This window comes from Mercenaria mercenaria, chromosome 2, assembly GCF_021730395.1.
Source record: "Mercenaria mercenaria strain notata chromosome 2, MADL_Memer_1, whole genome shotgun sequence".
In the NCBI taxonomy this organism is placed as follows: domain Eukaryota; kingdom Metazoa; phylum Mollusca; class Bivalvia; order Venerida; family Veneridae; genus Mercenaria; species Mercenaria mercenaria.
Genome location: NC_069362.1, coordinates 10,424,152 through 10,568,330, shown reverse-complemented (window position 1 = coordinate 10,568,330; position 144,179 = coordinate 10,424,152).

Below are 144,179 nucleotides of genomic sequence, written 5' to 3'. Positions count from 1 at the left end.
AGTAAAAACAAGTCTTGTGACATATGAATTGATTTTCAGACATTTGTCTTTACTGAATTGAATAAAAGACACCGATACGTTCTTATCTGCGACAGTTCCTGTCAGGCTTTACTTGAATCCTATTTCCGAAGCTTAGTTGTGCATAATTTTTACTTAATTGCTAGTATAGAACTGTGTTTGAAATGAACTAAAATTCTTGTTGTTTTTTTTAAATGTGACATCACCATTTATAAATTGCAGAACACACAATAAATCTGAAAACACACACACACGGCTTTACCGTAAAATCTAACATATTATATATATTTACATGCAGGAAACTCAAGATAATATGTTTTGATATCTGAAGGTACTTTATCAGGTGTAAGGTTACAAATAAACTATGGAAAGAGAAAAAGGTTTATTTATTTATTAATGTTTCATTGCCGTTTGGTTGCAATAGCCTGTTTATATCAGTGTTCGAAAGAATTAAATGAATTATGTAAGAGGAAATTTTCCAAGCAGGCTTTAATATTAATCTGTCTAGAAAAGCTATTAGAAGAACATAATCATACACGTAAAACATCTCGAAGCGCAAAACTTGAACTTGAAATTGTTTAAAATTCTGAGTGCGTTTAGGACAACATATAATAAATGTATTAATGAATTTCACCGCAGTCATTTGAATTTATTCGTTATCTGTTTTAACTTCATATAAAGAATATTGAAATATTCAAAAAGAATAAGCATGTTGTCCTGCAAAACTCTAAGAAAGAAATCAATAAGTTGTTGAATATCTTTAAATATATCTATGCAAAAATAAAATGTACATTTTACTTTCCTTATAATGCAAATTGCTCAGAGAACCATTGCAATAAATTTGTTTGCCTAGAAGATATTGTATACAATCATGATCGGGACACAGTCTAACATTTCAATCAAAGTATTGGACTTTTCATTTGAATCAATTCTCAAAAAACAAAGAAAAATACCAAACAGGGAGTGCAACGCACCAAAAGCGCAGCCTCCTCAAAACGAACCACCCAGCACGCAAACGCGTGCACCACACACACACTCAAAGCTTACACATCAGGAAAAAACGAACAACACACACACACACACACACACACACCCAAAGCCAACACATAAGGACAAGACGAACAATAAGCATACACACACGCGCGCACACAAAGTCAACACACAAGGACAAAACGAACAAACAAAGGAACACGGTGGCGCACCGCCTTGGAACGGTCAGTGGCAAAAACACCACTTGGGAGCTTAAACCGGTTTATGGTGCGCACCCAACCTCACTCTTACCCCCACCATGTTCCAAAGACATGGGACAGTGTAAATAAAAGTAATCCCCTCCAGGTGAATCTCTAACACACGTAATGGAAACAAAAAGGCATGGCATGTAAAACACAAAAATGCTCGTGTATAGATATATAAAAAGCAAACCTTAAGAACCAAAAACGTATGTACTCAATGCCTTTTCAGAAGACAGAGCAACAAGAGAAACACCCTTAAGGGCCCGACGAAACAGGCCAGAAGACAAATATCAAAACAGTTCAGTCCTGGTAGGATTTAAAAACTGCTCATCATAGAGTCCTCCCCCTCTTCCGTCAGACGCAATCAAAGAGGGAAGCGTAGTGTCCAACTGTAAACGGGTTGAACACTAAACATGCGGTATGTCTCAAAACAGTTGGGTCGTAACCTCTTTTAATAAAACGTTTGATAATCTTTTCAAATACATTTTGAAAATTACCATGACCCAAGATCTTACGAAGTTTGCAAATCAAATCATTTTCGGTTATTATTTCAATAATGACCGACCCTTATTTTGTGAAAGGTTCTAAGTATATACACTAAGCGTGTTTTACATATTGAACGTATCACTGTAGCAATATAATAATGCATAAATCGTACAATATATTTTTTCCAAAATACTGTGCAGTGTAAGACAGCATGATAAGTAAATCGAAAGCAGAAAGTAAATCTTACACTCCGTGAAAGTTAATCAACATCGAATATTAGACATAAAAATCAAAATCAAAAGCCCCAAAGAGAAAGGAATGAAACCTGATTATGTGCTATCAGTGAGACCAGATAGGACCAGCATGTTATACCGATGAAATGAAAGAAAATGAACAGCGTAATAACATATAGAGTACATGATACATTACGTCATACTATCATGTATTTTTATCAACCAGGTAAAATATGCACTGGATACCTGCTAAATAGAAGTAGACGATCAGCACAGACTAGCAGGCAAAACAACTTTAGCCTTTTTAACCTGTTAAAACTAAAAAGGAGAAATTACAATACTAACATTAAGGTGTACATAAGTGCGTTGAAACAACAAAGATATGTCGATAATGCAGTTACATTTGGAAATAGATGTGCAAAAACGTAGACTTAGTACATCACAAAATGAAATGTTGTAATTCCCCAAAGGAATCAAGGAAAAAAGCATATTAATCTGTTGTTTGTACTTCTATAGTCCCTTTCAATACCATACAGACTGCAACAGCAACCAATTAATACGCAGAAATGGCAAGGAATTGTTGAGTTATTGTTATGTTGTAAAGGATAATATCAAGAGATTGTAGTTGTAGCAATAAACTCACTAAACACTTTGACTTTTTGCATTCAGGAAATTCAGTAGGATCTGAAATGTTTTTGCTATTGGATTAAACCAGATGAAAACGATGTCAGACAGTTTGTATTTGTATATAAACTATAAAAGATATTCTCTCATTAATGTTTGCTTCAGCTGTTGGTAAATATGTCTAATAGAATGCCAACCCGAGAAAATGGAAAATGAAAGAAACTTAATAGCATATCATATACATTTCCACATTGTCAAGTCTCGTTTATTAGAAGAGAAAAGAACTGCTTATTTGAATACCTGATGAAAGTAACCACTTTGGCAAAAGCAATGTCCTTATGCATGAGCATTCTTTCAGTAACAAAACTGTTTGAAAGTTGTTGAATTATCTATATTGCTCAGCTTTGTCCCAAAATAAAATGATGGATGGATAGAAACGTGTTGTTCCTTTTCTTCTAGTGGTTTATGTACTATAATTGCATCTAGTGATTAGTAAATATTTAAATTAAAGTGTGACCAGTGTAAAATCTTGTGATACTTTAAGCCCATTTTTTACATTTCAAAACGATTAAATTATCAGACGATGTAGATACAATACTAGAACAGAGGAAAGAGAATTATCATTCGTTCTGAAATACATTAAATATTTCTAAATGTAAATCGTAAGTACATATGCTTAGTAATAATATTATATGCATATGTCTTGTTGATAAAAAAATGAAATGATTATTTATGTAAGAAAACGAAACCTGTAAAAAATCTTGATTATTACAAACATTGATACACATTGTAATGACCGAATACTAGTTAAGACAGCAAAATAACCATTAAACGTAATTAACATGTTTATTCAATTTCTCTAGGATATCACCAAAATCGTACTAAAACCATAGTTAGAAAATTTCTTTCAATCTTACTTTAGGTTCTTTCTGATGAAAATGGACAGACCTACTCCAAGGAAAACGTTATATCACGCACATATTTGATCAGGACAATAAGAAGGTATCTTAGGGAATGAATTGTATTCTATCTTGTGTTGGCATTCGTGGCAGAAACAATTATAGTTAAACATCCATTAGGCCTCACGAGAAATATTGTGTAGGAGATAAACTTAACTTGTTCCCAGTGGCGTATTTTGTCTATTTGCTTTCATTACAGACAGAATATTGCAATTATTGGTGTAGGTTTTATAAATGAACTATTAGGAAAAATGGTTTGTTTTATTGCCAGACAACCGATTATTTAGACAAGAAATTAATGTTTATGAAAAATTGTTACCTATTTGGCTCAGTCAACGGTCTATTTCTTTATCTTTTAATTACACACTGAGTAAATATTTGCCACCGCTTCTACCGTTGAAGGGACGAACTGCATAAAGGCAATTGTCTTACCATAACAACATGCTCGTTTTATATAAATATTTTATGTCCCGAGACGGTTATTGTGTCGGAGGAAACAACATCGATCTTGCTATAAGAGGAAGAATAATCTGCATTTAAGGCTATTGTGCAAATTGCAAATTAACTTTGGGATTTTTAGACTCATAAAATGGTGGAAAAGCTTTTGTATAAATTACAGTTTTGAGACACAGAATAATATGTTTCGTTCTCATAAAATGAATTACTGACATATAATGTATTATCAATCAATTTTGAGGGCAAGAAATTTCGTGTTTTCACCAATACGACCATTTCTTAGCGACATGTAATCGTGGATTTTAAAATTCGAAGATACAGTGAATTGAATTGTTTTCGTTGGATTTAAATTCGTTGACAGGCGCAACCATGAAATCCATGAAAAAAGTTCCTCGCGAAAATTAATGAATTTACAGTATATAGAAATTGCAATTTCTAACATCTCTCCATATATTGGCATTAATTTTAAATGAAAACTAGCATATATCTGAAATTGATTTTTTGTTAATAACATAAGGATAATCAAGAGTCGCAACAAAATTTCATTATATAGCGAAATGAGGATGAAAATAATCAACTAAAAAAATTAACATTTGAATATAATAATAAATTATTTGATATTTTACAATGTACCAGAGGAAATTCAACATCAACACCTGTACATTTTCATAAATGATACTCGCTGTTTAAATAAAATCAAACGTTCATCTGTGTCTTTGCAACATTTTGTCTATATCGTTAAATTTCTGATTCTGGTAATTTACAAAGTGCGCGTTTGATTGGAAAGAATATATTAGAAAGCCAGAAAAAACCTGTAATTGATTGAGCGATAAGAGGGCTCATTGAGTAGGGGTTAATGCTATTTACACTTGAAATTGAAAATAAAAGTGTTTATCCTAACACTAATTTAAAATTTTATTTTATGAGGGCAAAGATATATGTGAAAGTTAAGTCTGAATCTACATCAGTATTATCTGTTTTCCATAAGTAACTGAAATATCCGTATAATAGTAAGCGGAAGTGGATGTATGACTTCATAGTCAAATTGTCAATGAATGCATTAGACTGGAGAAGCAGAATTTCGCCTATTAATGAAAAAAGGTACCATAACCTTCTTTAACCTTATGTATTATTATGATTTATTTAATTATCATCACTTAGTATATTTTAACATCTATAGGGGGAGCATTTTGTTCAATGAATTTACATGGTGAAAAGAGCTTGCGTCAGATATGAAAACAAAATTACATCAGTTTCAACATTTAATTTCTTAAGTACAATACCACTGAATCAAGTATATGAGTAAGACAAGAATGTTTCTGAACACCAAATTAAGGATTATTATTCTATGTCTATTTTATCTACCCAATCGTGAACGTTCATTTGCAACACGTGACCATACACTATATTACCTTATTGGACGCACGTTCGTACAAAATCCCCTATTTTTTCCGTATTTGGACGGTTCAAAAAGTTCCATGTTAAACATACGATAAAACCAGAAACGCGTGAAAATGTTCCGAATGTAAATCGGGTGAAGTAGGCGCTCTATGTACAGAGTTAGATTATGCGTCTTGAAATGAGGAAGGAAGAAATACAATATTCAGTGAAACATTTTTAATTTAAACTAAAATAAAATAGATATAGAATAAAAAGTATATTTAACATTGAATTATACAATACGAGATATATTTGGACTCGTACCTAGCGGCTCGTCCAATATGGTTTTCTCAGAAGGGTACTCGTCCAAATATATCTCAGTATTATACAGAACAATGTTAAATAACCTAATATTATTGAATTCTATACGAAAAAAACATGGGAGTCTAAGGAAATCTGTTTCTTACTTTATGCAATGCACTTAAAATGACAATTAAAACCAAACACGCCTTTAGATTAAAATGATCAATGCGTCCAGAAATATTGCTCATTTGAAAATAAAAAAATCATTAATAAGACATTACAGAAACATCTATCAGAGTTTTTCTATGAGGTAACATTAACTTTCTAAAAGCAAAAGTATCTATTTTGAGCCAAATATTTTGGTTCTATATAATGTAGCACAATGCATGACATTTGCGAATATAGGGGATAATCTATTCTTTGTTCTGTTGTGGTGCTACCGATTGCGAATGCTATTTTGGTAGAGCTATGACGTCAAACGTACTTAAGTTTAAAAATAACTGTGCTCTTTAGGTCTTTTAAAAAGGAAATTTTGCACTTTTTGAATTGAATTTAGTGTAATAAGGTATTGCAAAATTGTAAACAATGAAATTATATACTGAAAACCCTCAACGATTTGTGTGCAAATTTAAGTGTTCGAGCCTCGTGTTGACATTATAATCACTAACAGATAGCGCCAATCGAGCTTTTATAGAAAACATATTTTAAGATAATACGTTTGATTGTAAATTATGTCTCACTAAGTAGTTTCTTCGTTTGCATGCGAGCGATTTCCCATAATTCTCTATATTTGAGTCTCAGAAGTTAAATTAGTTAATTTCCTTTAAAAGAGCATTGAAAGATTGTTGTTTTTATTATCCATTTACATGTTTAACGTTTATAGTTCCAAAATAAATACTTAAACGCTGTTTTATTATAAAAATTTCAGCGACAAAACAGTGCACATCCTTCTTTATTACAATAAGGTTCTTTTCAATAACTTTAGAATATATACTTTTTGGCTATAACGTTGAGAGAATTCCTATGTTATAGACATATGTCAAGTTATTATACCTCTCTTTTGTCTACAATGATAAAATCCCATTACCAGAGAAAGACTATCAAAAACATTTTCAGCCTTTCTGACAAGTGACCAAGCGGAAGTTACTGTCAGGTCATGAGAATGCGCTGATATTTTGAATGTCATATAAGGGCAATTAACTGCATCAATTTTAGCCAAATTATTGCCTCCCTTGTAAACATATAGTAATGACGTTATTATTCAATGTATACACAGGCGATTACCACTGTAGATGAAACTGTTAAATTAAGTGGATTAAAACTTTTGTTCGGTATAATAAAATAAATATCATATGGCAGCGTGTGTGACATTGATATTGTTAACCCTCGAAACAGAATGTCACCACTCGCCTCGGGTGACATTCTGCCCTCGGGTTGACAATATCAATGTCACAAACGCTGCCATATGTTATTTATATTAACATTTTTTCTTAATATAAACATATTAATTAATTTTTAGACATTTTTATTTACTGAATTGAAACAATATACGCCGATACGCTCTTATCTACGGCAGTTTCTGTCCAGCTTTACTTGAATCTTATTTCCAAAGCTTACCGGAACATGATTTTTACTTAATTGCTAGAACAGCACAGCGTTTGAAATAAATTAAAACTTATTTTAAATGTTGCTAAGATTTTCCAAATCACCATTTATAAATTGTACAATATACAATCAATCTGAAAAAAAAAATAAAAACATACAGCTTTACCGTAAAACCTAACCGTTGATGAAACTCAAGATAACATGTTTAGATATCTAAGGGCACTATATCAGGTGTAAGGTTACAAAGAACTATGGAAAGAGATAACAAAGGGTTTTTAAGGGGAAATAGGACAGTTGCTTATATGTATATAGGCAAAAATTTTCCTGCGGGCAGAATTTCTTTAAACTTTGTGTACAGACTGAGAATCAAGTTTAAAACGGAAATATGTCTTAAAAATTATAGGTACCTAGACTTGATCTTGAGTTATCTGCCCTTGAAAATCAGAAAATACTAAAATAATCCAATTTTCAATGGCAGATACTTCAAGGTCATAGCAAGAGAACTGTGTATTTTAAATTTTATACATGTATCTGTTTCAGACTTTATTTGCAGTCAGTATACAAAGTTTAAAGAAATTCGGTCCTTGAAAGTCGAAAAATACTCAAAAAATCTACTTTCAAGGGCAGATAATTCAAGATCAAGCCTGAGTACCTATGATTTTGATACATATATCTGTTAAAACTAAGACTTGTTTCCCAGCCAGTACACAAAGTTTAAAGAAATTCTGCCCGTAGGAAAGTTTTTTCCCTACAACTAGACAACTGGCATTTCCCCTTAAATTTATTTATTCGTTAATGTTTCATTGCCATTTCGTTGACATAACCTGTTTATATCAGTGATCGAAAGAATTATATAACTGATGTGAAACTTATTCTTTAGAGAAGGAATTTTCTAAGCAGTCTCTAATATTAATATGTCTAGTTAAGCCATTGTAGGAACATAATCATACACGTAAAACATCTCGAAGCGCAAAACTTGAAATTCCACCTCAATCCTTGAAAATGTTAATAGTATATTTTCAAAATTCGGAGTGCGTTTAGACAATATATAATAAACATCAAGTTGAGTTTTACTGCAGTCATTTGAATTTATTCATCGTCTGTTTAAACTTCATATAAAGTATATTAAAATATTAAAGAAAAATATATATTTATATTAAAAAAGTATTAAAAAGCCTGTTGTCCTGCAAGAATCTAAGAATAAAATCCATATTTTGTTTAATATCTTGAAACATATTCATGCAAAAATATACATTTTAGTTTTCTAATAATGCAAATCGCTGAGTGATTCATTGCAATAAATTTGTTTGCCTGAAGATATTGTATAACATCATCATAAAAACACAGATCAACATTCAAAGTATTCGACCTTTCAGTTGAATCAGTTTTAAAGTCATTTTTGGTTATTATCACAACTTTGACCGGCCAGTCCTTTGAGTTCTTACTTTGGAAAAGGGTCAACATAAATACACGCTAAGTGTCTACATATACTAAGCGTGTTTTACATGTTGAACATGTCACTCGAGCCATACCTAAATGTTATATTTTTTTCTAAAATATTATGCAAGGTAAGACAACATCATAACTAAATCGAAAGCAGAAAGTATATCATACAATCCTTGAAAGTTAACCAACATCGAATTTTAGACATCAAAATTAAAAATGAAAGGCAACAAAGAGAATTGAATGAAATCCGAGTTTGTGCTTTCAGTGAGATCAACATGTAATATTCATGAAATTGAAAAGGCTTTTCAGAATGATACATTACGTCATACATGTAGTTTCATTACCCAGTTAAAAATATACATTGGATACCTGCTATTGAAATAATATGAAAATAGAAGTATAATATCCGCACAGACCAGTATACAAAAAAAATGGCATTTTTAACCTGTTAAAACTGAAATGTACAATACAAATAAAATAAGATGTACATAAATGCGTTGAAAAAAACAACAAAAAATGCATTAGAAATAGATGTGCAAAAAACGTAGCCTTTTACATCACAAAATGAAACAGTCTTTGATCTGATGTTGTCATTTTCCACTTTGTACTTCGAGAGTCCCTTTCAATACCACACAGACTGCAACAGCAACACTGGGACATACAACCAAATAATACACATGCTGTCAAGGAGAATATCAAGAGACTGAAGTTGTAGCAATAGTCAGACAGTTTGTATTTGTACATAAATTATAGACTTTATTCTCCAGTATTCTCTACTTAATTTTGGTTTTAGCTGTTGGTAAATATGCCTAACAGAATGCCAACCCGAGAAAATGGAAAATGAAAGAAACTTAATAGCATATCATATACATTTCCACATTGTCAAGTCTCTTTTATCAGATGAGTAAAGAACTTCTTACGTTTATATCTTAAGATAGAACCTTGTCATTATACACATGAGCATTCTTTCAGTATCAAAACTGTTTGAACGTTCTATCAGGTTACGGAAACAGATTGCTCGGCTTTGTCCCTGAATACAATAACGGGTGACTACATCGCAGAGTATAATAAGGATATAAACTTGTTGTTCCTTTTCTTCAAGTGGTTTATCTACTATAATATTGCATCTAGTGTTTAGTATTCGACTAAATATTTATAATTAACTAAGTATGTGACCAGTGTAAACTCTGGTAGTACTTGTAGGTCATCCTTTACATTTCAAAAATATTCAATTATCAGACAATGTATATAAAATACATAGAACAGAGGAAAGAGAAATAGCATTCGTCCGTAATTACATTAAGTATGTTAAATGCAAATCATTAGTACATATATGCATATGTCTTTTTGATCAAAACTAAAAATTAGAAAGGATTATTGATGTAAGGAAAAGAAACATGCAGAACAAAGATATTGGCTATGACAAAAATTGTTTTACCTTTTAATGACCAAGTACTAGTGAAGACAGCGAAATAACCATTAAACGTAATGAACATGTTTATTCAACTTCTCTAGGATATCACCATAAACGTACAAAAACCATAATTAGAAAGTTTCTTTCAATCGTATCATAGATTATTTCTGATGAAAATGAACAGACCTACTTCAAAGCCAACATTTTGTTACGCACATTTGGATTAAGATAATAAGGGAATGAATTGTATTCTATCCAGTGTTGGCATTCGTGACAGAAGCAATTATAATTAAAAATCCATTAGGCATCACGAGAAACGTTGTGTAGGAGATAAACTTAACTTGTTCCCAGTGGCGTATTTTGTCTATTTGTTTTCGTTACAGACAGAATATAAAATTAACTATTAGGATTTTTTTTTGTTTTATTGCCAGGTAATTGATTATTTATACAGGGAATTAATGTTTTTGAAAAAGTGTTTCCTATTTAGCTGAGTCGCCTATTTATTTATCTTATAATTACACACTGGGTATATTTATGCCACCGTTTCACCGTTGAAGAGACGAAATGTACGAAGGGCAAATTTCACAAGCAGTTTTTTTTTTAAAATACCTCTTGCGAAAATTTATGCTAGGTCAAACAGATTTCCTGCAACTGTTTCCTTTAGAAATGAAGTTTTTATTTCTTCTCCGAAATTTTTACCTAAATTCAAATTGCTAATTAACCTGAAACCACACTGCAGAAGACAAATAGTGTCATATATAAAAAGATTTCGGTTTTAACATCAGATCTGCATATTTGCAAGATACGTACGATTGCATCAATTTCAAGTGCCTTGTCACACCCTATTTGGCTCCCTTCGGATATAGCTCCTCTGGGAGCTGTATACGGAGCACGTGCTCGTTTTGGCTCAAGTGGAGCTATATTCTCCGTATATAGCTCCCTGGCTAAAATTAAAGCTATACACGGAACACCAGTAGCTCTGTTTTGCATATAGCTCCTCGATCTCTTTATACGAAATAGATCACATAGTGTTGCTAATTCATTTAAGTTATTGAAAGCAACGTGAAATACAGAATAGCCGGAATCCGCACACTACTTTCAGTGATGTGTGTGGAGTTTGCTCTGAGATTGGCTATCGGTATTCATGTTTATGTAGTAACAGAATGCCGAGATGCAATGCCAAACTCGGCCATCGGTATCCAATTTTATGTAGCTGAACAAAAGGAATACAGAGCTGGAATGCAGAGCACGTCAATCGAAATTTAATCTTTCATAGTGATAAATGAATGTCGAGCTAGAATGCAGAGCTCGGGTACCGGTATTAATTTGTCTAAACCTTGAGATCATGCTCCATGTGCCATAATAAAACATATAAAAAACTAGGACTATGCCGATAGGAAACGGAAGTCCCAACTTTGATGCATTTTACTAAAGCATTGATGTTTATTCTTTTTTAAAACTACAGAAGATTTGTGTTAAACCAAGAGACCAGTTTGTATCACAATATTTCACATATGATGTCTTAAATCTAATGTAAAGACTGTAACTTAAACACTATTGCCAATCAGTACAACTGTACAGTTTTTGGACTTTGGGGTAATTACTTTATTTCACCATGGGCTGTATTCTGAAGATACTGGTCAGGTATAAAAAAATGAATTCGTCCCTTACGCCTATTCTACATTTGTTTCAAATTTGGTGACTCTTTCACATAGTTCAGAAGATGAATGCCTGCCATAGTATGATCAAGTAATGTATTTGGACTAAATTCAGGGCAACAACTGCCGGACCAGACAAAAAAATTAAATCCAAGTTGCCTATTTCACTTGACTGTTATCATTTTTGCAAAGTCTGGTGGCTGTCCATCAAATGCTACCCATTTTCGGGACGTGCGTACCTATGAAAACTCACTCTATTACTCATTCATATGCACGGACGGGACGGAAAAGAGCAAATCAGTATGCATACCTCGCTTCTCCATTGTCAAAAATAACACGTCCACATACTCGTGTAGTACTCTTACATCACTGTTATAGCATTGTAAGTCATTTTCGGATATCCACATGCTTGCGTTCGTATAAAGCTCCTATTTAGTAAGGAGCTGAATACGGAAACGTGCTCCGAATATAGCACCCCGGGGAGCTTTATCCGTAGGGAACCATATAGGGTGTAAAAGTACTTGCCTGAGCAATGTGTAGAACTAAGATTTTCGGCTTATGTTCAAGTTTCAATAACTGATGAATACAGTTGGACACAGGATTCCAGATCATGCCTCTCCTTCCACCTGTGTTATACTTGCGAGCGTGACAAGCGACCAATGATAGATAGTACATGCTTCTACTATCCACACACACATAATGATATCATAACTGGGTTCGTGTTAAGTGACCCCACCCCCCGCCCCCTCCCCCCTACACACGCATTGAGACCACCGGCCATAAAAGCGTTCATTTTTATTATTCACTAAGGGCAGTCTTTAGGGTTTGACTGCATAAGTAGCATGAAACGTGTGGTTATCCTAAATCATAAAAAAATATGTGACGTGTCAACTCTGGGACAAGACAATTGTAAAATCGTCAACTTATTTCTGAAAACGCAAGAAAACAAACTAAGAATAATGGTTGTTGCAAAAACGTGTGTGTGTGTGTATTTACTCTTTGTTTAAACGGGAAGAAAAATGGTGGCCTTTAATTGTAGCGACAATTTGTTGGCGACCTTTTGCGTGGGTTAACTATGTATTTTTCATTGATTACTTAGAGATTAGTAAAGCCTTTTAGTAAAGGGAATTATGACTTCGGTATGGTTTATGAATTTTTCTAACAGCTTCTTACAGTCTAATCACTAACATTTTATATGTTTCACGACTGACTTCTAATAGTATATACACTATGTTACAGGTAAAATGCTAACATTATAAATGATTGAACATTTGACTGACAATTTTCGAAAATTGAAAGAATGAATTTTTCTCTGGTTGTTGCTACACTCAGTTGAATATTTTGAAAATGATGATGATACGTCATGCTGTCCATTATGGTCTTGTTGGTGTCGTTCCTGATAGAGATAATATCAAATATAATGAACTGAATTTGGTAGCTCTATGTACATAAAAGGCCGATGTTGAAGAAAGGCAACTGGTGGTCAACAGGATTATGGTGATGTTGGAGGGGACGATTTTGATGATGATCACGATAATTATCGTTTTCATAAGTGCAGATTTTACGCACAAAAAAAGGAATTATAGTTGTTATTTGCTAATGGTTCTCTTTTATCATCATGACGTTATCTCGATGACGACGACGACTATGATGATGATGAAGATGAAGATGATGATGGTGATGATTATTATGATGAGAACGACCATAATTTGTTCCTATGATGACGATAAGAATTTGCATTATAGTATACATTTGATGATATTTACAGCAATAACTATGTTAACATTCCAAAACGGACAATTATTTAAATTAATGCATTAAATATATAAGTTTAGAATGCAGCGGTACAATCTTTTGTTTTGGTTTATATTTTAGCAAAATTTCTTTTGAGCCATGGGTAAAGAAAACATACATGTTTATAACAGATATTTGTGCTGGTATTGAGTAAAATTGTCAGAATAAATTATTTGGTAGCAATACCTGAAAGTATATAAGCCGGTGGAAGCTCAATGTTATCAAACCGTTGTCTTTGGTCCGTTAAAAGCGTTCTGTGTTGTTTTACCGTATACAATACAGACTATACATTGGTTTATGACCAAAACTTTATATTAAACTGTATTGCTGTGGTTGTTGTAAAAGGTGGTTTCTAAAGAAGTGAGACTGGTTGAATCAAATTGAAAGGCATATGTCCTATTATTTATGGTTTCGCACTCTGACTCTGCCTTTGTTTGCTGTGCTAAATGCTTTCAGCTATTCGTGCATGTAGTAACAATTTCATACGAAAGCAACTCCGTAAAATAGTAGTGCGGATATTGCAGTGACATTGAGTATTCTTGAGTATTGTATCAACAAACTTGTCTTCATACCGCCATCAAGTTAATCATTTTCGTCCACGATGCCAAACCAAAACCCAGGGCTATAATTTTATTTTAAGAACGAAGTATTAAATCAATAACTGAATAATTGTTTAGAATTTCTGCTCTTTAATATTAAATTTTCTTTTAGTTTAGAGCCTCTACATTCTCTTGTCATAAACGTTGCGCTGTGATGTATGATATGATACTGATGCTAAGGGAAAAGCACTGTCGGATCAAACAGTACACTAGGAGTGATGGAGCGGCATGAAACAGATAATATTACAAGCTAATAGCGATGTGTTCTTTTCAAAGGGTTTTAAGGCCATTGAAATGTTCATGTTCACGGGAAGTGTAAACATTTTCCACATCTGGAAACACTTTAATAGTGCAGTTCATAACATCTGTATTACCAGTACATATATAGGAAAAAAAAGAATATGTCTCAATTTTGGCTTTATTCGATATGTGTGATGAAATACTTTAAAGAAGCACTTTTATCAGCATATTCTGCAAAAAGAATTGGCTTGCAGTAAAGCAGCAGTAAGACCATTCTAGGGTGTCTGTTCAAACATTAAGATACATTTTGTAAAGGTACATTTTCCCTGAAACATGTAACTGCTTTTGAATCAGAGAGAGCATTAGAAACAATATCATAGCTTGGATTATAAGGTCAAAGTGCCAATTAAAACTGTTAAAATGTTTATGTTTGTGTTCTGACGTTACTCATATCATTTTCAACTGATTACATATAAATATATAGCATTTGAAAAAAAGCAGAAAAAATGAAGTGAAATTGTTGCTAACAATATGATGATTTAATGGTAGAATTATTACATTGTGTGTTTATAAATATAAAGTGATTTATTGTAAAAACATGACATAGTTTGGACCAGCTGGTTGTCTTATAATATGGACATGTTGAACTGCACTGTAGAAAGTCTTGTTTCTGCTTGAGTGACATAAGCGACCTGAATAACACAAGTGTAAGATGACATAGGAAAATGGCCACCAGGTACTAGGCCACACACATGCTGAAACATCTTAAAATTTAACAATGACTGATTAGGATATCCAAACAAGAGATTTCGCATAATAAAGATAAAAGACCTATCTTATATTAGTATTATATATAGTTTTGAATGTAGTTTGCATCATTTTGAAATTTAAACAGGGGCATTCGATAAGTAGGAGGCACAAAGACATAAGAAAATATATATGTCCAAATCAATATCTAGGACATGAAACTATAAAACGTTATCAGTGGTATTTATGTTAAACAATAATTTGTATCAAAAAACATATTTTCAATCTTGTAATCAAAAAGAACAAACAGCGGTTGTTGTTGCTACTATGAAGTTAAAAGAGGGGATCTGGGCTGGCAGCTTCATTAACTTTAATCTACTCCTTAAATCTGCAAGAGATATGAACACGGACAGCTCCGGGAGGGGCAAATGGTCTTAAAGGATGGTACATTAATCATTTCCAACCGTCCAGCCACCTGTAAAATAGAAAAAGTGGAAACTCCACAGGTCGCTCAACACAACAAAAACGAAAATGTTGCAGGCTCGGTTTGATTGAGCCTGTTCATGGACGGTAGTGGAATGTAAGTTCGATCCCCTGGCGGAGCGTATGTTCTTCGTGACGATTTGATAAAAGACATTGTGTCTGAAATCATTCGTCCTCCATCCCTGATAATTCATGTGGGGAAGTTGGCAGTTACTTGCGGAGAACAGGTTTGTACTGGTACAGAATCCAGGAACACTGGTTAGGTTAACTGCCCGCCGTTACATGACTGAAATACTGTTGAAAAACGGCGTTAAACCCAAAACAAACAAAACCTGTAAGTTACTAACACAAAGCTCTCGATAGAGCAATTGTTATCTGCTTACATAATTTTCATGAGCGTCATGCTAGAAATATTTTCGTGACATGCGACTGGTAGCCCTAAGGTCACTAAATTGGTGTGCTATGAAGAATGTTCAGACGGAACAGAATAGCCAATTTATCATTCATGACTCTGTTATAAGGCCAGTGACTGGTAATGACATAACCCTTAACCACTTGCAGTTTGCTTTTAAAGTTCATTTTTCCGTGATAGGGTGCTATTCGCAGCCCCGTAAATTGTTCAGTGGAATGTGACAGAACTTAATGATAATCAATTGTGTCACTACTTGTGTTTGCTAGGTAAGCAAAGCGGTACTTGTGAACAATGTTACTATCTTAAGAATATCGTTTATTACTGTATTATTTGATGTATGGTTATGTACGCTTTCAAGCAGTATCTTAATTGCAGTATTACTAATGTTTTAGCTATATAGATGTTAGGTTACATCCTGCTAGTTAAGCAGTTATTATGATTTCAGTTTGGTCTTTCAATTTATCTCATTGTTGCTTTGTTACATGTTAAAAGTTTTTGTGGATAAAAAAATCCTAAAGGATATTTACTGGCAGCCTGGGGAGATAAAACCGTGGGTTGGAGTGCCTCAATCTGGCCATTCCAGTGCACTGACAGCTTTTCAAGCTGCAGTCATTATTGGTTCGTCATGTTTTTGGTTTGCTATGTTATACTTATTGCGAAACGCCGGTACCTCCTATTCTTCTATATATAGTCGGGAAGCCTATAACGTGAGTGATTGCTTAGGTAGCTTGCTTGCATGGGATTGGTAAGCCAGATTGGCTCAATTCACTGTCTACAGCTGTTGGGTTTTCAGTCCTGTCTTTTTTATCTGATTGTTGCTTTGTTAAGTATTTTTTTTTTTGTGGATGAAAAAAATCTAAAGGATGTTTCCTGTGGTAACCTGGGGAGATAAAATCGTGGGTTGAGTTGTCTCAATATGTCCTTTCCCGTGCCCTGACAACTTTTCAAGCTGCAGAGTTTCACTTTTGGTTCGTCATGTTTTTGGTTTGCTACGGTATACATCGTGAGTAACGTCGGTACCTCCTTCTCTACATATAGTTGGGAAGCCTATAGCGTGAGTGATCGCTTAGGCAGTTTGCTTGCTTGGGATTGGTAAGACAGATTGGTTCAATCCACTGTCTACAGCTGTTGGTTTTCGCCATGTTCTGGTACTACGTTTACGTAGACCGCTGACGCGCCAGGTGTTCCAATATGGCGGCGGCCAGTTTATTTATCTCCCCATGGTAAACAAAGAAAAATGGGTTTGTCTCTGCTGCCAGTTCTTTATGCCATATTTGTAAAAGTTGTGTTTGTTAAAATGAAAATTGTAATAGAATCTGTCAACAAAGTACTTTCTTGTTGCTGTTTGAAGTAATTCAAGATATGAAATAAGCCAGATTAACTAGATGTTCATAGTTCGTGCGAGTTCAGTCAGACAGTTCTTAGGATAACTCCCTGCAACATTTAGTAGTCAGAAAGGTAAATGTTCTTAGTCCATTGCTGGCTGGCAACGTATTCTGTTGAAAGTTGTTATTGGATCACATGATGTCTGTCAAAAATTTGGTTCGTTTGGGTCCCCTGTCTTAAGTAAGCGAACTATTGTATTTAATCAGCTTTTATTATTTCTTTCCAATTGTCAAAACGACAGGCTACTCTTACGGACATATGGTTTAAATCATTCTAAAATTTCTAATGTATGGAAAATAATTCCTCCCAGACAGACTAAAATGCGAAAAAGAACTGAAATAGATATAATTATTAGCTAATAATAATGTGTTTCTTTTAAAGGAGTTTAATGCCATTGAAATATAGAACAAAAATGGTCCTAAAAATGTACCGGCAGTCTCAATGCAGGGTTCTCCTTGAACGTGATATTGTATTAGAAATTTTGTCATCCTTGACAAGAATAATGCCAACTTTGAAACTGGTCTCATGAAGCACCCTGAAAAGGAAATAATTCATAAACTTGATATTGGTCTCACAAAAAGCTCCTAACAAAAATAACAAGAGGTATTTCAAAATAAAAGGTCCACGGGTTTAACGTATATATTTTGTAGTATACGAGTATTAACAGTACGAGAATTTCCTTTGATGAAATCAATACGTATGATGCAATTAATCCTGCAATATTGCAGTTGCAGTCTTATTATGTCATAAAACACCTGTGCCCTTTCACTGCCAATGCGGTAGGGGAACACTTTATTACAAAAACAAGTGTTTTTTTTTTCAGCACGTTTCGGATAATTTTTTCTACAATGTTGAATTTGATTAAACACGTATTAAAAAACAAAAATAACAAATCAACAGCAACCCTCTCCCCCCCCCCCCCCGCCTCCCTAAAAAACACCTCACATAGGTTTTCATAATAAAGGTGTATGGGAAAATCACAATTTTGATAATATTTTCGTAACAGATATTTTTACAATAAAGGTTTTAATGCGATCATCACAGTTGTAAATAAACGTATAGTCTATAATGTGGTGAAATAAAATGTATTGGTCTGTGCGCTTGTATTCGAAATATTTGCCTATCATCAAAGAGATCCGAACATTACACGCTGATTTTAAGACATTATTTAGAATTATTTAACTTGTCAAATGTTTTAAGTGTGTTAAGAAAGAAAAAAATGACCCACGGGTTGTCATTTATTCATAAAATGTTTTTCATTTCCGTACACCAAGCCCAGGCTTTATTCTACATTATCCGGAAAAATACGTTACGCCATCATTTCCTGTTCATCAAACGTGCATAACTAAATATTGTTTTTGTGATAAAAATAATAAAATTTGTACGGAGATCATTTGGAAGCATAGAATGGAACCAAACAAAAGGATAGCAGACTTTGAATGAGTATGATCATGAGATATAATGGGATTTAAGTGCAACACCTTTCATGCCCCCCCCCCCCCCCAACCCCCTCCCCCCTAATGCCGCCCTAAGCGTATTTCTGTTACATTTATATTGACTCTATGATACCAGTTTACCAGAAAACATTAAAAACACTAAATCAAAGTACGGGGAGACTTTTTCCGGCCACCACACGGCACTTAAAAATTGCTGTCGTGGTAGTTAATAAAATCTTCAAGAAGATTCTTTTGAAGCATACAATTTTAATGCGCAAGCAAAAATAATAGCAAACTCTTTAAATGCATGCAGTTTATCACTGGAAGTAGTCAAGCACACAGTTTAATGTGAATGCAACTGAAGATCAGATGGAAGCAATTTACAGGGCTTCTGACTGGTTGGAAACGTATAGAGAAGCCGAATATATATTCACGTGTTACAAACAATAAAACATTTCTATGACAAAAATCACTGTGGATAACAGTTTTCAAAGCGAATAAACTGCCCATGAGTGACGATCAACAGATATATATTTTTCGGCAGTTTTTTTTTAAAGATCATGGGTAGATCTTTCATCATGAATAGCTGGAACAAAAGGGTTAAATGTTTAGAAAAGCTTATAATCCAAAACATTACAATGCTGACCAGTTAGCTTAGTTTTCTTTGACATGCATATGCACACAGGAAATAAATAAATAAACGTCAACTGATAAAATAACCACAACTTGTTTGCATGTCTTTTGGCATTAAGAATAAAAAGACTTAATTATAGACTGGAATGAAAGATTTCAGCTATCCATTCCCATCAATAAATTTACGTTCTGGATTCAAACAATCTAATCAATTATGTGCTTCCTGATGAATGTTTCTTGCATAATTCAATCAATGTTAAGCTGTGACTATGAAAAGAATAATATGACGTCATTCCCATTTTTTTCTACTTTGAAATATATCAATTAGCACGCGACATAGTGATCTATGGCTAGTAACGTAATTAGCATTGTGTGATTTCTCTTAGATAATACTTTCAAGGATGTTCGTTCATTTACGTAATAGCATATCGTAAATTACCTCGTGTTTATTTCCAATACCACTGATATATCTACACTAGTCTAAATATAGCTATCAAACACCTAGATACTTCTAAAGAATATAAGAAAAATATCGGAGGAATATGATTTGAATAAGGGAATTCGAGTATTAACAACAAATTTCTTTGATCGAGCAAAACTGTGTGACGACATTCAACATCAAAATACAAATTAAGTAGATACTTAAAGGCAAGAAAAGCCTAACAATCAGTAAATTTTGTATTGAAGCCACCCTCAATCATTTTATAAAGCTGAAATAATTTTTAAAATAGGACCACTACTGAAAAAGATATGGCAGTTTGAAATTTAAAAAAATGCTGATCACGAAGGCAGCCATTTTGTGTGTTTATGATATCACTTACACACTGCCAAATTCTTTATTTAGCAAACAAAGCCTTTTATAGTTTAATTTTATATGTTTCTTGAGTGTAACATGTAAAACATGGTAATTTCTTTCATTACAGCTGGAAAAAAGAAGAAAATATTTTACAGAAATAAGAAAATACAGTTCAGATATGTCTAGAAATTGATTCAATCCGCCATTTGTTTTTTTTTTTTGTTGCTGTGGAAACAAAATGGCCGTCATTTTGATCAAATATTTAAATGCTCATAACTTTCTCACTTTAAGGTCAATTTTGAAAACTCTTTCACTTCTTTAAATTAAAGAAATCCTAGTAGATGGAATTAACATAAAAAAAAACATTGCCTTTCCCTTGAAAGATAAAAAAAATCGTTATTGATTCTAATGTTATAATTTGGAATTAACCTCACTTCTTTAATTTAAAGAAATCCTAGTAGGTGGAATTAACATAAAAAACATTGCTTTTCCTTTGAAAGGTAAAAAAAGTCGTTATTGATTCTAATGTTATAATTTGGAATTAACCTGTTTTGTTCCTTATTATTTGCTTGAAATATGATGAAAACTCTCCATGCAGGAGACTAAGTTATAAAATATAAATGCGATGATATGTAATAGATTTGCGTTTCCGTCAAACTTACGATTTGAGAACTTTTTGTATGTGTGAATGACAGATACGACAAACATGAAGACTGTCAAGGGATCATACTTGTGGAGCTTTCTCGTATATATCGTACGAAAAAGTATTTGATATAAATACACAACGCCTTGGGACATTCGTTAACAGAATCAGATCTTCATCAAGTTTTATTCCTATTACATTTTGTGAATTTCGGATGGCGGGAATCAGATCAAATTTCGTTTAAATTTAACCCATACCTCATAGGGATGCTACAATCAAGGTGGTTTTAATTCCATCAAAACGTTTGGAAGAAGAAGTAGACAACGTTCTTGTTCACAGCAGTGCTAGATTCTTCACTTACTGGATATTAGTGGAAAGTCATTAATATACAATATCAAGTTCCTTCTTTTCGAGAAGTCTTCCAGGCATTTCTGTTGCATTTCATTTGATTATTAATTCTGTTAAACAAGTGGAACCGACCGAGAGAAGCATTTCCACCGTTAATTTTATTCAAAACATGTTTTTCTTTTTAAAGAGAAAATTCATTCTTATCACCATCACATATTAGAAAAAATGGGTAACGAACACTGCAAAAAATCTATGAATAATTTACAAACGCATGCAATCGCTGCCACTTGGTTTAAAGGGGCTGTATTCCTAGAAAGTTCCTCTTGGATATTTATACATGCTTTTTACAGTCATTTCAGATGCAGTATAATTAACATGTTATTCATGTTTTTGATAAAAAAGAGGCAAACCTTTGCGATTTCTGTCAGATGCATGTTAAATCCATTGAACATCTTTTTTAGGTAATGTCCACATATACAAACATTTTGGAGAGATTTGAGAACATTTCTTCAACAAAACAACGTACAATTAGAACTCACATATGAGATAGTGGCGTTTTAATTACGGAACAAGTTCTACAAGGATAAGCTAAACATGGTATCATTTTAACAGCAAAACATTTTATTTACAAAAATAAAATAAGTAAAACTATCCCATATTTAGAACATTTCTTAAATTACTTGAAGATAAGATTGGAAATGAAAAAGTTAATAGCTTTACAACATGACAAATTAAATGAATATTACAGTAGTAATGTAAAATGATGGTGCGAAAACAGTATGACCTCGCCTGACCCCATATCCCTATTCTATAAGTGGACTTTAACCTTACTCTAAAATTAAAATACTAACTTGATGCCCTTGGTACCCTGAAAATCTTTTAAATCTTTAGTTAAACCGAATGAAAACCTCTGGTTTAACCAAAAAAAAAAACAACAAAAAAACATTCAGTCCCCGGTCCGAACCAACTAATGCCGGACAATTTAAAACCCACAGGTTTTAAACCCAGTAAAAAGTTTTAAATACATATGATATAGATGAGTTTACAGAATAGAATATATTGTTTGAAAGAAAGAAAATTTACTGATTATATAAATCCTCATTATGTTACAACAAAAAACGGGAGAAAAATGATAAGGGCTACTTGTTCATCTTGTGGAAAAATGAAATCAAAGTTTGTTAAAAGTACAGGGGGTAATTTAGATATTCACAAAGCAATGTTACCTTTATTACCTAAGAAAGGTTTAACACTCCCAGGATATAATTATTGTGGGCCAGGAAATCCCCTAGATAATGGACCCCCTGTCAATGAACTGGATGCAGTATGTATGGACCATGATTTTTGCTATGACAGTGGTGTATAAAAGGGTACATGTGATAAGCAAATGCTTTCCAATTTAAATAACACTAAATCAAAAACATTTGGAGAAACAATTGCAAAACATTTAGTTGTGAAACCTATAATTAAAACTAAATACAAACTTGGGCTGGGACAAAAGTCAAAAAACGGGAAAAGGGGGTAGAGTATACCCCCGGAATCACATGGAGCGATGAAATAGCAGAAGAATTACACAAACCAATTAAAAGAAAATTTAGGAAACGAAGAGTGATTGTTAATGATATTGATGATACTTGGTCAGCTGATTTAGTTGACATGCAAGCTTTTTCAAAATATAATAAAGGAGTAAAGTTCTTGTTAACCGTTATTGATATATTTAGTAAATATGCTTGGGTTATTCCATTAAAGAATAAAACTGGAGAATCTGTTACAGAAGCATTTGAAAAAATAATTTTAGAAGGACGATTACCAGTAAATTTATGGGTAGATGAAGGAAAAGAATTTTATAATAAAAAGTTTGAATAATTTTTAAATAAATATAAGATTAATATGTATCATACATTTAATGAAGGAAAGGTTGTAGTTATTGAAACATTTAATAGAAGTTTAAAAAGAATAATGTGGAAATATTTTACAGCAAATAATACTTATACTTATTTAGATAATTTGCAGGAAATGGTTGATAAATATAACAAAACAAAACACTCTAGTATAAAAATGACACCAACCGAAGCTAGTAAAAACTTAAATAAAGGTACTGTTTACTTTAATTTATATGGTGATTTAAAGATACCAAAGAGTAAAACAAAATTTAAAATTGGTGATCGAGTTCGCTTAAGCAAACTTAAAAGACATTTTGAAATATACACCAAACTGGACAGAGGAAATATTTATAATTTATAAAATTAATAATACAAATCCCAGAACATACACTATAAAAGATTTAAATGATGAAATAATTCAAGGTTCATTTTATGAACAAGAACTTTTACCTACTACACAAGAGGTTTTTAGAATAGAAAAAGTTATTAGACGAGACTATAAGAAAAAAACAAGCTTTAGTAAAATGGAAAGGTTACAATGAAAAATTCAATAGTTGGGTTCCGTTTAGTGAATTGGAAGAAATTTAATTTAAAAAATATATTATATAAATGAGTCATAAAAATCTAATTTCTAATTATGGAATAGAAACAATAGATCAATTAATTATTCACTTAACTAAACTAGCTGCTGCTTACAGAAAAAGTTATAAATTTTGTGGGAGAGTAAGTACCGGATTATATATTACAGCAGGTATCTTTGGTTGTTCAGCTGCATTAGCACTTGTTCCAGCTATTCCTATATTTGTAGCAGTTGCTGGCGCTGTTCCATCAGTAATTACCATATTTACTAACAGACTAAAACTTGACGACAAGAAATTTATTTTAAAAGCACATCATCACAAAATAAAACAACTAATAACAAAAGCACGGATTGGAAAAGTAAATAAAGAAGAAGAGAAACAAGTTATTCAGGATATTTTTACAATACTATTAGAAATGCAGGAAGAAAAAAAAATATTCAATGCCTTTTGAAACGTATATGAAGGAATTTAAACTTAACGGATATAAAAGTAAAAAAGAAGAAGAGCTGTATTAAATTTTACGTGCGTTTTTAGAGATTTTTTTCTATAAGTATATTATATATAGATGGTTAATAGAAAGGTAGATAGAATGATTATGCCAAAATTATCTAGTACTTTAGGAGAAATAATGAATCCAGACAAAAATTCATATAAGAAAGTTCTTCAAAGAAGAAATGTTATTAAATCAAAACTTGATCAAATAGTTAGCGATGAATATAAAAATCACGTTATTGATAAATTACAAAATGTCCTTAAAAATCCTTATCTTTTAAAAAATAATTTATTTGAATGGAACTGTGGTTGTCTATTAACTGAAGAAGAAAATGCTGAAAGATTATGTGATTGTCCCAGACCAAAAAATATTCGAAACAATCCTAAAAATGTTATTGCAACCAATTATGATACTAATGAAGAAAAAATATATAGAAGCACTTATGCAGCATCCAAAGACCTTGATATTAATTCAGGGTTAATAACAATGTGCTGCAAAGGAAAAAACCAAGTTAAAAGTGGAATATCAAAAACCAGCGGAAAAAGATATAAATTTAAATATTTTAGTTCTTCTTAAACTTTATTTATTTTATTATTTTTTAATTCTTTTTTCCTTAGTGATTTTTTTTTCTAAATATAATATATAGATGGAAATCGAGAGATCAAAAAATCAATATTATAAGAAATTTGAAATTAAAGTTGAATATAGACAAGATCCAAAGAATCAATTATATTTAACTATAAACGGTTCTTATGAAATACTTAAATCTGAACTTAAAACTTTAAAAGGTATAAAAATAAACGTTGTTTTAAAAATAACTTTTGCAAAAATGGATAAAACTGATACAATATATAAATCAGCTTATTTTCAATCAAAGGCTTTAGAAATTATTAACACAAACGAAATAAAAAAAACTTTACATCAAGCTTTTGATGAAATAATAAATAGAATTGGTAATTGGATTTCTGCAGGAAGCGGCTGGAGAATAGAGTCAGTTGATACCCATTATATAAATAGATATAAGTATAGTCCATTGGCTGCTTCAAGTTATTTAGAATTACCAAAACCATTACAAAATTCAATGAAAGGATTAATAAATATAAAGAATGATGATAACGAATGTTTTAGATGGTGTCATTTAGCTTACAAATTTCCTGTTAAAGAAAACCCTCATAGAGTTTCAAAATATAAAAAAACATATAAACGATCTTGATTATACTGGAATTAAATTTCCTGTTACATTAAATCAAATACCTAAAATAGAAGTTTTAAATAAAATATCATTTTATATTTTTGGTTATGAAGAAAATAGTATTTGTCCATTGTACATATCAAAATATCAATACGAAGAACACTGTGACATGTTGCTAATTACTAATGATAAAATAACTGATGATGACTGTAAGAGGGCTAAAGCCACTGTAGTCCAACATTATGTTTGGATAAAAGACTTTAATAGATTAATGTTTAACAAAACAAAACATGCAAATAAAAAACACTTCTGTAAAAGCTGTCTGCAACATTTTTCTCAAGAAAGAATATTAAATGAACACATACCAAATTGTTTAGCTATTAATGGTACCCAAGGCTTAAAAATGCCAAAAGAGGGAAGTAAAGTACAATTTAAAAATTATCATAAAGGTTTAGCAGTACCTTTTGTAATTTATGCTGATTTTGAATCAATAACTAAAAAAGTTTTAACTGCTTTACCATCAACTGAATCTTCATTTACTGAACCATATCAAAATCATAAAGATTGTGGTTACGGCTATAAAGTTGTTTGTTGTTATGAAGATAAATATACTAAACCAACCCAGATTTATAGAGGCCCTAATGCAGTTTATAAATTTATTGAAAAAATGCTTGAGGAAGAGGAATATTGTAAAGAAATATTTAAAGAGCACTTTAACAAAGAACTAAGAATGTCTAAAAAAGATGAAAGTGCATTTAAAAAACAAAAGTTTTGTCATATTTGTGAAAAAGAATATATAGAAGATTCAATCAAAGTAAGAGACCATTGTCATATAACAGGAAAATTTAGAGGAAGCGCTCACTCAGAATGTAATATTAATTTTAAACTAACACACAAAATTCCTGTTATTTTTCATAATTTAAGAGGTTATGACGGTCATTTTATTATGCAACAAATAGGAAAATTTAAAAAAGAAATTAATGTTATTCCTAACAATATGGAAAGATATATGGCATTTATGATTTCCGACTTGGTCTTTATTGATTCATTCCAATTTATGTCTCAATCATTGGATAACCTAGTAAAAAATATTCCAGAATTTAAATATTTATCTCAAGAATTTGATTACATTGCGAAGCTGGAACCTTCGGTTACACTAGAATTATTAAAAACAAAAGGTGTTTTTTCCATATGATTACATGGATTCATTAAAAAAAATCAAAGAAACAGAATTACCTCCTAAAGAAGAGTTTTATTCAATTTTAAATGAAACACACATATCTGACAACGAATATGAACATGCTTAAAATGTTTGGAATAAATTTAAAATTAAAACAATGGGAGAATATCATGATCTATATTTAAAAACTGACGTATTACTTTTAGCTGATGTATTTGAAAATTTTAGAAAACTATGTTTGGAGTACTACAAATTAGATCCTTGTCATTATTTTAGTAGCCCTGGTTTAACTTGGGATGCAATGTTAAAAATGACTGGAATTAAGTTAGATTTAATCACTGATATTGATATGTATCTTTTTATTGAAAAGGGACTGAGGGGAGGAATAAGTTATATTTCAAACAGATACAGTAAAGCAAACAATAAATATATGAAAGATTATGATCCTAAACTTGACAGCAAATACATTATGTACCTCCACGCCAATAATCTTTACGGTTGGGCCATGTGTCAACCTTTACACTCTGGAAACTTTAAATTTATGTCCGAAAAACAATTTAAGAAATTAATTGTAAAAGGTAAAACTAACTTTATAGTTGAATGTGATCTTGAATATCCAAAAGAATTACATAAAACCCACAACGATTATCCTTTAGCTCCTGAAAAAATTAGAATACCAGATCAATGGCTTTCTGATTATAGTAAAAATATTAAAACAGAATTTGAAATAGGAAAAAGTAAGGTAAAAAAATTAGTTCCAACTTTAATGAAAAAACACAATTATGTAGTTCATTTTAAAAATCTTGAACTATATACACAATTAGGGTTAAAAGTAACAAAAATAAACAAAATATTAACTTTTAATGAAAGTCCTTGGTTAAAAAAGTATATTGATTTTAATACTCAAAAAAGGTCTAAAGCAAAAAATTCATTTCAAAAGGACTTTTAAAGTTAATGAACAACTCTGTATTCGGTAAGACGATGGAGAATTTACGCAAGAGGGTTAATATTAAATTAACTCATGATGAAAATATTTTATTAAAATACATAGCCAAACCTTCATTTGTTAGTTCAACGATGTTTAACAAGAATTTATTTGGTATTCATAGAATAAAAGAAAGTTTGTTATTAAACAGACCTTGTTATGTTGGAATGTGCATTCTAGATTTATCAAAAAATTTAATGTATGATTTTCATTATAATTACATTAAGGAAAAGTACGAGGGTAATTGTAAATTACTATTCACTGACACTGATTCATTATGTTATGAAATAAAAACCAAAGATGTATATGAGGATTTTTATAAGGACAAAGATTTATTTGATAATAGTGATTACGATAACAACTCAAAATTTTATTTCGACAATAATAAAAAAGTAATTGGAAAATTTAAAGATGAAGCTGCCGGCATTCCCATTGTTGAATTTGTCGGATTAAGAAGTAAAATGTATTCATATTTATTAGAAAACGAAGTAAATGTTAAAAAATGTAAAGGAATTAAAAAACTTGTTGTTAAGAAAACAATAGTTCATAAAAATTACAAAGATACTTTGTTTAATTCAGCCCAAAGTAATCACACCTTTAAAGTTATTCGTTCTGATAAACACAATCTTTCCAGTTATGTTATAAATAAAACATCTTTATCATGTTATGACGATAAAAGATATATTCTTGATAATGGTATTGATACATTAGCTTATTCTTAAATTAATTCTTAAATTAACTCTTAAATTATAGAACCATAAATTGTTAACTGAATATTCATAACGTTTAAAGAATTAGTAGAAATAACATCATTTATTTTAAATTCATTAGCATAATTAATAGAAATAGATTCATTTTTTTCTATCATTTTTTACATTATAACTTTGAAGAATTACATTTTCTTTATTTTTTAGTTGTAATTTAGCTTCTCCTTTATCTAATTTAATTGCACCAACAAGAATAATTAAGATGCAACTTTGTTTAATTGTTACATTATTACCATTTTGAACTAAACCAGGACTAGCATTTACAGTTTTGCATTGAAATAATCCACTATCGGTATCTTGGGTATAACATGTTAAAAACAATGGAGGTTTTCTTATTAATTGTCTTTCTATTTTATTTACTTTTTCATTTATATTATTGGATATTCCCATTATATTAATTATTCCAGTTAAATAAAAACACAGTTTTAATAAGTTTTAATTAAAACAATAGTTTTAACCTTTTTTATTAAAATAATTTATAATAGTTTGTTCATTTTGTTTTACATTATTAATTTTTAGTATTTTATACAATAAATCATACAACGGTACTTTATCTTGTAACATTTTTATGAAAAATAAACAATAATATCCACAAAGTGTACTTGTTTTGTCTTGATATTGAACATTGTTGTATTTTACATTTGTTATATACTTAATTACTTCTTTCGGCGGAGAAAGTCCAAATGGATCGAAATACAAAGCATTTCTCAGAAAACCTCTGGTTTTATCAAAGTATAAAGTATTAAAGTAACAAACCCAATGTGTTCCAGGACCAACAGAGTCGTCCAAATTTATAATTCTACATTCAACCTTTTCTTTCGTTTTTGGTAAACCTGTGGACTCCGAGAGTTTCACTCTTGGTAAATTATTTCTACTAAATACACCCCTAAAGTTTTTAATATTTTATTGTTTTACCCATTGTTCAATTTCAAAGTTAGAAATTGGTTTGTTTATAAATTTTATTTTTTGTTTACTGTTTTTTTGTTTAGGAATTCGTCTGTAAGGTCTCCTCTGAGAATCAATCTGTATACCCTGACCGTGTCCCTTACCACTTAACAAAGATGTAATCAAAGGTATCCCTAAACTAGCAGCCAACATTCCTAAAAAGCCGCCATTTGGTTTCTGTTTTTGTGTAATTTAATCACTCCAGATCCTACTAGTTGCTTTCTTTGATTAGGTGTAAGATATGGTGATATCATATTTCTCTTATCATTAGCTACTGAAATCATACCATTTCCAAGTATTTTACTAACATCAGTACTGGCCAGCCAAGACAAAGCGCCATTGCCTAGAGGGGCTAATATTTTTGGAGCTATTTTTGCTGCCATTGGAATAATTGTTTTTCCTAACAAACCAGCCAAAGCTCCTAAAATCCACCATTTTGACCTTGACTGGACATTTGTTTTTTTGAAATTGTAATTTCTAATCCCTTGTTATTTCTAATAGACTTTTCAATTTGATTAATTTGTGTTTTTGTTAAAAGTAAAGGAAAGTTTCCATGTAATTGTTCATGTTTTAATCTAAAAGTATGTGGAATTCTATTATTATAAGCTTGTGCTAAATTTTTCTTTTGTCCATCTGTAAGGTTAACCTTATATTCAATATAATTTGATGACATTATATATTTAAAATTTATTTTATTTAAACAATTACAAGTTCATTTCCAATAGTATTTATTTCAACTGTTTCTTCATACAATACAATTGCGTAAGCACAATATCTTGCAGTGGGAAGTGTATTTAAACGAAAGTGTAATGTGAAAATTAAATCTATTTAAGAGACTTCCAGTTGTTTTGTTATTTTGTTTATAATAATAATTAATTACATCATCATATATTCTTGATATACTTGTGTATTCTATTTCTGGATAAAAAACGCCATTACCAACTTCAAGACGACAGGAGCTTAAAGTGCAATCACTATCTGCTGCATTAACTTTAAATGTATCTAATAAATGTGGGTTATGTTCCTGTGAATTACTTTTGTCAGGTCGTTGTAAATAAACAAATACATGTTGTGGTTTTGTTACACCAGCCGTTATTCTAAAAGTTGTATTAATTTGTTGTGTATCATTCGATTGTGTCACCATTTCCCGAAGGTATGACCATCTTGCTTTTGTAAATCTTTCAAAAATTAAATTAAGTCCAAATTCATTGAAAATTAAACGTGGAACCCATAGAATTAATTTTGTTACAATTACTCTACCAGCATCAGCAGCATTAGCTCTAAAAATTAATTCACCATCATTCGTTAGCTGTAGTGTTATTTGAGTTTGACTTGGAGGTATAATATTAGTTTCTAAACCCTGAAAAAATGAATAATTATTTAATGGAATTTTAGCATTTACCTCATTACCACCTTGGATTAATGCCTTTCTAAGACCAAAACCTTTATTATATTTATCTTGATCTTTTCTATTTTCAGCAACATTAGTTTCATCTAAATAAATAAATTCATTTGTTCCAGTTGATTCTGCATAATCTTCAGACAATTCAACCAGATTCTTTACATTTACTACCTTATATAAATTGTTACAATCATAAACAATTTTTCCATTTTGTTTAACCACTAACTGATCAATTAATGAAGCTGCATTATTAATTAGAGCAATTTGCTCTCCATCAGCATAATTATTACCATTAGCAAGCTTATTTACTTTAAAACTTACTTCAAAATAACCATTAAACCAATCAAAATATGAGCTTCTATCATTAATTGTAAAGTGATATCCGTTTTTTTGTTGCTTAACATTATTTCCCAAGTTAGATATTAAGGCTGTATCTAATTGAATAGGAGTTAATTCATATCTTTCACAATATTGTTTTGTTCTAAACATGTATATATTATATATTATTTTATTTTTTATAAATTAATCTGTTAATATGTCTACGCTGAGCTGAAGTCCCAGATCCTGACAATAATCTATTCAATCTTATATTGATATCCTCATCATTATCATTATTATTTTTATTGTTATTCTTTTCTTGTAATTCCTTAGCAATTAAATTACCAACTGCCGGAGCAAGGTATCTTTTTAAATTTTTCAACAATTTTATTAGCAGCTAAATTTCCAACTTCTGTTCCAACATTTTTTGTTCCACTTTCTAGTGCTGCTTTTCCTGCTGTTTCCAAAGCTTTTTTTCCAGCTGTGCTAATTGAAGATGTGGCTGAACTTGAAAGCAATTTCGTTAAAGTGTCAAAGATACCTGTTCCGTGTATGATTTCTTTTCCCGTTTGATTATCAACATAAATAAATATTCCTTTATTTTTGTCATAAACTTTTTTGTACATTATATAAAACTAAAATTTATAATTTCATATTTCTTTTAAAATTAGTGTAAAACTTGTTTCAACCCCATTAAAATTAATTATTCTACCAAATATATCTGTAATATATATTCTTATTGAATTTAAAATATATTTATTAATTTCAGAATATCCAACTCATTGTGGTTCTTTTGTAAATGGATAAGCTCTTGTTAAATCTGCAGTACTTAAAGCATAGATAATATCACTGAAATTACCATCAACAAGTGAATTATCAATAAGATCATAATGAATGTAAATTGTATCTACAGAGTTAGTTATATTTGGTGTTGTAATTCTCCATTCAGTTTTGTCTACAAATTTTTTCTCAAATCCAAGCAATGTATGAAAATTTGATTTTTTCAAATCCAACATAAAATTATCTGTAATTGAAATCAAAATCTTAAAACTACTTAAATCAAATTCCAAACTTATTGGAGCAATGTCTGATTTATCAAATTCATAATCACCATTACTTATTAATGTTTCCCTAATGTAATTATTAATATCTGTGTAACTGTAAGAACCATTTGTAAATATGATATCTTTCCAATCCTTACCATTATAATAACGAATTCTTTTATTGTCATATTCATCACTAATATTATGCCAAGAGTAGGTCATAGTGTTAATACTATCCAAACCATCAACATAAGTTTTATTTTTATCTAAAATTAAAGAACGACTAAATCTGATTGTAAAATCACTCGGAGTATTTTTGTTATCATTTTTAACTGTTTCAGAACTTAATACTATTTTTTGTTCCATTTATATATTCAAGAAAAATAATTTTTATATAACATTTCATGTTGTTTTGGTAACAATTTTTTCATTTTTAATAGTTCATCAATTATTCTAATACCTTCATTTTTTAGTTCTTCATTATTATTTCCAGCATCAATTGAACCACAAATTAACTCCAAGTCATTAACCAATTCTTTTGGATTACATGGACAAACGTCATAACCTTGTCCCCTAATTACTTTTTTAAATTTCATAGATCTTTTATTGATAGGTAATCCTGATTTTTCTGTTAATTCTTTGAATATTTTTCTTGAATGAATTGAATGCTTTTTATTATTGTTATATCATTTATTAATTAGATCAATTAAATCATCATCTACTTTAGTGTTAATGACTTCTTTTCCCGTTATTCTATCCTTAGCCATTAATTTGTTTTGACCATAAAGTTTATTTAAGTTAATAATTAAATTACCATATTGTCCATTTGGTGAAACATTATATGGGTTATCATATTTTATTCCTTGTCCATATGTAGAAGCCATACCAAGAATATGATTTAACCGGTCTTTGTACTTTATTAATTCGCCTTGGTTATGTTTTAATTCTTTTACTTCTTTTTGTTTATTTGAATCTTTTGATCTTGATTTGTTAGCTATTGAACCATTTAATTTTTAAATATTTTTAGTAACACCATCTATTGTAGCTTCAAGATCGTCTTTATCTATTTTATTAGGATCAATTACATTTGCAGTTAAAAAGTTAAACAATTCAGACGGTTTGTAATATCCATATTCATGTAAAACATCATTATCCAGAAAAACATCTAAATCTACTGTAGATATTTTCTTTTCTTTCGGTCTTGTCCCAACAATTTCAGGAAATTCTTCAGTTGTTTCAGTTATTCCCATCTTTTCTCTTCCATAATCTTCTAATTTCCGAAATTCATCTCCCCAATCTATTGATGTATAGGGAGCCGGTTTTGATGTTAATAATGGTTGCGGTTCTTGGAATAGCTGTGGTAAACCCTGGTATGTTTGTATGTCTTTCATTTCATCACCTAATAACGCTAATTGCTCCTTAATTCCAGGTAATGCTTTTAACTGACTTGATAATTGTTCTTTTTGACTTTCTATTCCTTCAGTAATTGGTTTATAAATTTCAGTGTACATATCCCGATTTGTAGCTTTCTTAATTTTTTCTCTCATTATTTCTTCTTTAAGAGCTCTTATCTTTTGCCCGACTAAGTTGTTTCTTATTCTTATTTCATTAAGTTTTGATTGCATTTATATAATAATGTAAGATAATGTAAAATAATGTAAAATAATGTAAGATAATGTATTATTATATATAAATGGTGATAAATCAAATAACTTTACACAACATTATCCTTTTATGCCAGATTCATGTTTTAGAATGTTAATATGTGGATCTTCTGGATCTGGAAAAACAAATACATTAATGCATATACTTCGAAAACCTCTTATATATTATGATAAATTATACTTGTATGCTAAAAACCTAGAACAATCTAAATATCAGGATTTAATTAACCACTTAAGTCAAATTGCAAAAAAATTTAAAGTAGATCCAAATGAAAAACCTGAATATTCAGCTGATCCCAACCAAATTGAACCTTGTGAGAATCTTGAATCAGAAAAACAAAAAGTAGTAATATTTGATGATTTTTGTATGTGAAGATAAAGAAGTTCAAAATGAAATAACAAAATACTTTATTCAAGGACGTCACAAAAACTGTTGTGTTATTTATTTAAGTCAGTCTTACAATAAAACACCAAAAGATATTCGAATTAACTGTACACATTATATTTTATTTGAAAGTCCAGGTAAACGAGAAAATGGTATGATTTGTAATGAACAAAATATTAACCCTAACTCTTTTGCTAATGCAACAAATAAAAAATATGATTTCCTATATATTGACAAACCAAGGAAGTTTTTTAGAAAAAACTTTACTGGTAATATATAATGGGAGTTTTTAATAATATAGAACAAATAAGTGAACCTGACAGTATAAGTAAAGTTAAATTTGATATTGATTTAAGTGATTATGCTACTAAAAAGCAATTCAAAAAGCTTAAAAAGGAAACGGAATCTTATCTTCACAGAAATAAGGAACTTGATAACACAATGAACAGAGCATTGGATATGGGAGGTAATGAAATAATCAACCTAGGAGATCCAGATAAACCCAACGATGCAGTTTCAAGACGGTTTGTGTTTAAAAAAGTTCAAAGTGTAATAGATAACTATAATCTTGAAGATGTTAAAAGTATAAAACAAACACTAGAAGCAGAAGTATATTGAAGAATTAACAAAAGATTTTAAAAAGAATTCATTATTTATAGTTGAATTACAAGATAAAATTGAAAAAGAAATGAAAGCTATGGTTGATTCTATTAAAGAACTTGAAGAGAAATCTGATTTGACAGATGAAAACATAAAAAAAGTATTTAGAACTAATTTTGAAAAGTTATACACTCAAGTTCAAGAATTATGAGATAGTATGATTAAACATGAAGAACTAAAAGACAAGACTATTGAAGCTGAAAAAAGTTACAAAATATGTATCAGTTAGAAATCAGAACAGAAATAAATAAACTAAATACTGAAACTGAAAATAAGCATAAAGATTTATTAGAATTAATTTCAAATAAACTTGCAGAATATAAATCTGAACTGGAAAAGGCAGCTTCACAAAGAGGTGATGATCATGACACAGCATTAGATAACCTTAAAGAAGAGCTTAATTCTAAAATAGATGACTTTAAAAACAAATTCGAATTTGGATTAGTACTGTTGATACACGTCACAATTTAAAGTATGCAGACTTAAGTAATATTACAAAAAAATTACAAGAAAATATTAATGAATTTACTGATAAAGTTGAAGAACATAAAAATGAACTGGACTTTGTAGTTGAAAAATCAGTTAAACAAGGAGAGTTAATTACTGCTAATACTGAAGCAATTAACATAATTAATAATCAGCTAGAACATTTGAAGAAACAACTTGTAGATATGATTAGTAATGTTGATGCACGTCACAATATAAAGTACGCAGACTTAAGTAAACTTACAGGTTTATTACAAAAAGATATTAATGAATTTAATGATCAAATTAAAAAAATAATAAATGATCTTAACTCTGCAGTTAAAATATCAACTAAACAAGGAGAATCAATTACTGCTAATACCCAAGTAATTACTGCTAATACTAAAGCAATAACCACTAATGTCGAAGAAATTACCACTAATGCTGAAGAAATTACAAAAGTAAAAAATGTTTTCTTAAAACAAGAAACACAATTAGCTAGAACAAAGAATACTGTTGACAATCTATCTGCTTCTGAAGTTGCTACAACAAAACGACTTGATGATTTAGCTGAAATAATTCTTAAACCTAAAAAGAAAGACAAAAAATAAAAGAAGAATTGGAAAAAGAAATAGAAAAATTAAGACAACGTGAAGTGTTTCTTTCTGAATATAACAGCGGTTATAATGAAGGAGACCTTGCAGCATATTCATACATAAAATTGAAAAAGTATTTTGATCGCCACGGTGTCTGGATATATTCATTATATGATAATATAATTAAAAAGAATACTACAGGCTATTTTGATGCATTTAATTTGGAATCTGGTAATGTCGTAGATTATAGAGATTTTATAAACACAAACCAAGAATATAAACTAGCTGTACCGGATGTACTATTAAAAAATGTTTTTTTAGCTAAAAAAGCCGGAACTTATATAATAGATATCAGGTTTTTTATAGTGGCGTCCCACCAGTCGGCAAAATGCAGAATATCACATTTTCTTTTTAGGTGGTGGCAAGAGGGTTTCCTGGTGGGAGTACATTTCCTGGTGGGAGTGTAAATATAACATCCAAGATCGATGATAGTGGGCCCGAAACGGGCAGTTTATGTATGTATCAGAAAAAAAAATTTTTTTTTATCTAAAACAAGGAACAATGTTTGACATTCATCCTTATGACGATTCATCATCTACAGAAATACCATTTGTTCTTATGTCGGATAGTTATGTCAAATTCTACATATTGGAGGAATATATAAACTATATAGAAAGCAAACTTAAGGAGGAATATATAAATTATAAAGAAAGCAAATTTTTGAATAACAACTTTAATTAAAACTTTATTTAATTACTGTGTTTTTATTTAACTGGAATAATTAATATAATGGGAATATTCAATCATGCATATGCCTATGGCATACTCAAACGGTTGAGTGATTTTCATAACATAAAAGTATTATGATATTCAATCATGCATATGCCTATGGCATACTCAAACGGTTGAGTGATTTCAGTTGTTTGTACTTAAATCTTGTAATACTTGTTTAATAGTTGTTAAAAAAAGTGCAAAAGCCGTGTTGCGTACACTTATTTTAACCCCGACGCCAGGTAGAATTTATTACGTGCACACCCGACGCCGGGGTAAACCATTAGTCTTTCCTAAGAGACCTCATCTGTAGGCTCACCATACAGCTGGTTTTTCCTAAATCATCAAACCTGCCCGGTTTTGCAGCCAGAATCACCTTCAACCCCATTGTTCGTTGCCTCCCGAAACCTTCGAAACAAGAGACAAGAACGAAGTAAGGCAATTCAGTGCTATCACGACATTGACAGAAGAATTCTTTATGTGCACAACCAGTCAATGTCATTACAGCAGGCTGTAACCGTTAACAGACAAGACGACCTAGTACACAAACCATACTGCAAGCTACCTTTAAACAGACAAGGAAACGTCAGATTTAACTTCTGGAACAAAGCGTAACACAACTCAACTCAATGATATAAAAGTTGAAACCGGTTTTATATAGTGTATATTCTTTATTATAATAATGTTATGGTTTTGAAATTATCATAATTTTATTTTTCATGTGTTATAATTTATTCAATTACTTTTTGTTTTTAAATAATAACAACTCCTAAAGTAATTTTATTCTTCCAATATTAATTAAAATAATTTGTATGAATTTCAGTTATCAAAGGGAGATATTACTTGTTTTTTTAATTTCAATTATTAAAGGGAGATAGATTTGTAAATAACCTGACCTTGTTATATTTAGCATTTGGTTTCCCGGTCTGTGTTATTTTTAGTTTGAAATTTTCTTGTTTCATGGATAATTATTAATATATTTATTGGTACTGTGTACATTTTGTATCATTTCTAATGTCTTTTACAGTTGTTTTATCTATGTAGAAGAATTACAAAACAAGGAAGTAAAAGAGTGATTTAAACAGAAAATAAATGTGGTCTAAATTCAACCACACTATATTTTACTTCCTGTATGTAATATTAGGCCAAACCTATTCTACATTTTATCTCTCGGTGTAGTGTTTAAAGTTTTTAAGTGGAAACTATTTTTAAATAAAGACATATGTTTTCTTCATTTGGTTAAATCATAGGTTTTCATTCGGTTTAACTAAAGATTTTCAGGGTACCAAGGGCATCAAGTTAGTATTTTAATTTTAGAGTAAGGTTAAAGTCCACTTATAGAATAGGGATATGGGGTCAGGCGAGGTCATACCGTTTTCGCACCATCATTTTACATTACTACTTATTACAATAAATGGAATGTATTCCCTCTACAAATAACTACGTAAGATAAAAACTCCCCCTGAAAATACTTGTAGATTAGAATATGGCAGTTGGATACAAATGTAGATATATAACACGATATCTGCTGATATCACATATGTATACATGGATATGTGTGAGTGTGTGTATGATTGCGTGGGAGGTTGTTTGTATGAGAATGTATATTTGAGAGGTGGGTGTGAGATTGATGTGAGACTTCAAAAGAAATTTCATGATGTACATTAAACAAATGATAGTATATGAGCATCATGTTATAAAAATGAAAAAAAAAAAAGAAATAAACACATATTTGATATATAAAACTAGCTGATAATATTGTATATGTATTATGTAAACGTAATCATTATTGTCTGTATGATGTACATAACGCGAAAACATAAATAATAAAAAAGAGCATTCATGTACCAGCTTTAGTTTAAAAATATCACTACCCAAACTACGGCATTTCAATGGTTTTTCCTTTAACGTAACATATATTTGTATTTGACCATAATTATTTTCTTGTTTTAAGCAAAGAATTTCGAAGTTCTTTGCAATGCTTTCGAGAGCTTGATACTTTAAAGCAAAACAAACTACACGGAAAATATGATTTGGTCTATTCGAATGTGTTTATTCGCCTGCATATATGAGTGAAACGATTTTGATTTGGACGAATCAAGTTAATACTCCTTTCTATAAATCACAAACATTGGATTTTCACGCATCCGTTGGCATAAATTGTCATTTGAGAAACTTTAGTTTCATTTTTATGTATTAAAGTATTCAGTAATTCCCATTTGCATCTGTCGCCTGTATATATATATATATATATATATATATATATATATATATATATATATATATATATATATATATATATATAAATAACAAGAGTTGTACAATATGAAACACTGTTGACGATATTTGCTGTTGGACAGAAATTGCTTAAAGATGTTTTTCACAATTATTTCTAGCGGACAGAATTTTTTGTAACTTTGCATATTTATAGATTGATGTATAACAAGTTAAAATAAAAATAAAAATAGTAGGTACCCGTGCTTCTTTTTTCAATATTCAAAGTTTATTAAGAACACCAAATCGGTATTTTTGTCTGAAGAAACAGTACATACATGTCATAATAAAACTACTGGAAACAATTATTTATTCGAAGTTTCACTCTAAGGTTACTGTTTATGCATCCGAATTTATAACACCACTATAACTATGCATAAAATATCAACATATAGACATATTAACTCAGAAAAATTACTCTTGACAGATGTTGAAAGTATCTGAAACTGAGAAAAACACGAAGTATTTCTTAATGATATGAAAAATCTAGCGGACAGAATTTTTCCATATTTTATATTATGTAAGCTAGAACTAAGACAAAAAAATCTAATTCAAAAAAATAATATCAACCCGTGCTTGTTTTCAAGAAAAATTAAAAAATAGTCACTCCACCCACAAAAGTATTTTTTCATTACCCCACCCACCTAAAAATTATGAACATTTTTTTTTCTTACAAAACAAATTGCACAATGTTATTATCAGTTCCATAACCAATATTCTTACTCACATGCAGAATAATGCTCCTTTAAGGTTGCATGCCTCTATGTCAAATACTTTTTGAGATACATGCTACACAAGCTTTCACATCCCATTTACGTATATATTTGACCACGTCAAGGGACATAAATCTGTTTTTATTGAGTGAAACCTCAAATAAAAGCACTGGTGCACAACTTCGCATGCTGAATTTAATTCTTGTGTGGTTTCATGACTCTTGGCGCATATAATTTTGAGGTACATGCGACACAAATGTTTAGACCCTTTATGTACAATTTGACTATCAAGGGCCATAACTCTGGTCTTACTAGGTGAAAGACGGGATGGGGCGAAAAAAAGTTTAACAACATTTTTAGGAAGTCACATTTAAACTTGAAGGAGATATATCTACGTTAAGATTTTCTGGAATTTTATTTGACTTGGAGTCGGCTGCATCATTACTGGACGAAATAGTTTACTTTCAAATTGGCTGTCCACAATGTATTCGATTCGAGCACTTCCTACAACTACTCCTCCAATAAAGCACCATCATTTTTAAAGGTAAAATATGGATGCACGACCTATATTGTCAGTACATACGATATATTTTGCGCGAGTGCGCTACATATCCGACAATTATGCACTTTCGGCGGCGAATTCTGAACTTTACAGTGGATATCGCTTGCTGCGCGATTGAGCTGCGCACAAAATATTGTGATGAACTCCTTTAAAACGTAGATAAACCATTGATTTCTATAATTGAGCCGTTCCACGAGAAAACCAACATAGTGGGTTTGCGACCAGCATGGATCCAGTCCAGACTGTGCGGATGGTCAGGATCCATGCTGTTCGCTTTTAAAGCCTATTTGAATTGAAGAAACTGTTAGCGAACAGCATGGATCCTGACCAGACTGCGCGGATGCGCAGGCTGGTCTGGATCCATGCTGGTCGCAAACCCACTATGTTGGTTTTCTCATGGCATGGCTCATATATAGTAAGATTCATAGAACACATTTAATTGAATTGTCTTTACAGAGTTTCGATGTCAGATGAGGAAAACTGCAGGAAAACATCATGATATTAATGATAAGGTATCTAGGTACGGTGATAACGAACGCTGTGCTACCATTTTTTCACTACCAGAATAGACGTTTGGAATTATAAAAAAAAAGTTGTGGTGTCTCGGGAAATCATTTTACTAGATTGGTTTTTCTTCTGGAAAGTGATTTTTTTGAAGCACAAGTTATTAAATGCTAAGATAATATCAGACGCTTTTAACGTGATGTTAACATAGCATCTATCTCTCAGATTTACTTTTAAAAGAGTTATTAACACATACATAAACATTTAAATTTAATCTTATTGCAAAGTTCATACCAAAATGTTTTTACAGATATCGCTTTCACATAGAAAGCCATTCATCAGACTTCGACATCAAATACAAGAACAAGTAATTGTTTGCAATGTTGGTGGTGACAAGTAATTCCAAAAAGCTCTAGACTTCAATACATGAGTTATAGGACGTGATCTAAGGTGCCGTTTATTCAAATATAGGAAAAGTTTGATTACTGATGTAAACTATCCATAATATACAGGTATAGCTGTATAACACAAATACTAGCCTTTAAAAATGATGATTTACTAGCACATAAAACATTTAGATTCTGGCAACAGTAACTTGCCACACTGTCATTGAATATTGTAATTCTTTCATATCTTTCCTTCCTTTGTCTTAAATCTTAATGGTACGCATCCTTTATATGTTATTTACATAGAACAATGAGTTGGTAAGGCGGCGAAAGCATTCCTTTCTCATAAATGTTTAATTGTTGTGACATTGATATATTCCGTGTCAGATCGATCTTATGAAGGTGTGTGAGACCGAAAATAGCTGTAAAAACATTTAAAAGTAAAAGATTCTTTGAACTCTTTTCTGCATATTTGACTACGGCTGTTGTTTTCCAAATTATCGGTAGTAAATTGGGAAATAAATAATTTACAGACTATGAATAGAGTAGTCACGATGACGCCAATCTATCTACAAAGAAAATGTCGTACATTCGTTTATTCATTTTTTCCTTTCATGTTTTGCTGACAAGAGAAGGTAAAGACCAGTAGACTAGAAGAGAAAGAATTGTACTGTCATTAAGCATGAACACGCACTGTGACATTTTGTCTGAAAGGTTCAACCACTTCGTTTTCTGAGTAATTATAATGTAATATAATGGAATCATACAACGTTACTAATGTAACTTATATTTATACTTGTTTGCCTGTTTGATTAATAAATAAAAACAAGATATTCTCAAAAGCATATTGTACTAATGTCATTAGAATTATGCAACAGTTCATTCAGTTTTAATTTACATGTGTGAGTGCAGATAGAAAAAGGGCTGCATTATAAATTCCCATAATTAAATGAACCAGATGATACCAAAATTATACCACAATACTGAAAAATATATAATGAAGCTGTTTTGAGACAATACGTAAACTAAAAATGAGTAATTCATAATTCTGGTCTTATGAATTTCTGATTGCAGTTTTTAATTTTGCAAAGTGGCATATAGTCCTGGCAATTATTCTAGGCATTCTGAGCTATATATGATTTATTTGCTTTGTCTTTTATGTTTTTCAGCTTATTTAAGATATCAAATGCATTGTATTGCAGCTAAATGTTACCAAAACAAAAAAGGTGAAATATTCGAAAAGCCTCCGAGCAGGGCGTTCGGTTGATCCGAGGTTCCGGGTTTTGAACAGCGATAATCGAGAAAAACTCGTATTTGACCCGCAAAGAAAATACCCCGGGCGTCGGCTTGACCCGCGGATAGTATAAGTTACATTTATATGTGAAATTACTTTAACCGAGATATAACCTTAATGCCTTTTAAAACGCAAGATTAAAGGGAAAACATTGTCCAGTGTAATGTATACCAAAACTGTTTTCCATATTTATGAACAAGTGTACGATTTCCTGCCAACGCGGTTGCAAGTAAAACGTATAGTGGTAACAATAAAAGGCGGGTATTTTTAAGTTGATACCAAAACGGTTTTGTATAGAATTACAAAATGGGTGAAGTAATTGTTGAAACAAAAAGCAATTGTACTTTCTGCTGTCGGTAACATTACCTATGCACAAAAAATGTTAAAGGTCCAATACTAAGGAAAGTGAACATCTTAATTTCTTTTAAAAAGCACAGAAACTATTTCATTTTATTGGAAAATGAAAGTTGGTATGTAGAAATTCGAAATAAATCACAGTATATGTACAATTATTTTTCTATGAAGTATGAAGAAAGTTAAAAAGACCTGGGGGGTCATTCTGTCGATTCATTGAAATTGCAACATAATACACATACATTTCTTTGAGTTCCAAAGACCTTCTGTAAATTTTGACCTGCCAATCTTCATTATTTAGTGTCTTGCAGAAGTCTATGCACTGGCTATGAAAAAAAATTGCCATCTCACTTTCCCTTAGTAATGGACCTTTAATAGACCGTCTCGGATTCAACGCAATTCTAGATTGTATATATTCCTAGTGGCATTATGTCAAGTAAGATTATCTAGTTAACAGGCTGGAAAAGGTCAGTACAGCTGACTTTTCTCAGCAGTTATTTATTTGTTCATCTTCGATTATAATCATTTAATCTTGTTTAAAAGATACATAGAAAGTAATTAGTCTCAAACTACAATCAATGTTATGCAGCCAGGACAGCTTTTGCTATCTATAGAATAGCATAATGTCATACCAATTTTGTCCTTCATTGAAATAGTCTAGTTTGTTGTTGGCATGCGATATGGCGATCGGTGACTAGTGCCTTAATTAACATTGTATGATTTCTCTCAGATAAAACTTTCGTTACAGTGATAAGGTTGTACATTAACATCTCATGAATGTACTCATATATAATTCCTGTACCGCTACCAATCAAAACATGTCTGCAAATGAATATCTAGTGCAACATGTTTTAACACAATTCAAACAATATCGCTGAAACGTGCTACCACTTTTTAAGGTCATAGCCACGCATCCTTAAACGGGGAGAACTAACCGTATAGCACCGCTATCAAAGGAGTATATCCTATATACCATAGAGATTTAAGTTATATATCATGCATATAATACAAGAATAATAGCACTGAATGCCTCTGTGCCTTTGTAAGTTTCATGTAGTGTTTTGCTTAAAGTTTTTGAAAGTAAACTATTGGAAACACAAACTGCGACCGAGCAAAAAAGCAGTAATGAAACCGTCAACACCCACCAGGTCCCCTAGAAAATGCAAGGAACATTTTATGACACTTAAGATATATAATTGATAAACGAGATTTTTAAGGACCTGTACATATATTTTTGATCGGCCCTCGTCTCATACATAATGTATTATGACTGTTTAGACCAAATATTTTTTAAATATAAGATATAACCGGATGTATCTTATTATCTACGTAATACATAAACAGAAAGATCGTCTGTCATCTTATCTGTCTGAGTTTAAACACTCAGAATTAATCAGATCAGTGATATAATGTACCGTGAAACATTAGGGTTTCGGATATCTTCTTGAAAAGAGATAGAAAAAATCATTTCTAACTGCTGGATTCCGGGGAATTTGATTTGACAGGCGCCCGGGCCCGTTATTTCAAACGACATAAACATATATTAGACCCCAACTGAATTGAGTGCACAGTAAAGAAAAGTCAAAATTATAACTGATCAACGGAACAAAAACAGAACGGCTGTATAGTTTAAAATATTTTTTCATACGTTCTCTACAGACAGATTTGAAAAATAGAGAATAAAATGATCGAGAATGTAATATTGATGTCAGAGCGGTTGATGTAATTTTGCAAATTTATATGAAATAAGGTAAAAAGTATGTGCAAAATAACTGCAATTTAAATACATCATGAAAAGAAATCCAGCTGTTTGGTGCACGTCAAATACATTGAGCAGTCTATTTCATCCAAGGTTTTCGTGAGAAAACTGAAAAAACCTGACGTTATCGGCATACCGGGTAGCTTTAGAAACATGTTTCATTTCAAATTTTAATCCTATATACTTATTACAGAAAGTCTTAAAAGCGGTCCGGGTGACTGTAGGATAACATCAATTCTGTTTAGTCTTACCATAACAACATGTTCGTTCTATATAAACATTTTGTTGTGTGCCGGAGGGAGGTAATGTCGATCTTGTTATAAAAGTCTTATAAGATCCTTATTATCTTCATATCATCGTTCCATGAAATTAAATGACAAAAGGATCACCTAAATTTTTCATTGTCAGACATAAAAACAATATCACAATATGAGTTTCAACATTTAATTTCTGCTACCAAAAACTGTTGAATTAAGTATTTTCTAAATTTATTTTGAAATACCAAATTAAGGATTATTATAGAATTCTACGCAAATAAATGAGAGCTTAACAAGATCGGCTTCTTTCACGAAAGTATTTTGGCTGTGTAATAAACTTAAAATGATAATTTACTTCTATAGATTAAAGTGATCAACGTCGAATAATATTGCTTATTTGAATATAACAAATACATCAATAAGACCTTACAGAAACATTTATCAGAGATATTTCTATAAGGTAACGTTAATTTGCTTATAACATTATTATCAATTATGGCTCTTTTTATAATGTTGAACAATGTATGACGCTTACGAATATAGGAGCTAATCTATTGCCTATATGATTGTGCTAGCCATTGCCATTGTTATTTTGGTAGTGTTATGACGTCAATAGGTTTTAAAGTATCGATATAACTTTGCTCTTTGGTCTTTAAGGAAGGAATCCATATTCTGGCACTTTGATTTTCGTAAATAAGGATATACATTTGTAACATATCTTTTTTCCAAAACAGGATGCAACGTAGGACAACGTCATTAATAAATGAAAAGCAGAAAGTATATCTGGCATTCCGTGAAAGTTAACACTCGTCGAATATTAGATATAAAAGTAAAAACTAAAGGAGCAAAACGAAAGGAATGAGATCTGATTATGTTCTTTCAGTGAAATCAGATAAGACAAACATGTAATACCTATTGATGAAGAAAATAAAAAGCATGTAATACCATATAGAATGATGCATTACCTTATGTAGTTTCATCAAACTGTTTGAAATATACATTGGAGACAAGCAATGCAAAAATATGAAAAAAGAAGTAGGAGTGCAACACAGAATAGCAAATAACTAAAACGAACAAATACCAATACATAAACTCGCTTGAAACAACAAAAAGTGACAACAATGCAGTTAAATGTGGATATGTATTTGCAAAAATATAGCCTTAGTTCATCACAAAATAAAATAGTCTTTGATCTGAGGTTGTCATTGCCCGCAGGAATCAAGGAAAACCATATTAATCTGTACTTTGCACTTCCAGTGTCTCTCTCAAATCTATATAGACTGCAGCAATAAAACTGAGAAAGACAACTAATCAATACACAAGAATGTCAAAGTAATTGTTTAATTAATGTTACGTTGTAAAGGAGGATTTCAAGAGATTGTAGTTGTAGAAATAAACACAATAAGTTTTTGTTTGTTTGTTTTGGGTTTAACGCCGTTTTTCAACAGTATTTCAGTCATGTAACGGCAGGCAGTTAACCTAACCAGTGTTCCTGGATTCTGTACCACTACAAACCTGTTCTCCGCAAGTAATTGCCAACTTCCCCACATGAACCAGAGGTGGAGGACTAATGATTTCAGACACAATGTCGTTTATCAAACAGTCACGGAGAACATACGCCCCGCCTGAGGATCGAACTCACTACCCCGCGATCCGTAGACCAACGCTCTTACCTACTGAGCTAAGCGGGCGGGCTACACAATAAGTTGCTTCAAGCAAACTTTGACATTTTGTATTCAAGAACCTCATAATTTGAAATCTTTTCGCTATCATAATTTGAAATCTAATGGACTTAATCTGACGAAAACAACGATATGTTATTAACGGTGTGTAATAATTTTATTTTCTATTTACTTTAAGTTTTTATTTATTATATTGTAGGCATGATTATTCGCAACATTTATTTTATATGATAGGGGTTATAGGCCTTTTATTCCAACAAAATGCCGGATACTAATTTTTAAAGTTAATTCATGCTAATTTCTAAACCTTTCTGATTGTGTTACTTTTGTTGGTACTGTATATAAATACGATTTGTACAATAAATTATTCTTATTATCATTCTGCGATAACATTTTGGTCCAGGGCTTTTATCAAGTCACATGCACATGTCTTAGATTACATATTTTGCAATTATTCTTACTAACAAATACATAAGATAAGTAACGTTATATGGAATCATGGAAGTGACGTTCCACAAGAAAATTAAAAAAAATAATAAATGGAGGTAATAAATCAATGATGTATATGAATCATTTATTTGAAAAACTATCTATTTAAGTAGGATTTGTATTTTCTTTAAATATAATTATCATAATATGAAAATGAAAATTTACAGGAAAAAAAAGATGAAGGAGACTTGTGTTTTTTGTACTGATACACCGGTATAAATCTAGCTCTACTACTCTGCCCGTACAACTGAAAGGTCGCAAGTTTTGTAGCTGAAATTGTTTAACATAAAAATTATTTTAAATAAAAAAAAATTAAAATTAAAAAAACATTAAAAAAATTATTTATATAAAATAAAATGATGCTTTTATATTACAGAAATGAATAATGTCATCAATATTTAACAACAACAGAAAGTTAGTACTGTGGGTTACCAAATAGAATATTTAACCTCTTAGTTAAAACTAACATCATCAGCATTTAATTACCACATTATATTAGCAAATACACATATTAACCGTACTGATATTATTTTGTTTAAACATACTACATTACTCTTTCGGTAATCAACACTAAACTTATTACACAGTACGTACGCCTGGAACACAAACATCCATAAACAGTGTCTTATATTTTAGTTTTATACTTTGACATTTTTTAGTTAAGTATTTATGTGTTTAATGTTTGATATGCATAATTATAGTCAAACCTTTTACAAATGTCACATATAACAGTAAGGCAAAAAACTGGCCTTTGAACCAAGGTGACTTGTATCTTAAAGTAGATATTTAGCAATATTAGAACAATGGTCCTTCTTGAGAGGTGGCTGATTGAACAAAATTGACCGTTTGTCCTTCCAAAATAACAGTTGTTCAGTATATGATTGTATAAAGTGGTAAAGGTGTTTATAGTAGTGAACTGTTTAGTCAATATTCATTGCTGCGTATTCAGAAGCTGTTCTCCTAAGGAGGAGGTGAAGAAAACAACAACAAAAACAACAATACCCAACATATTGCACTTGGGTTATTCGTTCACCTGAGCAATGCTCAGGTGAGTTTTTCTGATCACTATATGTCCGGCGTCCGTCGTCTGTCTGCCTGTCTGTCCGTCAACATTTAGCTTGTGTATGCGATAGAGGCTGTATTTTTCAACTGATCTTCATGAAATTTAGTCAGAATGATTAACTTGATAAAATCTAGGCCGAGTTCGAAAATGGGTCATCTGGGATCAAAACCTAGGTCACTAGATCAAATCAAATAAAAACCTTGTGTATGCGATAGAGGCTGTATTTTTCAATTAATCTTCATGATTATTGGTCAGAAAGATAATCTTGATGAGATCTAGGCCGAGTTTGAAAATGGGTCATCTGGGGTCAAAAACTAGGTCACTAGATCAAATCAAATAAAAACCTTGTGTATGCGATAGAGGCTGTATTTTTTAATTAATCTTCATGAATATTGGTCAGAATGATAATCTTGATAAAACCTAGGCCGACTTCGAAAATGGGTCACCTGGGATCAAAAACCAGGTCACTAGGTCAAATCAAAGAAAAACCTTGTGTATGCGATAGATGCTGTATTTTTCAATTAATCTTCATGACTTTTGGTCAGAATTCGAATATGGGTCATCTGGGGTCAAAAAGTAGGTCACTAGGTCAAATCAAAGGAAAACCTTGTGTATGCGATAGAGGCTATTTTTTTCAATTGATCTTCCTGAAAGTAAGTCAGAATGATTGCTTTGATGGAGTCTAGGTAGAATTTGAATATAGGTCATCTGTAGTCAAAAAGTAGGTCACTAGGTTACATCAAGGAAAAATTTCGTGTATGTGATAGAGGCTGTATTTTTCTACTGATCTTCATGAAATTTTATCAGAATAATAGCCTTGATCACATCTAGGTCAATTTGAATATGGGGCATCTGGGTTCAAAAACTAGGTCACTAGGTCAAATCAATGAAAAGCCTTGTGTATGCGATAGAGGCTGTATTTTTCAACTGATCTTCCTGAAAGTAAGTCAGAATGATTGCCTTGATGAAAAAAATTTCAACAGTATTTCAGTCATATAACGGCAGGCAGTTAACCTAACCAGTGTTCCTGGAGTATGTACCAGTACAAACCTGTTTTTCGCAAGTAACTACCAACTTCCCCACATGAATCAGAGGTGGAGGACTAATGATTTCAGACACAATGTCGTTTATCAAATAGTCACCGATCCGTAGACCAACGCTCTACCTACTGAGGTAAGCGGGCGGACTGCACTTGGGTTATAATTTTCTTGTTTCAGGCCACTAGGCGGGATAAAATGATTTATATATTTATTTTGTTGGGTTTAACATTGTACCGACACAATTATAGGTTATATGACGATATTCCAGCTTTGATGGTGGAGGAAGACCCCAGGTGCCCCTTCGTACATTATTTCATCACGAACGGGTACCTGGGTAGAACCACCGACCTTCCGTAAGCCAGCTGGATGGGTTAATCACATTAAGAATTCAACGTCTTGAGTGAAGCTCGAACCCACATCGATGAGGGGCAAGTGATTTGAAGTCAGCGACCTTAACCACTCGGCAACGGAGGTCCCTGGGATAAAATGATGTTTGTTGTGTTTCATTCATTGTACATCTCTGTCCTTCATCATCATTTAACTTGAAAGTATCATAATATACAGCCCACATTCTTGATTAGACATTTAGAACAATAATGGTCTTGATAACATCTGAGCTAAGTTTAAAACTCAGTCATTTCGGATGAACAGCTACGTAAGTCTAAATTTAAGCACAATTTTGTGTATACAATGAGTTTCATTCCATATACAAAATCTTGGAGGTCAATTTCGCATATGGATCATGATCAGTCAATAATTAGGTCACTAAATACAACAATAAAAATCCTGTTCACACTATAAAGACAATGATTTTTCCTCCAACATTTATGAAACCCCACCAAAATGTCTGTTTACCTATGGTCTACAACATAGACACAAGTATCGTTATATCATCTCCTGTTCTATCAGTACTACATACTACTACATACACTGCTTTGTTTGGCGCGGAATTTCCTTTTGCTGCATTTTGCAGCAACTTTTGTACTTGTTTCTGATGAAAATGGACAAACCTACTTCAAAGCAAACATTTTGTCACGCACATACTGATTACGATGATAAGAAGGTATCTAAGAGAATGAATTGTATTCTATCTTGCGATGGCATTCGTGACAGAAGCAATTGTAATTAAAAAAACCATTAGGCTGCACGAGAAATGTTTTATAGAAAATAAACTTAACTTGCTCCCAGTGGCGTATTTTGTCTATTTGTTTTGGTCACAGACAGAATTGCAATTATTACCCCGCCGCTCACGGTGTAGTTCTTATAAATTAGCTGTTAGGAAAAATGTCTTGTTTTTTGCCAGGCAGTTGATTACTTACACAGGAAATTAATTTTTATAAAACAGAAGCTTAACTATTTGGATGTGACAACAGTATATTTCTTTCTCTTACAATTACACACAGAGTAAATGTTTGTCACAGCTTCTGCCGGGGAAGGGAAAAACATGTGGGGAAACTTTCAGATGTAGTTTTCATAAAAATATCTCTTGTGAAAAATTGTGCAAGGTCAAGTAGTTTTCCTGCAACTGTTTACTTTAGAAATATTTTTTTCCTTCCCTGAAATCCTTACCTAAATTCAAATTACTCAATAATTAACTTAAACTACAAACGCATGGGTTAAGAAGCAAAAGATCCAACCTTTTGCTAAGATGCTTTCACTGGATTATGTACGTGATATCATAATTGTATAAATCAAGACGCTGATTTGAAGAAAAGTAGTGTCAGATATATAGCGATGCCGTTGCGGGGACGTAGTTTCGGTATTAAGAAGAGATCTCTAATTTGTTGGGGTTTTTTTCTGAAAAGATCTCATAAAATGATAACTTCAGTTCAAGAGTAAATATTGAGCTCAGGTCATGTAAATTGGTAAGAAGAATGGTAATATCAAACCGACAGTTGACAGATGAAAGTCGTTAACGAAAATTAATATAGCAATCAATTACATTTACATAGAATTGTATCATATAACAAGTACAAGTAACAAGTACAAAATTGAAAAAGCGAATAAGCTCAGAAATATGCATTCTAAAAGCACCAAGCAATACTGGAAAATCGGGCAGGGTTTAGGAGCGGATACTCCTGCTCTGATCATATATTTACTTTTCGTGCACTGATTGAAATTATTAAGAAAATAAAAGCAAAAAAACTTTTCTGTGCGTTTATAGATTTCTCACAATGCTTCGACAAGATCTGGCGGTTTGGTCTATGGCACCAACTACTGCAAACCTCTGTAAATGGGAAAATTTTCCAAATTCACTTTCAACTTGTATCAAAATATTAAGTCTTGCGTGGTGCACAATAACACATAGTCTCATTTTTTTTCTATCTGAAATCGGGGTTCGTCAGGGTGAAAACCTAAGCCCAATCCTATTTTCTCTTTATTGGAACGATTTGCGAAGTTATTAAGAAACACATAATGTCCAAGGCATAAGTCTTAATGACCCAATCAGTGGGGGAACCTGGCTTAAACTTTTACTTTTGCTTTATGCCGACGACACTGTAATATTATCTAATAACCAATATGACTTTCAAAATAGCTTAAATTTTTTTTATAAGTATTGTAACCGATGGAAATTGGAGGTAAACAAAAGAAAAACTAAGATAATTGTTTGTGGCTCTCGAAATAACTCTAACTTTAACTTTAAACTAGGGGACGAAGAAATTGATAACTGACAATTACCATTATCTAGCAGTAACCTTTTCCAGGAACGGATCTTTCCTAAGAGCCAGAAAACACGTAGCTCCACAAGCCAGCAAAGCCATGTATCTTTTATTTACAAAATCCCAAAATACTGACCTGCCAGTAGACTTAACCATCAAACTTTACCAACATACGGTTCTACCTATTCTTACCTACGGATCCGAAATTTAAGGCTTCGAAAATATTAATTTCCTAGAAAAAATAAATAATGATTTTCTTAGAAAAATATCGAATGCTAGAAAAAGTATTGCACTATACATGCTATATGGAGAAACTGGGACGTTCTCGGTATCAATATCTATAAAATCTAAGATGATATCCTTCTGGACAAGATTACTGCTAGGAAAAGAAAATAAGATTTCATTTTTGATGTATAAATATATGCTAAACCAAAACAGGCTCAATCAAACCGAGCCTGCAACATTTTCGTTTTTGTCGTGTTGAGCGACCTGTGAAGTTTTCCACTTTTCCCTATTTTAAATGGATCTCTAAAATCAAAGAAATTCTGGATTCGGTTGGAAGGTCAGACTTATGGCTTAACCAATATCTAGCACTAAAATAAAAGTACACCTAAAAGAATAAACCAAACTATTGTTGACCAGTTCAAACAACACTAGCATAGCCAAATGCAGCTTTCTACAAAAGGTCTTTTTTACAATAGCTTTAAACATTGCCATGAATATGAAAATTACTTCAATGTACTTTGCAGGAAAGATTATTCAACGCTTTTTAAATTTCGCACCAGCAACCACAGATTGCCAGTTGAAACAGGCCGTTATGTTGGAACCCCTTTTCTTTCAGGAACGTATATGTCGGCTGTGTAATAATAACTCCGTCGGAAATGAACGACATTATCTACTCAGTTGCGAATTCTTTAGGCAAGAAAGAAATAGATACCTGTGCGATTCGAATATTTAGGATAGCGATCATTTATTTTGACAAATTATACAGTCAACAGACGCAAATTCGTTAGTGCATCTCTACGAGTTATTATTTCTAAATTTTGACAATGCCTCCTATTTGCAGATACGCAAATAGCCTTCTTTTCTTTCAAGTTAACACTTAAGATAGTAAAAATAATTATATATGACCTACAAACCTCCTAGAGCTAATCCGAACACGTGTAACCTATCCATAATTCCATAATTCGCTGTTATTGATCCATATAAGCAAACACTTATTTTTGTCTAAATATAGAATGACAGGTCATTAAAACCTAGTTACGTACTCCCACGCTTTAATTTAAATCATTGCGACGTATTATGTAGTTCCTACTGAACTTATATTTTTCATAAACCCTTTGTGTGTGTATTACTATGTTTTTTGTCAATGAACTATACATCTTTTTTTCCATATTTGTTATCTAGCATTTGTTAATAATCGTGAGTTTATCATGTATTTGAGTTAAAGGAGTAAATGAGTTCCCCCTCAATACAAATATACATGTATTTGTTAACAAATGATTGTACTCTTTTTTGCAGGTTACTACCAGAACTAACTAGTTTTGGTTTTATTCAAATTTATTTGCATATCCTCATGTAGTGTTGTATAATACCTTGGATGATATAAAGTTATCTGTCTGTCTGTCTGTAAATACATGACCGTTGATTAATGCATCTTGTTTGTTGCGTTCTTATGTCCGCTGTCAGTTTACAAAATTACTGTCCAACAGCGAAAGAAAAACCACAGCAATAAGTATAGCATTGACACTTGTCTTCCATCAAACAGATCAGTTTATTTCAAGTGATACGAACTTTTCACTGCAGTGACTCACATTTTGTTTCTAAAGGAATGAAGGTTATCCCATTTGAATCTTGTCTAACTAATGTATCTGCCATCGGAATGCAACGTAAACATAATAATCTATATATTCTTTATCATTAGAGATATTGGATAGAATCAGAAGCAGAAAACGACAAAACTGACAATCATATTTCTGTTTTGTTCCGAATGACGAAGTTGGCCGGCCCATACGCATGGTATATCTTACAAAAACAATAACGGCTGAAAATGTGTTCAAGATAATGATACTGCAGAATTGAGAGTCTAACGAAGAAGGTATGAATAGGACTTCCATTTTCCTTTAATGGTCGTGGATTTGAGTCACAGTAAAACGTCTTTATTTCATCCATACTGTCCAACTTGCTTGTAGACCAAGGTGCTAATGTGAACGTGAAACGTTTTAACTTTGGCGCTCGTTTTGGTTAAAAGAACGTCGCTTCATATGTGGCGTCGGCGGCTCTGATCTTTCTTTGCGGCATCTTTTTAGTAGTTCAAACTTGACTTAGCTCAGCCAATGAAACACAGCATCAAAGCCGCCGGTGTATTTTCAAATGCGCCTTTTTTACACACCAGAAATTATTTTGGTGTTTACCGTTAAAATTGACCGTATACATGTATATGACTGGTCAAAATTTAACGACTGATCAGTTTTCAACGACATTTTGATAAAAATTTAATGTTGAAATGTTTGCGGGGTCAATTCTTAACGTTGAAAAAAGACCCATGGGGTCAATTTTCAGCGAGGTCAATATTTAATGTTACACCGGCAGACGAGATAGATTTGCCAGTTGTACCTACATGCAGAGAGGTATGACACCTCCTGTCACCAAAACGGAGCCACACGTTTGCCGTGGATGGCGTGCCATAAGCCGGAGAGGAGGGTCCCGATGTGGCGGTACATCATAGCTGCTTGGAAAGGTAATGCCTGTTTGTTTCTATGTGTGTATTCAATTTTGTTTTCAGTGTGTGAATGAAAATACATATCTTTGCTCTCTAATTTGCATTATACATGTCGAGAAAAACTTTTTATTGCAATATGGTTTGAGAGAAGCTTCAAACCATTCTAATTCTGCTAATGAATTAACTTTTCAACCCAAATACTTCCGATTCTTCTCAGAAAAAAATGTCAAAACTGTTTTGGTTGCATATTCAGTCTTCAACGAATAACACTGACTATTGCATTTTAATTAGAATTCAAATCTAGATACGTTACTATGGAGACTTACCTCCTCTACAGTTCTCTTTGATTAATGAAAAGTACGCATTAAAAGTCTGAAATGAATCCTGAAATATTTTAATCAAATTAAAATGAAATCAAATCGATTTACAGGGATTATTTCCCAATTTATACTCTTGATTGAAAGACGATTGAAAGAAGAATGTGCTGCCGTCTGTCACCAATTACGTCTGTCAAAAACACATCAGTATTTCCAGCCGAGAAAAAGCTGTCGACGTAATACGAAATGTTATATCAAAAGACAATGGACAAGTATATCATCTTTATTTTATGCTTATTGGTGAAATACTGGAAAATAGCAGTGAGATATAAATCGATATCACTCAATGTGCCGAACTTCTTTTTTTCCCTGAAAAATTATCACCCTTGAAATATATTCTTTAATTACCTCCCTTTGCTGCCTTTAATATTACTGGATTATACTAATACTCAAGTCATATATGAGTCATGAACTGCTAGACAATCCTATATAGAACAGGCTCGCTAGCCTATATAATTAAATTTGCAAAAGAAATAATGTTACCTTTGTCAGCTTGGTTGCTAGGCCTTTCCATTCATCTGCAGATATATGTGTGTTTCCTCTACTTTTTTTCCATTGGTTCACTATCGTGTAGTAGATTTTACTGACGACAGCACATTTAGTTGGTTGCTGTCTTAGTTAATTATCACAAGACATCAACTCAACCTTACGTAATATGCCAGCATTTTCGTCGAAGTACTTTCCCACTCCAACTCCAAGCCCAGCCAGTTGTGTTTCAACTTCCATCCATTTTGTTATGCTATGCAGCTCCTAGATCAATATTTCCTAGCTATTTCTATTGAATCCATTATGATATTTAATTCTGCAGCTTGATTTTCCAAGGACTTACGCATATTCCTCAGATGTTTAGATTTTTCGTGTTGTTTTTTAATCTGACCTTCAGCGTGTGTTTTGGTAAACAAAGCAAGCTTCCGGTTATTCAACGAACTGACGGATTGACCCGAAAAGTTTTAAATATGCTTCTACTTAACTACCGGCATTTGTCGATGTCTCTGTTAGCCGAGGACTGTGTATTTTTACACAAAATATTTAAATGCAGTTTTGTTTTTAAAAACAAAATGGCGCCGTGTTGATTTAATGAACCTAATCACCAATATTCGATATTAATGTGCCTAAGTGTCCATGGTAATTTAGCGGATGTATCACATGTAACACGGTAGCTTAAATAAATCCGAATTTCGTCATGAAATATTGGATTTATATGAACATTTATGCACGTAATAAACAGAAAATTCGTTGATCTTCACAAACTAGCATAAAATAAAAAGAAAATTTGTTTGTTTGCAGTGAGATATCGAAATATATCATCACCGATAAGGGAGACAATTCTGATATTTTCACTCAGGCTCCGCCTTCGTGAAAATATTCAATTGTCTCCCTTATCGGTGATGATATATTTCGATATCTCACTGCAAACAAACAAATATCCTCTATTTTCCGATTCACTGTCATTCTATTCAGACTTCATGCACTTTCTTTCAAAAAGTCTTTCATATTTTGTTGCGTTCCAAGTCATGCTGGTAGTAACGGAAACGAAGATGTTGATACTACCACAAGAATTCCCTTTCATTACAACAATCTACATGCAATTTGAAATTATCATATAAATGTAAGTACAAACGTTTTATCTAAATGGTAGTCGTTATAGAACAAAACTTCATCCAACACACTTCATAAAATGTCTACCTATAGGCGTGCACTACAATTCGGGGTGAAATTTTTTCCCAATGATAGAATTTCTTCTGACTTTTGATATCGAAATATATGACTTTACAAGTGCCGTTTTCAAGGGCAGATAACTCTTTTTCAATATCGGTGATTGCATATTTTTTGTTTCTTAGATGATCGTCATTCGATATCCAAAGTTTGAAGAAATTCTATTATTGGGAAAAGGTTTGCCCATCTCATATACAAGGAATTCTAGGGTACGCCTTTAAGTGAATAGCATCAAGGGAACAGATTTTTCTCGATGTCGAATACGTCATACCTTTTTGACTCGTTGTTATATTCTGAGAAAGGATCAAACTGAATGTGTACCATGTCAGGTGCCTCTTACTATAATAATTAAACATATGTAAATCGATTGTGTGGACTTCCCTTCTCAGTGCATTACTTATTTTGACGTTCAGTCTTTGAAATAGTTGTATGAAACAGTTTCTATTGACAAAATTACTAGTATATCATTTTGAAAACATGCAGGCATCTATCATAAAATCTGAATATTCACACTTATAACGATATCATTAACAACAAATATTTTAATACCATGTATATTTTTACATAAATGTTTTAAGAAATTGTTTTTCAATGTGCGTCTCAAATATAGCTTCTTCTCGGCGATGCTCGACCTTGTCGATTCGCCGTAAAATCAAACTCATTCAAACACACCCAAAGACTCGGTAACTATGTATTTGTTGCTGCTTATTTTTGACCTACTTTGGCTTTAGTTGACATGAAATCGGGTGTAAAATGACTTGCAGATTACTCGAATTGATTTCTCTTATTTTTTCAAAACACAATGCGTCCATTGAAAAACTCCTATGAATATTTCATGAGTATTTCCATTTCTGCGCATCCGTGTTTTGTGGTGCATGAATAAAATAAAATGGTTGCCCAATAGGACATAAACCTTGTCATTTTGCAGATAAACTACAGTACAGGTGCCTTATTAATAGGAGTAAAGCTGTGACATTGGTAGTTGATGTAAATTATTGATTTGGACTGAAAGATAATATTGATAAGTCTGCATTCGAAATTGTTTTTGAACACTTGGATTACATGTTACATATTGATTTAAGGATAATATTTTATGAAAGTCGAAATGTATTCCTTAGTTATTTTGGTATCTGCACTGAACTTTCTATTTGCGATGGCTTTGAAACAGTCGGCACTTATAAAACAAGTACAAGCTGTGCCGGGTGGCTCGTCGCCGGGGAAAAGTATTGAATGCGCTTTTAAATTAATGAAGGCGGGTCAAGTCGCAGCAAAGATTCTTGGAGGTACAGACAGCTGTGAACTACTTCATTTCTCCCAGTTAACAGGTTTTGAGTCAGGGAATGAGTACATCGAAAAGACTACAAAGTTTGACTACCACACGCCGCCGGTATTTTTTCTCTTTCTTTAAACACCTATTTAAAATTTAGTTTTACAAAGACAGACAATGCCTCACTGTCACATTATGTATTTCGTCATTGCCTTTACTCAAATTCTGAGGATGAAACTTTAAATGTTAGTTAAATTTATTTTCATTCCTACCTTATTTCCAAGGCCGAGTGGTAAAGGTCGCCAACTTTTAGCTACTCGCCCCTCACCGAAATGGCTGAAAACCCCGCTAGGGTTGTAGAATTCTTCATGTGAGGGAGTCATTCTGCTGGCTTTCGGAATATTGTCGGCTTTACCTAATTTCCCAGCCAAGCCTTAATCAATGCCCGTACTCTCGAGTCTTTCTCCACAAACAAAAGCAGGAAACCTACCAAATCCAGCCATACCTCGGTGAAATCTTTTTGACCCAAATAATAAATGTTTACATCACTGAACAAGCCCATGAAATATCAAGAGCCAAAATTGGTCATGGGTCGTTCTATTACACATATCCGATACATTTGGCTTGAAAATAGTTTTGAATAGACGGCATGGTTATTGAAATCAATGTGGAGAAATTTTAGTAAAGGACAAAAATCAAAATTTACGTAAACAGGCCTCTCTCCGGTTCGTAAAGTTTTACAAAATTTGCATGAAATGCTTTTTTGCTCAATCTATAATCCTGTGTATGTTATATTTTTTCCTAAACAAAAGGTCATAATTTAATGATCACTTTAATCATCGTCTCTGATGTTGTCTTAGATGTCTGCGAGTTATATGTTAAGAAGTACAGAAAAGTCTACCCTGTAATAGCCTTAATTAAAGCAGCATGCCTCCAGATCGTTCGACAACAACAAAAAAATTTATTTTTAAATATCTTGAAATAAATGCTATATTTCTTAAGAAGGCATTAAAACTTAATTACTGACAAACTTTCTGTTACGGAAACACTTGAGAATTTGCTGTTTTTACTACTTTTTATGATGAAAATTGAAAAGCGTTTGTCACGCTTTTACTCCAGGTAAACTGTCTCGATTATAAATATTTATATTTTGAAGTCATTTTTCACTACTTCAGCTATAGCGCTATTGGTTACGACTACGGAAAAATGTCTTTATTGCCGCGGCGGTCCGGTGTTCGATTCCCGACGCGGTCATCTTTTTTCTTGATTTGGAACTTTTAAAATATGTTAGAAACAAAAACTCATATTCTAATGTTCATAATATGATCAAACTTCAATTTGAAAGAAAGATTATTTTTTAGCCAAATCTGGAGGCATGCTGCTTTAAATGATGTCATTTAAATGCCTAAATAGTAATGTCCATGTATATTGCATATCATTTTTTTTTTTTGTAGATTTCATGCTTGAAACTAGTTTTTAGCATATAAATATCTAGAGCAAAATATATAGGTGTTACCATATGTTTGCTTTCTATATATTATTATACTAAATATGACATTTTAACATAACACATGTCAATTAATATATGGGACATTTAAGTTTAACGATTAGTATGTCTTGCACTTGGGATCATATATGCTTTTCGCAGATTTTCAGTATAAATATCTTTCCCTTCCCAAAAATGAAACTAGTATACATGCACAATAGAAACAAACTTGCCAATGTAATAGAATGTCAGTTTTATGCTAAAGTGAGATAAAAATGTAAACCAAATCAATGATATTGTATACTCTGAAATTTAAATGTCAAACCGAGAGCACAAGCTGAGAAATTTGCAACAACATTGACGGCAAGATAAATGAATTTGAATTGGGCAATTACATAAACACGCCTTCGTTTTAATGTTAAATGACAAAACCACTTAATATATATGTAATGTAAGTGATCGTAGAAATGGCCTACAGGTGTGTATTAATTATCTGACATGCTTAAGCAATGCGTACAGCAATTCTATGTGCACACCACCAAAGACAAATATTTACAGTCCATCCAGTTTTAAGTAATGAGATAATATAATGACTGAGTCTTTAAATCTTATCTAAAGGTGGTCAATCACATTTTAGTAACATTTTGTGACATTTTCAATGTTTTCAAAGTGGATTTCGGCTTGATACATATTTCTATTGTAAATATTCGATAAACTCTATTGGGGGGGGGGGGGGGGGGGGGGGGGGGCTGCGGGTACGTGAGAGGTGTAGAACATTTCATTACCTCTCATGAACAAACTCAATTAAACCAAGTCTGTTATTATTCTGCTTGGTTGCATTCTATGCTTCTAAATGACCTTTTTACATATTTTGAAAACACCTGCAGTGAAACATGAATGTAAGCAGTCATTGAACACAAATAAATGTAAATGATCATTTGTTAAACTTTGGACCAAATCCATCAGTGTTGTTATATTTTCTAGTCTTTTGGAATCATGTAGTCCATTGAATATATTTCATAGAATTCCGCTTAAGCTGGTGCTAGGGCAATCTGACTAAAGTGCTTGATCTTCTAAACGAAGATCTGAGAATGACCCATTCACATTCGTCGTCTGTATATTTTGGATTTCCAATATTGTTATTTTTATTTTCGCAAATCTATTTTTATTTGAACCAATCAGACGACTTGTACGAATGTCAAAGAGTAAGAAAAATGTGCAGTCAATCCAGAGCTCGAACCCGGGACCCCTCGCTTACACACGGTGGGGAAACCACGTGACTAAATCGGATAACGTGCACGCAAAAGTGCTAAAAATAGGCCCGCTTCAGGTATGTTTTTTCACTATAACTTTTTTGATCCGCAATTGTTTTAAACGAGATTACGTGCATAAAACCCGCAATAAAAAGCTCTTTCATCGGATATATGTAACTTGATGAAACTCCCTCCCGTTTTTACGTAATCCTTGCCCAACCGATTCGAAAGATGCAAAATATTTTGGTAACGAACACGTCTGTTCACAAGTTACGCACCTAGCACAGATTCTGCAGAGAATTTTCGCTGGAATGTAGGTTTAAAATAAATCTTGTCATTGTCCAAAGTCCTGTACCAAATATTTAACATGACTATTCAGGAATATTAAAGATATCGTAAGACAAAGGGTTTGGTAACGTACACGTTGCGGTTTTCAGGAGGTGACGTACACGTCATTTTTCCCCAGAGGGTGACGTACACGCCAAAAACTATTTATCATGCGTGTAGAACATCTTTGTTTTTAAATGACTGAACTGTAAACATTTTGATATTGTTAAAAAAAAAGATGCGGATGCTGGGAACAGGCTGTTTTTCTTTCGGTAGGTTAGTATATACAGAAATGCTACAGTGAAAATGAATAGCATTTGGAATTTTATGGTCTAATCGTGTATGTTATTTTGACAAGTAGACATTGTTAGCAGTTGCCATTTTAAATGTCAACTTTTTTTCTCCAACTATCAAAAGTTAATTAGGTTTCTGGGAATAAACCATGTCCGTCTGTCAGCAGGGTTTAATCAAATCCATATGTTCAAATCTTCTTGATGACCCGTTGAACTGTAAACATTTTTTATATTGCTAAAAAGATGCTGAAATTAGTATAAATTCTGAACGATAACTGGAACGATAGCATGCTTGATAACCATGAGTTTTCTTTATTAAAACGTTACAATACAGAAAATCTTTTTGTTTAATATGACAGCATGCACCTTATTTGAATCATTGACAAACTGTTTGAGTTCTATCATGCATGGGACCATAACAATCAGCCAATAATATAAACACGTTGTCGTTTACTAATAAACTTTGATAATGTGGCAGTTGACCTCAATACAATCGACACTGTTTATTTTCCAATACAGGTAAATCAAATTATTGCTTTCAGTAGATCTATGACGGATTATCTTTGAACACCCCTTGACTTATTGGACTCAACTGCCACATTATCAAAGTTTATTAGTAAATAATCGTGCGGGAGTAATGTTATTCTTTCTGTGGGTTAGTGACAATTTGTTGTTGGTCAGCTAGTTACTCATTTAGACCTCCTTACTGAAACAACATATCAGTATTGACCTAAATTTTGCATATCTAAGGACATAGTCATTCCATGGTTGATTAAATTATAAATGCTGACATATTCTGATAATATAGATCTATAAATACGTCAGTTACATCCAAAGCTTTAAAGTAACAGCCTCGGTTATGTTTAGGCTGTTCATTCACAAAATCAAATACCTTATATAAGCATTAACGAGATTACAACTAACTATTTTACTAAACTAAGCTATATTGGATCGCAAAAAAAGTTAGAAAATGTCGCAAAAAAGTTGATTTTTTTTAACTAAGTACAGTTGACTTAGACAGATTTTGTGTCGCCTACTACAAAGTAGCTGCGACATATAGGGATCACTTTTCCGTCGTCCGTCTTTCTGTCCGTTGGCGACCGGCTGGCGTCCGTCACGCTTCTTGTCCGGAGCATAACTCAAGAAATACTAAAGGTGCTAATTTGTTACTTCATACAATGATCGAACACAGTGAGAGGATGTGCAGTATCAAAGAACCATAACTCTAGGTGGTCCCATTTTTCAATTATCTCCCCTTATCCTTATAAAAAAGACTTGTCCAGAGCCCAAGTCAAAAACTATTTGAAGAATTTGAAGATACTTTACACATTGACAGAGGAAGCGCAGTGTAATGGTAACATTTTTAAATTACCTCCCCTTATCGTTATATAGAAAGCTTGTCTGAAGCCCAAGTCGAAATTATATAAAGGATTGACTTGAAACTTTGCACATAAATAGAGGTCCAATGAAAGGAAGTACAGTGTCAAAGAACCATAACTCTAACTGAGCTTATTTTTGAATAACCTCCCTTTATCTATGGAAAAAACTTGTCTGGGGCCAATGTCAAAACCATATAAAGGATTGTCTTGATACTTGATACATTGATAGAGGTCAGTGAAGCCAAGTGCAGTGTCAAAGAACCATTACTTTAGCTGACCCCATTTTTGAATCACCTCCCTTTATGCATGAAAAGGAAAAGCAAGAAGCTTGACTGAAGCCCAAGCCAAAAACTATGAAGGGTTGATTTGATACTTTGTACATTAATACAGGTCAGTGAAAGATAGTGCAGTGATAAGGAATCATAACTCTTACTGACTCCATTTTTAATTACCTCTCTGTATGTATAAGAAACTTGTATGGAATCCAAGTAAAATCAATGATATACAAAATATAAACATGTCAAAAAGAAAAGTAACAAGTTTTTTTCTGTTGTTATTTTTAGAAAATGGGTCGTCCAAAAAAAGTTTTTCCCACAACAGTGGTAGGTTCACGCTCCACTATGTCTCTTCTCGTGCGCCTTTAAATTACTTTTTCTCCGAAAAGACATTTCGCACTCCTGGCAAATATATTCATTCTCCGTGCTATAAATAGATAATAGTTTTACTGCTGTTACTCTCGGTGCAACAATTATACCTATATGCGTATTTAATACTTCTTTTTGTTTGTCTCTTTCAAAAGTCAGAATCATATGGTGCGGACAACCAAACTAACTATCGTTACTGGAAAGAACAAGTACTAGGCTTCCATCACCCGTAAGCAACTGTCAACTTTTTCACTCAAAGATACATGGTCAGTTGCGCATATGATGGATTTAGAGCAAAATAATTTCAAAATTTTATCATCTTACCTATTTATGTATAGATATACAAGAGCTGTAAACGGGTAATTATTTCCAAGCTAGGATGAGGACCGACGCTACACATTTTCACTGTAGCATTTCTGTATATACTAACATACCGGAAGAAAAACAGCCTATTCCCAGCATTTGCATCTTTTTTAACAATGTCAAAATGTTAACAATTCAGTCATTTAAAGACAAAGATAGTCTACATGCATGATAAATAGTCTTTGACGTGTACGTTACCCTCTGGGGAAAAATGACGTGTACGTCACCTCCTGAAAAACCGCAACGTGTACGTTACCGCACCCTTTGTCTTACGATATCTTTAATATTCCTGAATAGTCATGTTAATTATTTGGTACAGGACTTTGGACAATGACAAGATTTATTTTAAACTTAAATTCCAGCGGAAATTCTCTGCAGAATCTGTGCTAGGTGCGTAACTTGTGAACAGACGTGTTCGTTACCACAATATTTTGCATCTTTCGAATCGGTTGGGCAAGGATTACGTAAAAACGGGAGAGAGTTTCATTAAGCTACATATATCCGATGAAAGAGCTTTTTATTGCGGGGTTTATGCACGTAATCTCGTTTAAAACAATTGCGGATCAAAAAAGTTATAGTGAAAAAACATACCTGAAGTGGGCCTATTTTTAGCACTTTTGCGTGCACGTTACCCAAGTTAGTCACGTGGTTTCCCCACCGTGTTATAGAGCAAGTGGCCTACCGACTGAGCTAACCGGCTGTCTGACACGTTACAATATAAGAATTGTTAATATCAAAACTCAAGGCTAACTATAGATTTGCAAAATGTTATAAGTTAAGCTCTGATTGGCTAGCGAAAGGGTCGTCAGAACGAGGCTATCAATAGCTCGTTCTCAAATCCTAAGCGTAGCGTAATAGGAGATGTACTTTAGTCAGATTGGTGCTAGGGGGCGTGAGAGGTGTTGCACATTTCATTACCTCTCATGAACAAACTTAATAAAACCGAGTTTGTTATTATTCTGCTTGGTTGCATTCTATGCTTGCAAATGATCTTTTTTACAGATTTTGTTGATCAAACTATAATTAACCACTTTATGTGCTGCCTCGGGACTGACTTGAGAAAACAATACATGTGAAATTCGTTTAAAACGTGCATTCGGAATAGAAAATTGTGAATTATATGAAACTATTATCAAAGTATAGAGTGCTCCACCTTACACTTTAAGTTCGCTTAGTTGCAAGCAATTCGTACCTTTTGTATCCTTCTGAAATATTGAAAATAGGTAGTTGGTCAGTTAATTAGAGTCATTGAAAAAATTCAGCTTTATATCAGTTTGTGCTAAAATGAAGGATAAATATTACTTATACAGAACCCAGTCAGACTTTAGTTTCCATAGAAAGAAAAAGATACAGTTGTACAGAACTACCTTAAATGTTAAATGTGTTTTTTTTTCTGTTAGACTTCGTCCTTTGTAATCATTTCAGGGGATCTATAAGGAGACTGTACTACATGTGCTTTTCTCTGAGGTAAAGGTTGGAGACAAGTTTCAGTTTGTGGTTCAAAAGTCGGACACAGACAGGTTATATACTTTACGATATCTATACTTCTCTTGTTTTTAGTTTTTGTGTTATTCATCTTTTTGTGGTGGTGGGGGTGGGTGGTTGTAAAGTTTACTCATAGATTATAACTGAATTGAAAATCTGTTTTGGCATAACACAAATATCAAGGGTACATGTATTTGAAATATTAATGTAAGAACATTATATTTATAAACCTAATTCTTTTGCATTATTTTTGTCTCCGTATTAGTATATTTTTGCCTTCCAGTTAAGACATCAGTGAACTTTTTTGCACGTCATACATGACATAATTCAAATATAATGGTATTAAGATGTAGCATTAAATCGTTATGCTCATATGACTAAAATATCAATGTGTAACCTTGCCCTAGTTCTGAATAGCTACGTAAATCAGAGTTCTTCATTTTGTACATTCAAATAGTTTTTCATGTTCTTTCGTTCACAATTTTTCATGTTTATGTTCAAATGGTTAACTGACGCAGAATTATTTATATCTAGACGAATTCAGATTGTATGAAATTGAAGCTCATTTAAGTTGCATATGTTTCCAGATATAACAAAAAAGTAACATAGTTAAGCTTAGCAAATTACTTGTATTTTGCAGATTTGGAATTATTTTCAAAGACCCAGGAACGACCTTCATGCTTTCTTTCCAAGATCAGTCCACCCGGCTTACACTGAATGACAAGTCTAATGGTATCACGGGCGTGGAGGAAGTAACATCATCATATCCCTTCTCCGACTTCAAAGAATACAAGATAGTGTTCGAGGTACTAGAGCCACGCTGGCAGGTAATATCTTAAACGAATTGTTTTGATATCTTATAATTGCATTTTTCATATACAGTAATAGTTTTGGCTCAATCTTAAAAATCGAGTTATAAGATGTTTCTAAATAGGGTAGAGGCATATAAACTTTCTGTACAGATGGAACAATCTCGGACGCATTTACTAGTCATGTACTTATCTAAAACGAAATACTTGTGAAAACTGCACACGAAGTATCATAATAGCAATCAGCCATAAAATTACTACATGTAAACTTAGTATGCGATATTGTATATGGTACAAATTTAACTCTGCCCGCCCGCTTAGCTCAGTAAGGAGAGTGTTGGTCTAAGGATCGCGGGGTCGCGAGTTCGATCCCCGGGCGGGGCGTATGTTCGATTTGATAAAAGACATTGTGTCTGAAATCATTCGTCCTCCACCTCTGATAATTCATGAAGAAAGGTTGGCAGTAACTTGTGGAGAACAGGTTTGTACTGGTCCAGAATCCAGGAACACTGGTTAGGTTAACTGCGCGCCGTTACATGACTGAAATACTGTTGGAAAACGGCGTTAACCCCCCCCCCCCCCCCCCCCCCCCCCAAAAAAAAAAAAAAAAAAAAAAAAAAAATAACTGTACATGCAACTCCCAGTAATGTTCCGAAAAATAGTTGCACACCAAAGACAATATTATGAGGTATTTTCAGATATCATACAAGAATCACAATCTGTCTACTTTCATGATTTATTGTGAAATTTTAGTTTTTCAAAACATACGATCGTGTGTTTTGATTTTTTTTTTGCTGGAATTATTTAAAACATTTGGACCATTCACACACTTTCATAATGGGTGGCTACGGGAAAATCAGAATTTTGATGCAATTTTTGCTAATAGACATTTTCTACAATGTAGGTTTTCCTGAAACATCTCACAATTGTACATGAACATGTTTCTAGTACGGTGAAACAAAACAAAGGTAGTTCGCTTGTTTTTGAGATAGTTACCCATGACTGAAAATATCCAAGCATTACACGTTGAGTTTGTGACATTTTTATTTTATTTTTTTGAATTATTTCAGGCGTCAAAGGTTTTATTGCTAAATTTTTATTGAGAGATAGTAACGTCGCCGTTTAATTCAGTTAACTCATTTGCCATTAATGCATAAAACAATCTTCATTCCCGTGCACAAGATCCAGTCTTTTATAGTTCGTTATTCAGATAAATGACTTTATGCCATCACTTCCGGTTGAACCAAACTGAATCTATTTACCGGCTTGGATGAGCAATTTTGGTACGAAAAAAAATTCTTTCATTCACAAAAAAACAATACAATTAATTTATGCAAATCAAAAATGCATCGGCTATGCAGAATGCCGTTTTCACGTGCAAAAGAATAATTAAGTTCGTTTTATTTTAGGTCAATAAAACAACCTTTGTCTAGGATCAATTGCAACAGAATATCATTTTCATCTTCACACAGCTATGATAAAAGCCTCTGTACTGTATCTCTTTTATATAGAATAACTCATAGAAACACTTTACTTTGTCTCATTATGGTTGTTTAATTTATTTCTACATATTACATGGGTATATCATTAAGTTAATGCAGTTATCGTGCTTCGCCCACTTCCTATGTTATCAAATGCTTTACATTTTTATATATTATTTAAAGGCTGGTTTGCTTAGAGTTTCTTAGAAAAAGTTTGGAAAAAAGGAAATTACAAATCTAATGATAAATTATTTCTAAGAAAGATGAAATGAGCCGCGCCATGACAAAATCAACATAGTGGCTTTGCGACCAGCATGGATCCAGACCAGCCTGCACATCCGCGCAGTTTGGTCAGGATCCATACTGTTCGCTAACAGTTTCTCCAATTCCAATAGGCTTTAAAAGCGGACAGCATGGATCCTGACCAGACTGCGCGGATGCGCAGGCTGGTCTGGATCCATGCTGGTCGCAAAACCACTATGTTGGTTTTCTCATGGCTCGGCTCAGATGTTTATCCTTAAGTTTTCGTAAGAACGTTAATGAACTTGAAGCAATTCAAAGTCCTATTCTAATTAATTGGCAATTACTACCATTCCAACTAAGTGTCGTGTTTATTAGAAAATTTGGTAGCAGGAGAGGTGAAACCTTTTCGTTTGATGAATTGAATTAGTAACCAAGTGTTTTATCCTTAATAAATTTTCGAACCTGTTCTAGATTATATATTAAAATACTAAGTATCTTCTTTGGTTTAACTTAGTGATATAATGTGTGATAGAACATCAGATTTCATATAAGCCAGCTGGAGGCGACTAGTATTCAGATCAGTTTCTGTGTTTGTAAGTTTTGTTGGGTTTAGCTTACACCGGCACAATTATACGCCATATGACGGCTTTCCAGCTTTGATGGTGGAAGAAAACCCAAGGAGCCCTTAGTGCATTATTCAATAACGAGTCGGCACCTGGGTATTCACACAGACCTTCCGTTAGTCAGTTAGATAGCTTCCTCAGAGGAAGAATTCAACGCCCAGAGTGAGGCTCGAACCCACATCGGCATGGTTCACTGGATTTGAATACAGAGACCTTAACTATTTGTTCACAGAGGCCCCCTTTTCCAATCAGGTCTTACTCATACAAAAAGTTAACTGTAAGTTGTCGATAGACGACGGACTTCCACATAAACATTCCACATTCATATAAGGATATAAATGGTATTATAAATCTTTCTTGGGTTAACCTCAGATAGAATTGATTTTCATTATGTCATTGACTAGTACATGAATTAAGTATGTTAAACAAACATTCGTTCTTTTCAAATTATAAAAGGTTTTTATTTATATGCGAATAGGGAATAGATGAAAATAAACTTTGAAAAGATTTATGAGGCTTTATATCGATTCGAATAATGTCAACTGATGAAAAATTCATTCATCTTTAAAGACGCGCCACAGAATAATTGAATTGTTTTGAATTTCCATGATGGAAATTATACACGATTTGCATGTACACTTTGCGAAATACAAGTATATTTTTATAAATTGTCAGCGACAAATATTTCATTGAATGAATGTAGCAACATGCTCAATATTTACTGTATAAGACGATATATATATATATATAGCAATGTTTCCAGACTGGCGTTTATAAAACATTCATCGCTTGTTGCAATAAATAGTAACGACAGTAGCTACAGACCAATGGATAAAGCAATACATAAAATGTAACCTAATATTGCAAACCTAGACCAACACAAGAGAGGGGTAAAAACATTTACGTTTAACAATTAAAGCAGTGACTGACATTTAAAAATGTAAGCGGTAAATAATTAAGAAGTAAGTTAATTGTGTGCGGCGACATAATTTTAACAGTGAACATAATAGTGTGCTGCTAACGAAATGATGTTTAAAGGAATACGTGTGTAACTTTGAAATGACCATAACCTTGAAATGTCCATGACCTGAATGTGGCCATGATCTTATAATGACCAAAAACTTAATTTCAGCTTAGCTTTATCCAGCAACAGTTTTTCTGTTTAAGTTGTGCATGTCTTGCAGTGACAGACTCGAAATCTGGTAAAAGCGGGATTTGACTATTGTCTGAAAATCTAGTAAAGTAGATGGATGTTCTTCATATCAGACAGTAAGAAACAAAATGGTTTTGGATACTCTTATTTTGAATGATAAGTTATTATTGCAGATTTACATAGACGACGTTGCCTTCACAACATTTGAGCATCGTCAGCCTTTCAGTGAGATCAAAAAGATTCAAGTCAAGATTGGATATGAAGTCACCTATCTTACAACGGCATTTGATCCAAGGCTGCAAGAGTAACAGTCACTGTCTCAACTCTCGCTACTGGTTGTGACACTGTCTCAACTGGCTATGAATAGATAAGTAACAAATAACTGAGACGTGCGTCCAGAACTACGTTCTCCTTTTTGATTCTACCACTTGCATTCTTAGTAACTTTTCAAAAACTTTACAATTCGAATAAATAAGAAAATAAGATGTATTGAAAGAATTATCTGCAACTGTTAAATCTATTTAAATTCATTACTTATAGTTAACATATGTATGGTGTTTTATGATACGAAGACTTGGAGGAAACGTATAAAGTTCTATGCATCTTAATTTAATTGTAAAATGTAAAATTGAATACAGTTATGTGTTATAAACGGACAGGCATTATTGCACGTCTGAAAATGCTTACAGAAAATTACAAATTATCAATTAGTATAGTTTGGTATGTAGAGTAAGATGTTTCTTTTTTTCATATATGGAATAAGTAACTATTCGTAGAGTACTTTGTGAAAGCAATGTTAAATCATCCTCCTTATTTCCGATTTTAGCATCTTCACAAAAGAGCGTCCTACAATGCCAACATCTCTTTTTCGTTATCATCAATGTTGCATTTATCTAATTTATCTTTTGCGGTTTGAAATTGATTACTGTCTTACATAGATCTGCTCTTTTTTATGTCTATTCACCATAAACTCAACCTTACTCACTCAGTCACTCACTCACTACATAGATCTCCTCTTTTTGTGTTATTTCGCCATAAACTCCAACTTACTCAATCACTCACTAACTACATTGATCTACTCTTTTTTGTGTCTATTCGCCATAAACTCTACCTTACTCACCCAATCACTCACTCACTACATAGTTCTGCTCTTTTTTGTTTCTTTTCGCCATAAACACCAACTTACTCACGCAATCACTCACTCACTACATAGATCTGCTCTTTTTGTGTCTATTCGTCTTAAACTCCAACTTACTTTCTTACTCACTCAATCACTCACTCACTACATAGATCTGCTCTTTTTTGTTTCTTTTCGCCATAAACTTCAACGTACTGACGCAATCACTCACTCACTACATAGATCTGCTATTTTTTGTTTCTTTTCGCCATAAATTCAAAATTACCCAATCACTCACTAACTACATAGATCTGCTCTTTTTTTGTTTCTTTTCACCATAATATCCAACTTTTTCACTCAGTCACTCACTCACTACACAGAACTGCTCTTTTTTGTGTCTATTCACCATAAACTCCAACTTACTCACTCAATCACTCACTCACTACATTGATCTGCTCTTTTTGTGTCTATTTACCATAAACTCCACCTTACTCAGTCAATCATTCACTCACTATATAGATCTGGCCCCAATTTCACGACAAAACTAAAGTAATTGCTTATCTAAGTCTGTTATTTCAAATGCTTGTTTTTGCCCTTTAAACGTCTTCAACGTTGACTTTTTTTATCTATATCAGAATCGTATTTGACAATTCTATATATCAAAATACAACAATGCTGAACTTTACAGGGAACAAATTATATAGATAAGAAATACTCTTAAGCAAATACTTAAGATCTTTATATTGTGCTTGAAAAGAAATATCATACATGCCTGGCTTTAATAAATCTGCAGCGAAATACTTCTAACCATAGTATAATTTAGCCAGAAATACATTGTTATGGAAAAACTAAACATTGAATAACAATAACTTAAGCAATTGCACGATTTAAAATTAACAGACTTAACTAAGTAATTACTTAAGTTTATTTTTCGTGAAATTTGGGCCTGCTCTTTTTTTGTGTCTGTTTGCCATAAACTCCAACTTACTCGCTCAATCATTCACTCACTACATAGATCTGTTTTACGTGACTTTTTAAAGAGGTTTTCATGACATATAATGTTTATTTTTCGGATTGTCCGCTTCTTTAAATCAGCTTATGGAAAAGAAATAGAAATCAACTGTTATTCCTTACGCGATATTTCCATTTCACATGTCCATCTAGTGAACTTACATGTTCAAGTTCATGTTATGTTGTGAATAAGGAACCAGCCTACTCGTCTTTTAAAAGGTATAGTTAATTTCCTGCGGTTTTCCATCACTTTTCCACAATTTCGACGTTTTAGCTGATTAAACGTGTGTCACTGACTCCAATGTGGATATATATGTATATTGTGTTGTGTGCATGCGTTTTAGTACATACGAGTACTTTAAGTCGATACAACGTTTTGAATTTCCAATGAATGAAAGAAAATAAACAAAGAAAAGGAATCAGTCGTTTGGAAAGATTCAAGTTAATGTTTTCCTTACCTATCTGAAAGGGGCCATTATTATGCCTTAACATTAAGTTTCGGTACCCTCGGCAGCAATAAACTGAACTAACAGAAGTTTCGTACCTGATGTTAGTGACAGAGGTACGTACGTCACGCTCACAGGCTGTATATATCGTGTTGGATGTAAAATGTACATATACAGGAGACCTCAATGTTTAGACGTAATTTCGAAACTAGTAAGCAATTCAGGGAGAACTCAATGTCAGAGACATTCCTTCTATGCTCTAGTGTACTGTGAGCTAGGTTGTTTTATAGAAGATGGTCTAAATAACTGAAAAAAAAAAGACTTACCATAGTTTGAAGCGATGTGAACTCGATTTTCACGTAATCCAGGCAGCAGGTGCGCGTGACGTACTTACTTACCCCATTGAATATGCTCAACAAGAAATTAGCGCGAGTATTGATATAAATGTATTGTAATTTTACACACTTCTATGCCTAAACAAAATACTTACAAAAAGCAATATATATGAAAAACTGACATATGAAAATAGTTTAACAGATCGTAAAACACTAACGACACCATTTGACAAGCGAAAGGTGTCGACCTAATTAAATAGTTTGGTGTGATTTCTACCTTCCGGTCAGTTTTCTCTAAAAACGGCTCTTCTATGTAGCGTACAAACAAAATAAGAAATGAAAACAAATAAATGACTGACTGCCAACTTACTTCCGTTTTCTCTATCCAATAAAATCTGAGAAAAGATCCTTTGGAAGCATATAATGCAACCAGGCAACATAATCGGTTTGAATGAGTCTGTTCACGAGAGATAATGAAATGTTCTGTTCTGTTCTGTATATTTATGTATCATGTTTAATTTCTATAAATAGTAGGTAGACTTTCCAACAACCGATTTTTATTGTATTCATCAACGCTGTATGTGGTAGAACTCGTATGCGACTGTTTTTTGTTTAATTGATTGTTTTTCAATATGTTTTTAAGCACATTATTATAATGGTTTCATTGAACTATATGTTTGGTATCTTGTTTTTAGGTATTATCATTTTATGATTTTCCGTCTACATTTTGTATTTAAAATCAGTTGAGAAAATGGCAATTGTTTTTCATGCTCTATGCTTTCTCTTTCACTTTTCTCCTTTGTTTCGAGTCCAGGTTTCTAGGGTGTAGCATTTCAGGAGTAACGTTGTTTTTTTTTGAAAACCTACCTATCGTATTCAAACGAATAAATAATACATGTACTTGGTATATCTATACCCTCAAAGATAATGAATGATTTATGTGCATACCTGCGACAATAGGTTTATTTTATAACAGCATTCAGAGGTTGTTTAAAACATTTACAGTTTTCCGCTAGGAACATTACTGAAAGTTATAATTTATTTATGAACATATTACTAGTATGTGTTTAAAATACGAAAAGTGATCAGTTTTATTTGTTCAAGCATCATAAATCTCCATTCTGGGATAATAGTTTCATTATGTGTTGTTACAAACGAATTTTTTTCAGTGTGTTTGATCAATGGGCGTGTTATTCCAATCAATGAATTTACAATTTAGTTTCCTCTTACTAAAACTTTTACTTTTATCTGGCGAAGTTGAGGCAAAGGTGTAGAAGTTTGGGACAGACTGAATATTTGTCTTGAAAATGCTTTTCATAAACGTGGCAAAATTCTGTTAGTAGGGGACATCGATGAAGTCCAGCTTAACTTAAGTAATCAAAAATTTCGAGACATCATTTTTAAGCAAATGTTTAATATTATTTCGGAATCAACAAGGGTTTCAGCTAAGTGACCATTTTTGGCACATTTTACATGATATTGAAGCTACCTCCATCAGTTCCTTGTAAACGACGTGTGTGGTATTATAATCGTGCAGACTTTGATAAACTTTACAACTTTATAACAACGGATTTGTCTTTTCTTTATTTTAACACAATAGACGAAGCTTCCGAAATTGTTTATGGAACAAGCAAAACTGTGTATTCCGTTCAACTATGTAACGATAAGGCCAAATGACAGACCGAGGTACGATTTATTCATTCGTCGCACTAACCTATAAGAGAGCGTCAAGAAACTAAAGCTAAATAACCAGGAACTTATCGACTGGAACGTTTATAAACAACTTCGGAATATATACGGAACATTTAAAAACTTATAACTTATAACCATGTATAAAGCAAAACATCTGTCCTTCCCGCACTACATATTGAATTTAACTCCAGAAACAGTTGTCAATGATGTACCTTATCTTCTAAGACACAGGATAACATAACTCGTTTATTCCATCAGCTTCTTCTTTTTGGAACAATTTAGAATCCGATATTTGAATTACTCTATTTTCAAATCAAAACTTAAATTAAAATTCAAAACTCCTTTTGTACCCACATATTTTTGTATTTGCGAAAGGCTGTACTCGGTTTTCCACGCTCAAATGCGTGATAAATGTAGTAATTTAAATGCTGATTTATATAGAAATAATTTAAGAGACAGTGCTGCATATGACTGCGGTCATGCTATCGAAGATGCTGAACATTTCCTCTTAAAATGTAGATATTATGCCTTACAGGGGGCCTCCTTGGCCGAGTGGTTAAGGGCACTGACTTCAAAACACTTGTCCCTCACCGATGTTGGTTCGAGCCTCACTCGCGATGAATTCTTTAGGAAGCCACCCAGCCGGCTTTAGGAAGGTCGGTGGTTCTACCCAGGTGCCTGCTCGTCATGAAATAATGCACGGAGGGGCACCTTGGATCTTCATCTACCATCAAAGCTAGAAAGTCACCATATGACCTATAATTGTGTCGGTGTGACGGTAAACCAAACAAAATAAATAAATAAATGAGCCGCGCCATGGGAAAACCAACATAGTGGGTATGCGACCAGCATGGATCCAGACCAGCCTGCGCATCCGCGCAGTCTGGTCAGGATCCATGCTGTTTGCTAACAGTTTCTCCAATTCCAATAGGCTTTAAAAGCGAACAGCATGGAGCCTGATCAGATTGCGCGGATGCGCAGGCTGGTCTGGATCCATGCTGGTCGCACACCCACTATGTTGGTTTTCTCATGGCACGGCTCAAATATGCCTTACAAAGTATACAGCATTTTTAACGCCGCACGCAATTTTTTATCCACTGAATTCGCGTACTCTTTTTGTTTGGTGATGAAAATTAAAATGAAGAAGAAAATACGCTAATATTTCTAGAAGTGCAAACAATATATCAAACATACAATTCGTTTTCGTTAAGATCTCTGATTGCTGCTGAATTATTAGCATAACGCATTTGGACCTGCCACAGTTTTGACAAAGGACTTCGGACTCTCCACTTCGCTCGTCCCATCTATCACTTTTTCTCTTATTTTCTACAGTAAGGTAATTTTACTTCTTTTCCAACATTGTTATTATTTTTTTCGCTCAGCTTCGTTTTCTTCCAAATACATTTGTCACTTTTTCATGACAAAACAATGGAATCAGTACTATAAATTTTCCTTTAAATACACCTTCGGGGACGGACCGAACTACCAATGTTAGACTTTCCTAAAATGTTTTGTGTATGTTCTTTATATTTACCTTGTATATGTTCTCATGCACCCTAGCACCGGCTTATGCGGAATTCACAAAAAATTGAGCCGCACATGAGAAAACAAAAATAGTGCGTTTCCGACAAGCATCCGCGCAGTCTGGTCAGGATCCGTGCTGTTCGCTATAAAAGCCTATTGCAATTACAAAAACCGTTAGCGGATGCGTAGGCTGGTCTGGATCCATGCTGGTTGCAAATGCATTATGTTGGTTTTCTCATGGCGCGGCTCATATGTTTTACAGTTGTGTATGTATGCTACTAGAAGAAAGTTTGGAAATTGACTTGCAATTTGTACATTACTTTCAATAACAATTGCTAGTAGGGAATGACGGGAATATGTATATGCATTGTGAAAATAATGTTAATAATAATAATATTTTGTTTATATGAGAAAGAAAGGAAAAAGTGCTGCATTTGCATATGTTTTTTTTTTCATATTTAAATCAGTTGCGCACATGTAACTAGACGAGTGATAGGAATCTGTGTTGTTAATCTTTGTACTGACATAACATTCACTGTATGTGTGAGATGAAAATATGTCGTAAAATGTGTATATGTAAAAACTTATAGAACGTTTGATTGTTACACTTTGATTACAAAACATATATAGCACTTTGCTTTGCATTATATACATGCTGTATTATTTTTTAAATAACAATTGTGTGGATGTTAACAGAAGATAGGTAGAATTGTTTTGCATTGTGTACATGTTTAATTATCCACCGCCGAAGGCGGAAGGATATAGTTTTGGCGTCGCCCGTCCTTCCGTTCGTCTTTTCGTCCGTCCGTCCGACCGGAGCCATATCTAGGAAGTGGTTTCGAATATTTAAATAAAACTTCATATATGTTCACCACTATAGGGAAATGCGATCTGTCAAGTTTCAGTTAGATTGCCCAAGTTATGGCCCGTAGTAGTTTCTAGTGATAACTGTATAGGGTACAACTATAAACATGACAATTTCTGCTTCATAACTTGTGACATATTTAGATTTAGATCACCGTAATGTCGTTGTGGACACTCAATTTAGTCATGATCTCTATTGTAACTTCGGAGTTATTGCCCTTTAATTGTTTAAAAATCCACATATTGTACATAACAAACTAACCAATAGATAGAATTTCATTGCACTTTTTTATTTTTTCCATGAATATGTATAATCCATATGTGAAGTTGTGTACCAACACCCGCTCACTCCCACAGCCCTTGTTACCTCTTTTAAACAGTTCATGAATACTAATCAACATGCAAAGTTGTACCCCCGCCTACCTCGGTACTCAATTCAGTAACCCCCACCACCCTGATCATGCACCCTTCTCCCCCCCCCCCCCCCCCCAAAAAAAAAAAAATTTCTTCATTTTTTATTTTCCATCAATATTTATTTTCAACATGTGAAGTTTTGTACCTCCCGCCCCCTCCCTACTAACCCCCACACCCTTCACATCTTTTTTAATTTTTCAAACCTTCCATATGAATATTTATCGACATGTAAAGTTGTAAACCCCCACCCCTTCACCACTCATGTTCAAGATTTCTTACTTGATTGTGTTCTCTTAAGGACTTCTGTTCTTTTAAGTTCAAATGTAATGAAATTATTTGCGTCTTAGTAACATTATTAACTTTTTGCCGGATATTTCTTTGCCATTCCTCAATACAAACCCATTCGGCGGGGATATCAATTCATCGAATTTATTTGTTGTTTGTGTTACTAAAAAGAAGGATGGAATTTGTGTTGTGTTGTTTAACGAGTTAACATATTCCTGAAACGTAATGCTATTTTCATCTCACCTGAGCGAAAAATAGAAAAATCTTCAAACGACATCTCCTCCTAAACTGATGGTCCGATTTTAAAATAATTTCCAAAAAATTGTCCTTATGTCACCCTCTGCCAAGATTGTTCCAATTATACCGATTCGTCAAATACACTTTTCCCTGTAGATATTTATATAGTGGAAACTTTTAAAATCTTCTTTTGTGAAACTGCTGTCCCGATTTTAGAATAATTTTATACAAATGGTCCTTGTGTGACCCTCTACCAAATTTGTCCAAATTATTCCGATTTGTCAAAAAGCATGGCCGCCAGAGGGCGTGGTTCATATACAGTGGAAACTTTAAAACACTTCTTGTGTGAAACTGCTAGACTGATGATAAAATAATTTTACACAAATGGCTCTTGTGTGACCCTCTACCAAGTTTTTTCAAATTACTTTTCACTTATGCATATAGTAGAAACTCAGAAAATCTTCTTTTATAAAACTGTTAGCCTGATTTAAAAATAATATCACACAAATTGTCTACAAATATTGTTCTTTTATGTTTTAATCGTCAAAAAAAGTTTGGCCGCCAGAGGGCGTGGTCACTTTTCTCTGTATGTATATAGTAGAAACATAGAAAATCTTTTTGTATAAATCTGTTAGGCTGATTTTAAAATAATTTCACACAAATTGTCTTTGTGATACCTTCCACAAATAGTGTTCGATTTTTTAATCGTAAAAAAAAACCCTCACAAAAAAAAACAACAACAAAAACATGGCCGCCAGAGGGCATGGTCACTTTTCATCGATAATTACTTTAAACAACATCTTCTCCAAAGCCACTGAATGGATTCTGATGACACTGTACACAAATGATCTGTGGGTAGCTCTCTTTCAAAGTTGTTAAAATGGTTTCGGTTTATTGAACATACGGGTATTTTTGGTCATAAATAGGATTTCAGCTATCAAACTTTAAAAATCCTTTTCTCTAGAGCTTTGATATTTGGCATGTGATATAAGGGTTTGACTTTCTACCATGCCTGTCCAAATTATTTCCCTAAGGTAAAGAAATGGCCACGCTCCTGTGTCTGACATGTACTTACTATAGGCTTATATATAAGAAACTTGAAAATCTTCTTCTCTGAATCAATAATAAATAGAGCCTTGATATTTGACGTGTGATATCAGATTTGTAATGTCTGCCATAATTGTTGAAATTATTGCCCTAGGTTCAAAAATGTGTGTGACCTGTATATAGTATAGGCTAACATAGAAGAAACCTAAGTATGTACTTATACAAACACACTTGAAGCCTTGTACACAGGTGAGCGCTTTAGGGTCAATGTCCCTCTTGCTTAAACTTTAGGGCTTATTCAAACGCTTGATTATAATATTACTCATGTTTTATTTACTTGGTGTGATTTACCTAGATTTTAAAGCACAATTTTATGTATTGAAGAAGAAAAGTACTAAGTAAGCTAAAACAAAATTCAGTTACATGTAGCATGCTTCTGTCCATTCAGAAAATCTATAGAATTTCATAATATTGCTCGTAGCAACAGAGAGATCGGAGACAGGATAAACCACGTGATTAGCATATTTAGCATACCTACGCGTAGAAAGCTTAAAATTCGACATTTTTAACAAAAGAATATCGTGCTTGTCATCTACAGTTCACCATTGCCATAGATTTAATCAATAGATATAATCTTTTTTCTCTATAGAAGATTTATTTCTTTCGGTTCACAAACATTTTTGCACAACCATGTCTCTAATAAATTAATTAACCAAATTTCGTGACCAAGAAATATTTTTGTAAAACAGGAATATTTATGAAATGAGCATGACTATTTTCCGAAATGTTTTTGTGGAAATACAAAGTCTAATTATTCTCTAACACGGAATAGCAGATTATGTTCACAATTTATTAATCACTTTGTAAATTAAAAGATTCCACACTACATGTATTTACTTCTATCCGCAAATAAATGAGAACTTCCCCTCATGAGATGGAGGGTGCCTTCAACACTCAGAATACTGCCTATAGCGAAGATTGTCTCCTTCCGGAATTGAGCTCTTGAGTAATAGTGGTTTGCTCTATATGACGGCCTAACTTGGATGGCAATATTTAACATTTATTTAGACTCTTGTCAAAAAAAATGTTAATTCAGATAAACTTTAATTTTGATTTGTTAAAACTTAGTTAAATTGCTTTAATAGTAAAATACGCTTCTTTGATTCTAAAAAGATCAACAGGCAATGAGCTTATAGTCAATATTTAAACGGGTCTTTATAGATATTTTTCGGTTTGTTTTTTAGCTCACCTGAACACAAAGTGCTCGGGGTGAGCTATTGTGGTCGCTCACCCTTCGGCGTCCGTCCGTCCACACTTTCTTTAAAACAACATCTCCTCCTCAACCACAAAGACAATTTTGGCGGAACTTCATAGGGATGTTCCTTTGATGGTCTTTTTTAAAACTTATTCAAAGAATTGAAATCCATACAGAACTCTGGTCGCCATGGCAACCACAACGAAAAACTTTACAAATCTTCTTATCCAAAACCACAGGTCATAGGGCTTTGATATTTAGAATGCAGCATCACCTGGTGGGCCTCTACCAATCTTGTTCAAATTATCTCCTAGGCTTAAATATGGCCCCACCCTGGGAGTCACATGATTTATATAGGCTTATATATGGATTTTTGTTTGAAAATCGTCTTGTCCAAAACCACAGCGCCTAGGGTTTTGATATTTGGTATGTAGCATAATCTAGAAGGCCTCTACCAAGATTGTTCAAATTATCTCTCTAGGGTCAAATATGGCCCCACCTTGGGGGTCAAATGGGTAATATAGACTTCTATTGGGAAAATCTTCTTGTACAAAAGCATATGGCTTAGGGCTTTGGTATTTAGTATGGATCATCGTATAGTAGTCCTTTACCAAGATTGTTCAAAGTATCGCCCTGGGTTAAAAATGGCCCGCCCCGTGCGGCAAAATGTTTAGAATAACTTGTAAAAGGAAAACCAGTCAAAATATTCTTGTCTTAAACAATAAGGCCCAGAGATTAGATATTCAGTGTTGAGTATTGTTTAGTGGTCAACTATCAATTTTGTTCTAATCATGACCCTGGGGTAAATATAGGACACGCCCAGGGGGTCCCTTGTTATATGAGTTATATATGAAAAATACTTCAAAAGTTATGTGATTATATTTCCTAGACTGTTTAATTATAATTATCTGATGGCCCGAAGTAATAAGGGGTCAGTTGACTGTGACCTTGACCTACTGACTTACGTTCTTGTTTTTTAAGATACAGCCTTGAAATTTGGATGATATATACAGTTTCGCACACTGATATATAAAACTGACTTCCAATGACCATAAATGTGACATACTGACTTATTTTCTTAATATTTTAGCATCAGTTTGACATTTGACACATGTTCACACAACTGGGAAAAACGCCAATGCTTACTTTTATTTGACTTTCTTACCTGATCTCTTACACTTGTCTATATAGCTCACATTACTCAGGTTAGCGATCCGGGGTCATCATGACCATCTTGTTTAAAGATTAAATGAACATTGTTTTGTCTCTTTCGTTTAAGGTATGACCCACCTAATGGTGAATATTTCAAATGTTCAAAACAATGTTACAGAAGTAACAAGTGAGTGACTTGCATGCAAAATGTAAACAACTTTTACCGTGCCGTTTTTATAATAATTGTCATAAAAGAAACGCCAAACTATTAGGAACACTTATAAAATACAAAATAAAACTGTGAATGTTTCTTTTCTAGGGTGCCCCAAGTAAAAGGATTTACAGAAATATAACTCATTGAAAAATTAAGGTCGAGTCCTGCGGGACTGTTTTAACTTGGGGCAGAAGTAAAACCTACCTACATTTCTTTCGCAATACTAGTATGTTATCTAAATAGTAAACTTTAATGCAAAATAGGGAACTTTAACCACATGTAACTCGGTATTTTTTAAAGATGTCTTCTAACTCTGCCCGCTTCTGTTTCAGAGGTAAATGCACTTGGAACAGCAGGAAATCACTTATCAAATGAAATATTTGCACTTTTGTACATTAAATCAATAATAAGTCTTGAAAAAAACTCACTAGAAAAAAGGACTATAAGGAAATAAAATGGCCTCAGTGGGCTTGAACCTATGCCACATGAAAAATTTAAGTCAAAGTAGGTTTATTGTAGGAATTGGATACTCTTTAAAAGGAGGTACACTATTACATGGGTCATACCTTAATGCTAAGTAATCGTCTTTGCTTTATACTATAACAAATTTGAAATGAACTTTATACTATATATTATATTCTTGTACAACTTTTGTGTTTTGAGCTTAATAAAGTCAATGTTGTCTTACCTTTTATTGTCTTCAATGGAAAACGGAACAGTCTAAAGGCGGAATCGTCATATTGTATGAGCATCAAGTTATCTGATTATTTCTCTATTCGCATAACACTTTTCCTGTCAGTATGCTTCCCGTATAATCTTTCTCGAAGTCTTGTGAATTGATAAAAAAGATAAAAAATTGAAAAAGTAAGTAAGTAGCTATTCCCAACTCGCAAGAATACATTTTACCGCCCATAGAATACGACAGAATATAACAATCATTACTTACCACTATCATATAGGTAGCCATTCTCAGTCTCGGCCTCACTGTGATATTTTTTTTTAGCTCCTTACCAAAAAGAATAGGACCACAGACAATCATCAAACGTTTGATGTATGTATGTACAAGCGTTCCGTACTTAGTGACTGTAAAGTCTTCTCAGTGGCCTTGCCTTTAAAACCACCGATATCCGAAGCTAAATGTAAGCTAACTAAATATGACGGCCCTAGCTCGAGTGCTCAGTACTTGTTGTCGAAAACTATTTTCAATTTCGTTTATTTTCAACGCCGTTTTTTCAACAGTATTTCAGTAACGTAACGGCGAGAAGTTAACCTAACAAGTGTTCCTGGCTGTACAGTAGTAAATAAATTAGCTATATGTTCTATATAAAATTATCAATCTACTGAGAGCTGTAACACATATCCAGAGCTATTAAAAATAATAGCCTTATAATCTCAAATGGCCTATGAACTACCAACAAAAAATACAAGAAAAGTAGGGCTCATGTATCTTCTAAGACAGATGCATTGTCTGACAGGTCAACACAATGGCAAGGCTACTCAAGCCTTGCGCCACCACAAAAAAGTAATGATAAGAAAAGGAGCTGTCGACATTTTCGTGTTGCAGCTATCATCGGTTTAAAATTGTAAGGATGTAATTTATTTAAAAAAAAAATCGGAGAATGTAGTCCCGTGTACGCACAATTTTTCCACAAGTTGATTAAATATTGTGTAAATTGTGGTGCTTAGAGCTTTTCTCCTGATGCGGACGTTTGAGTATTTTGATAGACCTCTGTGGCATATGGAAATTTTGTGGTTACGAAAAAAAGAACATAAATTCTTTCTCTTATAACACATACATTTCTATCCGAAAAAAAAAAAACAACAACAAAACAGAATAGATTAAACAGCACATAGCAAAACATTTTAAAAAGAATAGTGTCCACCCAATTACATTTCCTATATATATGAACTTCCACGAAATAATGTGTCATTATACATATGTAACCTGTCAAACGTCCTTTGCATAGAAATTATTTCATTGCATCGACTAACAACATACATGCAACATTATCAAGTGTAATATTTTTCGGCTGCGACCTAACTTAGAAGTGACAGAAATTCGTTTTTTACATATCTTTTTCAAATATTTCGATGTGCTTTTGAGTGTTCTGGTTAAGCGTCCTTTTCAACAACAAATATATCAAGATCATTTTCTAATACTTTGGAAACCGTTTTTTCTCCTCAAATTTCTCTTTTTTTAAAAATAAAGGAAACAGTCAAATTATCTGCCTAACTGATAAAATGGTGTTTTGTGCATCAAATTAATGCAATAAGGTGCCACACTTCTCCATTTCGCCAGTATTTCCTCATATTAATTGTCATCATTAAAATTTCCACATTTCTTCAAGTGTTTCTTGGTTTGAAACTGAATGACTTGTCTTAGTCGTGCGCTGTTTGGAAGATGATTTCACTTGTTATGACAGATCTTTTGGTCAATGAACACCTTTGTATGGCGACATTTATATGGAGTTTATTTTGTTGTTGCAGAACTTGCCTTCCATGGTGTACTTGTGTATACAAGAACTATTCTTTTAGGAGACAAAAGCTTGGCAAGACATTGTTCTTTTTGTTTTTTGTAGAGGCACACGTTTCCTTTTCTGCTTGAAAATTACCATCTGCAATAGATAAACAGCGTATGCATAATTCATCACAGTGATACTTGAGTATTAAAAGTTTTGTGAGATTCAAAAATTAATCTAAAACAACCTTTAAGACATGAGAATAAAAAGGTGAATAAAAAGCCCAGGAAACATAACCATATTTCTCATGAATAAAAATACTTATTTCTGGTCAGACATTTAACACTACCTATACGCCAGAGCGCCATCACTATTGTATAGCTCTACTACTTATATGATAGCGCCACAATAAAATACTGGAGATTTTATTATTTCTGATGTTTGCATTTATAAGTATTATACACATTTAGATCATCTACTTGTAGCAGTGAGCACAATGCTCAATTTTATAGTGCTACCTCACTGGAATACCACGCCGTAGACACGTGACATGACATCTACCCAGTCGCATTATACTGACACCGGGCTGGCCAGTCCTTCCACTATCCTGTCAATGCTGAGTGCCAAGCAAGGGAGCTACTAGTACCATTTGTCACGTCTTTGGTATGACGCGGTTAGGGATCGAGCCTACGACCTCCCGCACTCGAAGCGGGTGCTCTATTACTAGGCTACCGAGGCGGTACTGTAATACTTGTAAAACTCTTTTATCCAAATAATGAATCAAATTATATCCCTATTAAAAGTATTTGACCGTATATCAAGCTTAATTAATAATATGGCATGGCTGAAATATTTGCCTTGCAATCAAATGGTGTCAATCAATTTCAATTTGGCATAATAATTCCCCTATGACTATTTAATTGATATGTTTCTCCTGCACCCACTATCTTCACATGCACCACAATTGCATTTATACACTAAATCAATCGTTTGTTTTATATCATAATAATCTTTCTACTAATAAACTTTGATAATGTGGCAGTTGACCTCAATACAATCGACACTGTTTATGCTCCAATACAGGTAAATCCAATGATTGCTTTACAAAAGATCTGTGACGGATTATCTTTGAACACCCCTGGACTTATTGGACTCAACTGCCACATTATCAAAGCTTATTAGTATATTTTGCTTAATCCCTCAACATCCAGTTTATGTTCAACCCCACACGCAATTCTGAACCTCGACCGACATACCTACGAGGAGTGTTCGATATGAATTACTTATTGTCCTCTAGCTCGATATCCACGTGGGGCACGATAAAAACCAATACCTACCTGTATAGGGTTATTCGATACCTACACAACGGTGTATAAATGTACATGTTAGACTAAGTGTAAAACATAAAATTTGCCATTTGAATACACGCAATCATTGACCACTGTAGTAAAAATGGTTGGTAGAAGCGTCGACAAGAAAGATGAAATACGGGCTTACATCAAAGCTCGCTCAAAAATTGGTTGTTCTTTGAAGCAGCTGATGACTGAACTTTCTACTGATTATGGACCTTCTTGTGTGTCTTATGACACAGTTCGGCGGTGGAAAAAGAAATTTGAGTCTGGTTTAGAGTCCATCAAAAATGCACCGAAATCAGGTAGGCCAAAATCTGCATCTCGTAAAGAAATCGTTTCCAAAATAAAGGAAATCATTGAATGAGATGCCAGATTTACAGTTCTTGATATTGCACGAAAGGTAGGCATATCACTATCAATGGTTCACCTTATTTTGAAGAAGCATTTGAAAGTCAGAAAGATTTCTGCTAGATGGGTGCCACATCTGTTGACTGATGAGCAAAAGAGGCAACGGGTTAAAGTGGCCAAAAAGCTGCTTCAAATGTTTCCAAAAGATGACAAAAAGCAGTTTGCCAATGTCGTCACAGGTAATGAAACCTGGGTCCATTATTTTGTGCCCGTCAGAAAGGTTAGCAATAAAATCTGGGCCACTAAACACAGCAAACGCCCAATAATTGCCAAACGTTCTTTGAGTGCAAAGAAGGTTTTGTATGCAATCTTCTTCTTTGGTGAAGGAGTCGCAATAAAAGTGCCGGTGAAAAAGGGCAAAAGCATCACCGGAAAGTACTACAAAGACGTAGTACTGAAGAAACTGAAAAAGTATTATCAGAAACGACGCCCTGCCACTGGTTTTAAACATGTCCGTCTTCTACATAACAATGCCCCCGCTCATACCTCCGCAATAGTTACGGCGTTTTTGAAGAAAGAAAAAGTAACTGTTTTGTCTCACCCCCCGTATTACCCAGACCTTGCCCCATGTGATTTCGTTTTCTTTCCAAATTGAAATCATTCCTTGCTGGGCGGAAATACCAGTCCCGACAGGCACTTGGATCTGCCATTCATCAGTACCTTATTACTGTGCCCAAATCAGCGTACCGTGACGCCTTCAAGAAGTGGATACATCGGCTGAAACTTTGCATTTCTAGCCACGGGGAATACTTCGAGGGCATGAAATGAGCCCTTTTGGGCTAACTTGAAATTTGAAGTCTCCAGATAGAAATAAGCAATTCATTTTGAACATCCCTCGTATGTAAAGATCCAGTGTAACATAATTTTGGTTATTATTATCGTACAATTATTGTTTACAGGATGTCGCCTGTTCATTTCATTAAACAATAAATAAGTGCAAATCAGTTATGTACTTAAAGTTGCAATATTTATACATTTCTGTCTGTGTTCCTCTCCATGATTTTCATCATTTCTCTAAGAAAATATTAAGTACAGTCAGGATAATCAAAATGTCACAGTGATCAGAAAAATACAAGAATAAAACTATTTGCAGAATAGGGCATCTGTAAAACGTTATTCAGGTCGAAAAAAGAGAAAGTTCAGACATAAAATGGGAAAGATAACATTAGAACTTAATTACAGAAGACATAGACGGAAGCTGTACTGAGTATCTAACATAATGTGTCAAAAGCCACCGATTTAATTAGCAGCAAAGAAATGTGAAAATGCAAAAAGAAAGATCCTTATAATTCGAACCAATTAAATTATTTGAGGTAAAGTTGCTAACGTTAAAATCGCATATAAATTTTTATTTTGATCTTTGTGTCCTTTGGACAACTCAGCGTATGTATGTGTAACGACGTTTTGGCACATTCAGTCTTCCTTAGAAACAAAATTTTGTTGTCAGATCAACACTAAGCGTCATCGTGTGAAAAAGGCTTTTTCTTTGTAATTAAATAATTGCATAGAATATAAGTCCAGCAGATCTTGGGACAAATTTTCTCAGTTCAAAGTGAGGTATTTTTCAAGTTCATGAATGTCGGTGTCAGGATACGGGTTATATGACTCAGGGAAGTGCCTACGCTTTTAGTATCTTGAACAATGAAATGGATCCAATCGCTAAGGTAACTATGTCTTAGACTAGCTGACAAACGAAACAGAATGTTCTTTGTTAAAACGTATAGCTGGTGAGACCAAATATCTTATATATAGAATTTTTCTCTGGTTACCTTGCCTAAATGATTCGTGTACCAATGATTTGTAAATGATTTTACTTATGAGCTAGACAATTTCAGGGATCAGGCAAATCACTAAATGTTTCAAACTAACAATCTTCAATTAAAAATGGTCAGCTCAAACTCCTATAGGCTGGAGACTCTATACTTGACTGGTCTTTTTGTTGAAGTTCCCGTCAGACAATGTCTTTGAATAAACAACATACGAGTCCTTATCGCATAGATGCTCGGCCTCTGTCCTCTTAATTGAAGTTACAACTCTATATGATTGCCCAGACTCCTGGATGCTCAGCGCCTATATGCTATCACATGTAGCATTCAACTACCATAAATGTATATTCCCAATGCCTTGGCAGTACTTCGCCAACAACGCTGAACCGTCTATAAGCTGGAAATCTCCTACTATGTCAGTAGATTACCAAACTCTGGGTCTCTGTCTCAACTTTCCGATACTCAGCCTATATTTGCTATCGTCTATAGCATTCAACTACCCTTAAGGTGAAACTCCTACGCGCTGGCCCTATAGCTCGAAACCTTCAACGGTTGAAATTCTGCAACTCTTCTTTAGTCTATGAACTTCAAACGTCTTAGTTTTAATATTTTATCTGCCCTGACAGTGTAGTTGCAACAATCTCCTTATCAAGGTACTGGGATAAATTATTAGTTGAATTCTCGATGTATCTTCTTCTATCACTGAATACCGAATGATCTCTCTGTCTGTCTGTCTGTCTGTCTGTCTGTCTATTTAAGTTTAATTACGGTCCGTCCTCCCTTTCAGACACAATGAAGCCACGTAGAGTATAGACCGCGAACATGCCCCTAATCATGTTCTTAAAGTGTGTTTTGGTTCGAATGTAGGGGTATTGATTACCTCTCTGCAATACCCAGAGAGTTTCGTCCAAAGAGCATGAATTTAGTAGCCAAAATGCGGCTGTAAGTACAGCGGCCAATGAGACCTAAACGTACTCAAGTCCGGATGTAACAGTCTGGTTGGAAAGGCAAGGACTCGGACCGGACCGGACGAATGATCTCTCTGTCATCCATCTACCTATTTATACTTTAGCAGACGTGCTATTTATAGAACTTGTTTCTGATTGGTCCAAATTTATGATGAAATTTATACGTAGGGTTTTACAACGATTACTTGCTCTAACAAATATCTTGTTTCCTTCAACTATTTTATATGGCATAATGTGTGTGCTGGGATCCAGCTATTGACATAATGAACCAAAACCAGCCACAAATTACCCATATTCTATTATAAACAGTAATTCAACAATAATTATAGCAATTACACCATGAAAAGGGAGTCAAGCACTATCTGTGCTTATGTATTACGTTATCAATAAATCAGATATACAAATTATTCTGACAGTCGGTTCGAAATCATTTGTCGCTTAACAATGTTTATAAGTGAGGATCTGGATAAATTATTTTTAAACCACTGCAAATAAATAAAAGAGTTCAATTGTAAGATAATCATTTGTCCTTTTCATCTTTTGTGCTAGCATGACACAATTTCGCAGGTATTTCCTTCTACTTCCGTTTTTACTATTAAAAGCAATTCTGTGGAGTTAAAGCATGGTATATTACTCTACCAACAATTGTTGCTACCGACAAATGTTGAAAAATAAAGTTCTATATGCCGGGTTCGGTTGTACAATTAAGTTTTTAACGCGTGGCATCTCCGGTTGTACAGACGTCGTTACATTAAACAAATAACAGGAAGTGCATTGATGTCTTTTTTATCCTTCTGTGACTCCCAGTCGTACATTAAATAGTCCTTAAATATCTACTCTAATGTCCTATTAGAAATAAGATATGTCTATTTCGCTGAAGACAATTCTCTTGAGGGCACCTTAACGCACAACAACATTAGACAGTAGAGTTGCGGGTCTCGGCTTACTTTTTTCAAATAAAGAATATATTGGTTAATCAAATCCAAAACAGTAACTTTAATGCGTTGAATGCACTGTGCCAGTAACGTTTTTATGTTTGTATAGAATGAAACGGACCTCATTATGAATTCGACAAATGTTACTTATAAAACATAACTCTCTTCGATGAACTCCTCAAAACATCACTCAGCAGGCGTGATTCAGCTAACGATTAAACTAAAACATCATCATCTTGTTCATACAATATGAAAGATGAATAATACAATATTTATGTCCTGTTTACAATTGAACCAAATCTAAACATTGCTAGACTATACGTTCTATCTTCTGTAATGCATATTTGAAAAGTAATTAACAGCGATTGTTAGCTTCTGCAGTAACCTTTCAGACTGTGCCTTATTATTCATTTGTGATATACTACATTTTGCATTGATCCAGTGACATGTTAAAGTGTTTGGAATGGTAATAAATGTACTAACAACATGTCAGGTTAAAAGCATCAATTCATACATCGGAGAAAAGTCATATTCAGAAACAAAATAAAGCATTTTGTCTCGAACAGTGAAAAGTTATGGGCCACCATTTCCATACCTTTCATTTGTGAAGTTTCTGCGCTACGAAGACGAAGTAATGAAATTTAGATATAAAATATATTTCATTTTTAGCAGGTCACTTTCTTACGTTTTTTAGGTTCTTTTCATTCCTTTAAAGACAATCGAGTAAACTAATTGTAACAAAGTGTAGCTTTTAAGACTTAGAAATATCAAGCCCTGTACTTACATACTGATACCCTTGTATACTTTAATTTATTTTTCCGAACACGTATTTCAATCTTGCTTAATTTCTTTTGATATGTACCAGAGAATAATGTTTAAACAAAGCAATGTAATAACCATGTCGAATACTTATGTGATTCAAATGTTGCCAACAGCATAATTGACTCTCCTGGGATTTTCTTAAAGATAAGATATTATTGTGAACCTTTATTGAGTTTTTTAACAAATGATAAAAGGTAAGGGTAGATTTCCCAGAAGTACAGAGTACCCCAAACACAGCCATAGAGCCATGCATCAAAAAGGTTTGTTTCACAAATCAAACAACAAGTACATTTTAATTATATGCATAAAAGAAAAACAAACGAAAAAAGGGGGAAAAGGGTAGATAAAACGGTCGGGCGTTGGGGAAAAATGGAAAAAAGAAGGAATGGATATTCAACGTGGAAAGCCGCGTTCCTAAAACGCAGTCTCCCTGCACCGTTAACCACAGCAGCGCAGACACGCTCGTACACAGGACAAACATACACAGATAAACAAATAGACAGCAACAACAAAAAAACAGTGGGACACCGCCCAAAACAAACACACACACACTCGCGCGTGTGGGCGCGCGCACACACACACACATACACACACACACACACACACACACAAGGAGGAAAAAACAGTGGGGAACTGCCAAAGGCGGGGTGGGAGCGGTAAGGGGGGAAAGGCGAAAGAGACGCATACAAAAAACAAGAAAAAATACGTATTACACAAAATACGAGTCAGACAGAAAATAAGTTGAAAAAGAGGGCACCGCCTTGAAACGGTAAGTAACCTATATTAAGGACACTGGGGGTTTAAACGCGCTTAGGGCATGCCAACCTCGCACTCACGTTTGACAAAAATGTGTAAATACAAGCACTCCCCGCTGAGAAAGGCTAAAAAAATAGTCATAAAATACCAGATTATATAAAGTAAATCATAAACATAGGACAATCTAAAGTATAATTACGCCAATGTACTCGACAACTTGTCTAAAGTCAGAGCACTAGGAGCCTTAACTTTTAAGAGGACGACTTAACATGTTGCAGGACAAAATTCCACTCCTTCCGTCCGCTTTGTTTTAAGATTTAGGAGAAATGCATCAATGAGTCTTACGCTATATTAGTCATCGAACTATCAAAAAGGAAATCGTAGAAAGGTCAATCACCAAACATGTACTGTGTTAAACGATTTTCGCATCGTTTCCTCTTCTGATACTTTTGTAAGTTTACGAATGTTGAATTAAAGTAGGCATTATATTTATAAACTACATCCCCATAGTATAAGACCAAATGTTAAAAGTTTAATGTTTGTGTTATATTTTAAAAAACCTCCCTTATTATATAGGTACAGTTACAGGTGGGCCGGTGGTCTGGTAGTAACATGCTTGACTGTCAATCCAGAGGTCCGGGGTTCGGATCCCGGTCCAGGCACTGGAAATTTCTGAGATGCTCTTGAGTGTCTCCCACCTAACTTAGAGGCCTGTACTGGTTCTTCCCAGGAAAGACGGCTTCGCGTGTATCGGTGCTATACACCGGGCACGTTAAAGAACCAGACTGTCCATTCGCAAAGAGCTAGGCTAAGTTAGCCGGACATGTCTGTATCTAAAAAGTTCTCTCTATCTGTTCTGGGGGCTTTATCTCACTCTGTCCCTCTGGTCAGATCGCTCTGTATTTGAACTAGTAGAGGGTGAATTTCGCGCCCTGTGTGGCTGCGTTTGCTATATGTAAAGCGCCTTTGAACGTGTTTATCATGAAAAGGGCGCTATATAAACCTGGTATAATATAATATAAATATAATGTATATATATGATAACGGTAACTCTATTGTAATAACCTTTTCGGTGATATAAAGATTTCTATCATTAAAATCCTCTAACTTTTAGTAAGCTTGACTTAACTTGACTGTGGAGTTTCCACTTTTTTTATTTTCCTCCCAAATTGACGATTTGCCTAATATAAAAGCATAGCGTAGATGAAATCATTCGAACCAAGAAATATGAATTATGTCAATGTCAACAGGGGCATCAATCACTCGTGTCAAATTATTATTCTTCCATTGTAGTTGCTATGCTTTGTGTCTCCTTTTCATCTGCCATATTACTGTATTCTCTGCTGCCTGAAAACTTTTAAAACTATTTAAGAGTATAACTATCGTCAGGATTGTATTTACAACAAATACAAAATCTTAAATTAGAAAATTATACAAGCCTCAACTTTACCTGTATTATGTCTGATGTTTTCTTGCATGCCGGACAGGATTTTCCCGTGCTTTTCCGGTGCTAGAAAAACTCATCTTACACCCCTGGGTGTAAGATGACTCACGTGCTATAATTTATAAATGAATGCGTAAATTCATACGCTGCTATAACAAATAGCGCCTTAAAGAAAAACCTTCGTTTTTCTTTATATCTTCTACAAATTGAAGAATAAGGCATGCTAGAAAAAGAATCAATCACTGGCAGCGGGTAAAGATGGGAATATCCGGCACGCGGATAACTGTTTAGGCGGTAACTCGGCAGGAGCCTCGTTACCGCCTAAACAGTTACCCTTGTGGCGGATATTCCCATATTTATCCGCAACCAGTGAAAGATTCTTATAATCTGAAAGGTTGCGACAGATTAATTTGCTAGAGAAAAAATTATCCACAAAAAGGTTTTTAGAAGTAAAGAACGCAGCAAAATAAAATCCAACTCATTTTGGTCATGAGATGTAATGAAACACCCTGACGGCGACTAGCACCGGCTTAATTAAGTTTACAACTGATAAAATTGGTACGGCTTCATGATCGCTGCCAAGACTTGCTTAAAAAGAAAATGTTCCCATTCATATTGTGTAAGCCCATGTTGAAATAATAGTGCAAAATGAATTTAATGTACAGGTTTTTACAGTATAGTGCAAACTATACTAAAGTTCGTTTCATGAACAATTAGGAAGTACTCTAAAGCATTCTAAAAAGTCTTGAAAAACATGACAACCTTTAAAAAATACCGGTATACCCAATTGTCGTTATATCCTAAATGTCATAGCAAATGAATGCTACACAGTCACAATTGTTTCCGTTTTTATAAACAAGAGTAGGCGAGAAGAAAGCTTTTAAGTTGCAAGTACCTCTTACATCTTAAAATATCTGTCAATAGAACCCAGATCTAACCATAATTAGTGTTTCTTTTACATCAACGGAGGTGTTTACTGTAACAAAAGATAAATTTGATACAGAATTATTTCGATTCACTAAGTTATAAAACATATGAGGTTTAAAATGGAGCTTTTAGTGTCATTTACTTAAAACGGACTTTGACATTTTGTCTGCTAACAAACCTAAAATTTTGTTACAGAAATAACTTTATAAAGGAAGAGATTTTGAAGAATGTCTCTTGAAAGAATATGATGACACTTATTAAAGGTGTTGTACACAATATTTAGTAGACTAGACGTAGTCACCATTCTATGTTAAGACAAACCAGATTATAAAGAGTACTCTTTTTATTCGTATGTAACGAAAACAGCAGTGTCTAAGACACATTTTTTGATATATAACATAGTATATTTAAGAAATGCGCTCATTTGATTGATCGAAATAAGTGCACGTGCGGGTCCTCAAAAAGCGATATTGACCTGAAAAAGTGATAATGACTCATGTGATATCACTTTTTCTTATATGTATGAAATATGGGCCAGTCAGATGAATGCATTTGAGAAGGGCATATAATATAACAATTATAGACTTATGTTTTCGGTGTTTTTACGGACCTTTAAAAATGATATTTTTCGTCCTCGGTCAATATCATTTTTACAGATTCGTAAAAAACACATATTGACCTCAGCGTAAGTCAACAACTGTATATTATTATTAAATCTATATTTATAGTCCTTTCCATTGGTCTAGATGTAGTCACATGATCAATGATAAAAAGCCATATTGACACGAAGGCGGATCCAAAAACATGTATTGACCTCCAGCTGTGGCGTCATAAACCGTTTGACGTCAAAACAATGCGACGTCGTACACAATTTACTGCGAAAATGACCAAAGGCTGCAGATATTTGCATTCAGTTTTTATACTTATAAGTAAGCTGGATTTAATAATAAAACAAGTGTTGCCTTTTAGGTTCGGCCGATATGTGGATTTATAAAAGGGATATCAACCTCGGGCTGCTCGATAAAACAATTTTGAAAAATTGTGCAGCCCAAATTTTAGTACAACATATTACCTTTTTTCAAGATATCATATACATATACATTAAGTGCATATATAATACATGAACGTTTTTGACAGTGCTTACCTTATCAAATGTTTAATATCATGATTCCTGAAAAGTTTCAAGTCATGGTGTTTGAGCGCAAAAATAAAAAAGAACAATGAATAAATGGCTTTTCAATTCTTTTCTCTTATATCCACATCAGCTACAATAAATCATGTATCATAAATGATTTGAATCAGTAAAACTCCAGCTAAAATAGATGTGTGCGTAAAAAGGGCGGAGGAAACTATAGCTTTTAACCCAATATACCAAACACTTCCTGTTACCAGTGCGAAATAATAACTTTCCAAATATGACTTTTCTTATTATGAGTGGGGCAGTCTTTTTAAGAAAAATCAAACTGCACGCAGGAGTTGCTTCTCTTCAACTTCAGAAATCTCTTCCTATAAGTAAGGGAGATCACTGCGTAGAAGATTGAAGAAAAGAACTATTATTTTATTAGTCCGATTTCTCTATTCCTAAAACATCAACTTAAAATACTTATGCAGCATTATTGTTAATTGGACACAATTAAATGCACTGCAACCGAAAATTGCTTTTATAAAACATTCACCAAAAACACAAGATGTGCATAATGCCACTTTCATTAAGTAATAATACTAAACATAAACATATTCGTGCAAAATTCATTACACATTAAAAAATGTTTTTGAGTTACGACACTTTGTGTTTAGTGTTTTTAACTTATGAATCCAGAATGTTTCATGGCATAACCGGTTAATTTGATTATTTGTCAACAGACAGCTCTTGTGTATAGATTTTATATCATTTGATACCAGCGAGTCAACATATAAACTAAACGTGCCCTAAAGTTAGAACAATGAAATGCAATACCCTTCTAACAAAAGTTTTAACATCTAAGTGCCGTCGTCGAATGATGCAGTAAATGTTTAATTTCTGTAGCTTGTTAACACACCACCTAAACTAATAAACCTGTTTATATTAAAATGTTTATCAGATTAGAATAAAAAAATATGGTGGTTTTATGCGGCTAAAGCAGAAACCATCTATACATTTAAATATAGATGCGAAAATTGTAACAATTAAAACCATAAAATGACATGCTACATTAATTTTCTACGGGAATCAAAAAAAATAAAATAAAATAAAATAATGCATTGCTTCTGTCATTACGGTGGAATGTTTAGGACATTTAATTTTTTAAGATTAAATCATCTGGAGCGCACGACATTTTATCTCGAGCGCTTGACATCTTATCTGGAGCGCTCGACATCTTATAGGCTGATCACTACCAAATAGAATGTAAGCCTCCGCAGGTCTAGTCACAAGTAGTCCAAATATAAATAGTACTAATCTTTTTTCCTTTCCTAGTGCATTTTCTCGGCAGCAACGTGCTTTCTTTTACCCTACCGCGTTTCAGTATGTATCACTTTGCATTCTAATGAAATCGGCATGTTCCTATCGCATGCTAGATAAAAATGGCGGCGTAAGAATTTAATGTCACGAAAAGAGAAATTGAAAGAAGCGAAAAGTAGTAAATTCAGCGGGTTGTATTTAACGAACTGTAGTTTTCTTATATAAAAGTTAACACCCCCTTTTCTTTTTGTTTTTCTAAAGTAGCAATCTAGTTCTTTATGGGAATATAAGTGTTTGAAAATCTGATATGCTAGAAAATGTCGAAACACCGTTATGAAGTGAGTGGATTTTATATGAAATAAAGAACAGCTGGATTTAGTGGTGTTCAGCCTATATCGTACGCACGAAACCTTTTCTCAAGCGCTCGACATTTTATCTCATGCGCACGATATCTTATATCGAGCGCTCGACATCTTATCTCGTGCGCATGACATCTATCCCGAGCACTCGACATCTGGTGGAATTACTTTTTTGGGACATTCACAGACTACTTCCGCATGCACTAAATTCCTGAAACCCTTTTGAAATTCTATGAATCTTTTGTGTTTCAAGTAGGTTATAAAAAATCTTTAAAGCTACTTTGAAGGATGACAACGTTGATGGTTTTACTTATTTACACGGTGACCTGAGGGATATCTCTTTTAAAAAATCAAGAATCATATATATTTGTTGTAGTGGTGGATGTCATACTGAATAATTAAAACGAATTTAATTCGCAACTGAGCTTTAATATTGTGTTTTATTTTCGCCCATTCTCATAAACATTCAACAAAGCAGTAAAGGCATAAACGTTACAAAATGGAATCGCGAAAGAGCAATTTTATCTTTAAAGCTTTAGCAAAATTTATTCACTTTAAAATAAACAAATGTTTTAGGGAACGGCAGTCTAGTGGTTAAGTTGTAAGCCGGGCAGTTGGATGGGCTTGGGTTCGAGCTCACTCGGGTCACAACATCACCTTCACATAAGATATAAATACTTGTTATTCAAGGGAGCAGACTCGAGAGTGGCTCAAAAACTTTATAGCTTTCATCAAAATCGAGAAAAAACAGACAAGTTGCAGAGGAAAGTGGAAAAACCCTGAATACCCAGTTTATTGACTAGTTATTCTTGAAAATTTCTGAAACGTAACAAAACGAACTGGATTAGAAAGATTTTTTAGTCGCATCAAAGTGTCTGAGAAAGATGGACATGTTTACTTACTTCGACGTTATTGCGTGTTTTGCTCGCATTAGCGGATTATGAAGAGATGAATCCTAAAGGAATAGTTACTGCACAAGAAGAATTGTATTCTGTCTCGTTTGGGCTTTAGGCAGTGACAATTAAATGACAATTAGGCTAGGAAAGGTTGTATAAGATATCTACATGTTAACCTGTTGCTAGGGGCGTCATCATTTTCTCTGCGTTTTGTCACAGAAATAGTTATAGTTATTACTATCTTACGTACGGTATAGTTAATTTACTCGAAGAAATTTATTTCAACAAGGGTTGTAAAGTTTTTACATATTTTACAAAGGAAATCAGTATTTATATATATGCACAGCATGTAATCCAGCCGGAATAAGGGTAAAATTAACCGTTGGTAATTTAATAGGTTATTCGTATTGTCCTTAATTACCTTGAGAAATGTAACTTTAAAAGGTCACCAATATATGCAGTTATGTCTGATATAATTACACAGTTAATAAAACCAGCACGGTGAAAGCCTAACATGAAAAGAAGAATGGAAGACGAGTCTTATAGAATTCTTCTTTGCGGACAAAACGTAACTGTATGGGCATATCGAGCTTAAATTTGTAATGGGGCTAGGAATATAGTCTTAAAATATGAGTAAATAAACCAGCACTGTTGGTAATTGTGGAGTGCTTCTTCCCAAAGCGGGCTCTTATAAAATAATTGTTCAAGTTAGACAATTTTTCTGTTACAAAATAAATTCAATTGCTGGAAATCAACCAAAATACCAAATCTGTTTAATAAAATTTGATATACAATCGTTCTTGAAAAAAAAATTACAACCAAAAGTTGAGATGACATATTTTTGTCAAAATAAAAGTCCCATCAGATCATCCCTTGGGCCTCCTAACAGTCAAAGCTTTTGTGGCGCCGACATAGGTTCTACAATTTGAAAAAAAAATAAATTAAGAAGTTAAGCTAAAAGTATGTTAAATGTTGTCCAATGTCATATAATGGTCTCAAAATTACAAATAGTCTTTGGAGTTGTTCAAAAGTATCATCAGTCAAGTTACACACTAAAACACCAACCTGTCAGTTTCAAGCAGCCCATGCAACGATATGTGTTTCACCAGTCATGCACTGGGAAACAGTGGTTGTTCACTTTGAGCATTTATATACAGCAACATTTTACTAATAACGTGTGTGTTCAAATAATGATAATATTAATGACAACTTATACATAGTTGGGATTTAGCAGACACATTCAAAGAAAACTGTGTGTACTGTCCTGTTTTTAACCGCCCAGCGAGTAGCACAACAACTGTTAAGTTGACAGAGTGGCGGCAGACTTACAGAAATCAATAACACGATCAGCTATAATTAGATCATCATTGGCTAGCCCATAAGTAATATATCACAGAAGCTATTCCACTTATATATCAAATAGCCATCTAGGTAGGGAAACCGAAGTGATGGTCGTTTTTCAGCATCAGACTTTTTCAGAGATAACTTTGTTTTGGGAATATTAATGGACTAATTTTGAAAGGAAAGTGATAAATTATTTAAAATCTTGAATGCGTAACATAACACACACAAGGAATATGCTTACATGTCTTGTGCATCGGCATTGACTGTTGCGCAAAACACAAACATTAAAGTGGTCTAAACAATACACTGATGTCTTATTATACTAGAGCATATTAACAGTATATTATAAACGAACATAAATAAGTATTCTTGTCATATTTAGATGCCATAAGAAAATCGCGATAACTTTAGTACCGACCACATGTCAAGATCCCAAAACTATAATGCCTTATGTATAATGGTATTGGTACGAATCTGGTTATGATGCGATAGCAGCCTGGAATATTTTATAAAACAAATTTGCAACAGTCATATCTCATAAATGTCCCTCTAGACATAAACAATAATATGGTGAACGCAAATTAAGTTAAATGTGCACATCGAATTATACACCATTCTAACACGACCAGCAAATAACCTATATACATGTAGAGCAAAATCTATCTCGGGTTATTCTGCAATATACCACTCGCGTGAAATGACGTCATCGGATCCAGGTACGTAGTACGGTCGTAAAAAGTAGTTACCACATTTTTCTAACATTTGTGATACTAGTATGTCGTGTTAGAATCGAAATAATAAGTTCCCAAGTGTGATAATCGTAGAATAACCCGAGTTTTTCGTTCTTATGCGAAACAATATATCACTAAGGCATACGGCCTTCGTGATATATTCTTACGCATAAGAACTCAAACTTTGTAGGCCTGAGTGATATATTGTTTCGCATAAGAACGAAAAACTCGGGTTATTCTACGATAAACCACGTTTGGGAACTTATTATTTCTTAATTAATGTAATGGTCTTCACTGATATCATTCTGTTCTTTGTCAGTTTTAAATAAGATTTTAGAAGATTTATTTCCTTTGGTTAAAATAATATCACAGGTCTATAAATCGTCTGGTTTAACTATTAGATGCACTTTAATTATTTCGTGCATGCATTTAGGGAAGATGTTTATTATTATATCAACTTCCTGAAAATACACACTTTATTTTATTTATAGGTAACTATATATTATATACATATAAAGTCAATGAGCCTAAATGAAAATGATTATCGTGTTTTAATAGAGTTATGTTTAATCATAATACCCATAATTAAAGAATAAACTAACGGGGTAAATTAAAGAAAATAAGTTATTAATTGTAGGAAGAAAATTGATAAAGTTCATGCACGAAGTAATTCCTGAACTATTTTCTAAGTATATATCGGTAATTTATCATTATATCATTTGAATATATTGTTATTCTATACTGGTATAGGAACTCTTAATTCATAAAAAGCTCCGTTCGAGTGGATGTGTTATCACTTTGCATGTACACGCAATTTTAAAGTCTTACTTTAACAAACTAAATCACAACTACAGGCAACGCATAAACACTACTACAGAAACGCCGAGATTAACAATGACCATCCTCAGATAAATTAAATAATAGCAACTTAAAGATGGGTTCCTAAGCAATCTATAGCTTATAACAAAATGTATATTAAAACGGAACCAGTCATAATCATTGCCTTCTCAAACATACTATTAAAGAGAGAACACATTAATCTTGCAAATAAATCTTGACGTTGCTAGACTTCTAGACCGTACGGCAACAACAACAAAAAAGAATTTCTAGATGTCAGAAAATTATTGCTATCTCTTTAAAAAGGCATTGAAACTTACTTAACAGATTATAAGTTCTGGAAACACATAAGAGTAAGATTTTTTGCTATTTCTTCCATTTAAAATTGAAAATCGTTTGTAACGTTGACCTGAGGTTAACTGCCTTGATCAAAAAGGTTTGTATTATATGGCGGTGTAATATATATTCCTCCGTGGCGTATTGACCAAGGAAGCGAGAAAATATCTATGGCCGCGGCGACCGTTTTTCGATTTCTGACTCGTTTATGTTTTCCCCTTTTTTTTTGACTAGAAACAAAAACTCATGTTCTAAAGTTCATGAAATGACCAATCTTCAATTTTAAAGAAAGATCATTTTAGCTAAAACCTCGAGACCAGCGCCTTTAAACAAACAACTTGGACCAAAGATATGACAATTCTATCCGAGTTTAGCAATTTCAAAATATATAGTGTTAATTAAAACGAATTCGACCACTGTCCTTGAGTACAGAATAAAATGGCGTCCGCTGGAAAGTTACCTTGCTGATGGTTTCAATCAAATATTTAATGGCATCTAAATCTTTCTATCACTGTCAGGAATGACATGTTTCTCCTCTTTCTGTGAAACTGTAATTAAATGAATGCTTTCAGACAACGTCAATTATGCGCCCACTGTCTTCCTTATTGTATTAATCAACCCAATCGAACATAGTTTTATATCATAACAAGATTTTTTGTTTGTTTTGTTTAACACACAGAGCAGTTGGAAAGGGGAAGAAAAAGTCTCAGTCTACTTGCAACGCCAACAATCTATATATAGTTCACCAACTTCCAATCAATTTTGTCTATGATTATTTGATACTTACGGGTCTAAAAACATCCTATGTGCGTCCGTTTTTATTTGTTCGCCCTCTTTTTTGTTTTGTTGATAATATTTGTATAAATGAAAAATTGAAAACTAGTCTGGTCGTGAACATAACAAGTGAGTGATGACATAGATAAGGACACAGTTCTAAGTATTTCGTTTAGTAGGATTGTCGAAAGGTTACAGATGATCAGAGGTAAGTAGGTTGACGAATATGAATGAAACGTTTTTCAACATACTGTAAAATCAGAAATATTTACAAGAACTTATTTCATTTGATTTGTGGTAGTGTCAATCTATGAAATTAAATCTCAACAAAAAAGTAAAATTCCCATTCATATTGTGTTCAAAGAATAATGAATTTCGAGCCCCACGAATTATTCTTTTAGTTCAACACTACGAAATTCCATGCTCACGAAACTAAATGCTTGCACAATAATTAATCTGTATGAAGAGGTTCATATCAAACACAAAATGAATATTAGGAATTAAATCAGGAGAGTGTGAACATAAGGATACTTACCTAATATTGATCTTAATCAAACAGTTCACCTTCAACATAAATAGGTCCGACAATAACACCTTCTTACGCATCGCGCAATATCACACCAAATACTCCTTGAATATCTGTTTTACTATCCTGGTAGACTAAAATATACCAGTAATGCTAATAAAATATTCTCTATTTTGATTATACATCGTGAGGAGCCTGTCCGTACAACTAGATTATAAACATCATTAAGTACCCTAGCAGCTTGAAACGAAATGTAGGTATAAATCAAATGCAGAAAAGAAACTTCTATGGTCATTTTAGCACATCTCGAGGAAATGTAATAATGAGATACATCTCCGATAAAGAATATCGCCAACATGCATGAACATAAAACTTTTGTGTAATATTTTGAGTTAGTGGCAACGTAAGAATGTAAGCAAGAAATATATTTACATACTAGTTAGTACAGCAAAAGTAGCATACTAAAGTTCTCAAAACATGAAAAGCATAATTCAGCGATCATTACCTAAGACATTTGCCTTAATTACAGTTATGATCATGGAGACGCACTGTTTTCATTATCAGGGTTATACCTCAAAATAGGGGAACTGAGACGGAGTCCAACAACAACGTTTTGTAAGTAACAGTAGCCTGTCGATTGAATATGCTTGAAAGTAGAAAATGTTAGGATTTCTGTAGCATCTTATTGTCACTTATTTGGTCAAATATTTTTGTTTCATGCTTAAAAAATATCCAAATGTGAAAGCCAAGTTCGAAAAAGTCAGCCTCAGCAAACAGCAACCTTACAGTAGTATACGCGTAGATGTGCACAACAGTTATATATAAATACACAATGTAATTAGTTAAACAAAGTAAACCAGAGACAACGATGACGAAAAACAAATGAATGAACACACATTGGCACTGCTTTGGAACGCTCACGTGTTTATGTTGCAATCCAAAGGACAGTGTAAATAAAAAATAGCCTCTTACATACATAATGTAGAGATTTACCCTAAGCCTTCTTTACACATGGGAAACAATCTGTCTATATAGTGAAATTGTTTAGTGAACACCGTTTGTTAATCCTAACCCTGTCCATGTTAAATCGGTGCAATGGAAAAGTAATCTATCTATGTTCATTGCTATGCATGGTAAGAACAGTCCTGAAATTGATTTCTTTGATTATTCTCTTTCCAGCAGTAACATTGCCAACATCTTTAACCTTGTGAAATTCCGTGGGTTTTGACTTTTAAAAAAAAATCGTCTGTTTGTTAACAAATTTCACCAAAGAAAATGTTACACTTTAACTTATTTGATCTTTACACAGTTTTCTATTCAGATTGCAAATCCTTGTGGCAATTAAGCATGTTTTTTTTCCTGTATAGTTTGCATGGAGTAGTAGGTCAATAGCCACCTAAGCCTACAGTTAAGTCATAGCGTAGTTGTCTCCAGTTTTTTCCAAATATTTTACCCGGGATCATTTTTTTTCACCCCAAATAATTCTTTTCCCGAAAATGATATCTAAAATATTTTTTAGTCAACATACGTTGATGCAGTTAGCTATACATATATTTAAATAGATAGTGCATACTTGAAGTTTGTATTTTTAGTTGCACTGCCTACATAATGGTAGCAGAATGCATGATATGTAAAACATGAAAGTAATCTTATACATTTATATTAAAGCATTAATGTAGAACTGTATACGCCTTTGTAAAAGCCACCATTAAAGGCCCCCATAGAGCAGACAAACAGTCTACCAGCAGCTCAGTCCCGATATTATAAACTACCTATCATGGAGTACTCCGCTCGTAAATAGGAACCGTAAATGGTTTAAATATCAAAGTGGCGGTTTACTGCTAAACAATCGGGTCATAACCTCTTTTAATGAACATTATAATCCCCGTTAAAAGACAAATGTATAGTATGGATAAATGCAGAAAGGTTCAATTACGTAAATATTAAAAGCTAACTTCGTTAATTTACATGTACTACACATTAAATACGTTATTTGCAGTGTCAGTATTTATGAAAAATTAAATTTTAGTTGTATATCATACTCATTCATTTGTAAAAACAGGTATTGGACAGAACACTCATCTAGTTAGTTACTTAAAATAAAGAAAGGCATTCATGTTTCCAACAAATATTCTATTTTTGAGGTTTTATAATATCTATTTTTGATAAACGTAGACCTCGTATTCAGAGACCACAAAAACAAAACACTTTGATGAAAGCAAAGAAACTAGAATTCTCTGAAAAGGTAAAAATCTAAATCTTAAAAACAAATGTTTAGAAGCATTGCCATAAGGCCTGTCATGTATGGAATATGATGCGAATACTTTATAACAGACTTAAGATACTCTCATTTTACTTTAAAATACAATTTTATGTGATATCATCTGAATTTATTTCTTTTGTTACTGGCTGGTTTCAATCAAATATTTTATCGCGTTCAAATCTCCTTTTACAGTAGGAACGAGATGTTTCTCTTATTTCTGCGGAATTTTAATCCCAAATTATTTGATTCTGGTAAAAGTATAAATAACTTGAGACAACTAATGTGCACTTTAAATTCATTTACTAAAGAGGCACATAAAGTTTTGATATTTCGATATATTATCAAATTTCATGGTGTTTAATAATCAATGGAACATACCGGTATCAAATCAGTTACAATAATAGGTAAAGCTTCAGTCGCGCATTTTATTACGCCATGACCTTGAACATTAAAAGCAATCTTGTAAATGAACACATTTCTCTTGAAATCAAATCTTTTAAATGCTTTTTGGCATGTTTATCCTTCTTCCACTGTTTGAATGAGATATTTCTTCAAGTTCTGTGGGAATTTATTCCAGTTTTCAGCTTTCAGATATATATTCTTTGTTTTCATCAATTTAAGCTTTCTGTCTTAAGCAAATATTAATTTTCAAGTCTGAAATATTTGTGTGTACTTACGTGTTTCGGTTTATGCAAAAAAATTCTTACAAAGCCAACCAAACAGTTGACTACCAAAATAATTAACAACTATTTACCTAAGCAACTCGCTAATAGAAGACTGGTTGTGGACAAGCTGTTCTGAATTCTCATGGAAATGGAGTATTTAAAATACGAGTAGAAAGCGGGTAATTATTTTACAATTGAATGTTAGTTGATTTAGACACTACATCTACTTGCTATTTACTTGAAATTTTGAAACCAAATATAATTACGCAAATGTCAAACTATAATGTTACTGTGAGTTATTCCTTAAATATCGTGATTTGAAAGAATGGACCATGATAAAAAGACAAGGCAGTCTCTCAATTGAAAGCAAAAAATGAAAATTTGCATCACGCGATATATTTAGGCAAATGAGAAACAACGTTGCATATGATACACAAAGCGTTTCCTGAGCGCCGACAGTGATGCAGTATTTCCTTATTTTGGGTTTGATCTATAATTCATAAAGGTTACCTATCTTACTCCAGACAGTTCAGTTTTTGTCATTTGCCTCACGCAAACTCGGGATGATATTGATGCAGATTTCAGATTATATGCCTCATATTGCATGTGAGTGGTAAAGACATTTACATTTAAAAGAGTATTCGAAATACCAATAACCGAGACAATTGATATGCCCTTTCCCTATTTTGTATTGTGCTAAGTGATATATTTCAACAATGGCTATTCCCGCTATGAAAAAGGTTGTTACAGAGTTCTGCATACAGACAGAGTTTGACGTTTCGTCCAAGCTTCCTCAACATGAATTTGAAATAAAGAACAGATACATCAAAAAATAAATGTTAAATTCTGAAAGGCACATGCTTTATCGGTTATGAACGCTTTATCTCCACATCTTAAACAAATGAAAGCCTGTGGCAGATACATCATTTTCAAACCATTTAGTCTGACCAGTTTCTTAAAATTAAGTTCAAACCCTTTACATATTAAGCAATAATCCTTGTTTTGTAACCCGTGTAGTTTCTAACATTTTTTCTCGAACTTGGATTTTTTAAAATAACTTTTGTAACCGTTATTGTTGAACAGAGATACACAAATAGAAAAAACAGGAAACTGTGACTGACTAATTATTTTCGATGTACTGCTATTTATATAATATACATGTATTTCTTTAGCATTTATCAGGTGACCTTCTTAATTTCTTTGTCGTAGTCATCAATGTACTTTAAATCTGTCAGGTTTCTGAAGACAATTTCTTTATTTATTGTAAAATAGGTGCGTTATAGTACAACACGGAAAATGAACATTTTGAAAATATTCTAATCAACGTTAAGATTCATCATGAAAAAATGATATATGTAGAGTTACGTTTTTCAATTATGCGTTCCAGGGCTGTAATGTTTTGTGAAGTCGCGTAAAATTTCCATGATTTTTGTAAAACATATATTTCATTACCTTCGTTGCACATTTCCCTCGCTGGTAACCATAACCCCTAGTCGTCACCTCCATAGCACAGTTGTAAAACTCAGCAGTAATAAGGTTTGTCTCAAACACAATGAGCAAGCGAGCAAAGGTAAAATGTCACTAAATGGAAAGAAATAGTTTCTTAGACTGACGTAACCACACAAATTCAAGTATATATCTCGATGCTTCCGAGGGATCTACTTTCCAGATTCTATTTACTTCACAACAGCGGGTGTTAAGTGCTGTGTGGCGGCCGTAAAAAGTCTCCCCGACTTCATCTCAGTGTTGTTACATTTTCTGGTCCTTCGGGATCATTGATTTTAATTCGTTTAGATTTGAAGATTAAATACTGCTTAAGCCGGTGCTAGGGGGCGTGTGCAGTGTTGCATTTTCCATTACTGCTCATGAATAGACTCAGTCAAACCGAGTCTGCAATTTTCACCGTTTGCCTTGTTCTCGATGCTTCCGAGAGATCTACTTTCGAGATTCTGTAAATAAGTATCAGTTCACATTAAGTAAGTTAAACGTATAAATGACAAAAACGTAGATGGTTCGTAGCATGGGAATAAAGCAAAGCAAATATTGTGACAAAAAACGTCACATCAACACAGTTGTAAGTTATATGACAACTTTTCAGCTTTTGACGATTGAGGAAGACTCCAGATGCCCCTCTTGCATCACGGGTTGATACTTGAGTAGAACCACCGATCTTCCGTAAGCCAGTTGAATGGTTTCCTCATGTGAAGAATTTAAGCCCATCGAGGGGCAAATCATTGGAAGAAAGCGACCGTAACCATCCGGTCATACGATTAGAAAGACAACGTCTCTGATGCAATTGAAACAAATAAAACTTTCTATTTCTTTCTATGCAAATCCCTAAAACAAAACACGAAAAACCTTGCCTAAGTGTCATATTTATCAGTTTTACTAATTTCAACATTAACCTCTATTATCTATCATTGACTCAAATGTTCCTAAAATTGTTAAAAGGGCCAGTTAGCACAAAAACAGTTCAAAGGCCAGAATTGAGTTCAGTCAGCCGATGTTTTATTTGTTTCTTACCATAATATAATAGGGCTATGTTTTTTTCAAATCACAGGACGTTGTGTGAGGAAATAATATTGAATATAAAATGCAAATTAATTCACATTAAAGGCAGTTTTGTAAATCAGAAATAAAGTAATTTTAGACTTCAGAATTTCCAGACTCGTAACACAGACGACAAAGAGGATACTGTTATTACAGTGCAGTCGTGTTCTTTGTTGTCGTTGTAAAAAATGGAGAAAACAAACAAACTTGTTACTTTTTTTCCTCAAACGGGGCAATTGGTAAGAAAGACTTCATCATCTAAGGGAGGGACAGATATACCTATTTTTTCATGCAATTAGTTTACTTGCTTGCGTTTCACGTTCCAAAGGATTTGTCTATTAAGTTAATATCAACACAGCAGTCTTTAAGTGCTACGAGGTGGTGGCCGTAAGATGTCGCCCTTTACCTGGACTCTGTGTTGTTTTTACTTCTGATCATTCGGGTCCATGAAGCTAGTCTATGTTTTGTTATAACAAATGCTACGTGTTTCACTTTTCATAACTTCTGAGAGCCAGGCTTAATCAAACAGGAAATTGCAAATTGTTTGCTTTACTGCCTTCTGTGTTTCAAAAGTATTCTTACAGATTTATTTACTCATCTCCTGAAGAAGTACAGTGTATTGGAATACGAACACAGACTTTTTGAAGCACTAAAAGCCAAAGTTCACCTTGAATTCTTTGTTCTTGTTATTCATTGTAGTCCTTGCTTGATCTTCAAATACATTCAATACTTATTTTTATCATAGAATTTCACTAAAACCATTGCATGGAGTATGAGAAGAGCATTTCATTATCTCCTATGAACAGACTCAGTCAAGCAGAGTCTACTATTATTTGTATCGGTTTCTTTCCACTTTTCCATCCTTAAAACGAACAGGGCACCTAAATATAATTGACATCTCTGCAATTACAATGACATCCGTAAAAAAACAGCTGAAGGAAATCACAACCGTTCCATGTTACCTGAAAACATTTAGCGTTATACAATTATTCATTGCAAGAAACATCAGAAAATTGTATAAAGAGAATGAGTCTCTGAACTTGGAAAGTCTCTTAAAAATCTTCATATATCCGCCGTCAGCAAAATTTGAATTTACGTATCGAACGCGCTGACGATTACGAAGATGTCTATATTGTTGTGTCCGAATTGAACGTGCTGAGAAAGGAGAATTAAGATATTAATTAGGCATTAGGCTACGAAAAGGGAATGAAAACGAAACTTGCTATCACTTGCAGCATACGATGACATTTTGTGTCCATTTAGCAAGTCATGGGTACAACCATTTAACTCTAGGAGTAACAATTATAAAACTTAATGCAACAGATGTTTTTAAAGGGATTAAAAGCAGATGTACATGATGTAAGATGCCCAAATTGTGACGTTAGTATGTAAATCCCGTCCATAGAATAACAAGAGGGAAGCGGAATTTAAAGCAGTTTTCAACTGTTCGATTGAAAACTTTGTTATAAAAGTGTCTTCCGTGGTATTACAACATGGATATTTAATTAACATCAGCTGTGAGCTGTCCGAAATAAAATTTTGGTATTAAATGTCGTCTAGAATATAACAAGAAGGAAATGAAATTAACACAGCTGTTAAAACGTTACATTAAATACGCTATTTGGAGTGTAATTTTATATGTACAATTCTGCCTTGGTTGTTTATCATACTTACTGTATAAACAGATCTTGGATAGAACACTGATCGCTTTAGTTATTAAAAGTATTTAAAAAAATATTCATGTTTTCGACAACTGTTCAATTTTCAAGCATCTAAATATTATCAAAATGCCTTTTAGATAAACACATACCTCGTATTCAGAGACTATAAAACACAAGAATTAAATGAAAGTAAAGAAATATCATCTCAAATTTATTTCTTTTATAACTGGTTGGTTTCAATCAAATATTTTATCGCGTTCAAATCTTCTTTCCCAGTTAGAACGAGATGTTTCTCTTATTTCTGCGGAATTTTAATCCAAAATTATTTCATTCTGTGGAAAATTAAAAATAACTTGAGATAACTAATGTGCACTTAAAATTCATTTACTGAAGGAGCACATAAAGTTCTGTTTATATATATATATATATATATATATATATATATAACCAAATTATATCAATGTTTTATGGCATGCTTTGAATGAGGAATGAAATTTATATATATATATATATATATATATATATATATATATATAACCAAATTATATCAATGTTTTATGGCATGCTTTGAATGAGATATTCATTCAAGCTCTGTGGGAGTTTAATCCTGTTATCGGCTTTCAACTATACATTTATTGACTTCGTCAATTAAAACCGTATTTGTTAAACCTTTTATCTTTAAGCAAGCATTAATTTTCGAGTTTGAAAGAATTATGATTGCTTCCTTATAGTGGAAACCGAATATGATAATGTTGGCTACCACTATGATCTACATCTATTTTCCTCCACAATTTAGCAATAGACGACGCCACATTCAACGGTAGGTCTAACATGTCACTGAATTTGCATGAAAATGGAGTATTTAAAGTAGAAAGCGGGTAATAATTTTCAAATTTAATTTTAATTGATTAAGACACTGCACCTACTTGATTTTTACGTGAAAACCAATTCTAAGCATTAATTTACATTACACAAATGTCAAACTTTAATGGTCCGTCAGTTATACTTAAATATCGTCATTTGAAGAATGAACCATGAAAAAAGTCAATCGAAAAAGAAAGCGAAAAAATGGCGTCACGTTACCTGTTTAGGCAAATGAAACAACATTGAAAACGGAAATTGAATTATCATTTACATAAATTGTCCGAAAGCTGGCAATATATTATTTTCAATGACTGTCAGATTTAACAAGAGTTAACAAATTGACATATTCTCTCCCTTGACCACTATAGGAGACATCTATTGTACGCTAGAAAATAGCATACTTTTAATTACACAAATGGAGCGACAGAGTAAAAAAGGGTTTTGATATATTTGAGAAAAATTGTTCTATAAGAAAACAAATAATTATGATACATGAAGTATATCCTGAGCGCCGACAGTGATGCAGTATGTTCTTATTCTTTGTTTGATCTATAATTCATAAAAGTTACTTATCTGGCGCCAGACAGTTCAGTTTTTTGTCAATTGCCCCATGCAAACGAGGGATGATATTGATGCAGGTTTCAGATTATATGCCTCATATAGCATGCTGGTGGTAAAATGCTTTCGATATATATTTAGTTACTCTTCTTCTTTTGTAAATTATACATACTACAATCGTCTTCCACGACAATATTTCAACGGTGGAAAAATTGTCCTATATTCGAGAATGAAAAATTAATTATTTTTATATCATTATAATCATATCCCTATAAATCATGTTTTTATTCTTCTTAATAAACAGTTATATATTTGTAACTCTATACCAGTGCTCAACTTACAGAGGATGTAGAATTAAATTACCCTGTGCTGATTTATTATGTATGATGCACTGCTATTTTTATATTTTCCTTAGCATTTATCAGGTGACCTCCTTAATTTCTTTGACTTAGTAATAAATGAACATTTTATCAGTAGGGTTCAATAGAAAATTTATTTATTTAACGGAAAATGAACATTTATATCTATTCTAGCTCCCTTGAAACATTAAGATTCAACATAAGTATGTAGAGTTACGTGATGTTTTGTGAAGTCGTGTGATTTTTTTCCTGATTTTTGGGGAAAAAATACTTCATTGTCCATGTATTCTAGCCTTAATTGCACATAATATAACATTTCCGCCGGTGGAAACTACCACACTCGATCATAACACAGTTGCTAAACAGCAGTAAATGCTAGACTGTCAAAATAAGTCTTGAAATATATACTACAGTGATAAAGCTTTTCTGATGTCAACATTTAACCCTATTATCTATCACTGAATTAAATGTTTCTGAAATTGGTAAAATGGGTCAATTAGCGCTAAGTCCTTTCCATGAGTTCAGAAGCCTCTTTGTTTTATTTTCCTTACCATAAAGATATGATTGTTCAAATCACTGGCCGTTGGGTGTTGGAGGAAACAACATTGAATAAAGCAAAATAATTTGCGTTAAAAGCCATTTTGTAAACCACAAGTAAAGTTCAGGATTTCAAAATTTCCAGGTAGACGACAAACAAGGTGTTATTATAGAATAGATGGCGTTCTTCGAAGGAAGAATGAAGAAAACAAACAAATGTGCTATTTTTTTTCTTCAATGAGCAATGGGTAAGAAAGACTTCATTATCGCGACATTGTTAGGAGACTGATAAAATAGAAAAAGTGGAAACTCCAGAGGTCGCTCAACACAATAAAAACGAAAATGTTGCAGGCTCGGTTTGATTGAGCCTGTTCATGGACGGTAGTGGAAATGCATGCTACCGTCCACGCCCTCTAGCCTCGGGTTGAGCAGAACTCAACATTTACACATGCTAAAAGTACAAAAATCAATTTAGAGACATCCGCAGATGTGTTTATACGGCGGTGCACATGGAACCTTCAATGCTACACTAGTATGTAATTCCATGAAAAGCGGCGTGTGGTCCCCAGTTAAAAAAAATGGGTTTGCCTTAAACGAGAAAACAATGAGCAGAACTAAACCAACTACCTAATTTTATCATGAACAATGGAAAACGTTTACTTGCTTGCGTTTCATGCTTCCATAGGATTGGTCTTTTATGCTTATATCAAAACAGCAGGCTTTTATTTCTGGGCAGCGGGCGTAAAATGCCGTCACTTACTTGGACTCTACGTTGTTATTACTTCTGATTCTTTTGGACGCTGAAACTATTCTATATTATGTTATAGCAAATGCAAGTTCTAAGTGGATGTGAGACGTGGTACACTTCTCATAACATGTGAGGAACAGACTTAATCAAACAGGACATTACATTTTTTGATTGACTGCGTTCTATCTTTCCAGTGTGTCTTCTTACGGATTAATTTTGCTCACCTATTAAAGAAGTACAATATATTAGAATAGAAACGAAGCCTTTTGGAGGCACAGAAAGCTGAAGTACAATTTGTATTCTTTGCATACAATAAATCTTCTTATATATATCTTTGTTATGCTTCATAGTCCTTTTGAAAATATAGTCCGTTCAATAGTTTCTTAGAGTATATTTCATTATCTATTTTGAGCAGAGTCTGCTAATGTTTGTCTTGGTTACTTAGTTTGTTTAGTTATGCCCATTGTTTTCTCGTTTGGGGCAAACCCATTACTTTATCTGGGGACCAAACGCCGCTTTTCATGGAATTACACGCCACAACCCGTGTATCATTGAAGGTTCCATGTTCACCGCCGTTTGAATACATCTGCGGATGTCTCTAAATTGCTTTTTGTACTTTTAGCATGTGTAAATGTTGAGTTCTGCTCAACCCGGGGCTAGAGGGCGTGGACGGTAGCATGCATTTCCACTACCGTCTATGAACAGGCTCAATCAAACCGAGCCTGCAACATTTCCGTTTTTGTCGTGTTGAGCGACCTGTGAAGTTTCCAATTTTCCTATTTTAGTACACCTAAAATATACCAGACATCTCTGCAATTCAAATGACATCCATAGAAAGCAGCTGAAGGAAATCACCATATATCCTAGTAATAAGAAAACATCATATGATTTAAAATTATTCAACATCAGAAACATCAAAAAATCGTATAAAGAGATTGAGTCTCTTAACTTTGAAAGCCTCTTACAATTCATAATATATCCGCTGGAATTTGAATTTACGTGTCACACGCGCATACGATCACGAAAATTTCTATATTGTTGTTTCATTTTATTTTCGTGTCGTATTTGGAAGGGGAAATAAGTTATCAATTAGCCATTAGGCTACATTAGGCTACGAGAAGGGGATAAAAAAGAAACAAGCTGAACATTGCTTGCAGCATACTATGACATTTTGTCTCCATTAAGCAAGTCGCAGTAACAACCATTCAAGAGTTAACTATTATAAAACAAAATGTTACAGATGTTTTGTCAAAGTGATTCTATATCAAATGAAAAAAATATTTTCTCTGGAAATCCGATCCAAAATAGGATTATTTATCAAATGCTTGGCTAAAGGATATTTTTCTGACCTTTCATGAACAATGATGGCAAAGGATTGAGACATCGGAGTGTTAATGTCGACATTAGTCTGACAACAGGAAAATGGAATTCACAGCATATGTAAGCTGCCTAGAATAAGACGTTGGTATGTTAATGTCGTCCATAGCTATAACAAGAGGGAAATAGAATTAAAAACAGTTCTCAGCTTTAAGCTCGATTGTGATGAAAGCTTCAAGCTTGTTTGACTCTCTCTCGTGTCTGCTTCCTGGGAAAACCAGAACTGGTGTCATATGAGTCTCAGCTGAAATTAAACAAATGTATGATGATTTGTCTAATTATTTAATTGCCCGCACCTTGACTCAGTATTATTATATTTCCTGGTCCTTTAGGATTATGGGATCTATTCAGTGTATCTATAAAATAGTGTATCACTCAGGCTCGAGTGTTGCACAATTCATTATCTGTCATAAAGAGACTCAGTTAACCCGAGTATGTTATTATTTTGCTTAGTAGCAATTGCAATACTTCAAAACAATATTATTATTATACTTTTTATGACAATAAAAATTTGCAATTACCTTAAAAACTGAGTTACAACTGAAACTAACCACTGATTTTGAGCATATATTACATAATGATATCAGAATAAATTATAATTTATTGATTTTGTTTGGTTTAACGTTGCACTGACACAATTATAGGTCATGTGGCGACTTTGATGGTGGAGGAAGATCCTAGGTGCCCCTCAGGGCATTATTTTATAACGAGCAGGCACCTGGCTAGAACCACGACCTTCCGTAAGCCAGCTGGATGACCTTAACATGAAGAATTAAACACCCCGAGTAAACCCACATCGATGAGGGGCAATTGATTTGAAATCAGCGACCATAACCACTTTGCCATGCAGGCCCCGATATCAGAATGAGCATGTCGGCAAAACTGCATGATACGACCGCTGGTATGCATGTGTTTATGACCTCACAACATGCATTCGTTATTTTCCCTTCGTATCTATGCATTTAATCGTGTAAATCTGATACTTAGAACTAAATGTTATCTTCAACCAAAACTGAAATGAGATTCTCATAATATCTACGGCATGTTATATTCCAATATCATTTGACGGGAATATTTCTGAAAATGCTGTTTTCCTACATTAAAAACGGGAGTACTAACATTTCCTTCTACTAAAGTTTATTTGACATTTGCGTGGAAAAAAAAATATAATAAATAACGTCTTAACCTATTGAAGTTTTGTTGTTTTTTATCTTGTCATTAATTTTTTTTATGAATAAGGGTAAGACGTAAGTTACATTATTCTATATCTGTTTTATTCATCCAGTCGTGAACGTTTATTTGCAACACGTGACCGTACAATATATTACCGTATTAGACGCACGTGCATACAACAAAAACTGTATTTTTTCCGGTTATTTGGACGGTTCACAGTCCCATGTTAAACATAAAATAAAGCCCGAAAGGCATGAAAATGTTAATTATGCATCTTGAAATCATGATAAATTCAGAAATACAGAAAAGACAGAAATACAATATTCAGTGAATCATTTTTAATTTAAACTAAAATAAAATAGATATAGATTAAAAAGGTTATTAACATTGTACTGTACAATACGAGATATATTTGGACTCGTACACAGCTGGGAAAACCATATTGGACGAATATGGTTTTCTCTGCTAGGTATTCGTCTAAATAAACCTCCGTATTGTACAGAACAATGTTAAATAACCTAATATTCATTTATCGACCAGCTCGCTGTTTGGGAAAATGATTTCATTTAAAACTTGTTTGCATTTCAAAGAGTATCCAATATTTATAGGAAAAGAAGATATCTGTGCACTATTTCTGGTTAGGTTTTAAAGTATGCCAGTATTAACATCTGACCTGTCACCTTTAACTAAAACAGGTGTGATCCGCCAATAGTGTTCAAATAACACTGACATTGAAAGTAACAAATGGATCCGTTAGATTCCGTAAAGTATGTAATTATCTGAATATTCTGAATTGATTATTTGTATCAAATTATAGAAAGTATGACACACTTTAGAAAAAAATGACACCATATGTTCTCAATGTCAGGAGATTGTAAAAGTCAGTTGAATGATAAAGAACAAACTTGTTTCCGTCTGAATAAACAAGTGTAGTATAGGCAAAGAGAAAGCTTTTAAATGTCTCTGGCTTCTCAATGTGTCTGTCAACCCCGGATCTAATCATTGTTTCAGTCACATTGTTGTTCATTTGAAAAAGACAACTACGATAGGAACTATTTCAAGTCAATCATTCTAAACCATTTAGTTAAAAAATGAAACGTCTGACATAGATAGAGCGCAATCAATTTATAATCTCATATTTTGACATTGTATCTGCTTAAGCATTCGTCAGAAATAATTTCTTAAGCAGGGTAGATTAGAAATAATGTTGAATGATATTTTGATGTCACGAAATATCTCGTTGTATGAAATTAAAACGTGCCGTATACAATGTTGCAGAGCGGACGTAGTTATTGTTAATTTCCAGTGACTCCCTGTACGAAAAAAGGACCTATTTTACAGCTGTAAAATGTCTGTAAAAGACCTGTATTTTGAAATTACAACTGTAAAAGACCTGTAAGAGGAAAAATGATCAGAAATACAGTTGAAATTTTCAGGTGTAAAATATGAAGGTCTCAATTTACAGCTGTAAAATTTTACTGTCGAAAGTTGCAGCTGTAAAATGGTCATGTCTCAAAATTACAGCTGTGACATTTTTTGGAGGGAAACATGAGTATTGTCAGCCATCTTTAATGCATTTTGGCGGGATATAACTGAAATTCACACAGACATCACATCTTTTAAAATTTTGGAATTTAAAGCGGTATAGAGTAGGTACAGATACTTAATTGTCTATTATAGTTGTTAAAGGACATGTATAAGTACATACATTACCAATTTACTTTATACTTGAAGCCGATAAGTTTAAAAAGAAATAATTACAAGATTGTCATATGTTTTCATGACTGACAAAGTTTTATAAACAAGATCTGCATATGTCCTACTTTGTATCCTACTCTTGAATTTTGCAGTTGCTATACTGTAATCATACCACATATACTTTACGTACTAGATCATTTATTTTGCCATTTTTATAGTAATTGCTACATTATCTAGAGCATTGCAATTCATCCTAAAACTTTTTGCACCTCTACTTTCGTCCCTTAAAATAATGCTCTCTTTTTCAACACCTATAATATTTCTACAGCTGTAATTTTTGGGCATTTTTACAGCTGTAACATTTTTCATTTTTACAGCTGTAACTTTTTTACAGGTGTAGCTCATTTGCATATTTCGAGCTGTTTTACAGTCGTTTGACAGCTGTAAATTGAAATCTACAGCTGTAAAATCAATGTTGTTATATAAAATCTACAGGTGTAAATTTGGAATAAGCAGGACTGTTATTTTGAACAAAAATACAGGTATTTTACAGTTGTAAAATTTCGTACAGGTCAGTCTAAACATATAAAACAAAACAAGAAATTAAAAGTTGTACTCTGTTTATTCATATGTAACAAAAACAACAATATCTCAAATACATTGTTCACTATATATACAGCAATATTAATATAACTAAAACGTATTCAGTCGGTACTACAATACTAAATATTTTCATATTCAAAATAACAGGAATGGTTTGGTTTTAGACAGCGTGTACCTCTGTACATGTCTCGCAAACTGTACATTAGTTTGACTACCATATTGAAATAAAAACTTACATCCGGAAGTTCTGACAGTGCCATTCTTTTCAAAATGATAAGTGCGTGCATTTGTAAGAAAACAAAAACGTGGATATCATTGAACACTAATGAGAATTAATTTGAATTATCCGTGAATGAAAAATATTTTGATATTATATTTCATAAGTCATATGTCATAATACTGTAACACAATAAAATATCTGATTTGCATGACTTAAAGCATTAATTTGTAAGCAGCAACAGTTTAGTATGTAAACAAAATTAATCAAATGGTAAATGGAATATTGTCACAAAAGCTATGTCTTACTTATTGTTTGATTGTTTAATATTTATAACTATCGGTTTCAATAAATGATCCTGAAAATGGAGATAAATCAGGAATATTATAGTACTGTGAGGACTCTTATGCGGACTTAGTTTGATTGAAGGTATTTGTACATGAAAATCGCAATATTTATATAGATAGTAATTGGCTATAACATTCCTTACATAATATCAGATGTTTTATTGTGTTTTCAGGTATTTGAAAATACCACGTTAAATGAACATCATAGAAACAAAAGCTATGTGGCTCCCTACAGGTCTAGTAGGACCCAAAATATCATCCATAAAAGTACCATTCTCATCATCTTAGATAATACCTGTATTAATCACATTGCAAACTTTACATTAACAAAACCTCTCTTCAATACGATTGTGCTGGAAAAAACTAGACAATACAAAGTCGTGTCTCTAACAGGCTCTGTCTCTGTCACAAATATACGCCAGACATTTCAATTTAAAAAGTAGGCTTATGTTGTTGTAATAAAACTATAGAAACTACAAAAAACAACATCTAAACCATCAACCAAATTTAAATACAAAACATTAAAAATCTATAGGCATAAAACATGTTGATACATACCTTTTAAATCTAGATTTGACCAAATTATATGCTGTGCATATAACAGTTTAGTTTGTTTTAAAATCATAATGCTTGACCGTTTAAATTCTAAAGAACAAATGCAGCAAAAATAGATACGTAAACTTATTTCTGATTGTATTTATTTTGTTTACTGCAAGGAGATGTACTATTTAAACAAAACATCATTTATTTTCTCTGCTTATCGTATCGCTCAAAACCCGTTATTTTCTGAAAAACATAAGACAGTGTATACGCTAATTATGTCGCAAACTTTTGTTTTTCGGGACTATTGCCTTTAATTTCAACATGAAATATAACTTTCTGTGATAACACGTCAAGTAAACGTTTTTAGTGAACATCTGTATATTTAAGGGAAGGTAATATCTGACACGGCTGAGTAAATGTAACCTTTTACATGTTTACCAAGATTCAATAAGTATGACAGATATAGCATTTGACATTTTAAAACTGGTGAAACAATTAACACAACTGAAAAAAAGCTTCTTTACGTAACTATATTACATAATAAATACAAAATGAGGATCAAAAACAAACATGAGATCATGAAACAGGAATGCTGAAGTGTTTCTACCCAGGTTGATGTTCTCACCGTTAATAAATGACAAGGGACTGCTAAAAACAAAACATCTTTGAAATATAGAATACCTTATCCCTTTGTGCCAATTATGTCTTTTTCGCTTTTACGGGGTAATATGTCAGGCTACTGGATTTTGTAGTGAGGTGAAATAGACTATATTTCTGCGTGGAGTGTGTTTTTGTTTTATATCTGTCATGTTTTCATTTGTTCAGGATATCTGGAGTTGTATTTTCAGTGCGTAGTGGAAAGGGAATGTTGGTTTTAATGGGAACTAATAGGAGTATTGATCAATATGACCGGTATTCCTAAGTATATTAGAACCGTTGTTTATGCACTATAGTGCATTTAACGAAAGCAAAATATATTATAGAGTGCTCATGATTAATTTCAAAATAATATTTTTATATTTCATGACTACTGGATAGAAAACGAGGACAGACTTATAATTCAACACTAAACACTTGGCTTATATTCAACAGAAAACACTGACAAGCTGAACTTATATGCGCATGATTTTCTTGAAAATACTAAAGACAGGCAAAACTAAGACTTTTTAAACGATACGATCTTGATAGTTTGTGAAACATGGTTATTGCAAAGGTATTAACAGTGAAGTTATATACTGACAGCCCTCAACTGCGTGTAGAAATGAAGCGAAGGTCTTTGTCCGGAAATAATTATTCCTTACAAGTAACGCTAATCAGACTTTCCCTAGAGAATATTGTTGCTTACGCTAGTCTCAATAATATCATATGTTCGTCGTTTTACTACCGTTTATATCTTTCTATGTTTAAGAGTCAATTATTAATTTCTGTTCCCGTGAAGTATTAGAATGCGCATCTAAGATTGCTATTTTGGTTCCCATTTATGTTTTAAAACAGCAGATCCATTATCATCAGTGAAAATATTAAAATGCGTACTTTTCCATTAGCAGTTCAGCGACAAATTAGTTCACAGCTTACTTTATTACAAAAGATTCCCTCCTTCATTGCACAGATAAAAAAAGTTTTTGATATTACGTCCTTGCTATTTCCTTTTGGTCCAAGTTACTTTCATACGTTGCGATATCGTAAGAATAAACACGACATATAAACACATGAATTTAATACATTTAGGACAATTTTCTTCATTTAGCTTAATTATTACTTTGAGACATGCTATGGTTTATGATTTTATTCCATTTGGATCTTCTCCCGAATTACGATATTCAGTTGCGATAAAATCCTGATACATTTTCAGGAATGTGTGCGTCGTCGCTTATAAATTCGGTATATGCCAGTTAATCAAACTATCATTTCAACAAGTTTTGTGTAAATCCATCTGAAAATTCCGGAATGAACTATGTTTGTGTGTTCTAAAAGTTCACTCATGCAACACAAAACATAAACTGCAAACGTTTCCCTTTCATTGTTATTCCATTTACTATACAGCCACTACGGGATTCGTGTCTTTCAGTCCAAAATTATGCAACATGGCATATTTTCTTTCAAGTACAGACAAACTTCATTTGTGGCATTAGGGCAGTTGGTGAGTTCTAACTCTTCTAGGCACCTCAGCTGTGTAAGACCGCAAAGTCCCTGGCCAGAGATGAGCGAACAACCTGTTATAGAAACGATACTAGTTACTGCAGCTGCAAAGGGTGTAAGCAATCTCATTATATCCAACATTAATCAATAGGTAGCTGGAAATAATGCAGTTCTGTTGGAAACCTGGTTAGAAAATATAAAAGGCATTGTCTCCCCACTGTTAAGTATTGTACATTCAATTTTGGTAATTTAAAACTGATGATGAGGTCATGTTAGAATTGATTTTATAATAGGTCGATCACTACCGAAACAAATGTAAACCTAAGCAGGTGCAGTTTTACAAATAGTCCAAATGTAATGAGCCCGAATCTTTCTTCCATTCTGTATGACCTTTCTTAATATATGTAGCATCGTGCTGTCTTTGCTCTACCACGGACGCAGTATTTATGTATTTATTCACCAAATCTTCGTGCTCCTTAACATGTTAGATAAAATGTCAGCGTTAGAATTGGAAAGTCGGCGTATCCTGGAAAGAGACACCGAAAGAAACCAATAGGAGTAAATTCACATGGTTAATGAAACGTACCTTTCTTACGTAAAGTTTATATTCCTTTCTCCTATTCTTTTTACTGACATTGAGATATAATCCGTTATGGAAAAACAAGTCACTAAAAATCTGAAAGTGGATTGTATATGAAATAAAAATGGCCGAATTAAGTAGTGTCCAGCCTATAATATTTCTTGTTTGTTTGCTTTTTTCTTGGAGAGCGACATTTAGCATGTTAGAACAGATGAAGTTTATAGGTCTTAGTTTATTATCAAAGGTCTTAAAGCTTTATAACTGTCTTAACATTTCACATAAATCATGACATACTAACACCTTATTTTGTATTATGTAGAAATGGTATGTGTTAAGCTAAGAAAACGCCCAATGCCAAACAAGATAATGAATCTTCCACCATTCACGTCCTAATAGTGCTGAAATATTTATCGAAAACATATTGTTTTGCTTTTGAAGTTTATAAAAAGAAGCCCAAAAAGAAGAACAAATCAATAATTGTTTATTATAACCCTTTGTCCAGACACGTAAGGTTATTGAATAGCCGAGAATTCACTTTTCGATACACAGCGAGAATAATAATAACCAACTCATATTGATTAAAGAAACAATGGCCTGTAAGTAGACTGGCTCCCGTCCCTATGTTTGTTCTTATTTACATATATCAGTTTCATTCTGTGTGACCTTTCTTAATATATGTAGCATCGTGCTGTCTTTGCTCTACCACGGACGCAGTATTTATGTATTTATTCACCAAATTTTCGTGCTTTTTAACATGTTAGAAAAAATGACAGCTTTAAAATAAGAAATTCGGTGTATCCCGGAAAGAGACACCGGAAGAAGCCAAAAGGAGTAAATTCACATGGTTAATGAAACGTAACTTTCTTACGTAAAATTTACATTCCTTTCTCCTATTCTTTTCACTGATATGGAGATATAATCCGTTATGGAAAAATGAGTCTCCAAAAATCTGAAAAGTGGATTGTATATGAAATAAAAATGGCCGAATAAAGTAGTGTTCAGCCTATAATGTTTCTTGTTTGTTTGCTGTTTTTTGGAGAGCGACATTTAGCACGTTAGAACAGATGAAGTTTAATATTATATATAGGTCTTACTTTATAACCAAAGGTCTTAAATCTTTATGACTGTCTTAACAATTCACATAAATCATGGCATACTAACACCTTGTTTTGTATTATGTAAAAGTGGTATGTGTTCAGCTAAGAAAACGTTCAATGCCAAACAAGATAATGAATATTACACCATTCACGTCCTAATAGTGCCAAAATATTTATCGAATACATATTGTTTTGCTTTCGAAATTTATGAAAGGATGCCCAAAAGGGAGAACAAATCAATAATTGTTCATTATTACCCTTTGTCCAGACACCATAAGGTTATTGAATAGCCGAGAATTCACCTTTCGATACACAGCGAGGATAATAAAATAACCAACTCATATTGATTAAAGAAACAATGGTCTGTAAGTCAAACAGTGGGAAGTCATCAGCATTATGTGATCTTCGGCGTATTAACTTTTATAAAACTTTAAAATAAAAACAGAAATTTTCCGACACAATAAAAGGTCCCTGTAAACAGTCTAAGAAATCAATGCAACTATGTTTGGTATGGTACGATTTTGTATGTTGTTACTTATGAATCATATGTGACCCAACACGGAACCCGGGGGTTAAGTTATTCATAATACTGGCTTGGGTATAAACAGCTAGGTGCGATTCATTTCGTACATATGTAATTATCGCAAAAGCTATATTTTTACAGTAGCAGAATGGAAATCTGGAAGAACCTAAAGGATGAATCGTGCAAAGTTTTAATTGCAAGTTTTAATGAGCCATATCCAGTTTATATATGCTTAATCTTATTTATATATATAAGTAATCATTAGAATTTTAAAAACTCACAAAACAACAGTTTTTTGGTCACCGATATTTTAAAAAGTCTTATTTGAAGAAAGTATTATTGGAACCTCCTCTGAACGATGGCAAAGACTTCGGCAATAAACGCGTGTATGCAGTATGTTTTTTAGTTTTACCCATATATGTATCTGTCTGCCTGTCTTTCTATTGGTTCGCCTTCAGTTGAGACTGATTTCTACCAAATCAAGTTTAAGCCAATGCAGGTTTGGCCACCAGAAGTCCATTTATAATAAAACCTAGTCTTTATTTCTTTCCTCTGACCTTTAGCTGGGTGTTCCGAAGAGACTTAAATCTTCTTTGAAAGACGTGAAAAAGGAGGAGTTTACTGAATAACTTAATGAGGTATAACTTAAACACCTTTTTCATATTCAGTTCGATAGTAGAGGCATAGGTCTTAGTATGTTGTAAGGTGGGGCTGAAATGGGTTCATGTTTGAACATCCGGTTTTCTGGAAAATGTCTAAATAACGTTATCAAGTAAGTGGGTTGTATATGAAACAAAGAACAATCTAATTTAGTTGTGTTCAAAAGTATAACCGTATCATGCTGCTAATAAGACGGGTAAGTAACAGTATTTGCAATGAAAAATAACTATTACACGTGACACTAGCTTTGTGTTTTCACCCTGTCCTACTTACCAGCTAACGAAAGAACCCGTAAACTACGCTTTGAGTACATGTGCTTGAGACTTAAGTCTCCTATCTGAGTACACCATCGTAGAATCAATTTTAATAATGACGTCATCGAAGACAAAAAGCCAACCCCGATATCGGTCACGTGTGAGCACCTGAAACGATAAGAAATAAAATAAGTGTTATTTTTTTTATCCTTTTACATCAATCACCTGTATCATTAAACCTTCTTCCAAACTTAACTGTAAAGTAACGCAAACTGCAGATGTCATAATGTTTCCCTCTAATGCCACTAGTTACATTTTTTTGCAAAAAAAAAAATGACAAAGAATGTCTATTGCTATGTAGCCATTTGGTATAAATCACACGCATCTTTTTAAGTGACACTTAAAAAAATACGGCTTTTTAATACGCACTGTCTTACGATGAACACTCAGAATTTAACAGACAACTACACACAGAAAATAATTAAGTAAGATATACAACAGTTTGTTTCCCTTATTTATTGGTGTTCGACTGCCAGTTCGTGCCACCACTTCTTTTACCCCCTCAATTCAATCGATCATGTACGGATTGTTTATAGAAATAATAAAACATAAGGAGATTTTCTGCAATCTTAAAAAGATAACTATCACAACGGCAATCTTTGAGTGCTTTAAGTGCCGAGAGGCGGCTGTAAAATGTCAGCCCGTACTTGCATTAAGTGTCGTTGTATTTTCTGGTCCTTTGAGATCATGGAGAACATTCAAATTTACTATAACAGAATTCCACTTCAGCTGGTACTAGGGGGCGTGAGGTGTGTTGCATATTTCATTATCCTGTTATTATGTAATTTGGTTGCATTCTATACTTTTTTTATTTATTTATTTATTCCCTTCATGTACATCTTACAGACAATAATAATAACGTTTACATAATATATATATAATTCTACCAACTAGTTTTATATATCAAATATGTGTCTATTTCTATGTTTTCATTTTCATGATGCTCATATACTATCATTTGTTTAATGTACATCTGGAAATCTCTTTTGAAGTCTTACATCGATCTCACACTCATCTCTAAAATACACATACTCATACAAACAACCTCCCACGCAATCATACACACACTCACACATATCCATGTATACATATGTGATATCAGCAGATATAGTGATATATATCTACATTTTGTATCCAACTGCCATATTCTAATCTACAAGTATTTTTAGGGGGAGTTTTTATATTATGCAGTTATTTGTAGAGGGAATCCATTCCATTTATTTTAATATCAACGCTATTAACATTTCCGTTTCCAATCTTATCTTCAAGTAATTTAAGAAATGTTCTAAATTTGGGCTAGTTTTATCTATTTTATTTTTGTAAGTAAAATATTTTGCTGTTAAAATGATACCATTTTAGCTTGACTTTGTAGAACTGGTTCCGAAATTAAAGAAGCCACTGTCTCATATGTGAGTTGTACGTTATTTTGTTGAAGAAATTTTCTCAAATCTCTCCAAAATGTTTATATATGTGGACATTCCCAAAATAGATGTTCGATGGATTCAACATGCATCTGACAGGAATCACAAAGGTTTGATTCGATAAGACATTGTTTTAGTAGAAGTTTATTTGTCGCTATTATTCTGTGTATAAATTTGTACTGGTAGTTTCTAAAATGTAATATCTATCGTTGCTGTAAAGATATTCACATATATTGATTTCCATACTAAATTTGCTTTCGAAGTAATATTCTCCCATTTCGCTTCGGCTTTATTTGTTAGTGTTTCTGTTTTGTTATTTTTCTGATGCTCATATAGAAATTTACTTGCCATTTTTTGTGTCCGTAAACCTTTTCAAAACAGCTTTTCTTTCTGAAGTTAAAGGTACATTTTCTATCTTGATTTTTTTGTTTTAGTTCTGTAGGTATACGTTTTATTAATGACATGTATTTGAGATAGTCAGGTTCAGGAAGGCTATACAAATTTTTTTAACGTCTTCATATGTATAGAATTGATTTTTTCGGAAACCATGTAAGTGTTCGAAATATAACACACCTTTGTCGAACCATGTTCTACAGAATAATAGAAAAATATTTTATCGTTTACTTTTATTTTCTTGTTGTTCCATACTACCTCTTTATTTGCATTTGTACATTCGGACAGAATACCTATTTCATTCCAGCTGTAATGATATCTCTTAAAAAGGGATTTGTCTTATAATTATTAAATATTTCTCTTTCATTTAAATCACATTCAAATATCAAGTTTGCTCCTATTTTTTCTAGTTTATCTATATAAATATCTTCAATGATTGATTTGTTATTATTATCCAATAACTTTTTAACCCAACAGGCCTTTAATGCTCTATTAAACTTGAAAAGATCTATCATTTTTAAACCTCCATTTTTTTTCTTTTGATGTTTCCCTTTATTTGCATTCTATACTTCGAAGGGATCTTTCCACTGATTTTATTGAATATAGAAACAAATGACGTTATATTCAGGATTAATCCCAGTTTGTTAAAAAAATATTACCTTGCATTACATTTACAGCAAAACAGAAAAAAAGGAAAACTCTGCAGGTTGCCAAACACGACGAAAATGTTGCAGGCTGGGTTTGACTATGCCTATTCGAGGATGGTTGTGGGAATGCTTGCTACTATCTACGCAATCCAGAACTCAAGATCTAGAGACATATGCAGATATGTTTATACGGTGGTGTAACAATTATGTTAGTAGAAAGCATGTATTATATTATATCTCCTAGATAATCATACACTTGAAAAACAGACAACGAAATAATTATTGAGAGCCATTTCTTAAACTTGACTTTTTGAACAAAACATTAGAAAATCGCATATATGTATAAAAACTTCTACGAAATCAAAAATGCAGTCAATCATGAAGCGAGTCGAATAGTCTTGTCTAACTAAACAATTGTCTGATTCGATTATTTTGATATTTTCTGATGACATTTATAATTGATTATTCTTAACGTATGTATATATATATATATATATATATATATATATATATTGTGTTGTCTGCAGATTTACAGATATTTACAAACTAAATGATGTTGCACTAAATGACTTATGAGTTTATACTATCATCATAACCATTTCAAAAAATAGTTCCGCTTAATCATTTATCTGTTAATGCAAGAGAGTACTTGTTTGAAGTCGGTTGTTACATATGAGTTACATTCAGAACTAAGTCATTACGAAACATGTTGAAGCTGCTATTGTTGTGGCTTATTTCTGCCAATTCGTTCTGGTGCAAACACAACTGAACGACAAATAAGTGCGTTGATACGACAAATAAGGTATCTGTGGTACTGGCGCTTTAGTTTGTCGAGAAACGCACCAAAACGCCAGACCGAACTTGCAGAAATCAGCCACCATATGCTATTGATCATTGCTAGTGTATAAAATGACAATGTACTCTAGCATTTGTAACATGCACGTATAGATCTGCGATTTCAGCTTCTTCTACAAATGTAATGAACATGTTGCATGAAACTCTAGTGATTTTTAATTAAACATTATTATTACCAGATCCATTTGACTGTGTTTTTTTATGTGACATAGTTCAATCGACCCACCGGGTACGACGGGGAAGCAATTACATTCAAAATCTTTACACAGACAATCACAAAGTGAAATAATGTTTGATGTCCTGTTGTTATTACCCTCGGGAAGCACAAGAATATCATGTACTGATAAAATTTAGGTCGATATCAGAAAAACTGGGACTGACAGACGTCAACGCTAAATTGAGACACAACCTGTTTTGTTCACGAATTGTTAAATTTATGTTATGATGTAAAAGAGAATTACCTCACATTGCTACAAGATATGGTGTAGTTGCAGAACTAATCACAAATGGTTGCTTCAAGCATACTTTGATTTTGCATTCAAGAACCCCAGTAGGGTTTTAAATCTCATTTCTGATCAAATCTTATGAATGAGATGCCAGACAAAATGTTTTGTTTCTGTATTTTACATAAAACTAAAATGTTTTTGCCTCATATAAAGAGTGATTTCATTTGTATATAAAATGTATTTTACGATGTGAGAAAAGAACTGCTCCATTACTCTTCTGAATGACTGATGTGGAAACATCTGCACTTGGACAAGCAAAGACTTTATATGTAAAGGACATGATTGCAATACTAAAAGCAACGTTCGAAGATTCTATGATTTTTTATTACAAGTAGATTATGAAAACACTTCACACAACATTTTTCACTTACAACCACGACAAATTACGACATAGATGGTTTCAGACGACTTAGAAAACATTAATACAAAGTTTAAAAACTGTTTTTCCTATTCTTCTTAAGTTAGTACATGTATACATTATCTTTGGTGGGAGGGGGGTAACTTTTGGCCACTTTCCAGCTTTGATGGTGGAGAAAGACCCCATGTGTCCTTCCGTGCATTTTTTCATCACGGGCGGGCACTTGCGTAGAACCGCCCACCTTCCGTAAACCAGCTGGATGACTTTTTCACATGAAAAATACAACGCCCCGTGTGAGGTTTGAGTGATTCAAAGTCAGCGACCTTAACCACCCAGCTACGGAGGCCTAAGTTTTCTTTACATAAGAAAGTTTAGAAAAGAAAGATAACATTGAAAGGCGATGTAGAATACCAGCAGCCTTTGCAACATCAAGTATTTGAATTTGGAAAATGCACAAAGAAAAAATTATATCTCTCTAGAAATGTAAAAAGAAATACAATACATTAGATAACAAAACTAAAACGTAAAATGAATAATTATGTTAAAAACAATTCAAGAATAACCATGGCTATTGAAACAATCGATTCTCTAATATAAGTGTGCTTTATTAAGTAAATCTGTCGAGAAATCATCATTAAAGAGCATCTCTCCATCGTACCGAAATTGCTACTTACAAAATAGATATACATATACACTTCGAAGCCATTTTGTATCGCAAATGCGATTGCTGAAGACAATAGAAATAGTTTTAATGGCGGAAGAATTGTAATCTTCTGTTTTCGTGAATTCAGCAAAGATAATTATTGACAATTACACTGCAGGAGAAATATTTTATAGGAGATAACAAAATGGACGATGCTGTGTTTTGTCTATTGGTTTGGCCACAGACATCATTGTACTTATTACAGTCTGCTAACTCACTATATTGTTCTAAATAAATAGAATGTCACAAGTTGTTTTGTCTAACAAACTGCTGTGTCAGACAGTTAGGTATTTACAAATGAAAATAATGAGTGTGCGAAAAAGCTACATGGTGACTTTCTGACATGTATCGGTCATTTTCACCATTGTTATCTAAACAAATAAATGTTCTACAGATGTTCTAACGGCATTTGTATGTAAATGATAACTTTCATACAAACTGTTTTATCTGTTATAGTTGTACACGGTAAGTAAATGTACATCCATACTATCAGTGAAACGACGAAAATCTGGTGTGCAACTACCAAGCTACGCATACATTTTTGTGCACAGTGAAAATTTGTAATTGGCTGCTAATTTTCATTTGTGCTTTAAGAAAGAAATGTTATTTTATCCCTCGAAGTATATGCATAAGTTAGACTAAATTTTCAACTTCGAGCTACATATACTAGGCCTGGTGAAGTGCAACTTCAAGAAGCAGTCTTCACATTAATATTTGTAAAAACAATCTATGGCAGGATAAACAAGCTTGTAATGGTTCAGTGGTCCAAATAATTGTGTCAGTTGTTCCCCTGAATCTGCACTATAGTTTGATCAACTCGCCAACCTCGATGTTCATATGATATTGTAACAGTGATATAAATTCATAAATGAATATAAATATTGTAATGGAATTCTCCCTTACAAAATGAACGTCATGAAATTATGTGACAAATAAACATTTGGCATACAAGTAACTGCTGAACTAGAGTAATTTAACTTAATACAAGGACTGTTTTCAATATTAAAAGTGTTTATATACGTCATACCTAAGTAACTTTCCTTCAAATGGACTGTTTCCTACAAAGATTCTTCATAAAAATTAGAATGTCATCATTGTTGACATTTCTCCTTGTGAGAGAGTACTCTACATTAGGATACGTAACTCTTGTCATAATTAGTACAGGAGGCAGATGGTACTTCTAACGAATAAATTAATTACTCCCCGACACGTACAGGAAGAGATTTTTACCACATCAGACTATCTACAGACGTATTGGAACATTTCTGACGATGCTGCCTTGTGCCATTTACGATATTTAAAAATGGCGGACACGGAACTTTGGACTACTTCTACCTTTTTAGGGTCCGGCTTTTCGTGAATGTATCTTTGTTATGAATGAAACTTTTAGGGATTCATATTTATGCTTAAATAACTTAAAGCCTGATGTAAGCCGGATATTTCACATCAATTCTAACATTTTACTATGTATGTACTATATATTGTTAGCGTAACCAATTTCGTCTACATGTATCACTACGCTCAGCGTATAATGCTCCGGCTTTTTGTCGATATGTTATTTCATAATGTATATCATGTATAATTATGTGGCTTTTCTTTTAAGCCGTGCTTGTAGTACTCGAGCCTGAAATGTAATGCCCTTTTATTGTTCTCATTGTTAATTGTTGCTTTAGGCGTATCACATTACCTAGTCTTAAGCCGGGATTTTCATTGGTCAAAGCCGTTGCCATTGGCACTCCAAAGGCTATAAATACGGGTGTCTGCGTTCAATCGGTATCTTCTTCTCAACCGTAAAACCTTGAGAAGTAAAACTCACAGACGAGACATTTCTATTCAGAAATACATTTTCTATTAAGAAATACATAAAAAGCTCTTTAGCAAGATAAAAGAAACACTTAATAGGCAGTCTTAACTTTATTTTAAAGTTAAAGAGCAGAAAGTCAAATTCATAGAATAGGCACTTTTAGCCTTACAGAACAACAACAACAACAACAATATTATGAAGTAAATACAAAACCATGTAAAACCGAAACTTGCAGTATGCCTAGTCTGAACTACCACGTTATGGCAGAACCAAAGAGATGCATTGGTCTCCGTAATTCTACTTATATTCACATATTATAATGCTTTGTACTGATGTAGATTCTATATATAACTGCTTTAACTGAAGAAGATCCCATTGCATAGGCCTAGGTCCTCCATTGTTAATCTATGACGATGTATTTATTTCTCCGGTGTAATATCATTTCTACGATGCCATATTGTCAACTTCTGGAACGTACTTTTGTGTTATGTTTACAAGCGTTACACGATTATAATGATGTCGCAATATTAAAGAGCTATTTTTAACCGTTCATCCGAGTTCCTGCGGTAATTTGAAGGTATTGATGTAAACCAGAAAGGAGTACCTGTTTATATGCACTTCATCTAAACTGATGGTGGTGTATGTATACTGGTTATCATTATGGTCCGATATCCTGACTAGATAGGACCGAAAAGGTATTCCCAAGGTATATGATATATATATTGACGCATCTACAGAGATTGTCCAATATCGACGCATCCAAAGAGGTTGTCCCAGGTATATATTTCAACGCATCTGGTGTTAATCGCAACATACACTTGTATTTGCATGCTTTATCAAGGGTAGATGTTGATGTGCAAATACCAGTTATTACTAAATAGATCGGTATCCTGATTAATAAGGATGTGCAACTACCCAGGGAGTAGGTCCTTACAATATAATATACAAAATATATCTTGCAATAATTTTCACTGACAAATCCCAAAAATACTTTGATTTCCTGCTTGTAGGTAATGATGGTGTGTGGATATTACTGTTATAGCGTCAATTAACTATTAAAATATGTAAATGATTGTAAAAATAAAAAAGGGTAAACTATGTCTATGTCGTCTTTCTACGTGGAAAGACATGATCGCAGAAATTTTTGTGAGACTTTCTACCATTTATTTTTACCTGAAATGTGAAAGTAACAATTTCTCAATAAGGGATAAAATTAACACTCGGGAGAAGCTGGCTACATTGAACTTCAAATCATTATACTTTTCTCATTTATTACTCAGTGCTAGTGCACGTGTACAGCTCAGATCGTATGTTTAGAAGTAAGCTGGCTACAGTATCATTGTATGGGCAGTTGACAGATTGAAGTCGGTAACAATTACTTACTGACCAATCAATAACAATAATGTAGAAGATACATGACTATTGATTGACACATCACGTGTATTGTGTTCTTTTTTCCGCGGTCAGTTTACAATTACTGTCATGCAAGGAAAGAAAAATCAACCTTGACATATGCGCTTAATCAAACTTTTCACTAACTGAAAGTTTCAGCTAGAACAAATACTTTTGCAGTATCCAATGATTGATTCATTTCTCAACGAAGATTTCTCTTCAGTAAATAAAGTTTTACAAGAAATATCTGATACCTTAAGTATGTCGCGAAAAAATATTTTAGTGACCATGTGTTCTTTCTGTCCGTAAGAGTGTGGTCCAGACCTATGATATATTTACGAACGGAAACTTTTTTGACCGAAACGTGCTCCAGACTGTAAAAGTAGAAGATGTTTGACATAGTATGTGTGTCTTATTGATCACAACTAAGAAGCGTGTCCTACAATTCCCATCATATAACAGAGACTGAATTAACTTCCCACATGAAAACGGGCTTGACACCTATATAAAACTGCTAAATTAAAAACTAGAAGATGTTCTAAATTTCCGTGAATGATATGAAAAGCTGAGACACTACACCTACCACATAAACAGGTTATACCTGGGGAAATTACTATCCATACTTGTGACTCTGTAATTTCCTACGTAAACTCTTTGCTTTCCTTCTATAGCATTGTTCTCGCCTGATGAAAAACGCCATAGCATATAAATATCAATAAGAAATATTTAAGGTTTAAAATATATTCTTTTTTTTTAGCGAGGTCAATTGTTTCAGTCATTGTTAATTAGAAAGTAAAAAAGAAATACTTTAATACATAGCACTATATCAACACCTCTCAACTTTATTATTAGAAACTTAATTTTTTGATAAAATAACTGCTGTTTCTATATCAGTCCAGTCCCTACTTTCATCCTTAATTATTACTGAAAAAGACAGAAAAATCAACGGGTGTCTGACTCGACCCAGCTCCGACAGACTGAGGTCTTACCTTGCTTTACGAGTCCAAATGGTCCAAACTTGAATTATGATGTCACAAAGAGCCTCTATGCCGTATGTTTGCAGAGATATTCTAGACGAGGTTTGCATTTTCATGTTTTTCGGAATCAAGTAGGATAAGTTTTTCTTGGTTGACTAGCTAGTCAATCATTTGTCTGAGGAATGGCAATGTTGAACACTGTATAATAGGACTTTATTAGCATATTCAATATATTCCAAGTTTATGTGGACGCTAGCTGTCGGAGTCCAGTGCTGATCAGGAAACAAGTATATGTTGACGTTGATTTTTATAGCAGAAGCGTGTCATTGTTACGTTCTTTGCCTCTAAAGGTGCAATTATGATTATAAGTATGCCTGGATAAAGCTTCATGTGCCCCCCCCCCCCCCCCCCCCCCCCCAAAAAAAAAAAACACTTAAAAGATACTTCTTGCAATATTATTCTTATTAAAAAAGCCTTTTATGAAGTTTCTCACATGGTTTGAACAATATCTGAAAAACAGCTTGTTGAAATTTCAATGACATTGATAAATGCTATGATATCTTGTCAATCATTTATTGAGTCTAAAAAAGAGGTCAATGAAATAAAATCAAATGTCTGTAATTAACAGACAAGAAAACTTCACCATAAAACAGGAAAATCATAACAAAAGTAAAACGACGTCTTCATCCTGCTATACCCTAGAAAAAGTAATGTGGATTGATAGTTGATCGTATATCAGAAATAGTTAATACACTTACAAAAGTGTCAGGTATATTTGCGACATTTTAGAAATAGGTAGCGGTTGGAAAATGAATAAAATGATATCAAAGCATAATTCAATTTTGCTGAAGTTATGAACGTTCGATATATTTCATAAGTGTAGTACATGAATCAAAGCAGACAGTAACTGTATCCTGTTTATCATTACATCACGCGATACGACCGCAGACAGATGGTCAGAAGTTTTCATTTGTTCTTTATAGACGTCTACCTTACTAATGTGTTTCTTCGTTTGAATAACGTAAGCCGAGACATACTAATATAGTGTTTTATAGATTAATGTGGACTTAATCTAGTTGTGTGATAAGGTGTGCTCGTGGGGATTGTCATCGGCAATATCTTAAAGAAAATTCTTCGTTTGAATAACGTAAGCCGAGACATACTACTACAGTTTTATAGAGCTTAATGTGGTCTTAATCTAGTTGTGTGATAAGGCCTGCTCGTGGGGATTGTCATAGAGAATGCTTATAAAATATTACAAAAACGCCAATGTTTAAGTCGTCTGCTAGGGCAAATGTTTGGCGTTTTTATATAGATCTTGCAACAGGTATCGGATGGAATCAATAAATGAACAGCTTTTAGACACCCACTAGGGCTTAAAATTCGTAGTTAATTCTATCTCATTTTTGTATTTTAATATCTAAGTAGTTTAGAAGTAATTGACCCAGAGGCTCCTACCATAAAATGTAAATTAAGACTTGAATCTCTGTCGAAAATTTCTCATCTAATTAAACTTTTCGTTTTTCCTAAACTGTCAAAATGCCTTATTTCAAACTGGGGAAAGTTTGTGTCTTAACCGATTTTATGCGATCCTAGATATGATATGACAGAGTTACATTCATGACAATTATATAGTCTGAATACAAAGACTGAAGTGTCCAGATGGTGTTTTGTGATCAATAAATATCCAAATCAAATGATGAGAAACTGGCATCTTACAAAGATGTGCCGGGCGAATGTTCGTGGAGAGGGTGCGATTGAATGTTTAGTTTTTGAGTGGTTAAAGAAATCAAGAACATCTTAATATATTACATAAATAATAGTTTTGATTAGATAAAGCGTCGATAAAATCAGAAGACGCCTAACAGGCGTTTTCAAAAATAGTAATAAAATTAAAATTCCACAGGAACTGGAGAAATATTTCATTCCCACAATGATTTGAGGATTAATATGCTTTTTTTTTTAAAACTGATTTCATGGTAAAATTTCAGTCGTTTGTTTTAAAAGAAAACTATTGATTTCTTTTCTTTTAGTCACCCATATGCAAGCTTATTTGTATTTTACAGCAGGATCCTGACTGTTACCGATATTTTAAAGCGAAACAAAAAACAACCCAGAGCAATACGGAAAATGGCCATTCTGCTTAAAATCATCTCTAGAAATCGTTTCCCTAATTGTAGATAAAATTTGTTTCAATACTCCCTTTCAATCATTTATAACAGTAAAACAAGTTTAAAATTGGATTACAATTAAACTGGAAAATAACACTATGGCCAAAATTGCCTTCAACATTATCTTTCAAATGATAAAGAAAAACAAAACAATTTCAAAGTTATGTTGAAAAGTTTTCAAAATCTTGGCCGTGCTTTGCAGAGCTTATTTTTACAATTCCTTTGCTTTTATTGAGTTATTGTCAGTGATTTCACGTTTTCTGACAAGAGTTATGATGTCTACAATCATATTGATCAAATGCATGCCAGTATTCCCAACTTCTTCTTCTTGTTCTTTTATTCTTCGTCTTAGAAAACCAATTTCTTAGGATATTTGTTTTTACTATTGTTAATTACGTTAAGTAATGGATTGAATCCTGAACGTGAGCTGGAAAGTGTAATTATAGTCAAACTACGGCCATTGATTTACACAATTTGCACATTTCAGAACTAAGGTAGAGCTGTCTGATTTTAGATCATACAAATATTATTTCATAACAAGGAGCTGCGTTTTTAAAACGCAAAATCATGCCCCCGGGTTTATGACCAAAAAAAGATAATAGGTAAGGGTAGATTTCTCGGAAGCAAAGAACACCAAAAACACAGCCCCAGCGCCACGCATTTACATAGTAGTCCCACAACAAGGATGCTGTTTCCTGGTGGTTTTTTTTAGTTTAAAGATGAAAATCATATGGAGATTAAGGTCATCTATATATAGGTCAGTTTGTAGGTCTTTCAACAAGAATTGTTAAGTGTGAGTAAAAACTAAAGCGGGTCATCAATGTAGTATGTCGGCGATGTAGTTCGAACGGACGGATGAGGGTGACGTTCGTTTACATATAGGTCAATTGGAAGGTCTTGCCACAAGGTTTGTTGAGTGTGAGTATGAACTAAATCAAGTCAATTATGTGGGATGTAGGACAAGAAATGCTGTTTATTAAGGTTTTAAGTTTAAAGATGAATGTAATATGAGAGTCAAGGTCATTTATATATAGGTCAGTTTGTGGGTCTGACACAAGGATTGTTAAATGTGAGTAGGAACTAAATCGGGTCATTTATGTTGGCTGTAGACAATCTTGTTCGTGCGGACGGACAAACGGACTATACCCAGGGAATAAAAATAGTGTGTATGTATCATAGTTACCTGTTTGTAGCAATCAGAATAACAGCAATACGTAAATTCCTCAACCCGTACCCCTACAAAATGTGTCGTTTACGTATATCTATTACAAAACTAAAAATTTAATCTTACTATCTCTTTAAAATGTATGAATGATAGTTATACTTTGAGTACTTATAAGCATTTCTCTTTGAATATATACAGTGGATAATGACCAGTCTAATTATTGTTTGTCTGAAAAAGTGGCTACCATGAGAACCAGGAAATCAATAAAGAAATAAACTATATTTCGTTTTCTTTCGCCAGCGTATGAATAATTTTACCACGTAATAGTACTCAATGAATCAGATTCAGCAATGAAAAAAAAACTGTAACTTACAGTATTAAAATTGTTTAGAATCTTGAGTGTCTCTATGACGCGAAAAACACCTTTCTGTCAGTTTCAGTGAAATATTTTTAAGGTTAATATCTTGCTCTATATTCATCTACGCTTTAAACTTGTTTTATTTTGTTATTCTCAGTCGTGTTATTGGTACTGTTTAGTTTCTCAGCTTGAACATTTCGGCCAGCTTTTGGGTATTGTATAATCACCTCTTGGATATGGTGCCTGCTTTTTGATTTTGTCTTTTGGCAGTTTCTGTGATATGCAGGCTCCATAACCTCCGGTCCCCTTTATAAATTTCAGTAAGTTTATTTATGCCTATTGTATTCCCGTTTAAGGCAAACCCATTATTTTAACTGGTTTTCATGGAATTACATACTAGTTAATCATTTAAAGTTTAATGTGCATCGCCGTATGAACACATCTGCGGATGTCTTTAAATTGTTTTATTTTTTGTACTTGTAGCAGGTGTAAATGTTGAGTTCTGTTCAACCCGGAGCTAGTGGGCGTAGATGGTAGCATGCATTTCCACTACCGTCCATTAAACAGGCTCAGTCAAACCGAGCCTGCAACATTTGCGTTTTTGTCGTATTTAGCGACCTGTGGAGTTTCCATTTTTTTCTATTTTAAAATTTACGTGATATTTAAAATGCTTGATTATATTTGTTTATACTATTAACAAAGAATGTGTAGACTTAACGAAATAATCGCTAACACATAAAGAATTGCGTGTAATACAATAATCTCAAGTTACGGAGTTGTATTATCAGTACAATTAATACATACGAAGATGACAAATTTATACTGTAGAGAAACATAAAACACTGATGCTTTTTGTTACAAATTCAACTTCACCGAGACAATTAGAAATTATCAAATAAAAGCTTGATAATTTTTTATTTCTTTGATTTTAGCGATTCTAATTTTAGGGAATTTGTAATATCTGATTTTGCGATTTTACATGACGTTGGACATATTCCTACTTCTTATAGATTTTAATAATCTGTCGTGGGGGTGTTTTTACTCAGCAGAAAGCCTATTTGCACTGTGAACATGAGAAATAACACGATTATAAATTTAATGTACGCCTTCTTTGTACTAATGCTTAGCCTAGCCTTGCAATTCAATGTCTCATGCCATTAAATCAAATTTCCCATAGAATCTCTGCTATGGTCTCCTAGTAACTGAATTATATAACTCTCTGCTTCGTATTTTGCGTCGTATTTATTTGATTACAATCCCCTTAAGGTTCCAAACATAATAAGACAACTACGAGCTTGAATAATAATTAATTAAAGATGATAAGCCTGAACGCACTGAAAGCCAACGCAAACATATAAAACTTCTGTTGCTTTACAATAAAAGATGGTAATATACTGGATTAAAACTATCAACCAAATACAAAGGTCCAAAAGGATCAATCACATTCAGAACGTTACTCCATAGACAGGTAAACCTACACAAGTAACTGTTTGTGTACAGAGGTGTACGTGATGAAAATGTACACATACATAAGTAAAAGGTAGACAAAGGAAGACAAAACAAGCACATATTGGAATAACTAAGATGGGCAATACACTGGAACTTTTAGCTAGTTAATTGCGAGCAAATCTATACTCGTAATCCTGGCAGTGTTTCAAAGTAAGAGGACAACTTTAACTATGTGGTATCCCACAAGATCCATATACACACGTAATAGTAACAAAAACGATTACACAGCAGACAAAAATATAACGGCACTGCACTCGTATTCTTATGAAAATGTCAGAGCTATTCTTAAAGATTAAGATATTATTTTAAATGTTTATTGCATTTCTATAAAGTCTGCAACTCTCACATAACCGGTTAAATAATGTGAATAAGATACAAAAATAAAGTATATAAAATATGTGTTTTCTTCAGCTTTAAAATCAGACATTCAACTTTACTCTACGACTGGTGTAGAATGTATTGAATAGATTGAATAAATAGATTTTCTGACGGGAATAATTTTAATATCTCCATAGTACTTTCGTTATTTATTGCATTTATTTCAAGTATTCAGCTGACTGCTTTATCTGTCAATAAGGACATCATATTCTAAAAAAAGAGCAAACGCAAGCAGTATTTCAGTACTATTTAAACCGATAGCCGAGAATTTCCTGTAGAAAATCACTGAAACATTTCTTAGACAATCGGAAAATTGAATGTTTCGGCATAATATACGCCAGACAACTTATCAGGCACTGAAAAGTGTCACATGTACACATTAATTCTTACAGTGGTAGAGCCCTACCTGAAAACTTACATCTGAAAATTGTCTTATTAACCTCAAAATAAATTTGCAGATGACGTGTATTGGTCCGAGAGCTCACGGACTTTTATTGCAACAATTGAGGCCAAAAGAAGTTTATACATTTTTGGAAACAATATTTCATATCCTCCATGAAAACCCATTTCTTAAGTGTCAAAGCCGTGCCTATCTATATTTTGTTCACTTATGTTTGTGATATGGGAGGTTAAACTCACTTGTAAAAATTTAGGGGGTAGGGTAAAGTTTACGTCTACTAGTTTTTTCACTGTTTAATTACAGTAGCTATTTGATTGTCAGTAAATGTATATATGTCAACCAATGTCAGCAAAAAGAAATTCATCAAAAAGGAATGAAGGGCAAACTATATATTTAAGGTCAAAGGTCAAATTTATGTACAAATCACAAAAACTGGCATATTTACGAAAGACCCGTGGTGACATTTCAACTTCATTATTTCACGATTTCTGCTTCCTGATTTCACGATTTCCACTTCATGAATTCACGATTTCACGATTTCCACTTCATGAATTCACGATTTCACGAATTCACGATTTCACGAAAAAACTTCACGATTTCTTGATTTCACGATTTCATGATTTCACGATTTCTTGATTTTACGATTTCCACTTCAAAACGTCAAGGTCAACCCTGATAATTGAAGGTCAAAGTTCATTTTCATGCAAAAATATGAAAAATGTTTTATTTACTTTTTCTAACATTTTTGATATGTTTTCACATTGTTAGTCACTGAAGTTAATTTGTTTTAATGTCTGTATGTCAGGCAAAGTCAACAGTGCAAAGGTAACCACAAAACTGCCAAGGGTAAAGCTTATATCAAAGGTCAAAGGTCAATTTTTTGTGAAAAATTGCATGAATAGCTTTCTGTTTGAAATATAAATGCTATTTCCCATCATTATTTGTAATTGCACGTAATTTATTTTAATGTAAATATGTCCCACAATGTCAGTAATAACGATATCGTCTAAAATAAGACAAGTTCAAATATGATATTAAAGGTTAAAGGTCACTTTCAAGTAAAAGAATGAACAAATAGCTCTTTAACTTTTCTTCTTCTTAATGGTATTTTGTCGATATTAATCAACAATATCAGTTCATTTAAATGTATAAAAAGTAGGTGATGTCTGGTATGCACATATAATTCCAAAACATTCAAAGTCAACCATAATTTCAAAGGTCAAAGGTCAAAAAAAGTGAATTAAATGTTGCAATAAGATCACCTGTTTGTAATATTTTTTATTGTTTAAAAATATTTGTTTTGTCATTTTAGTAACTGATCGTTTTTCATTTTACAGTATATACGTCAGACGATGTCATGGAAGAGAAAATAAGTCAAGGTCGACGAACCTGGTATAAAAGGTCAGGGGTCATTTTTATGTAAAAGATCAATTTGTAGCATATTTACTCATTACTTTGTTAAAAAATAATAGCTCTTGTTAGAATTTTCTGTTGGCAATCTATTTTAATGTATACATGTCAAGCAAGGTCAGGAATGTAGGTCTTATCCAAATTAGGCAAAGCAAAACCTATTATCAAAGGTCAAAGGTCAAATTTGCGTGAAAATTAGCCAAAAAACCCAGTATTTTTGGCAACAATTTTTCATTATTTTTTTAGGGTATTTAAAAGCTATTAACTAATTATTATTCATTTTAATGTATTTATAAGAGATGATATCATTCTTGAAATAATAATGAAAAATTAGTCAAGGTCAAATCTGACATTAAAGGTCAAAGAAGAGGGCCTTCAAAAAAACTCGCCACTATGAAAAAAACTGGCTGGAACAAGTTGGGGAGTAAATGTAAAGATCCTCTGCAAGTCTACACAGGCAACGTACGGTACATAGCAGAGTACGCACCAACCTCATTGGTACTTGCTTCCAAAACCAATAAAGATAAACTGGACAAGGTTAAATTTCAGGTCTGAGGATAATCCCGGGGCAATGAAAACAACTCAAATAAAATGAATCGAAAAGACAGCCAACCCTGAACAATTAGAGACAAGACGACAGTACAAAGCTTTTGTCCATGCAGAGAAGGCAAAGAGACTACCATCCCATCCACTCCTCTCAAAATTCGAGAGCAGAACCAAGAACAAACTGAAAAGACAGAGTCTAATCCACATCGTCAAAAAACTGCAAAAATAGAAAGCAGCAGCACTGGACACAGAGGCAGAGCCGCTCGATCCCAATGAATGGTTTCCCAGACAATGTGCTCCCAAGATCAGATTTGAGGTGCCAGGAGTAGAAGAAAAGGGAAAGCAACATCAGGCTTACCAACAATCTCTTACGCTAGAAATGATTAATAACCGCTATCCAGCACACTCTTGCATTCAAGAATATACCAATGGATCAGTGGAAAAGGCAGTTCAGAAAGCTTGGGGTGGTGCCTACATCAAATTTTCAGACAGCTCCTCCTTCATACTCTCTCATACAGTCGGCAAGAGATGCTCCAACTACAGATCCAGATGCAAGCCCTCACCTCGGCGACACTCGAACAGTATGAGCGAGGAGAAAAGGGACAATATATTCCTAACAGACCCCAAGTCAGCTCTTCAGGCTCTCTCAGCAGGTCCATCAGACAACTTAATCAGACAGCTGTTGAAAAACATCAATCTCCTGCCTGAGAACAACAATGTAGCATTTCGATATATTGCTGCACATGTGGGTATAGCTGGAAATGAAGCTGAGCACAAACTTGCAAAGACAGCAACTAGACAAATACAGCCCAAACTTCAACTTCATACAAAGAAGCTTAGACTCTGTGGAAGAAAAGCTTTGTGTCAGACTGGAAGAACATAAATGGAGGTTACCGGCCAAATCAGGACTGTCTACACAAGCTAACCAGCCAATTAACTGTCTTCCGTCTGCGCACTGAAGACTGTGGCCTGAGAAAACATATGAAGAAGCTAGGAGTTGCAGAGAAAGCTAAATGTCAGTGCGGATCAGAGGAACAAACACCGTTTCACATTCTACAGAGCTGCTCCTATCTGGAAGAAGCACGCCAGAAAGTTTGGTCAACAGACATCCCGTTTGAGACCAAGCCGTGGAGAGATATCAGCGACCTGCAGAATACGGTGCAGTTTATTCCCGCATCTAATCATAAAATATAAAACGGCCATAAGAAGATGGAAGGCAGACAGGAAGTAAGGAAGTAAAGGCTAACTTTAAAATGAATTAACATCAAGCTATAACAAGATATGTTTGAACAAGGAAATAAAATAACAGTGCTATCTTTTGTATTCATTACCCGAAAATGAATTTTAAACTTTATCATCAGGGCTGATCTAGACTCATGTTTTATGATATCTCCATTGTAGACATTGACCCATATATAGATATATACATGTATGAGACTTCAAGGAATAACCCTAAGATATTAATAATGACAAAATACTTTTAAACAATGAGAAGTATTGCAAAAATGCTACTTTTTGCGATCTTTCACGCAAATTTCACCTTTTACCTTTGATATAAGCTTTAACTATCACTGTTTTTGAAATTAGATCTGCATTGCTGACATTGATTTACAAATAAACATAAGACAAAATTGCTTTCAATGAACAAAATGACAATATAATTTGTAACGAAGAAGAAATTAAAAATGCTGTATTTTGAATGTTTACATGAAAATGACCTTTGACCTTTAATGTCAGGTTTGACCTTGACTTACTTTTCATTATCGTTTCAACAGTGATATTGTCAGTTGTATATATTTAAAATTAATACTGACCAGTTTTACTAGTAGTGACAGAAATAACCTACACAATATAGAATCAAAGTCTTGAAATGTCTGATGGTTGAGGGATTTTGGTAGATTTATTTTCTGTTTGAAATGCCAGTCTATGAATATACATGAATGAGAAACAAATACAAATTTAATGTGCCTCATATCTAAGATGAACTCTGCCTGACCCAGCTTGTGATGTAACCATGGGCTGGAATACCTTATCATTGATAGATCTTATATAATCTAAATGGTTAATGTGAGTGGATACAGGTTGAATAAGAATTGCTTGTCATTGATAATTCATCCGCACTGTGCATTAATGGGACTATTTTGTGTAGCACATGAACATCATTTGGATGTGATTCGGAATAAAATAAAGATGCTATGATAGTCAGAAATACACCTTAACTTTGGTAACGGGTTAAACCCGCAACCAATAATCATTGCAAAATTCTTGTTATTTTGCGAATTCTTACACAAATTTGACCTTTGACCTTTGATAATAGGTTTGCCTTAGACTTATAAGGATACGACCTACATTGCTAACCTTGCTTGACATGTATACATTAAAGTAAATTGCTAACAGTGAATTATAACAACAAGCTATTTTTGATCAAAGTAATGAGTAAGTATGGTAAAGGTTGTGATTTTTTATACAAAAGTGACCCCTGGCCTCCAATGCCAGGTTTGACCTTGACTTATTTTCTCTTCTGTGACATCGTCTGACAGATATACAGTAAAATGAACAACGATCAGTTACTAAAATGACAAAACAAATACTTTTAAACAATAAAAATTATTACAAATAGGTGATATTTTTGCAACATTTTACTCACTTCTTTGACCTTTGACCTTTGATATTATGGTTGACCTTGAATGTTTTGACATTGTATGTGCATACTAGACATCGCCTAACATTTATACATTAAATGAACTGATATCGTTGACTAATATCGACAAAATATTATCAACAAGAAGAAAAGTTAAAGAGCCATTTTTTTCTTCCTTTTACATGAAAATGACCTTTGATCCTTAATATCACATTTGAACTTTTCTGATTTCAGACGATATCTTTATTACTGACATTGTGGGAAATATATACATTAAAATAAATCACGAGCAATTACTAATAATGGTTAGGAATAGCATTTATATTTCAAAAAGGAAGCTATTCATGCAATTTTTCACTCAAATTTGACCTTTGACCTTTGATATAAGCTTTACCCTTGGCAGTTTTTGGGTTACATCTGCACTGCTGACTTTGCCTGACATACAGACATTAAAACAAATTAACTTCGGTGACTAATAATGTGAATACATATAAAAAAGATAAAAAAAGTAAATTTAACATTTTTCACATTTTTTGCATGAAAATGAACTTTGACCTTCAGTTATCAGGGTTGACTTTGACGTTTTGCAACAAGATTTGCATTTCTGACTTTAGCTGATATAAACACATTACATAAGTAAAACTGAGTGACTTATGATAACAAACTTATTTTTAAGAATAAAAATAAATTTGAAATATGCCAGTTTTTGTGATTTGTACATAAATTTGACCTTTGACCTTAAATATCAAGTTTACCCTTCATTCCTTTTTGATGTATTTCTTTTTGCTGACATTGGTTGACATATATACATTTACTAACAATCAAATAGCTACTGTAATTAAACAGTGAAAAAACTGGTAGACGTAAACTTTACCCTACCCCCTAAATTTTTACAAGTGAGTTTAACCTCCCATATCACAAACATAAGTGAACAAAATATAGATAGGCACGGCTTTGACACTTAAGAAATGGGTTTTCATGGAGGATATGAAATATTGTTTCCAAAAATGTATAAACTTCTTTTGGCCTCAATTGTTGCAATAAAAGTCCGTGAGCTCTCGGACCATATCAATCAGTGCTCTTTCTGTATTCATGCAATGTACGACCTAATTAAGCAATTTATTTTCTTTTCAGTTTTATTCATTGAACAATTTGCGCAAAAACAAAACAGTGTTTCATTACAATCTTATCTTGTCTCAGTGGCGAGTTTAGTGTTTATAAGTCGCTTCAATACAAATCTCTGTATATGACTCTCTTTTGTGAGGAAACAGTTGCAATCGAGAATTTGATTGCGTTTAAACATCCTGTCACTGCTAAATGAAATTGAACGAACTTCTGTGGGATTTTAATCCAATTATTTGCTTAAAGGCATTTTTAATTATTCGTCTCTTTCGTCTTATGTCGTAAACCAGTAACCTTTGTTTAAAACAAGCACCTGCGTTCTAATTTCAATGAATTAGTGGTATATGTTCAAAAAGGTATTAACAAAAATGATTTATTGATAGTGGCTTCTTCGCCTTTTAAGAAGTTTATATATAGTTTTCAGGCTTTCCTCTGATTATATATTGTCTGTTAAATTAACTACCAAAAATTCGACAAAGTCGTAAAAAATAATAACATTTTAAGTAGGCAAGAAATAAGTTTTGAAGAACATACGTGTTATGGTAACGCAGATGGTAAAACATCGAAAGCATGCTACCAACTTGATATCATACAGCGTATCTAAGAGAAAAATATTTCATTTCATTAATAAATTTTTCGCGCCAGAAGTAAGTTCTGAAGAACCTGCATGAAGTTAAGGCATGATTACGTAAATGATTAACTAATGAAGCATACCATGTAACCAAATACTGTATGGCTTACTTATATTTCCATAAACCTTTCACAATGTCCCTACATGTACATACTTGAAACATCACCAAAAGATATTCTGCTTGATCATTGAAGCGTTTGCTCCAACTTAACCAAACTTCAGCAAAAAGAACAAATTTTGTCTAACATTGCTTCGGACTTCTTTTTCTAACTAAAAAGCAGATGGCAACTGATGGAAAACATAATTTGCAAGATGACTTTTCGGGGA